The 138,385-nt window shown below is 38.2% G+C and overlaps 6 protein-coding genes, 1 long non-coding RNA gene and 2 other non-coding genes across 9 annotated transcripts; 4 read left to right on the forward strand and 5 right to left on the reverse strand.

Annotated features, from left to right (window-relative positions):
• Positions 1 to 11,477: 11,477 nt before the first annotated feature.
• On the forward strand, positions 11,478 to 76,477 carry da (transcription factor daughterless). Its single transcript, XM_074108660.1, is given in 17 exon segments — positions 11,478 to 11,662; positions 36,391 to 36,889; positions 48,122 to 48,287; positions 49,068 to 49,124; positions 49,127 to 49,203; positions 50,042 to 50,215; positions 51,139 to 51,258; positions 55,099 to 55,167; positions 56,867 to 56,975; positions 57,982 to 58,062; positions 59,202 to 59,304; positions 60,995 to 61,051; positions 63,251 to 63,277; positions 64,526 to 64,615; positions 70,247 to 70,392; positions 71,127 to 71,236; positions 72,329 to 76,477. Coding segments are annotated over 16 exon segments (1,851 nt in total). The 5' UTR covers positions 11,478 to 11,662; positions 36,391 to 36,475; the 3' UTR covers positions 72,380 to 76,477.
• A 324-nt stretch (positions 76,478 to 76,801) lies between these two features.
• On the reverse strand, positions 76,802 to 100,694 carry Non1 (nucleolar GTP-binding protein 1). The gene is made up of 15 exons (XM_074108546.1): positions 100,559 to 100,694; positions 100,322 to 100,474; positions 99,438 to 99,559; positions 97,637 to 97,772; positions 95,282 to 95,383; positions 92,483 to 92,575; positions 92,224 to 92,373; positions 91,160 to 91,280; positions 89,179 to 89,186; positions 88,404 to 88,526; positions 87,137 to 87,317; positions 86,057 to 86,285; positions 81,803 to 81,936; positions 78,877 to 79,037; positions 76,802 to 77,513 (listed from the first exon to the last, which is right to left on the reverse strand). The coding sequence occupies exons 1-15, from the start codon at positions 100,604 to 100,606 to the stop codon at positions 77,358 to 77,360; spliced, it is 1,917 nt and encodes a 638-aa protein (XP_073964647.1). The 5' UTR covers positions 100,607 to 100,694; the 3' UTR covers positions 76,802 to 77,357.
• LOC141443648 (small nucleolar RNA SNORA16B/SNORA16A family) lies at positions 82,933 to 83,064 on the reverse strand. The gene has a single exon (XR_012453065.1). It is a non-coding gene; the product is annotated as a small nucleolar RNA SNORA16B/SNORA16A family (small nucleolar RNA).
• Positions 89,831 to 89,962, reverse strand: LOC141443649 (small nucleolar RNA SNORA16B/SNORA16A family). The gene has a single exon (XR_012453066.1). It is a non-coding gene; the product is annotated as a small nucleolar RNA SNORA16B/SNORA16A family (small nucleolar RNA).
• A 481-nt stretch (positions 100,695 to 101,175) lies between the features above and the next one.
• On the forward strand, positions 101,176 to 105,092 carry LOC141443573 (presequence protease, mitochondrial). The gene is made up of 2 exons (XM_074108881.1): positions 101,176 to 101,327; positions 101,601 to 105,092. The coding sequence occupies exon 2, from the start codon at positions 101,634 to 101,636 to the stop codon at positions 104,676 to 104,678; it is 3,045 nt and encodes a 1,014-aa protein (XP_073964982.1). The 5' UTR covers positions 101,176 to 101,327; positions 101,601 to 101,633; the 3' UTR covers positions 104,679 to 105,092.
• Positions 105,093 to 107,471: 2,379 nt separating this feature from the next.
• LOC141443574 (uncharacterized) lies at positions 107,472 to 109,724 on the reverse strand. Its single transcript, XM_074108883.1, has one exon. The coding sequence runs from the start codon at positions 109,577 to 109,579 to the stop codon at positions 108,140 to 108,142; it is 1,440 nt and encodes a 479-aa protein (XP_073964984.1). The 5' UTR covers positions 109,580 to 109,724; the 3' UTR covers positions 107,472 to 108,139.
• Positions 109,725 to 109,938: 214 nt separating this feature from the next.
• On the forward strand, positions 109,939 to 113,135 carry LOC141443575 (uncharacterized). The gene has a single exon (XM_074108884.1). The coding sequence runs from the start codon at positions 110,075 to 110,077 to the stop codon at positions 111,695 to 111,697; it is 1,623 nt and encodes a 540-aa protein (XP_073964985.1). The 5' UTR covers positions 109,939 to 110,074; the 3' UTR covers positions 111,698 to 113,135.
• A 204-nt stretch (positions 113,136 to 113,339) lies between these two features.
• Positions 113,340 to 117,209, forward strand: LOC141443577 (uncharacterized). The gene is made up of 2 exons (XR_012453057.1): positions 113,340 to 113,508; positions 113,779 to 117,209. It is a non-coding gene; the product is annotated as an uncharacterized lncRNA (long non-coding RNA).
• On the reverse strand, positions 115,964 to 121,995 carry LOC141443576 (uncharacterized). The gene is made up of 2 exons (XM_074108885.1): positions 121,134 to 121,995; positions 115,964 to 118,353 (listed from the first exon to the last, which is right to left on the reverse strand). The coding sequence occupies exons 1-2, from the start codon at positions 121,925 to 121,927 to the stop codon at positions 117,468 to 117,470; spliced, it is 1,680 nt and encodes a 559-aa protein (XP_073964986.1). The 5' UTR covers positions 121,928 to 121,995; the 3' UTR covers positions 115,964 to 117,467.
• Between the last annotated feature and the right edge of the window lie 16,390 nt (positions 121,996 to 138,385).

Consider the following 138,385-nt stretch of genomic DNA (forward strand, 5'->3'; position numbering starts at 1 on the left):
ATTTTTAAATCTTATCGGTCAACTCTTTAATCAAAGACGATTTTCCATCGACTCACACGCACTCCCCGCGGTGTTTCTAGTTGGAAAACAGAAAACACCCCACATACGACCGTCCCGCTCGCACGCCGCTCCATCCCACTCTACAAAACAGGGGGGAGCGCGCTCGCAACGTCGCTTCGCTCGCGCGCCATCACAATCCAAAATGACTTATAAACTATGACTGTATAAAGACTTGAGTCTTTTTAATAAAGAGGTTAATATTGTTCAGATAAGTTGAAAAGTCTTGTTGTTCTGGATTGATGTGCTTTTGTTGTACATTATTTAATAGGATTGCAATTCTAGAGAATAGCGTGATAGCGGTTTCAGGAATCGTCTAATGGGTCATTTAATTGTGTTAGTGTTTGTTTGTTTGGTGGTTCGTATTTTTGAGATTTACTTTTTAATGTAGTGTGGTGAATAAGATGAGATTGAGTTCCTTACTAAGAGCTCATCATTTTATATTGAAGTCTAACCATTCAGCTAAGTCGGTGTTGTTACTGAAATTAAGTTGTAAAGTTGGGGTCCTTCTGACGATTGGTGATAGGGTTCATAGAGTCGCTGCTTTTCTATATATGATGGTATCTAGTAGGCAGAGGTGCAGAGCAGATTATGTCTTCTTTTCGATAGTGCTGGTCCTTAAATTATTTAATAAATTTGTATTACTTATCGTTTAGTGGTTTTTTTTTTATGATCGAGATGACAGACACGCCAATTAAGCTTTTTTTTTTCTTTCATTGTATACTGTAGTTTTTAAGTATTTTATTTGTAATTATTTTACTTTGTAGAAAAATGACTTTCTGCCAAGTTTCTTGCGGCGCATTCTTCTTGGCAATGATGGTCTTTCCGAAAGCGCTGGTAGTTAAAAAAATGACGTGTAAAAGTGCCCATTGCGGCCTATTTACTGAATAAATGATTTGAATTGAATTTGAATTTGACATATAAAAAGAAAACAAAATGAGATGCCAATTGTCTGACTGAAACTTTACTGAGGCTGGAATTTTACTGAGCGCCATGTGAACGAATTTTCGAAACTAAGGTTGATTTCTCAAGCTACATCAGGGTCCGGCATAGCAACAACTCCGATAAAGCCGAGTTTAGATTTGCAAGAAAAATCGTGCAATTTGCATTACATTGCAGCGCTCGATTGACCATTACAAACTCGTTGGGTTTACGGCCTCGCATGTATTGCAACTTGCACGATTTTTCTTGCAAGTCTAAACTCGGCTTCAGACATTAGGAGTCGACGTCTTTGTGGATGGCGATGATGATGATGTAGATATCTAGATGTAACAGGTTCTATAATCTCTTCTTCAATGAGGAATACTTCCAGTTGCAATTACAACAAACATAAAAACCGGCCAAGAGCGTGTCGGACACGCCCGATATGGGCACAAGCGGCGCAACAAAATCACACAGACTTCGCTGGTTCGGTCACCTACTACGAATGGGAGAGGATCGGGCTGCCAAAAGAGCGTACGTGGGACGACCGGCTGGTCGCCGCCCGGTTGGGCGACCCAGGTACCGCTGGGAGGACAGTGTCCAGGCGGATCTGCGACGTCTCCAAGTCGACGACTGGCAAGAGGCTGCGCACGATCGGGACAGATGGCATGCTCTCGTTTCGGAGGCCAAGACCCTCTTTGGGTCCCTGAGCCAAATTAGTTAGTATTTTTAATATTTTTCTAAAGATTTCGTATTTTGTACGGAATATTCCATGTTTAGGTATATTTTATACCTTAGGCTGCTATTTACTCTTAAGCTACTAATAATTCTCAAGAAAACTTAACCGTTATAGTTTTCCTTGTAAGTTTGATATATTTACTACCATCCTGAATTTTTTCAAATTTTTCCACCCACCGCTTTAGATTTTATAGGGGGGAGGACGCTCGATTTTAATGAAAATTTGCACTTTAAAGTTGAATATTTTGCAAACTCATCACTGAATCGAAAATACATACATATATATTCGTGTAAAATTACAGATTTCTAGCACTGATAGTCACTGAGCAAAGCCGCGGACGGACAGACAGACATGGCGAAACTATAAGGGTTCCGTTTTTGCCATTTTGGCTATGGAACCCTAAAAAAAGTAGTTAGACAAACTTAACATGCTGCCACGAAATACCCCACTTACGAAATCTACATGAAGAATCATAGACTAAAAAACTGTACACAATGAGTTTTTAATAATCTCTCGGAGAGGCGACCTCAAATCGCTCGTAAAAAACAAATTACGGTCTGCTTGTAGCCGTAGACGTCATAAAATTATAGGAAACGATGCACTAGTTTTGAGATGGCAACACGAATGTATAACACAGTGGCGTGGAGTTATTATTTATCTCGCAAGACCGGCAACGCATCTGCAGTCCTGGTGTTGCTGCGGATATCTATGGGCGACGGTAATCTGATCACTTATCGTCAGGTGAACCGTCTGCTCGTTTGTCTGCTATTACAAAAGTCCCATTTAGACCATGCAAGTTGCTTATATCGTAGACTATTGACCATCAGCCAAATATGTGGTCTACCACTCTAGAGTTGATAATTGTTTGCATGTCAAAAAATAATGCCAATAGACGTGTCTGTCAACATGAAAGTTCGACTTTAGCGACATATTCTATTGATAGGAACTTGTTTAAAAATTGATAGACCACTTATTTGGCTGATGGTGCAATGAATTCAGTTGATCAAACAAATACCGCAATGTAGTTAAATTTGTATGCAAGTTCTCGCACTCCGTCCGCTTAGTATTCGTTTATCGCTATCCCGCGGGAACTGTGCAATTTTCCTGGATAAAAACTATCCTATGTCCTTCCCCGGGACTCAAACTATCTGTACGCCGAATTTCATCTAAATCGGTTCAGCGGTTTAGGTGATTGAGTCACAAGGATCTAAACATCCAAACATCTTTCCAAAATTTAACATTTATAATATTAAGTAGGGTAGGATGTTATGGTATATAATATAGTGAAGTATCTATTGCACAAACAAACGTAACCCCCTCATATAGTAAACTAACTGCCCGCGACTACGTCTGCGCGGATCTAGGTTATCGCGCGGTGGCGCCCTCTACCGGAATAAAAGGTATCCTATGTTGATCCTTGCGGTTCAAACTACCTACCTATATACCAAATTTCATCAAAAACGGTTCAGTGGTTTCGACGTGAAAGCGTAACAGACAGACAGGCAGACTTACTTTCGCATTTATAATATTAAGTAGGGAGTAGGGATAATTAAATTCGGAACGTGCACAAATCGTTTACGTCATAGCGATAAGATATAGCGCTGAAATCTGATATATCCGCTGATAAACTTATAATAGTAAATTATGTGAACGATTAAAATATCTGTTGAAACATTACAGTTGATCATGTCAATTAGGCATACGTATTTATTTATATGTTATTGATAAAATTAAACTAAATATCCTGATGAAAATTCTAGAACTTGTCGCTATGATATGATACTATGGAAGGTATCGATTTTTTATTCTCATATGATGAGTATCTCTTGCGAGACAGAAATTATATGTATGTACAAAAAGAGCTGATAGTATTTGACTTCAAAAAAGGAAGGATGTTAACATATTGTATATTTTCAGCGACTTCTTTAAGGTTTGACCGACTCTCGGTGGTCGGATTGACTTATAATTTAGCATGTATCTTTACTAAGTAATTGTTTCTCGCAACTTCGTCTGCAAAACGTTACTAATTTCCGGGAACTTTACAATTTTTCTGGAAGGCCTAGGTCTCAACCTGTATCCATGCCCAATTTCGTCACGATCGTACAGTCATCAGCACTCTATCATCAGACCGAGACCTCCTACACTTACTATACAAGTATAATGATAGTGGTCAATTACATTGCGCGCCCTGTAATAGGCAAGGAGCGGAATTCTCATAGCAAAAATCAAATATCAAGAGGCATTGACCATTGTGTTTTATCGACTATTCCAGTTATCGATTTTACGCATGTTACCGACTTTTATCTTTATTCTGTAACATTTGACCTCTTTGATATGCCACTTGCATCTCTTTATTAAAATAAATTACGTCACGCCACATTAGTTTTCATAAGTATTATTTTATTTGTTTCCCGTCTTAACCAAAATGGTTAATCGTAAATGAATAACGATTAACAAATGGATAAAAGTAATGTCCTTCTCTTAATTTTAAATTATTCTCTTACTTCTCTTAGTTTAAATGGTGACAATGTAGAGAAAATAATGATAATTCTTTGTTACTATAGACAAGATGAAGAAAATATAATCAGTACAGATATTGATTTCGATTCTGTTATTTAGAATAAAGTTTAGTCTGTCGTCAGTTACACTGTTTAACATTTCCGTTTCGGTTTTATTTTTAAATTGTAACAAACACACAGGTCTAATTTTTTTTGGTAGCCTATAGTGTCCCACTGCATGACAAAGGCCTCCCCCATTACAGGTCTAATTGCATTACCTAAAACATATCGTGCTAACTGACAATTAAACATCGACAGTCGATAAAACACAATGGTCAATCCCTCTTGACATTTGATTTTTGCTATGAAAATTCCGCTCCTTGGTAATAGGACCTTTAAGAATAAGTTTGGCTTTGCCAGGCATATTCGGGCAGATAAAAAACAAGTGTATAGGTTCGCGTTTGTCGGACACGACATGGAGGACATCATCATCATCATCAGACACTACAAAGCATACGGTAATATTCTGACACGACTCTATTTCTAGGGCCGGTGGCACCTACGTGTCAAATATTTTTTCACTTCTCATGCTGGTAAAGTTCGTGTTTATGCTGGATCTTGGCGACATAAAAAGACTTTTTATGCACTAGTGCATAAAATAAAATCTTCGTCTAAGACCAAGGTAATCAGGTGTCAACAGCCACAAACAAAGAAGTTTATGTATATATTTTTTCATAATTTTTATAAAGTTTATATAAATCAATCAAAATAAATCAAAAACTAAAAAAATATAATTATATATTAATGCATGAAAAATAAAATGTACATAGTACTTAAGTGAACAATTGTTTCCACTGTTGCTATTTCGTTTCCTCGCCATCGAAGTGAAAAGCAGAGTGTAAACTCGAACATTAAACCCATTTTCCCCTCGACGTGTCTATCCACCCTCGCCATGCCGGCTCGGGTGGCTATATTAACGTCTTGGGTAAAATGGCTCGTTATGCCTTGGTTATACAATCTACTATTGCACACTCCGCTGTGGCAGATATTGTACAATGTAAATTGGTTGGCAATGCAAAAATAAGTAAATAAATAAATCAATAAAAAGTAAAATCAGCAAAAAAGCTGGTGTTTTGACTACAAGTCATGTCTTTATAAACAGTTCTTTATTTTATTCTATTTACGGGAAGCGCTCCAAATGCTCGGATGAAGCATTTTACGCGATCGCTGATTCATCCGCTAAGCAGAATTCCTTCCGAGTAATGTTTGTTTGACTTCCGTTAAATGATTTAACGCCCCATTCTTGAGTATTAACCGCTATTTGTGGGTCGTAAAATAACTAAAACTGCCAGAGGTCTATTTGACAGGTGCGACTATTACTTTCATAGAGAGCCATTGTAAAAATACGCGTGTGTTAGCCACGAAACAATACAATTGTAACGCATGTGATTATGATTAATATGATTAAAGGCTTTACGTTTTGTACTTATCTAGGAAATTTCCCTACTGATTTTGTTCATTTTCCCTCGTCATTCAACTGTTAGCTTTTTTTTTACAAATGATACGGTTACAATTAACTCTTTAATTATTTATGTATTTAAAACGGGTATCCGTTCATTTCGCTAACTCTATAAAACTGTAAATATTTAGGATTTATTTCAGGACCATCGTGTAGAACCTTTTAGGTTTGGTTAGGTTAGTTTTATAAAAATCCAAAAATATTTATAGTTTCAGAAATATTAAACAGTTGCGAAGCATTAGTGAACTATCACGACACGATATTACGCTTACAAGCTATACTAATATTATAAATGAGAAAGTGTGTGTGTGTTTCTGTCTGTCCGTCTTTCACGTCGAAACGAAGCGACGGATTAACGTGATTTTTGGCATAGAGATAGTTTATAGGCCAGAAAATGACAGGCTACTTTTTATCTCGGAAAAATGCAGTTCCCGAGGGAACAGCGCGCGATAATCGAATTCCACGCGAACGAAGCCGCGGGCTAAAGCTAGTCTGACAATATTACATTTGACGAAGGAAAACATAGCGAGGAAACAAGGAAAAAAGTTTATTCGGGACACAGACACACAAACAAATAATAAATAATTATTCAATATAAAAAATGAAATACTAAATCCCACTAATATTATAAATGCGGAAGTTTGTAGGTCTGTTTGTTTGTTTGTTAGTCCATCACGTCAAAACCGCTGTACCGATTTAGATGACATTCGGGAAATTACATAGTTCCCGCGAGGTACCGTAAACTGCTTCAACTTTGCCCTCTGGCCCCAACATTGCCTGAGTTTATTTAGTGTCGATACCTTAGCACTCTTATAGTTTTTAAACTTTTATCTACACGGGAATTATTATTACGGGGGGATAAAAGTTTAAAAACCTAAAGGGTGCTAAGTTATCGACTCTAAATCGAATCAGGCAATGTTGGGGCTAGAGGGCAAAGTTGAAGCAGTTTACGGTAGCGATAAAAGAATTCTACGCGGTCGGAATCGCGGGTATTTGGCTAGTATTAAATAAAAAGTGCTAAATATTTGTTTGTGCCCGAAATGGTCCCGCCTCAGCATAAATGCGGACTCCTCGGGTGAAGGCAGCGCTGGTCTTCCGACGAGACCATTTTAAAAGGTCACAGTCAGCGCTGGTCTTCCAGTGTGTCAATTGCTTCAGCTGGAAGCGGCCGGCATCCACCGTGAACCCGCGGCTTTAACCAGGTCATCCGTCCATCTCGTTGGTGGACGTCCTAGGTCTGCCATCAAATATCCCTCGCAACATTCTCATGTATTTAGCACAATGATTCTGGAAAGTTCCTTTCATCTGTGCCCTTCCGTAAGGTCTTACATAATGATTGCCTCGAAGACCTGATATTGACAGTTCGTTCTAAAACGGTAGCACAATGAATTGTGAACAGTTTGCTGTATAGGTAAACAAATTATTGATGTTACATCACGCTGCACGGTCAAGGGCTCGTGTCCTGGCTCTGGACGTCCATAACACTAAGTAGGTACATTATACACCATGTTGTTTTTTATTTCTGTTAACTTCGACAGATGGCTGAGTTCATTGATGAAACTGTCTAAATTTGCTTTTGGCCGAATCAAAGTTTTTTTTTATATGCATAATATTACTTCACAATCATTGTTAAAGGTCAAATTCTGCAATGCACAAACCTGACTGTATGTAAAAAAATAAAAATATGTCGATTTCAGAAAAAAAATACTACGTATCGAAAATACAAACTGAGACATGGATGCACAGAAAAACCAGAAAAAGAGACCAGCACTGGGAATCGATCCCAGGTCCTCAGCAATCTGTGCTGCGTGCTATGAACCCTACACCACTGCTGGACAGGAATCTAGACACAAATTTTTCCCATGCATACATATCTCAGGTTGCTTACCTCTACTACGCTACTTAAGCAGCAGCACTAGCGACATCTGTTTCGTCGACAGACGTCACACTCTTTCGGAACCAACTTTCACCCAGACAAGAGATGTCGCTTCGCTACTAAGCAATCAAATTATGATTGGTTTTTTTTTGGAGTCCCGGGTTTGGTTGGAGCTACGGGTATCCCGTAAAAGTAACAAATTAAAAATACAAAGACTCCAAAAAAAAAAACAATCATAAATACTACGTAGTTTCTATCAAAGAGCGGAGCCGTGTTAACGGAAGTTACCGGAAATCAAGAAAAACACTGTATATTTCATTATTAATTCTATTTGGAATTTGGATGATGCGTACGCGCGTGGTTAAAGTCGCAGGTTCACGGTGGATGCAAGCCGCTTCCAACCGAGGCAACTGGAGGTCTATGGGGGAGGCCTATGTCCAACAGTGGACATCCTATGGCTGATATGATGATGATGATGATGATGCATACGCGTCACCGTCGCGTCAAAAAATGTCAAGACCTAGCAACATTAGGTACCTAAGTGAAATCGCTTGCCGATATCAAAAGATAGCCTCCAAGGTTAATAAAATCTATTCGTCATCTATGTAATTCGGAATTGTCACGCAATTGCGTCACATTGTTTTTAATTTTATTTTCTCCGATTGAACGAAAGAAATGCTCGGTATATTATCCCAGATATCCACTTAATGCCCTTAAGATTTATAACCTATGGGCTTTATAAAGATGAAGTATAAGATATCTTTCGGATTGCTGATTTAACCTCATAAGCCCCAACATCCTAAATTTACGACAAACGTCAAAGCAAATGTCCACTTTTACTGATTCACATTGAGTTACAAATTCTAGCAATCGAAATTTGACGTGGGTCTTACGAGGTTATAAAAAACTCTATATTTTCTTTAGGCACTTGTTCCACCGCTGGCGAGGAAGCGAAAAGATAACGACTATTTTCTCGCTCAAGAAACGAACAACAAATATAGATCCCGTGTCTACTGACACAAGAGATTGCATTTATCGATAGTTAATTGATGGCTGTTCACACTGCCGGTGAGAATTCCTCGAGTTTGTAGCAGCGACAAGAGCTATCAAGGAAAAAAATCGATCAGCGATGCTCTCTTGGCAGTCAAAACTCACGTTGAGGGGACAAACTGCAGTAATTTGGCTCTCCACTCAGACCGGTCTTGTGCTTTCCGCATCCACCGCGATCCCGCGATCTTAACCAGGTCGTCGCTTCATCTTGTTGGAGCCCTACTTACAGCTCGTCTCCCGGTCTGCGGACGCTATTCGAGAACCCCATCGGCCATCAGTCCTGCGAGCAATGTGCCTCGCCCACTGCCACTTCAGTTTCGCAATTCTTTGGGTCGGTAACCTTAGTTCTACTGCGATGCAGTGCTAGTAATCGCCCCTATCTAGTTTCTAGCTCTACTTTCTTCTCGTTCATCATCCGCGGCGGGACCTCAGGCAACCGGCAAGGTAGAGAAGTATGAGTGACATTGGGGCTTTCGAGAAAAGGGCTTATACTTTCTTAAAAGGCCGGCAACGGACCAATGACTCTCCTGGAGTAGTTGGTACTCATTGACGCATCGTTTTCGACATTATTGTTTTATGACATGTAAACGATAATCAAAGCGGCGAGATGTGCCTGAAACAGGGGAGTTGTGAGAGCTTGGGGTAAATGCAATAAAAGGAGGATGGGGGCGGATTTGTATGGACACCGGGCCTGGAACCAATAAGAATAAGCGATATACCATCGGAACGGTTTTTTTTATATGTAGGTAAGTACTCCATTCTAATGTATGGCGAGAATTGACAAAACTCTGTGTAAATCCTAAGGGAACTATGCAAATTTGCGTGATAAAACTATCCTATGTCCTTCCCAGGGTGTCAAACTATATGCATAACAAATGTCATCCAAATCGGTTCAGCGGTTTAGCTGTAAAGAGGTAACAAACAGACAGACAGAGTTACTTTCGCATTTATAATTATTAGTCAAAATAAAATACTTCAGACCGTTGTACAATTATTTATTAGGTCAATTAATGATATTGTCAATGAAAGTGTTCCAATTTTTTGTACGTTGTTCTAGAATCACGCTTCTCATAAACATTAATAAGATGTATACGTATACGCCTTCTGTTTAACATTTGCATATTTTTTTAACATTGTCTTAACAAGGGCAATGGGCAGAAACATCAATCAGTTATTAAAGATGCCACCGTCATAAGTAGGTAGTATAATAAAATTACATTTTTAACTGATATAATATTAGTATAGATTAGTCCATGTTAAAAAGTCATTATTAATGGCGAAACCGTGCCCAAAAATTACTGGCTGAAATCCGCCGTCTAACCGCTGAAAAAGAAAATGGAAACGCATTTTCAATTTACAACCAGCCAGGTTCAAAAACAAATGAAATTAAGATAAAGAAGCGGCAGTACCTTACCAACGTAGTACCAGGATGATCTCCTAAGCCACTGAAATTTAAGAAAAAAAAGTTGCGTTCGGAAACTTTAACCTCATTATTGTGACGTTCGTTGTGGAGCGCGCACTGGGCGCAGCGCGCGGAACGGCAACGTCGCGCGGCGCTGGGTTGCCAAGGCTAGTAGAGCTTTTAATTGGAGAAGTTTAGGAATTTATTTCTAAGTCGCTTCGCTATACTCAAGAGTGATCGTGGTTGATCGAAGCTTGGTATCTAATTGTGAACCTTCATGTTGGCTTTCTTAGGAAAATGGTGTGGTAGGTTCACACCGAAGTGCTGGAGTCCGGGGTTTATAGTTGCAATAGAGAACGCTGCTGCTCCCTCATATCAAAAGCTAGCAAAATTCAAATTCAAATTCAAAATGTTTATTGCAAGGTTATAAGTTATTACATAGATGTTAAATCAGTATATGTTTAGTTAGTTATCAGTACATCAAAGCAAAGTGCTTTAATCGCCTTTTACGACACCCATCTCAAAAAATATGTCTGTTCTACTTTAAAACCGTGCAAGGCAGGATATTTGTTTAGAAACCGAAAAATAGGATATATCTTCGTTGCATTCTTTGTATGTACTTACTTATTGGTCTACTGAAGGCGCTACTTCTTGTGGTCTTGGTTATATGATAAAGTAAGCGTGAACTTATAATTCAAAAACATAAATATGCATATTTTTAACGCTTTTCCTCCCAATTGTTATACTTTTAGTAAGATAAGCTCGACTGTTCCGTTAAATTGCATAGAGTGAGAAATTAGTGAAATTCCATTAAATACGATTAACTAACTAACTAATTTGGCTCAGGGACCCAAAGAGGGTCTTGGCCTCCGAAACGAGAGCATGCCATCTGTCCCGATCGTGCGCAGCCTCTTGCCAGTCGTCGACTTGGAGACGTCACAGATCCGCCTGGACACTGTCCTCCTCGGTAAATACGATTAGTTTGTTCCAATTTAAAAAATGATCAAGTCAGGTCAGTCACGTTTTAATTTTGTAGTAATAAAGGTGTTTATTTTTAGGAAGTTGCAAGAGGCATGTAAAGTGTTGATAATAATGAATTGAGTAATAAATCGTAATAATCATTTGTAAAGGGGATGTGATACAGAATTCATATTTCGTCACCATCATTTGTAGTTTTTGTTGAAATGTTTAATTTTCTAACTGAAATCTATTTAGAAAGATCTCTAGGTACTTACTAACCGTAATAAAAGTTCCGACTCCACATTTGCACAATACGTTCGTAAACAAATTTTTTTTCACTTTTAATTTAGTTTTCCACTCGTATCGTACTTGAAACTTTTGCAAGATTTCGATAAAATATCCAATACGCTCAGGCAAACCGCACGTAGCGTAGCAACACTGGCCGAGTGAACGTGAACGGCAGTTGGCCTCCGCGCCTCGACAGACTCAGTCGCGCCGCGTCCGTTCCAAAACGATCGTACAAAGTTTCTGTGATGTAACAAACTCAACACGCTATCCACAAAACTTATCAACAGTGTTAAAAAACTGAACGCATTGTCCTACCAGTGTTTATGTTCTGTTCTTGATTGTTCCGCGTATGGTAAGGTGATAAAAGTGCTAGAAGTTGTGGCGGCGTTGTTTTTTTTCTGTAACGCGGTGTTCGAAATTCAAAATGGATTGGTGAATTTATGGCGGTGTAAGTTTTTCGAGGCGGGCTTTTTGGAAAAATAAGTGTGCCAGTGGCCAGGATTTTGTTTCAAATTTTCTTGGCGTTTTAGAAGCTGTCTTTTGTTTTTGGATTTCTCTCCGTTCTTGAAAGTTTTTTCGTCTGGTTGGTATTCTTTGTGTTTATAATTGAAGCAGTGTTTAGAAGAAAATTGCGCGAGTTTAGGACACGCTTGTTGAGGATGTAGAGTGGATACACAATATTTATGATGAATTTCTTAATAGAGGACAGAGGTTCATACATTTTTTTCATGAATAGGTTCACATTCTATTCTTGATGTCTTTAACTCCTATACTGACTCAGATTAACCAACATTTTATTAAGTATGTTAAGTTTTTTTTTTTACCTTTAATTTTGAATGGCTCTGTAGGTGAAATTTTCTCTTTCCTTTGTCTATCACTGGAGGTATAAATAGATTTAAAATATTAATTTAACTATAAGTACGTAATAAATTACGAAGCCCAACGGTGTATGTGTGACGTGTCCCTTATAAATACAATTAGAAAAGTTCAGAGAAATCTACAAGGCCGGCAACCCTACGTCTCTATTTTTTTACTTTTGCAAAAAGTGCCAAGTGCGAGCAAAACTTTTATTATTTACTAAATAAGCTCACGTTAAGCATACATTGCATAAGTCATTTAATCACCTATTATGGTCTCTCATAATATTATTATAGCTCAGATGTTATCTCGGATTCAATGACTAGTCGTGTTACGGTTTAGCAATGCTAGTACATGTAGAGGTATTATAATTCATATTTAGTTATTATTATGTAAAGTCAAGAAGTGGCGAGTTAGACGGCGGTTTAACTAGAGTTTTATTTAGTGTCAAGATGTTTTAAAGAACTGCTTTTAATTTGATGTTTTTGGTTAGATACTTAACTTTTTTAACCAGTTTGCTTAAATTGCTAGGCACTAATTTAGCGCACAGGATGCTCGATATATTTCAAAGAATAATAAGTGACCTATCGTATGTAAACATACCAATATGTGTAAGTTCTTTTCCTCAAAAACATTTCATTACCCATAAAATACAAGGGGTTTTTTTACGTCATAGGTACATTTTTTTCTTTCTAACTCGGTTAATGCATTTTGATTTGATTTCAACAGAGTATGAACATCCCAAATTTTATCAGACTAATTTTAACAAGCCTTAATCCATACCATACCATCCATGTAATACCTTAGCAAGTGCGTGAAATGCTAGAACACGATCATTTCTAATCTCTCGAACTTGGCTCACGCCTACCGCGCGTACCAAACTTGAAACTACTCGAAATAATCGTTTGAACATCGTTGCTGCATTAATTATGAAGTTAAATTATAACTCAAGTTAATAATACCTACTGTAGCTTTAACTAGTTAGAGCAACTATTCCTCCGTAGTTTTAATGACAAATTAATCGTTAATATTCTTCGATTGATGTGACATAGATAAGAAAATGTGTGAAAATACTTGAATCTATAAAGGAACAGCAACAGGACTTTTATATTTTAGACTAGCTTGTTGCCCGCCACTCTATCTGCGCAGAATTCGTATCCCGCGGGAATTATACAATATTCCGGGACAAAAACTATCCTATATGTCCTTCCCGCGGGCCTCAAACTCAATATATCGAATTTCATCTAAATCGGTTCAGCAGCTTAGACGTGATGAGGTAACAAACAAACAAACGGACTTACAAAACTTTCACATTTATAATATTAGGATAGATATAACTTTCTAGAAAAGGGCTTATACTTTATTTAAAGGCTGGCAACAGACCAATGACTCTATTTGAGTTGTTGGTACTCACGGGCGGTGGTGATAATAAATTTCCCATTAGATGACCCGCATGCCCGTTTTCCTCCCTCTAATCTTATGCCCTAGGCTTTGCTGTCGTGGAAAACTTGATAAAAGGCTGGCTCCCAATCCTGTCCGAACTACACGTTATTGAATCCTTCTGATATTATAAATGCGAAAGTTTGTAAAATCCAAAAATCTTTACCGTTAAGTTCTGAAAGTCTTGTTTCAAGAGGATTAGTCGTGAAACATTGGAAATGCCTATTAGACATGACCGTTGACTGCCCACTGTGTCGGTTTGTCGTATTGAACTGTAGCACATCTACGTTGATGACATCATTCATCTTTATGCGTATGGCGATCTAATTTCCAACAATATGAATCGATTATTTATGGATTCAAAAGGCAATTCTAGCATTGAATAAAAATGTTCTGTAAAAAAAATAACTTTTTTTGCTGACTTTACTTGCATTGTCATCCAAACTAGACTTCCTTGACAAATTTCAAGGCGATGCCATTAGCCGTTGAAAGGTTCCGTTCCGTCCTGTGGAGACGATCCAGCATCCAGCAGGGCTACTACGAAACTCGAAGTTTGTTTCGTGCGGTCAGGTAGGTGTCAGAGCACTTATACTATTTAATACGAGAGCGAGAGGGACCGCACGACACGAACTTCGAGTTTCGTAGTAGCCCTGCTGTTCTGGTAAAACAAGAAAATGAAATAAACTTTTTCGCATTGATTTTCATTTAAGGAGGAAACACACACGGTAACTTTTCTATTCTTTAATGATTAATTTTACTGATGAGAATTTCGTTTCGTTAAGTAAATATCAGCTAGCATAAATTGACTCAACCGGAGATTTAATGGCTGGTTATAGTTAACTTTAACTTGGTCTCTCAGTAAACGTTGTCAATAACCTGCCACGGTGGTCTCAGCCCCCATCTGGAAGTTGGGACCGGCGCGCACGCACAATAACTATTCAAAAAGGGGTTAGTTTCAAACGATCTCCCTTTCCCTCTTTGCTGGTTTACGCGCCGTCTCGCTCTCGCGAGCTCCCCTCGACGATCACGCTTGGTAACTATGTGGAGTATGAACGGAGCAGGTTTTTTTTTTAATTTGTGATACTTCAGAGGGCTTTTATGGGGGTTTTAAATTCACTCGTGTGTTCAATGTGTTAGGATCAAAATGATTAGTACTACACTTGCTAAATTTTGTACAGTCACCGGCACCAGTATCTGACACAACAAAACGTGCATAAATATCTGATACGATCATTTCTAGGGCCGGTAGAACATCAGATATTTTTGTACGCTCCGCTGTGGCAGATTGAATGCAGGTGACTCTACATGATAGGCGGATTTGGTGACTTTTGGTGCAGTGGTATAAAATGTGCCGTAAGCATAAAGCTCATTTAGATATCATCATCTCATCCTAAAACGATACTTCCCATTCCTCTCAGAATATTAGGGCTTGGGCTAAGCTATAAGTTCTCGCACTCAACTGGCCCAATATGAATTGGGTACTTCACACACCATTAAATCTCGTCGCCGGTGTTTTTTCGTCACGATATTTCCTTCACTAGTAAAGATGGTGGTTGTCAAATCTGATTTCGCACTGAATTCCGAAAAACCCAGAAGTGAGAACTCGAGCTTGAACCCACGATCCTCTGCAAAGGTCATGGGTCAGACCGCTGGGCTACCGCGACGGATATATTGTTGAATAACAAGCGATTTCTCAATTATATTGAAGTGTTTTCCGAGAAGCTCTTGCGCACGCGCTGTTGGCAAAGCGACACCGAAACAAGTGTATTTCGATTGTAATATGCTTGTTTTCTTTGCCAAGCATTGGCTGTTTATCTCTATTTTAATAATAATATACAGGACTAGCTGTTGCCTGCGACTGTCTGCTAAGAATTCGTTTATCCGCTATTCCGCAGGCACTGTGCAATTTTTCCGGGATAAAAACTATCTTCTATGTCCTTCCCAGAGTCGCAAACTTCATTCATCATTATCATCATGTCCACTGTTGGACATAGACCTGCAGTTGCTTCGGTTGGTAGCGGCTTGTATACCCACCCGTCATGAAGGAACCTAATTTTTAGTTAGGATAATGACAAATTTAGTTAGTTAGTTGTCGTATACCGAATTTTATTTTGACTAGCAGTTCAAAAGCATCTCAGTTTACGGAATTGCTCGCATTTTTGTTTTATTGAATCGCCTTAAAATCCAAAGACACTAAGGCTTTTGTTTACTTGTATTTAGTTTTTACCGCACTCAGTAACTTGACCGATAATCGCGCTTGGCTTGCTAATAGCATCGATTTTTATTCGCAACCTGATTAATTATTTATGGATTAGCTTAGCTGACGTGGTGCATCGCTAGAGGCACTTGGGAATGAGGGGGGGGCTTACCACCAAGGCCCTGGTAAAGCTGCGGCAAGCTGACTTCTCAACTTGGCCCTATACTACGAAGTTCAAAATTCGAACTGAGTATCTTGCCGTCCCGCTGACGCTAATCCATACTATCCATACTAATATTATAAATGCGAAAGTGTGTGTTTGTATGTTTGTCCATCTTTCACGTCGAAACGGAGTGACGGATTGACGTGATTTTTGGCTTAGAGATAGTTTATGGGTCAGAGAGTGACATAGGCTACTTTTTATCCCGGAAAAATGCACAGTTCCCGGGGGAATAGCGCGTGATAACCGAATTCCACGCGGGCGAAGCCGCGGGCAAAAGCTAGTATTATTTATTATATATCTTCACGAAATTTACCCATTTTTAAATTTTAATTACTATTTAGAGATTAGTAGGAAAATTTGCCATGCCTAAAGTGTAACCTCAAACCTTAAGGATGAAATTCAAACAGGAAATATTATCAGTGACATTGATAATATTAGTAATTTGACCTTTAATTATAGTTTCCGTGATTTGTCCTTGGTTCAACCATATTAATTGTTCCATTTGTTAAATAGCTCAAAGGAAACGTGAATAATAAATCCGAAAGGAAACCGAATTTCAATTTTTGTGAAAAATATTTCAAGCAATTTCCCAATTAAATAAAAGGAAATCTATTCGCCGTACCCAGAGTGGTATGAGTTTCGTACAAACTAGCTATGTCAAATAATAACATGCGATACGAGATTATCATTAAGACATTTCTACCAGTCAACCTTCTCATAAAGGGTATATTCGCCTCTGTACATGTATCTCAGTTTGTCAATCGTTTTTTTTTTCTTTTGAACTATAAAGAGTTTAATACGTACATTATGCCAAAAAGGTAGAATCCAAAAATAGACTTTTCTCTATTCCACTGGAATTTCAAAAAATCTCTTATTAGTAGTACTTAGTATACTTATCATGATCCTTGCGCGGACGTGTCGTATTTCAAACTAATTATTTATTTTATTTATCAAGGTGTAGGTATAGTAAGTAATCCCAGTGTTTTATACCAAGGTGTACATTATCGCTATAATAGTTTTTAAGTAACTACAAGACTGCCTCTACCACAAGAATTTGACGTTCGTACAGTATTCAACCGTATACCGTATAGCAATTATCGAGTCGTCGTCAAATTTAGATCGATAATAGTCTCTGGATGTAACATTATAGTGCTATTAAGTGCTAATTTTAACTCCGAACATCAATAGGGCTCGGCTATGAAGTGTAATTTGATATTCGACTCGCCGCTGAACTGGTTGGTCGTACAAGTTTTGTGAAATTAAATTTATGTTTGATGTTAGCCATTATAATTATAAGCGGGTAACACTAAATATGTACTGTACCTAGATGTGTTATTACGAGATGAAGCACGAAAATGCGATAATTTGTTGCCTTTGAATCCATGTGAAGTTAAAGAAAAGGCCAACCGTATGACGTATATGGTGGAAGATGGACGTAGTCATAAAGCGTCCATGTGCGAGTGGCCTGCAGGGCTACTACGAAACTCGAAACTGGAAGTTCGTATCGTACCGTCCCTCTCGCTCTCGTATTAAATAGTATAAGTGTCAGAGGGACCGCACGACACGAACTTCGAGTTTCGTAGTAGCCCCTGTGCCGCCGTTGCGTTAGGAGCATGTTTTTCGATTGTTTTGCGAGCATTTGACGTATTATGTTATGATGTAAATATCTATGTATAGTCTACCAAGAAATTGGTTTACCGCTCTAAGGTTTTGTCATTTGTTTTGTAGCGCTTAAAACATCAAAGCCTATTTTCACTTACAAGTCAATATGACAGTCAGCCTTATTGTTTTATTTCTGAAGTAGGAACTGTCATCAAAATTGGTAAAGCACTCTCTAGGTCGACCATACATTACGCTGAGATCTTTCGAACTACAACGTATTTTAATGCAGTTTTAATTGTTAGTGATACTTATACTAGCGACACGCCCCGGCAGCGCGCGGGTGTAGTTTTGGAGAAGGGGAGCTGGAAAATGGAAATGCTTTTTTTTTTTTTTCAAATTGAGCTGAATTGGGGCGGGCCACTAAAAATAAATTACCTAACATTATCTATACAACACAACATGGACGCTCACGTTAGGGCTGGTCCACAAATTTAAAGTTCCTCAACGTGCTATGGAGAGGGCTATGCTCGGAGTTTCTGAAAGATAGAATTCGTAACGAAGTGATCCGACAGAGAACCAAAGTTATCGACATAGCCCGCATTAGCACGCTGAAGTGGCAATGGGCCGACCATATAACCGAAGAACCGATAACCGTTGGGGAAGACGAGTTCTTGAGTGGAGACCACGGATCGGCAAACGTAGCGTAGGACGTCCTCAGACTCGGTGGAGCGATGATCTTCGCAGGGCGGCTGGCAAGAGCTGGATGAGGGTGGCCGAGGACCGTGCTCAGTGGCGTGCCATGGAGAGGCCTATGTCCAGTGGACGAACTTAGGCTGATGATGATGATGATGATGATCTGTACAGTCAGCAGCATAAATATCTGACACGATTTTTCACACACTTCGCACTTCGACGCTTTTGCGTGCGTTAATATCTGATACGACTCTATTTCTAGGACCGCCGTTTGGACATATTAGTTTTTTTTCCGTTCGCTTCTCTGAGTTGATTAGATTATTTATTTTTATTCCTTGTTGGGCGAAGTCACGGGGATTAGCCTAGTTAGTTACACCATATTGTAAGCTCTGAAATCAAGAGCCTTTCTTTGGGTTATCGCGTAAAAATGAGTAATGAAAATGATGCATTATTACTAGGAAATGACTGGTATCTTTATAGATAGAGTAAGGTTAAGATTGTATGCAAAAACATATGTTTAGTGACTTGCCAAATTTTACTGAATACTTATTACTTTTATTTTAAATATGCTACGTCATCATCATCATCATCATCTCAGCCGTAGGACGTCCACTGTTGGACATAGACCTCCAGTTGCTTCGGTTGGAGGCGGCCTGCATCCACCGTGAACCCGCGACTTTAACCAGGTCATCCGTCCATCTCGTTGGTGGACTTCCTACGCTGGGCTTGCCGACGATATGCTAAGTATTTGGAAGAGAATAAAAGTTTTAAAATTCAGTAAAATTTGTTACACCGGAGGTGCGTTTTGTCAAATCCTACTAATATGATAAATGTGAAAGTTTGTATGTGTGTGTATGTTTGTTACTCCTTTACGCTAAAGTCTATATAGACTGGTCGAAAATTTTTAGTCATAATGTAATGTTTGACATAATTATGAAACCATTTATTTTTCTGGATTGTTATAAAACAAATCTAACCTAACCTATAGAGTTCTACAGGATGACCATTTAAAAGTGTATGAAAAATGTATGGTTTCAGCGGGGGAAAAAATTATGACTAACAATAATTATGACAAACATTACATTATGACTTGTAAAATTATGGCAGTCGAAAGGATCCCTTTTGATTAAATTTTGTATGAAAATACTTAGCTTGGCAACTGGAATAATACATAGGCTACTACTTTTTATCCCACTATTCATATTCATATTTATTTATTTATTGCAACCATACATATTCCAAGAGATCGGAATAAAATAAATGACTATGACACGCCAATGAAACAATCAGTATTTTTTATCGATCTAGGAACTGTCACAAAAAATGAAAAGCACTAATTAGTGCCGAAGTAATCTTCGGCGACTGTACATTGATCGGTGTAGGTATATAAATTATGTTTGATGTGTTTCACATGAACACTCTCTATTATAATCTCGTAACATATTATTACGCAAAAGCAGAGATCGGAATAAAATAAATGACTATGACACGCCAATGAAACAATCAGTATTTTTTATCGATCTAGGAACTGTCACAAAAAATGAAAAGCACTAATTACTTCGGCGACTGTACATTGATAGGTGTAGGTATATAAATTATGTTTGATGTGTTTCTCACATGAACCACTCTCTATTATAATCTCGTAACATATTATTACGCAAAAAAAAAAGAATTAAACAGTCTCCGATCGCCGGATGTGAGATCGAACGGATGTCGTATCGAGTTGCTGAGTTCGAACCTGCCTCCCTGTTTGTACAGGCTTGGGTTATGGTGTAGTCCCTACACTGTAGGGAAGTGATACTAAGTGGTGGAATTGTCACTCGCCTTGTGTAAGATAGGGTGGAGACAGGGTTGCTTAAGTGCCTACCCATTGGAGAATGAAGACGTATGCATAATCTTCCGATTTCAAGTAGTTCCATTTAAAAAAAAAGTTTATTCTGTGAATAGGCCGCAACGAGCTTTTTTATAAGCTTTTCTTTAACTTGCCCTGTTTATTTATATATTTGTTTGTTCGTTTGGGTCAAATCTTGGAGCTAAATTTGACCCACTTCCAGTGGTCCGATTGACTTGTATACTTCTGTAAATCTGGTAGTGAAATCCTGGGACAGGCCAGGATCGTCTTCACAGAACGGAACTCCTCAACGGTTAATGGCATCGACTTGATATTTGGTACGGAAATGTAGCTTGGATGACAATCAAGTACAGTCAGCAAAAAAGCTTGTATTAAAAATGAAATTTTTAACAAAATCTTATTACATGTCACTTTTTAAAACTGCCAGCGCTTTCGGAAAGACCATCATTGCCAAAAAGAATGCGCCGCAAGGAACTTGGCGGAAAGTAATCTATCTCTATGGTTCAATGTCAGCTGTACAGCTTATTTATTTATTTCTACTTTTTCTAAATCATACCGAAATTAGAACAAATAGTAAAATCAGGTTAGTGTAGTTGGGGCTGGAAGTCGCGTGGAAGGAATGGAACCACCATGGAACCTTTTCGAAGGAAAAATCATAACGATTTTCAATGTCAATGAATGCGATTTCACTATGAAGTTTACTGTGAAATGGTTCCACAGTGGCTCATGAATTAAAGCCCTCGACTGTACATGCCGTTTGTTCGACTGTACCAGCCATGTCGCCATCAAAGCCAAGTCTTCGCGATACTAGTTGATTATAGTTATGTGAGGCCGTATTGTCTACCGCGCGGGCGCTCGCGATCCCATTTGCCATCTCTTTCTACCCTCATCTTATACCGTGTGTCAGAAGGAAGTGATGAAAACGATTGTGATTCCGAATGCGTGGCAATAAGGCCTCTGATCTATTCGGGCAACTTATTATAATGATATAAAATCGTATTAAAGCCTCGGGTTGATGCGCAGGCGCAGACGGGCCGACGACGCCGCACGCGCGTTGAATATTTATGACGTTCAACGCGGTGATTTATCTGTATCGCTACGGGGAACGGACGTGGACGTGAAACGTGGTGTTGCCACGAACATTAAAAAAAAATTGGACCTATTGGTTAGCAGATCTTTAGACAATCTCTTCGTAGACGGTACACTCTTGCCAGAGTGGTCGTGGTCTTCATTGTGAATCTGCCGTCGCCTTATGTTTTTGAAATAATCATGTATGTTAGGAAGAGCATATGTGATTTTCCCACTAACGTCGATAAGCCAAAGGCTACTAGAAACACAGGGAAGCTTAAAATTCCATCTTACAGACTGGCTAAAACCAAAAAGTAGTTTCTGGGAAATTGCATACGTTTTTTTTATAATATTAGTGGGATAGTTTTGTACAGTTAGCATCAAAAGCAGCGGATCACTTTTTTACCTACTCTGTCGCATAGACTCGACACATTGGCAATCTTGCATGGCGTTTAGTACGTGGCTCTAAAACGACAAAGTACGAAAGTGTGCAGCTGCTTTTGATGCTGACTATACATCGGACATACCATCACCCCTTTTTTGTATTAGTGAATAAATGTCCTCTTTCTTTCTTTTTCCCTGGGAAGGGGTAAGCAGAGACTATTTGTTTCCACCTGCACGATCCTGACATATATTTCGCTTTCTCAACGCTCATTGGTCATTTCATACATACCCTCAGGTTTCGGATACTCTGGACCTGACCTTTCCCTAGGACATCTTCAACCTGATTATGGTTTTGTTGGACTATATAATAAAATAATGAATGAAAAAAAAATTACAAGTGTGTGAAATAGCGCCCGCTCCCGAAAGGATTCGTTTAACAAAAGCAAAAGCAACCACAAATGTACACAGATATTTAACCTTATTAAGTATACAATATGGTACAAAATAATTTGTATTCGTTAAAAATATTATTCGTTTTTAAATTAATCCCTGGTAGATAAACTACATAAAACTATGATTTATTTTGTGGTAGCACATCTAAATTTGCAGGGCCTGAAAAAGGGTTAAATATGTGAATTGTATACCCACCGCAGTCACTCAGTTTTTTGTTTTGTAAAGTTGGCGTCACAGGCCAGTAACAATATTGTTTTCTCGCTTCTCCCTCGGAGGAAAGCTTTAATGGTAACTACATACATAAGTAGCAGTGGCGAAGCGTCTGTAGAACCCGATTCCCTATGACTTGCAAAATAAGACAACAGGACGTTCAGGATTTGTGAAAGATGTAAGCGATTTTGCTTCGCCTTTACCTACCATGGAAATATTTGACTCTTCGCCACTGATAGGTAGAGTCATTTTGTGAGTCTATATGTGCCTTTTTCTACGTAACAGAAGTTAAGTCTTATTGATGTTAGTTCTGCTGTTATACGTTCATCCACTCATAAAATATACGAAACACGTAGTTTTAAAAGCAAACAAATCAATTTTCCGCCGATTCACTTTCTCACGGTACGCGTATAGGCCTTATAGCTATTAAAATTCAACGAATATAACGAATTATTTAGTACTAGTTTACTTTATATAGTCGGACGGCGGGAAAACTACGCGGCCGGAGATTAGTGTAAGTGTTACTAACTAATTAACATAGACACACAAACACACTAACGACGATAACCGGACAGACGGACGGTCGCCGTCACGATAGTGGGCATACCTGTCGACGAGTCCAAAGAAAATCATGGAACGATTGTCACTGTCAGTTGCACAAAATATGTATTGCACACGGTGCTGCTCGCCAGTTCTGTTAGCTTGAAATTGGCTTTGTCTAGATCTATACCTATAATAATGATAACAATAATAAACAGTAAAAAAATATACAAATGAAATGAAAATTTCAATATATACAATGCCCTCGACAGGGACATGGAGGAAAAAAGGGGAGGCCTTGGTCCAGCTGTGGGACATTTTAACGGGTTAAGAAAAATTCGAATTGGGGCTATCCTAAAGTACGTCACACCAACTTTGACCATTAAGAAAACCAATCCTTTGTTTTGCGACTTCCGAACGACATCACTAAACTAGTGTATAGATATCGAAAATACAAACTGAGACAGAAAAACCAGAAAAAGAGACCAGCGCTGGGAATCGAACCCAGGTCCTCAGCATTCCGTGCTGCGTGCATATTTTCGATATACAAATACAACAACAAATACAAATCATTTATTGCGTATATGGTTTACGGGATGACCGTAAAAGTAACAAATTTGGAGTTGAAATAAAAAATACAAAAAGACTCCAAATAACCAATCATAGTGTATAGTGTCCAGTCCATAGATTTTCCCTGCATTTCTGTGGGCCTATTATGCACATGTAGGTATCATAGATACATATCGTTAGCTCGGGTGCGCATGCGCGTTCCAACGTCATGGAATTCTTAACTTGGCCGTGTCATTCGTGCAGAGAGACATATTTCTATACTATAATCGTTAAAGTTTTAAATGTGAGTTGCGCTAAGTTACATAGACAATCAATGTTAACCGCGTGGGCCCTCGCGTACTTTATAAAGGACCAATTAGTGTAGGAAATGAAGCAAGTTATTGTATGGAGACCCATGCATTAATTTCTCAGTCGATGAAATTTTGCTTGGTTATTGTGTAGTATGAGCCGAAACTAACATATAAATATAAAAAAAAACACTCTTAATTATAGGTATTTATACGTAAAAATACAAATCTGTTTATATATTGAACCGAGTAATTCCTCTGTCCAAAATTATTTTACCAAATAAGTCATTTGTATCAGTATGTGATATTAGAAAAAAATCTAAATCTTTTGTCAAACATGAGAATATTTTTTTTATGATAATTCCTTTTTTGACGCTCATTTTCATCGGAAAATTGCTCTGTATTTTTTTCTTCTTATATGATCTTAGAATGTAATTTGGCGTAGTGGGTAAGAAAATCCAAAAAAAATGCATACCCAAATTTATGTATTTTAGAACTATTAAAAACTGAGAGTGGAAAATTTCTCAGCCTGATTTCTTTTTAAATATATATTAAGTATACACTAAAATCCAAAATATTCAAAAAAAAATCCGCTTGTACACCCCGCTTCCTACACACTGCTCCCGATATGTTTAGTTTTTAATACGCTCGTTATTTTTTTGGATGTTTTTATAGTTGAATGGAAAGAAAACTATGTGAACTTAATTCAATAAATAAAATGGTGAGAAATTTTCCACAGCGAGTAAAAAGGTAAATTTCTGAAAATAGTATAGTTACATGGTAATGTTTTTAGATTTCCATTTTGTAGGTATAAAACGGCAATAAAATGACATTCCAATGAAAAAATTTGACGGAGCAATTTTCCGGTCCAAGAAACGCCAAAAAATTATATTTTATTAATATAGGTATTTCTGCTGGGATTTTTTTTTATATATTTCATATACATATTGTTGCAATACGTTACATGAATATGTCCGGTGAAGAAAGTCTGAACGGACCATTTTTCTGTAAAAAGATATTAACGATTCGACTTCAGGTATTTACTTAAATCCTATTATTATTATTCTTTGGAAATTTATACAATACTATTTATTTATTGATACTTTATCATACTGTAAAGTTTTTTCTGGCAGAGGAATTACTGTTGGGGTCCACTACCTTTATTTCCTACACTAAATTAACAAATTAAAGTAACAAATTGTTCATTGAAAAAATAATCTTAAGAATTTTGAATAATATTCAAAATAACAAAGCTGGTGAACTACGTCTAGGGCGTAAGTAAAAGAGCCTGTTTTGGAAAATTCAGGTCCCAAGAGATAAAACCAGCTGTCAAATCTCCGGGGAGACTTATGTCAGCCTAGAGGTGCTTTATAAGAGATGTGGGCGTGCAGTCGGAAAAAATGCATTATGGACGACTGGGAACGGAGACCCCAGACTGTGTTGGACCTCACCGGCTAAAAAAACGAGCGGGTTTTTTATCTTGAAGCCATCCATAAAGTACGTCGCCAATTTTTAGCACCCCCCACCCCCTATTAAATTTGCAATCATTTTGTTCCACTGTCACTTTACATTTTACATTTTAATCATATTTAATACCTTAAAACCGTAACATAAAAATATCGAGCATGCCACAGTGTTGCGTAGTCCCGTTCTGTTTGGAAAAAAGGGAGGACAAAGGTTTCCAAAATACAAAACTGTTTCAAAACACAGACATTCCCCGTGCATGACGCATATTTGCCATAATTAATTTCAGGTATTGCATAATATTCATAAAATTATTTCTAATTACAAGTAAACCCGCGTAGCTCACCCAAAAAACAGTGACATTTCGGAGACCTCTCGCTACACTAGCGCCTCTAGCGGCGAATTCGTACGCGATAGCCCTCAGCCAACACTGGGACGAAAACTACAGGTTACAAAAAAAAACAATAAACAGCTTTCTTAGCATGAAAAGCCACGTATGCACTATTAAATATTAAATATGTTTACACCAACTGGCGCGGGCCACGTCGCGGGCGCCAAGTAGTCCACCGCCTCTACTGGAAGCAAGGGGGCGGTAATATGCGGAATAAAATATAGTTCGCGGCCGGTGAATATTTAAGGAGGCCATATTTGATATTTCTCTTTAGCTGTAAAGACCTAAAGGTTGAATAAAGACTGGGGACTTTGAATGATCTTTATCATATCGGCCGTAGGAGGTCCACTGTTGGGCATAGGCCTTCCCCATAGACCTCCAGTTGCTACGGTTGTAAGCGGCCTGCATCCACCGGCCTTTTGATGTGTGGAAAATATTTAGCCAGATTGTGTAATTATCATATATACTTAAAGTTAGTGTTCAAGTCCCGAAAGTGGTAGGTAGTGCTCATAAATAAAAAACCGGGCAAGTGCGGGTCGGACTCGCGCACCGAGGGTTCCGTACACATTTATAGGTATGTAAACGGGAATCGTGTCTTGAAGATATTTCTCGCTTTTTCCGAGTGATTTAATACATCCAGTGTATGCTGAGAAGTGTAAGCAAAATGTGCGCAGTGTGGGGTCAGATTATATTGTTCATTGATATTTACAGACATAAAAAAACAAGATTTTTAGAATTTTCTAGTTGGTTGTGTTATGATAGCTACCTTCATATCAAATTTCAAGATTCTGAATCACGAGAAGTACCCTGTAGGTTTTGATTCCCTTGCGAGTTTCGTAAATTTGCAGCATAAACGGCTGCATCTTTTGATTGCGTTAGAAGTTTGTTTTTTTCACAGCTCCAAGTGACAGTAGACCTCAGTATTTGATATAAATTTCAGCTTGATACCACCACGCCTTCCCGAGGAAAAGGGTCTTGACGCACAGACACACAGACGGACAAAAAGTGAGCCTATAAGGGTTCCGTTTCTCCTTTTGAGGTACGGAACCCTAAAAACGTTAAGGCTTAATTTCTTTTTATTTTACACGAATTGGGTACCGTAAACTGCTTCAACTTTGCCCTCTGGCCCCAACATTGCCTGATTCGATTTAGAGTCAATAACTAGCACCCTTCTAGGTTTTTAAACTTTTATCCCCCCCGTAATAATAATTCCCGTGTATATAAAAGTTTAAAACCTATAAGAGTGCTAAGTTATCGACTGTAAATCAAATAAGGCAATGTTGGGGCCACAGGGCAAAGTTGAAGCAGTTTACGGTATGCGCATGGAACTTGACTCGGCAGAATTCGATTGGTGCGCGTGGGCAGATTGATCGCGCTCGCGCCTCCATTCAGATCCTTGAGCTGGTTGCCGACACACAAACACACATACGTACGCTAATTAAATGAACAATGGCAGACGGATTGTCGCCGCCGCATGCCATGCTAAACTGGGGGGCTATTTTGAAGTTCGAATTTTGCACTTCGTAGTATCGGGCCAGCAGGGGGGCTATACTGTGAAATTCGAAAATCGAAGTTCGTATCGTACCGTCCCTCTCACTCTCGTATTAAATACCTAATATTAGCGTCTGCGGGACGGTACGATAACGATACGAACTTCGATTTTGTAGATCTGGGTTCTTGTTTTGTATCTTTTTGACATTGTGGGAATAGATTTACTTTAGTCTGTCCATCTGTCCGTCCGTCTGTAAACTACAGAAACTTGCAGTCACATTGACGTTACACTTAAGACGACATAAAAAAACTCGCGTTCTAACTTTCTATTAAAAAAAATGTCATGAATTAAAAGAACCTTTCGCCTTTATCTTTTTTTACAGCGTGTAATTAATTAATAATAATTTCTTGGGATAAATCACTACCCCGCGAAGGACCAGCAACAGCAAGAGTTAGGAAACTAGTGGCGTTGAATGTTACCTTAAAGTACTATACACCGTGTTTTTTTTTGATATCCGTTAACTTCAGCAGACGACTCAGTTCATTAATATGAACTACCTGATGATCAATATAGTCGCGAAATTGAAAAAAATATATAATTTTGTTTTCGAAAATAAAAATCTTGCATATAAATAGCTTCACATTCATTGTTAATTGTAAAATAAATAAACAAACTTGACAAGTGACATTGACGTGACATATAAGAGAGGCATCAAAAAAATCAACATATTTAACTTTCTTGTGTTAATTAAACACGGATTAGTTATGGACCTTGAAAAAAATGCATAAATTAAGGACATTTACGCTGTTTTACTGCTAATAATTAACTATCTTAACTTGATTATATTTTAAAGATTAACTTCATTTGACCTGTAGATTGTCCCCTTAAAGTTAACGGATATCAAATATAACACGGTGTTTTGTATTGTATATAATCTATCCTCCTAACGCCCAAGTCAAATTTTTGATTTATGAACATCAAACTTTATGTCATTTATGATAGAGTTTGATATTAAAATTTCAAGTCTTTTATAAAGGACTCTGGGCGTTAGGATTAGGAGGTTATAGCTCTTTACATGAAACACATAAAAAATAACAGTTTACGTTGAGACATCGATGTACAGTCGAAATTAAAGATATCTTTGACCTTGACTGTAGGTACCACGGCGAACTTATCTCATAATAAAATCTCTTCCAGTTGAAGTTAACGGAAATCAAAAATAAAACGTTCTATTAGCTATCTACTTCGCACGCAACTATCGAGCTCTGCCAGCCCGGTATTCCACATATCACTACTATTAACAACGTAATTACATTTAAACTTTCAATTACGACCAGTTGTAGTGCAGTTAAGTGGCACCTGCCGTCCGGGCACCGGTTGGAGCCCCGGGGGCTCGCGACCTGGATTTTGGACGCCGGCTGCGGCGGCGTTGGTGAAAAAATGTAGAAACTGTAATGTTACAGTACAGTCATCAGCACCAATATCTGACAACAAAGCGTGCACAATCGGATACGACTGTATTTTGTTAAATACATATTCAGAATAATGTCTGTTTTTTTTATATTCTTTCGTAAATAGCTTTCGGAGATATCGTAAACCTGAAAGGCACAACTTCCCGAGATATTCACATTTATTAATGAATGAATGAATGATTTATTTGTATAACATAGGTAAGTTACAAAGATTTTTAAGATTTAAGGTTTTTAAGACTTAAATCAAAGAGGCATATATAAAATATAGGCCTAGTTAAAATTAGAAGCATAACGTCAAATTAAAAGTCAAAGTCAAAATCACTTTGCAAAAGCACTTTGAATATCAACAAAAAAAAATCTAACACAACGTTTCAAGTGTCCCCATTAATTTTTTTGATTTTTTAACTGATGCTTAGTTAAAAAGGCTCATTTCAGTGATATTAAAAATAAAGGACATTATGAAGGCTAAATGTTCCTTTTTTAATGTTAAATGATTTTGAGTATTAAAATAGAAAAGCATAAATAATAGAAAATATGCCTATTATGTATTATTTTTAGTAAAGAAACAAAAAACAAACTTTCAACATTTATTTTCTCGAGTTTAACAAAATGTTAGATGTGCCCGTATGCGTTTCGACGGCAGAATAGTAATTCTGGTGACTGGTATCACAACCATAGTCTGATAAGATAAAAGCGAACCAAAAACTGCTCATCCGCGACCTTTTGATAGCTACGTTTTTTTTTTATTCGACTGGATGGCAAACGAGCAAGTGGGTCTCCTCTCTCCTGATGGTAAGAGATCACCACCGCACATAGACACCTACGTACGTCTATGCTTTGTTCTACCGAAGCGGCACTCACAAACTGGTCAAGGCATAGTAATCTGTATTATTAACGATTTTTCCGCCACTCAAAGCCCATAAAGACTTGTGTCTCCGTTACATATAGTCATCAACCTACCACGAATGAATAAGTTAACTTGTACCAGTATAACTGGTCGCCATAGATATGGAGACCCAAATTATATTATATTTTAAATATGCTTAAATTGTTGATAGACAGAGACATGGCTCAATGGTGATGGATGATATTGTCATTGGAAAAACGTGGCGAATATTAAAAAAAATTAAAATGAAAAGATTTATTCGGGACACACACATAAATAATAGATACAGAACAAAAACATAATAATAATAAAGTGAAATAAAATAAAATGAGAATACAAAATACAAAAAATACCCTTACCCTTATGCCTTATGCATTTTATCTAAAGAAAATAAGCAATTTTTATATCATTTAAATGCTGGCATTGGTTTATATTATGTAGAGAAGCAGAAGATTTGTTTCAACGGATTTAATGGATTTTGGCGCCATAATTTATAACCGGAATAAAGAGTACCTGCCTTTTATTTCCGAAAGTTGCTTAGGTCATGCGATATAGTGATGAACTAATTATTTCTAGACGAAGTCGCAGGACACAATAAAGTATTTTATCGAGAGCTCAACCCTCAGCTGTAAAGAAATTGAAAGGAGGAAGACGAGGAAGTAAGAAGCCTGTATTATTAATATATTTATTTAAATTCGATATTCATGTGTTTGGATGACCTTCGTCATTGGGCTTAGATTAAAACCTAAGCCTTCTTGTGGCTGCAGATACGTGTAGGTAGTTAACTAGTGGACGAGTGGCTACAAAAATCCTAAAAATGGCTACATTTAGCCACAGACCCGCCAAAGCTGGCAGCACCGGCGCGGGCGCAGCAACGCGTCGGCGCCGGGCAGCGAACCCCGCACCTGTCGCGCGCGCATCTGTCCGGTGCAAGCGTGTTCAAGGCTTCGCGGGGTGCCGGGTTCGGGCACACCGCATGCCACGAAGGACCCTGTGCATGGGCTGTCTTTCCCATAGGACCTGGCCAGATCATTACGCGGTGTCGCGTCGTGTTAATATACGGTGTCGAACCCTTGACACATCTTCATCTCAGCCGTAGGGCATCTACTGTTGGTAGGCTTCCCCCATAGGCTGTTACTTCGGTTGGAAACGGCCTGCATCCACCGTGAACCTGCGACTTTAACCAGGTCATCCGTCCATCTCGTTACACGCTTGCCGATCCGCATTGAGAACATTTCGGCCCCAACGGCCATGGGCCCCAGCGACTTCGATTTGAACATAATTTAGACAATCGTGATCGTATATGAATCGTAACGAGGGATAGAGTCTCATACGCTCCTATAATTTATCGTAAAAGTTGGTAACACTGCGATCAAGTGACCAACTTGCTAAGTAACATCGTTGGTTAGCTGCTGGTCATGCATGTGCTGGAATCCTAAAAAGCTTCCAAAATGGTTTCGAAAACGCAAACACTGCAGACTTGAATTTAAAAAAAAAAAAGGAAAAACGTGCCACATTCACCCCTCCCGCATCTGCCTTCAGCCGGTCCGGTTGGAGTGGACCCGTTTACTGAATGCAATAAAACATAATATGCGATTGTTTTAAAAGGTCGTGTTCTCGTGGTGAAATGATGAAGTTATTGAATTATTTAATTTACGCACGCGAAAAACTACTGGACTTTTCCTTTTAAGGGTGAAGCTTCTTCCGGATTAAAAAAGCTTTGTTATTTTCTTACAAGCTTTTCATATATTTGACTCCCGCCCGACACAAAAAGAGGGGTGTGGTGTTATAAGTTTGACACCAATGTCTGTCTGGCTAACGGTGGTATCGTAGCTCTCTAACGGATGAACCGATGTCGATGCGGTTTTTCAACGTGAAAGCGAGTTTCCATTTTGAGTTATGTTTCATAAAAATCGGTTCAGCCGTTTTGTGATAATGAGCTTTGAAATTACAATTTTGGGGATTTTTTTACATTTTTAAGTTGGATAGGTTTTTTCTCTGGTTTGGTTATGGCTTCCTCCGATCAATTTTTCCTACTTACACACTTTTTTTTTTCTTGTAGGGCGCTGCCTGCCCCACTTGGTATGGGGAGGTGGAGGGGGGGGGAGGCGTCTGGCATCCCACCGTATTTACTCAGCTACGGCATCGTAGACGCATACCTATAAAAAACCTCATTAATTAAAATCATAAAACCAATTAATAATTCTATTGGAAAACAAGTTTTTCCTCATAACCACCTGTTCCGAGATACCAGGATATCATAGCTCTGTATGTAGCATCGGAGCGTGCGTTGACCCCGCGCCCTTGACCGCCGGCTGCGCCACCTGTCAAATGTTATGCCGCCCTGGTACCTGGCAGCTAACCACCCGGTGTCTGCTAGTATGTGCGATCAGCTGACTGCCAAATCTGTTTGCGGATTAGTTAAACATGAAAACTTTTTGCATTAAGATAAAAAAAATAAGGCCGGGGGAGGCCTTTGTCCAGCAGTGGACGTCTTCCGGCTGATGAAAAAAATAAACATACAGTTGAAGTCGAACATAACCCTCTTTTTGAAGCCGGTTAATAATTAGTTGTTGCCCGTGACTCCGTCTGCAAAGAATTCGTTTATCGCTATGCGGCGGGAACTATGCAATTTTCGTGGATAAAGTATGTTAATCTAGCTAGGTTATGAGCTAAATATCTGTGTATCAAATTACATCGAAGTCCGTTAGGCTTTTTTTTTTAGCTTAAAAGAACAACACTTTCGCACATACACTCAAAAACTTTGTTATTTCGATAAGGATAAGTTATTGGTAAATGCCTCCTACGTGCCTGATATGGATCTTTGAGATAGATACAGTTGATACCTGAGCACCCCCTAGCCAAACCTAAGTTGCATGTTCAAGATTTATCAGTAGGGTTATCTGCTGCATTCGGTTTTATTTATTTATTTATTTACAAAATTACAATTATAAGCTTTTAAGTATACAAAGGGCCAGTCAGTATGCCACACGGCGACTCACAACTCGGAAAGTTACGCTCGTCTCGCTTCACCCTAAATAAAATAACGGTAGTTAAATCATGATTGTAAAGAGTTGTCCAGGGGCCGTAACCATGGCAACGAGGTACAAGAACTAGTTGATCGACTCATTTGAAAATTAGAAAAAGAAAGTAAATTATTTTTTTTTAAGGTTTTTTTTTTCAATACCTTTATTCACAACAACACAACACAACAACATTATTAAGTACAGTCAAGTGCAAAGATATTAACACGGCCTAAGTTACAAAAATATGTATAGGTACGTACTCGACTTTATGCACTTAAAATTAAGGTCGTGTATTCATATTTTTCTAACTTTGGCCGTAGCGATATCTTTGCATTTGATTGTACAAATAGACTACACGAAGAATAAAAGTGTCATTGCGATTGCGAATCGGACACCAGCTCAGCATAATTTATTTATCTGTTCTTCTACCGTAGAATAAAACAAAAGACTTTTGGATAGTCAGCTGGTGTTGGCATAGTTATTAGAATGAAAAGCAGCAGCCACATTTGTCAGATGTTCTCGAGTTGGAACAATTGATCAGCTGAGAGGCGATTTGTTTGTACACAGTACAGTTTGTGAACAGAACAGTACCACCTGTCAGATGCCATGGTGCCGTTACAGTGTCTGGCAGATTGTATACTTGATCAGCTGATTGTCAAAGGGTGAGGCCAAACGAACGTAATTTTATGAGTTGTGGGTCGCGTAGTCTCTCTCTAGGACATTACCCGCAGAAAAAAGTTAGGGACTAATGTAGTCTCTAGGACGCGTGACGGGTTAATGCAATGTGTAGCACGTTTTAAGTCGCCGTGTGGCACAAACTGGACTTTTTTACCCGACTGCCCGAAGGAGGGTTATGTTTTTCGTGCGTATGTATGTATGTATGTATGTATGTGGGTATGTATGTCCATATCTTTGGTCCTCGCTGCAACCTAATTATAAAACCTATAATAACCTCCGAACGCTCAAGTCAAATTTTTGATATATGAACATCAAACTATGTCATTTATGATAGAGTTTGAAGTTCACATTATAATAAGTCCTTTATAAAGGACTGTGCGTTACGAGGATAATTCTGAAAAATATTACGGGAGTGTCATTGTTTTAAACTAGCCCAATGTGCTGAAATGTTGGGTATTAGCCCGTCGAGCGATTTAAGGAAATCTGTCCTGTCCGAAAATGCGCTGGGCGCACTCAGTGAGTGTATGTATATCACAGTTCCGGACAAATTTCGCCAGGCGCTTTTTGCACCGCCTTATCGCTCGACGGGTTAATGTTATGACACTGTGCATAACATGCTCAGGCAGCACCAATTCACTGACCATGCCGTCCGTCGCTTCACACAGCAGGGTGGTCGGACCACCGCGGCGGTCACGCGACACCGCGGCGTCAGCGCGTTCGCACGGTGTCGTGTTGTGATGCGATACAGCGAGCCTCGGCACGGCAGGACCAGGGCGATACAGCTGGTGTTAGTGCCCAGTGGTTAGTGAACCTGAGCTTGAGGTCCCGGGTGCGATCGATCCTCGGTCGGGGCTATTTGTATGAGTTGTTCTCGAGTGGGTGTTTAATATGTACCTGTTTAAGTATGTCCAAAAAATAATTGAAAGCCAAAGACACCGCAAAAATATTTTTTTTCAGTTATTTATTTGATTGTATTAATTTTTTCGAATTGCCTTCATTATTAAAATTTTATGTAAATTATACTTGGCTGCATTTGTCTTTGGTCCTCCTTGTAGCCTAAACGTATGTATGTATGTATGTATGTAAACTCTTTATTGTACAAAATAAGTAACAAACACAATTGACAAACATTGAGATATATGTACAAAGGCGAACTTATCCCTTTAAGGGATCTCTACCATCAGTTAGGGACAGACAAAAAGTGAGTTTAAACATTAAAATAGATAGTGAAAGCTTCAATATAATGCCTTAAATAATAAAATACACAAATCTTTAATAGAGACCTAACATGAAAATAAACTACTACATACAAATAAACCCCCTTGCAAAAAAAACGGGCACCTATGGTTTTTGTATTTTATGTGCATGAAAGCTTACCTGAAAAACCATAGGTGCCCTATTTTTTTGCAAGAGGGTTTATATGCATACATATACAAACATAAAAAAAAAAAAGGATGTTTTGATAGATTTAAGGAGAAGGTGTGAGCCACATTTTCTTCAAACCCTCCCTGAACGATCCCACGGTGAGAGATTGCCTGATGGAGGTCGGTAGCCGATTCCACAGCCTTGTAGATTGCACTGTGAAGGATTTAGAAACATCTGGACAGTTTCCAAATTTCTTAAAATAAAAATAAAATAAAAAATCATTTATTGCCACATCATAATTACATGATCAAAAAAAAAATTGGAAATAAATAACCCAGCTACCTACGTTCCGGCAATGGGTACCAATCTCAGCGAATGCTGGACCCATGGCAGCATGCACCCAGCGCTGATTTTCAGAATGCTTGCTACAAAATCATTATTTAAAGACGTATAGTAAAAAAATAATTAAAATAACAAATTAAACTAATTACAAATAAAAAAACAAGCATGGTCTATCTGATTATAGTTGAAAGTGTGATAAGTGTGTGGGTATGTGTGTGTGTGAGCGTGTGCGTGCGTGCGTGTCTTGTTTTTTTTTTTAATTTTTAATTTACTTTTTGAAGTAAGTCAGAGATGCAAAGAAGCCGTAGTATCAATCAACAAAAACACTTAGCATCAGCAGTTGGTAGGCGGCGAATGTAGGTTACGCGAATTAACCACTTACGGGTCTTCGCAGAGACACCCTCACCTGTCGGTTAAAAGTGCAGCAAAACAAGATTCCGTAAACCCCGTGCCTGGTTGTTTGTTAGTTTGCGCTTTTGTTGCGCAGCACAAAGGAAGGTAGTGCAGAATAAGAAGCTTTCGTTAAGGCTTCTTATCCACCAGAGATGTGCGAGGATGTGTTGTGAGGTATGTGTTTTTCATGAACCGATTATTCCACTAAAGATGTGGCTTTTGCGCGTAATTAACGTCAATTTCATAAACCAAATTACCTAAATGTGCATAATTGATAATTACACACATTCAGAATGTCCTGATGAAATAGCGGTGTTATCAAATAACGGTTTCTGGCAAACACGACTTCGGACAAAAGGTATTTTCTAAAATAAAACTGCTTCATGCTCTGTTCATTTTTTCATCGTTCGGTTTACTTTTGAAGTAACAAATCAACTTTTTTTTCCCCAATACGCGCAGATGTGCAATTATTTCTTTAGCACGCTTTGTAGTGAAAGGACGTAACTCGAAATTTCACGTTTACCTGCATTAACTGGGTGAAGTTTTAAATCATCTTTTCAACGTTATAACAATCGCCAAGGTGCGTTACAGATATTATTTACAATTGTGTTTGTTTTTTTTCACAATCATTCGGATATATGTCATCGCTTACTATTTTTGGAAATTAATGTGAGATCCATTTTCTGCATTTACGAGAAAGTCAAAATCATGGCGGAGAAGGATGCCCAAATTTATATAATGATTTGGTTTAGCTAAGGTTGTGTTTTTTAAGTTTTTGTTCTTTGTTTGTAAAAAAATTATAATGCTATTTATTGTTCAAAATGTATCGTATTACACTTCTTACACCTAATGGTGTGACCCCTGCGAAATCAACATGGGACAGCACTTTTATTTAGTCTCAAATTTCCATTAAAAGCAAATTCTTATTACCGAAAAGCTTTTTTGATTTCTATACGTGTTAAATTTTGACACGTACCCTCGGCGGATGCTTACCTGCTTTCTCTTTTGTGTGGGGTTCGATTCCCGACAGAGCGTCACTAAGCTTGCCCGGTTCCCATACGGTGCAAGGTGGCTGAATCTAAAAAAAAAGTAATCCACTCGCCTTTGTTTGTCAATTTTGTGGTTACCCGATTTTACCTAGCGGGCCATTGATCAATAACAGAGCATAATTGTTTTTTTATTGTGGTGTTATAGTGCAATATTAATTAAAATGCCCAAGAGAACACGGTGATGCGTCCAACAAAAAGTAAAAAAGTGAAATTTAAGTGACAAAAACAAAATGGCGCTGCGGCACGATGCTAACATGGACTCAAATTTTTTAACCGCCGACCCGCCTCCTATAGGCGACATGGACTATCAACCTAGAACCGACCTAGCGTCGGAGTATTTTAATACATTTAATCAAATATGTGAAACTTACCGTCCTCCGGATTCAGACGTCAATCTTCGTCAGACTTCGGACTCGCTTCGGTTATCTTCGGAAATCCTAGATGGAGTGCGCTCCGAGTTTATAACGACGGATTTCTGCAATGAAAAGAGAGAGTATGAGGTGGAGAGGTTCCTCAACGGAAAAGAGGAACAGATATTCCAGTTCGGCCAACCCGATGCTTCGGCACTGCTCAGGCATAGAGCGAGACGGAGATTTAACGAGGAGCACGGACTGCCGCCGGCTGCAACTAGTCAGGAGAGTGGGGTGAGCTCAATTTTTTAATTGACAGGTTTTTTTTCGCCGAACATCTTTTTTGCAGATGCGTTCGTTGACCGAATTTTCGGTTCACCGAAAGTTAACTTTATGAAATTATCCGTCTGCTTTCAATAATGTAGTAATTTTATCTTATGTTAACAGATTTGCATTGACGATGTTTTGTAACAAAAGTACTGCTAGGAAATAATTTTCGGCGAATCAGAAGTTACATTTTCCAATAAAACAATTAAAGTACAAATTACTTAACATTATTGTTTGCGCGTGTTGTGCTCATTCTTACAGGAAACCGGTGCATATTTGAATGCATTCGCGTTACGCCCCTAAAATTTCTCGGAAAAATGGCGCGCGATCTAGAATCATCTTTACACATTATAAAACGTACGTCATACATATGAAATGACACATGACTCTTTTTAAAACCATATAGCGTGTGCCACATGGTGTCTGGAGTAATCCTACTTCCTACTTTTTTTTTCAGTGGTAATAAAAACAGACAGCAGTATATTTTATTTTTAATAAAAACAGGTACCTAGTTGTAGTTTAACAGTTTAATAGATGGCAGCACAGGTACATTGTTGATGTAACTAACTAACTTTCTACTTATATTATAAATGCGAAAGTTTGTTGTGTGTGTGTTGTATGTTACCTACTCCTTCACGCTAAAACGGATGGACGCATTTAGATGAAATTTATCTTATATATTTATATATCCCGATATTTCCAACGGGATAGGGATAAAATCTTGAAAATGCTACCGCTGGGTTTAGAGTCTTGAAATTTTGGACAGCTGTTCTTATGACAATCTCAATGAAGACCACGATATACATTTTGGAAATTCTCAGGGGCTTTTTCTAAAATTCCGGAATTTCACTTGTAACTACCAGATCGAATAGTTTACGCGTGCGAAGCCGCGGGTAAACTCTAGTCATACATAAATTACATATGTTATGAATGCTAATAAATGTTGTCCTGTAAATCATATTTTATCGGAGAAGAATCGTATATTTATCATGCTCTCTCAATTAGCTTCAGTATACTCATCGTACAGTCGTTTTCATATTTTCCCAAGTTTTTCGCGATTCCCAAGGTCAAAGAATCGAATTGCTTTAAAATTCCAGAGAAATAATGCGCTGTTTGGGAGAAACGTGTCAAAATGGTGTTGTAGAGCGCCATCCTGCTCTGTCTCGTTTTTTTTCCGTTCTGGCGGTTCACTTTTATATTATAGATGCTCTCTCAATTAGCTTCAGTATACTCATCGTATGTGGAAATGTCACTCATTTAATACAATAATTGATTGACACTTCGGTTGCCGTCGTATGTGGAAATCAGAGAGCGTACACCGATAATCGAAGTTCGTATCGTACCGTCCCTCTCACTCTCGTATTAAATAGTATAAGTGACTGAGGGACGGAACGACACGAACTTCGATTTTCGAATTACGTAGTAGCCCCGCTGAGTTTTCCTGATAGAAAATTATTATTCACTATATCTGTGTACCTATTATTGTTTACTATATCTATTATTATTTTGACGCCCGGATAGCCAAGTGGTCAGAGAACCTGACCACGAAGCTTGAGGTCCCGGGTTCGATTCCCGGCCGGGGCAGACATTTGTGTGAATAAAATACGAATATTTGTTCTCGGGTCTTGGATGTTTAATATGTATTTAAGTATGTATTCATCTATATAAGTATGTTTATCCGTTGCCTAGTATCCATGGTACCATCAGCCAAATATGTGGTCTACCACCCTAAAGTTTATAATCGTTTGCATGTCATAAAACAATAATGCCAATAGACGTGTCTGTCAACTTGAAAGTTCGACTTAAACGACATGTTAATTTGATAGGAACTTGTTTTAAAATTGATAGAACACTTATTTGGCTGATGGTACAAGCTTTGCTTTGTTTGTGATAGCAGAAAAAATCGAGCTGATAAATTAAACGATTTACTTGGACATTTGTTTCAAACTTTTATTTGAAAACAAATATGCACTTGGCATAAGTTTCCATACATACACTGTTTCTGATGGTATCACAATTTATTATAACATACATATATTATCTTGATCGCATGTGTCAACTCTCCATATATCACGTAACCCACGCAAAATGTAATATATAACAATATTTTAACATAGTCCTATGTTTATTGAATATGTTAATCAAAATTATATCTACTTGTATTAATATAGAGTCGAATTTTGATCGCTCTAAAACTAGAGCATTAGGTATGTAGGTAGGTGTTGGCCGCTACGCCCACTGCTCTCTAAAATATTACAACCAATTATAATATACACGCAAATAGTTGTTCTAAAAATATATTATGTTTTATTATGTTTGGACACTATTGATGAGGCACGGGACTGTGCCGATCTTGAAGAGTTCACGATAGCAGCAGTGCTCTTACAGTCTATACAATAATAGTACATTACTGTATAGGCCGGCAACCCCGCGTTCCGGCCGTGGCTTGTATAGTGCTTTTCTCAAACAAGACATGAAATAAAATAAAAATAAAAAATAAGAATGAAGCTGGCGGGACGCTAGTCTCGTCGCCGTGTTGTGTGGCTGCTGGCGCGGCGGCTGCGGGCGGTGCTGGCGGCGAGCGAGCGCCGTACCGTAGCTCGCATTGAAACAAAAGGCGGTTACATTGCCGGCCGAGGGCGGGAAATTTGTATAATAGTACATTACTGTAGAGGCCGGGAAGTAGGGGGTGGCCGGCCAAGCAGATATAGATGGCCGAGCGTAGCGAGGCCGGATAGGGATGAGAGGCCGGCAACCCCAGGTTCCGGCCGAGGCTTGTATAGTGCTTTTCTCAAACATTACATGGAATAAAAAAAAAAATCAACATTTGTCAATAAAGGTAAAGGAGGTGATTATTTTTAAATATTTATGCAAAGAAACGTACGCTTATTAAAGTTATGCCAAGCCATTGTTATGACAAAATAAATTATGGGTTATGCGAATTAATTATTATGCGTATAACGCGATAATGTGCCAATTTAAAATAGGATATGCGCGGTCGCGTTTTTAGCTCGCGTGACTTTTGTATTACTTTCAATATTGATGTATATGTATGTATGTTTGTATGTAAATACTTTATTGTACATAAAACAAAAATAATATAAAAAGAAAACAACAAAACAAAAAGAGTACAAAGGCAAACTTATCCCAATATTTATTGTGAGTGTACCTTATCCTTTAGTTGACAGACTACCGTTAGATTGAAATATAATCATACAAAAACCCTTTCCCAGTCCGCTGTGACCGCGTGGTAAATATTGCATGAATCACGACGATCCCGCCGCATCCTGTTCCCATCGCATTGTGAGGCGCTTCCTGCACGCTGCGCAAGTTACAGGCTGCGGCGGTGACGGCGGTGTGAGGTACAAGCTGAAGCGATAGCGGATCAGCTGGAATCATACCGACGACCGTACAGTAGATGAGCAGTTGTGGGGCTCAAAATTATCTTAACACTCTTACTATCTCCTTAGCGGTAGAGTCGTGTGTAGATCATGGTTCTTATTACAATGTCTTTAATGTCTAATTTTGACAAAAGCACGCGGTTTCGCGAATGACACTCCACTTCTGCTGCTGACTGTATTCAAATTTAAATCTTTTACTCTGTAAACAGGCCGCAATTGGCTCTTTTACATGACATTTATTTTTTAAACTACAGGTGCTTTCGGAAAGGCCATTGCCAAGAAGAATGCGCCGCAAGAAACTTGACAGAAAGTCGTCTTTCAAAATAAACTGGTACTTGGTTTAGGCTCACCCGTGAAAATGACGTCATTAATTATATCATTTAAATGCGCTGTCGGAATAAAGAATGTTTTAATCAGTTCTAATCTAATCACTTCCAACTTCCAATCTATATCAAGATACATGTGTATCGTGAGTTTGTACGAGTATAATCTCTCATCTAAACGGTTCCAACGGAAGAACAGCGTCGGCCGCAAGGTTGACATCATGCTGAGTTGGGACCATTTCGTGACAAAATTTGTCTCGATTTCCTTGTTTATTTTTATCTGCTTTATAAATATCACGAATAAATGTTTTTCTTGCTTTCTTTTTTTCTTTCTTTATAGAAAAGAAACAAATTGCATTGATAGTTTTAGTAAAGCGCTATTAAATCCTAATGAAGGTTGATCTCAGTTGCCAATTCAGTTTGGCCCATGCTTGGCCAGATTTAACGTCGTAAGTGAAAACTGCAATGTGAGTGGAGGTCTGTGGCCAGCAGGGTGAAGTTTATAGGCTGAAGATGAAGATCACAATGATTGAATAAATTAATAACAATAAGTTAAAAAAAAACAAGTTTTTGCTGATTGTACTTTTTATTGCTCTTCGTAGAGGTACATACATTCACACATAGCTATTCATATTACGCATCCATATCAAATTGTCAAGTCAAACAAAGGCTTGAAAAAATACGAAACTATTATATTATCCATCGAATATACTTATTGTTATCGCTGTCGCCTATGACTTGTTCGCCGTTCATCCAACGGGACTCTCTTTTTGTACAGGGTTCATGAATACGCTTCAATTAATTCGTAGTGATCTTCTTAATTCATTTTAATTAATTAACGGAACCAATCGGCATCTATTTCTCGTTTGTTTTTCTTTTTCAAACAAACAGATATAAGCATTTGTACCTACATATAATAAAGGGTTCGAAAGTAGAACCGAAATTCGTAATTCCCTCTCGCTCGTTTGAGACAAATGTGACAAAGAGAGTAGTTTTGGGTTCTCATGGCGTTTACAGTCAAGTGTAACGATGGTAAGTGGCCATCGTCAGAGGGTAGCGGTGGTTAAAGCTGCAGGTTCCCGGTGGAAGCTGCTTCCAACCGAAGCAACTTGAGGTCTATGGGGAAGGCCTATGTCCAACAGTGGACGTCCTACGGCTGATATGTTGATGATGCTTTACATTCCGGAACGCGGCAACAAGAAAGCAGGGTTTATTCAAGTTTTAACTATTTGTTTGAATCGCTGCGTTCTGGACGGCGTATCGCGTAGCAAAATCCATTAGGGCGTAATAGACGGGTCGAAAGTATCGCGTTACCGTTTCAGAGTGGTTAGAAAAACATTGCGTTAGAAACCTTTCTTTTGTCACTTCTGGTTGTTTTTAAAGATTTTATTTAGTTTCACCTGCCTGATTCTCAATAGAAAAGTTTAGCAACAACTAACCTCTTTCTTTACTCATAAAGACCGAACCACTTTAACTATGATTATGTTTGAATAAAAGTTCTTACGTTCCTCATTCGGTATAGCTCCATAACCGACTGCGACAGAAAAGGCTCGAAGTATCTGTTTCATTTCCCTGTGCACTTTTAAGGCGTGCTCTAACGCAGTGGACGCTGGACAATGCTGGAGATAACGCTTTGTTGCACTGCTGGCCGCAATGGTGGCTGTTGTAATTAATTGCATGCAACCTAAGTATACCTTTAATAGTGTTTACATTTATAGTATTAGTAGAATGTGTACTTTTGTTGTGAAGTGTCTCACTCATGGCCAAAGGCCTCCCTGAGGCATGAACAATTGGGCTAATTGTACACATGTAGTGAGTAATGTTTTGCGATCGTACCTTATCAAAAAAGGAAAGGAAAGGATAGGTTCGTATTGATATTGCTTTCTCAATTAGCTTCACTAAAATATTAAAGTATATTGACCCGGATAACTCACGTCTTAAATCGAGTTTAGCTGGACATGTTTCGGGCTAATCCGTAGCCCTTCGTCTTCGGAGCAACGCGACTCGGCGGCTGCTGCAACACGCCACCGCTCTGCTCGCGCGACTACCCACGAAACTGACACCGGCACACAACTACCCGCGTTTTCATCATCATTTTCATTACAACTGTCAAAAGTAGGGTAGCACACAACACTAACAACATCGCTCTGTAAAGGTACGTTCACACAGAAAACAGGACGACAAGGGGTCTCCTGTGGCCGAGCACTCAATGGACTCGGATTCGACGCACTATATCAGATTTGATAGGGAAGACGAACGGCTACGGATTAGCCCGAAGCATGTCGGGCTAAACTCGATTTAAGACGTGAGTTATCCGGGTCAATATATTTAATATGAGTGAGTCTCACGGTAGTTTCATGTTTAACATAGCTTCAGTAAACTTAAGTAAGCTAGTTGAGAAGCAATACCAATACGAACTTTGTCGACTAGAACTGTAATTGGAATCAGTAATTTTGTTACAATGAAGTTACTTGTATTTGTCACTTTGGGTGATGACAAACTGCTGTGATGATATTCAGTTTAATTTAATTAGGCTATAAAATGGCTCTTAAATCCACATGTCGTAACCTCTATATTTATAATGATGACCGAACTGTTTGTAGAAGAATTATAATTTTAAATCAATCCATGGTTTTATGGCCAACTAATGAACGAATACTAGTTTAATCGATTGCGGAATAAATCGATTATTCGATTGAATATACATCGATTTTTTAATCAGCGTGTCTGCGGATAAATGCTATGAAATAGCCGCTGTAGTACCCATGCGGCCTTACCTTAAAATTACGCATTAAGAGAAGTCTCTTCGTTCCATTCTCCATACAAACGTAGTCCCGGTCTCATTTGAAAACCAGGCAACAGAAATAAATGAAATTTTGTAAGTATGGACTAGACGTAGTTATCTATGCCTTTGGTTTTTCAGATTTTCATATAAATGTGTAATATCAGAATTACAGGAGCCCAAAAGTCGACAAAAAAAAGATGTCAACTTTGCACGAGAATTACAGACTAATAAAGCATTCTTACAAAAATCGGAATAATCACAGGCATAGAAAATATAATGAATATCTTGATTGTAAAATATCATTCATTTCTGTGCTAAACTTTTCGTATAATATGTGGACAACGAAACCCAAAATTCAACCGCCCTAATTGAAAGCCTACAGCTATCGATATAAATTACGGACGTCGTTACGGAAGGCATAGGGGGGGACGGCTGCGAGCGCTAATGTCACGAGCGATAAAGACAGCAATTCCAAACGAATACCTAGCGCGGCCGGCAGGGAAACTCTTAATACAGTGCGCATTTCCAAGACGTCGCCTCATTTTCATGTGAGAAATAAATGCAGCAGCGGCCTTAGGGGGTGGCGAACAGGGCAATCGCCTGGGGCCTCGCGCAACAACCCAAGTAAATTTAAAAAAATATAGTTTTTTTTAACTAGGTATATTTTCGCATTCCATACTTTTCACGAAGGACAAAGGGTTTCGCAAAGACCTGCCGCCCGGAGCCTCGCAATGGGTAAGGCCGCCGCTGGATACATGCTACAGCTGGGCGCAGGCCTCTTTTTAGATTAAGAGGTCTTGACCACGCATACGCAGTGTGGATTGAGAACGTTATAACACGCACCAACCGGCTGAATCGCAGGAGTGTGCAGGTTCCCTCACGATGTTTTCCTTGAGTGAAAAGCTTAATTCGATGTAATTTAGTAAGTTTTCAAAACTCAATTCATATTTTGCTTTTGATTATAGCTTGATACTTCGACTGACTTGTGAGAAGAATTCAATGGGATGTATATGGCCAACTAATGAATGAAGATGTTCCACATCGATTGCGGAAAAGGGATTAGTCAATGAATATACAGATTTTTTATCAGCGTGTCCTATAAATGCTATGAAATAGCCGCTGTAGTACCCATGCCGCCTTACCTTAAAATTACGCATTAAGAGAAGTCTCTTCGTTCCATTCTCCATACAAACGTATCATCTTAAACGTACGTCTCATTTGAAAACCAGGCAACAGAAATAGATGAGTTAGGTTGTTTCTTTTGTGGTACGGATCCCTAAAAATGTAAATACATCCGATACTTAAAGATAAGCTAAATAGTTTTTAATATAGTCATCAGCAGATAAGCTGTCTGGCGTTCTGTATAATTCGCAAGGTGAAGTGTATGACACATCCGTTGCGAGATACTGACTGCCTCGAATGAATAACAAGGGTTTACTATTTTGAACATGAAACTACCGTGAGACTCACTCATATTAAATATATTGACCCGGATAACTCACGTCTTAAATCGAGTTTAGTCCGACATGTTTCGGGCTAAACCGTAGCCCTTCCTCTTCGGTAGTCGCGCGAGCAGAGCGGCGGCGCGCAGTGCGCGTGTTGCAGCAGCCGCCGAGTCGCGTTGCTCCGAAGATTAGCCTGAAACATGTTGAATAAATAAATAAATAAAAAAAATGACAGGCTTAACTCGATTTAAGACGTGAGTTATCCGGGTCAATATATTTAATATGAACAAGGGTTTATATCAAATTAAAAATATATTTATTCAATTCTACTGATGAACTGATGTGGTCTAAGGCACAGGACAAAACTATCGCATTTCCTCCCCCTGGGCCTATTTGGGAAATTAGCTTCGATACAGATTGAACAAAACAGAAATTGAGACTTCCGACCACATTTTGCCGACGGGACGGCCAAGTGGTTAGAGAACCTGGCTACGAAGCTTGAGGTCCCGGGTTCGATTCCCTACCAGGGCAGATATTTGTATGAATAAGACGAATGTTTGGTCTCGGGTCTTGGATACAACACTATGTATGTTTATCCGTTGAATAGTATCAATTTATAATTTGAAGACGCGTGAATCCTGGATGTTTTATTTTTTGATAATCATGTATGTTAAGTATGATTGTCGTAAGCCGTACTAGCACTTAGTTCCATCTTACAGACTAAACCAAAAAGTCTTTTCTGGGAAATTGCATAGTTTGCGGATACAAAATTCAGATCTATTGTCAAGAAGACATTAATATCAAAGGCGTTTATAAAGTTAATGATTATATCATGGATATTTGGAAATGATCATTAGCGATCCCTTCAAATAGCGAACCTACTGTGTTAAAAATAAAGTTTTATTTATTACATATTTTAATAATATTGTATCTTTTCCTCGTTGAGTTTCTTGCCGGATTCTTCTCAGCAGAGGTTTTTCCTTAGATTATTCATTCATAAGTGCTTTTATAGCCTATGAATAAAGATATTTTGACTTTACTTTGACTTATCCATAGTTGCTTAGTTTGGTAGGGACAAGTGTCCCATGATATTTATTATTATTTTTCTATTTTTGAGCGACCTTAGTTATTCCGTTTTTACATGGAAGAAGCATCCTTTGTGTGGTGGGACATTTTCATAATCAATTTCGCTATAATTTCTTTGGCAGATGTGTGGATATTCAGGGAGGGTTTGAAGAAAATGTGGCTCACACCTTCTCCTTAATTTTTTAAAACATCCATTTTTTTTGTTTATTGTATTGTTATGTATTATTCATATTATGTTTATATATGTATGCATATATTTGTATGTTAAGTCGCTATTATATATTTGTGTATTTTATTATTTAAAGCATTATATTGAAGCTTTCACTAGCTGTTTTAACTTTTAAACTCACTTTTGGTCTGTCCCTAACTGAAAACTCATCTCATCCAGAGGGATAAGTTCGCCTTTGTACAAATATCTCAATGTTTGTCAATTGTGTTTGTTACTTATTTTGTACAATAAAAAGTTTACATATACATACATACACATATATCAGTAGCATGAAAGTTCCACCCATGCGATTCAGTTTCTTCAACTCTACTACTCTGCATTTTTTTTCTAGCTATTTATTTGTTTCACAATAATCAATCTATATTATATAAATTAGAAATCCGGCAGGTGTTGTCTGTTATCGTCAGTGAATGATTGACTGATTGACATAGCAAGATGATGACTAATTACGATTGAAACTAAATTTTTACCGCCTATATTTTGTACTTAACGATTTATAATTAAAGACACGTGCAATAGAAGTGCCTTTAGCATTATTCTTTGTTTAGGTGTCATTGTATCCTTACATTAACCAGTAGGTAACACATATACAGATGCACGCACAGCACAGCACGCGCCCACGATTATGTTGTAATTGATAACGTTGCTACAAACCAGGGATCATCATCATGTCAGCCGTAGGACGTCCACTGTTGGTTATAGGCCTTCTCCATGGGCTTCCAGTTCCTATTCGGTTGGAAGCGGTCTGCAGGAAGATTAAATTTTTGTTTAATTGATTCATGAGTACTTAATTCGATTTGTTATTTTAGTAAAATGGAAGAAATTAGAAAACATACCTCAATAAAACAATTAATTTCCTAATGATTTTATTTCCGAAAAAAAAACAAAGTTAGAAAAAAAAATTTTTTCATGTTACATCACTAATCCACCGTGAATCTTCGGCTTTAGCCAAGTCATCCAACTCGCTGGTGGACGCGGTCTGCATTCGAGAAATTTTCGGCCCAACGGCCATCTGTTCTCCGTGCTATATGTCCTGCCCATTGCCACTCCAACGAGCTGATTCGCTTGGCTATGTCCGTGACCCTCGTTCTTCTCCGTATCACCTAATTTTTTATTCGATCCCGTAGAAAAATCCCGTGTATAGCTCTCTCCATGGCTCGCTGTGCAACTCTGAATCTGTAAGGGTTATAGTGAAGCATTTATGTAATTTCGTAAGTATTTATTGTAATTTTGCAGAAAAAAAGTACTTTCTTTTGTATCAAATAATAAATGCTGAACGAAACGAAAGCCGTTAATGACCGTAACTATAATATAAACCCTTTTATAATTTGCGCGTAAAAGCTGCATTTACGCAATTACCGCTTACCCGATGCCTTAAAAAGCACACAAAGCCCCTGAAAGCGTGCGCCGGTTTCGCAACTTTTCATTGTGCTTTTGTAAGGACATGCTGGTCTTAAACGGTCGGCATTCGTTTATGTTGAATCAAGGAACTAACTCGTTTTGTTATTAAGAACTGTTAGTTTTAAAGACTATCGTGAGATAGTGTTTGTCGCGTTGTATGAGTTATTTAGCTAGTTAAAAGTTACAAACAAACGTCCTCTCACCCTAAACGCGTATTACTAAACACGTATTATCTCCGTCGTGGGTAAAAGAGCATAACGTAACTGTTTTCTTCAAAACTTGTCCCAAAAAAGCTAAAAAAAATCCTCGAAGATTTATTTATCAATGACAAAATGCTGTACAGCATTACAGTCGGGTCAATATCAAAGCGCTGTAAAATTTAAGTAAAAGATGCTATTTATGGTAAGGATCTTGGCTAAAGGCTTCTGGGCTAAGGTTGACGGTCTGATGTTGGAGCAGCAATTTAAGGCATTTGCCATTTAAACTAGTTCATTCATCATACTAACGTTCATATTATCTTCTTCCGCAGTACGGCAGCGACGAATTCGGCCATGACTCGCCGAGCCGGTACGCTTCGCCGAAGGGCGCGGGCGGCGGCGCCTACCAGGAGCCCTACTACGCGGGCGGCGAGTGGGCGGGCGGGTACTACCAGCCGCCGCCGCCCTACCAGCACGACACTTACGGCGCGTCGCCAGGTATGCTCGGACAAGTCTCTGATCCATAGCTTTGCGACCATTATGTATTGTCTATGTACAGCTCAGCGCTGCTCTTAACGCTTACAGGGGTGGGGGGGGGCACTGTCGCTTATGTTAGGAACCTGTGCTCTGGTGTCAGTCAGAGCCTGCCGACGCCAGGTGGCAAAGGGCGCAATAATATTTTTTCATGGGGATCTTTGATACGCGCTGGACAACCTGGCTCTGTCTATAATTTTTATATCTATAATGACGCGTGCAGCAAAGTAAAAATGTCATAACCTCCTGCAAGACGGTTTCAGAGACTCTTACGAAGTCTCGCTCTCTCTCTATCTAGCTATATATCTCGATGATCCACTGTCTTGACGCTGGTCCAGTCTCCACCACCCTTAAATTACGTCGTAGATATTTCAAACATTTTCGAACCACGATTGTCACACTGATTTATAAAAATGAAAATCGCAATTATTAGTTATGTTCTTGTGTCACAAATCGCCAGTGATTTGGTTTCGTACCTCATCATCAGGCCTACGCGTCTGTTCCGGACGAAATTTGGCGTGTTGCCTGTGCATAACGTCCTTGGTGGCTGACTAGACCGATGCGAGAGCGACATGTTCGTCCACAGGCCTGACAAGAGAAGTCTGCGGATGTTGGTGCAGAGCCGCCTTGGTGTCGTTTCTGTCTCTTGTCAGCAAGTGTCTTGAGCCAGGCTTCATCGCAGTACTTGTACCTACTTACATATTATTTCTGCATGTTTTAACACATGATCCATATGTGTTCCAGGGCTGCCGGGAGCGCCGAGCGAGCCGGCGGGCGGCGGCGCTGAGCTGCCGCTGCCCCCATGTCATCGTTCCGCGCGGCCGCCCCCCACCACTCCCCCACCGACCCCATGCTGGTCGCCAAGCCGCCGCTGCAGCCCGTGAGTATACTGACACTATGATATTCAAACTGTTACACTTAGCGCCATCTATCCACCTCGAACCAAGCTAGTGGAGGCTTATGTGAGAGAGCTATCGAGCGACAAGAGAGGTTTTCTACTGGTTCGGGGCTTCGTCGATAGATGGAGCATCGGCGATGACCGGACGGGGATAATTCAATTCTGTCACTATTTCAATAAACCGATGAACAAGTAAGATCGCTGCCTGAATTACTCCATCTTTCTTTTCCTACAACTAATAAACACCAGAGATGTGCGAGGATGCGCTTTGAGGAATGTGTGCGTCATGAACCAATAGAAACGCTTTATTTACCTGCCCTCGCTCAGCGCAGTGTGCTAGTGGAAACAGCTCACCGGAGCGAAGTTTTTGTATTTACAAAACAAGGGAAGGATGTGTGCGAGACACATTTGCGAAGTACTCAGTCCGCCTCACCGCACCCCGCTCGCTTATTTGAAAAGATCCCGCTACACGCCCTCGCACCGCTCAATTACCCCGCGCATCTCTGGTGGAAAGTAGTGGAATCGTGGCCTTACCACTCGATTTTATTTCTGTGAAAAATTAAGATCTACCACTTAAAGCTGGACACTTCTGCAACTTTTCCCTCGTAAGATATCGTTCTCCTTCCCGCTGTCTACTTGTAAATCCAACTAGTAAAGTTTAAAGGCCGATGCACATCAGATGACACGCACACGCACCAGTTGTAATATATGAAACTGTATATAGAAAGGTACACACGCCACGCATCTGGTCTGGCATCTTTCTATACAGTTTCATACATTACATCTGGTGTGCATCGGCCTTAACACTGTGCGGTGTCAGATGTACGCGTCGGCGAGCACCGCGGCGGTAGCGGGCGCGGAGGGCGCGGGCAGCCTGTCCTCTTACGGGTCGTCGCCGTCGACGCCGGTGCACTCGCCGCCGCCGCTGCCGGCCCGCCTCTACCCGCACAAGCACTCGCCGCACCATCCGCATCTGCACCACCACAATCCTCAGGTGACTGACGATCGCTTACACCACCTAAGGTAGAAATTGCGTCACATTATAGTCACTCGGAAGACTCCACCCACTTAGAATACCAACAAATTCAAATTCAAATTCAAATCATTTAATCAGTAAATAGGCCGCAATGTTCACTTTTACACGTCATTTTTTAAACTACCAGCGCTTTCGGAAAGACCATCATTGCCAAGAAGAATGCGCCGCAAGAAACTTGGCAGAAAGTCATTTTTTCATAATAATATAATTACAAATAAAATACTTAAAAACTATAGTATACAATTAAAGAAAAAAAAATACAAAAAATAATAATTATTATAGCAGCGCAACACTCAAGTGACTGACGACCACTTACAACTCCTGCGGTAGTAGTTGCATCACATTATAGTCACTCGAAGACGTCCACTGCTGGACAAAGGCCTCCCCCTTAGAACGCCACAATGAACGACAACTCGCCACTTGCATCCACCGGTTTCCCGCTACTCTCACGATGTCGTCAGACGTCGTCGGGCTGATGATGATGATGATGATGATAGTCACTCGGGAGACCCCACCCACTTCGAATACCATTAGCACAACACGCAGGTGACTGACGACTTCTTACACCTACGGCAGCCGTTGTTCGCACGTCATAGTCAGTTGGAAGACGTCTATCCAATCCACTCAGAAGAACAATATTAACACACCGCTGAAGTCATAAGTGGCAATCACTTGCTGTTCAGTAGATACAAGATCTATTTTAAGGTCGTCATCATCAATGTGTTGCTGTTATCTAGTTCTTACTTCTTTCTGTTGAAAAAAGTGGCCTGGAAGCGTCTATTGCTTGCCTTGTAATGTTCTCACCGTGTACTTGTTTTCAGTATCGCTTACTATTGTGGTGTACAATAATGTGTCATTGTAACGTATCGTTCTGCCGGCAGTCGAACTGGGTGGCGAGCGGTGTGGCGTCCCCGCCGGGCGCGGCGCCGGCGCACGCGCTGCCCGGCGCGCCGCTGCCCAACGGGCACCACCACGTGCCCGTGTTCCCGCCCGCCGTCATGGTTAGTACGCACACAGAGTCATGCCCACGGGCGCACGCCCACAGATACATGCCCACAGGCGCGTGCTCAACAGATACAAGCCCACAGATACACGCCCACAAATATTTACATGCCCACAGACGCATGCCCGCAGATACACGCTCACAAACGCACGCACACAAACACATGCTCACAAACAGACGCACCCAGACATGTGCGTACATAAAAAAACGAGACAACTACAATAATAAAAAACGACTATACTAGATACTAAATTTTTTAATGATATTTTTAGCATGTCTCCGTAGCATGATTATTTGTAATACTGAGTTTTTTTTACATATTTTATTGGTTAGTCCAATTGTTTGTCTTAAAATTCTAACCAATCATATTTAGGAAGTAAACTTTTGGACCTTGACCCCTAGAAGGTGTCAGCATGCAGATTTCACTGTGCTTGAAATTGGTTCACTAAAGTTCTTACAGTTTTTTTAATACCTGAAATCTGCAATGTTAACATCTTAAATATTACAATGATCACAGTTTAAAAGTTCCAAAAGCAGTTTATATCTCTCACATGTTTTTCAGTGGACATTTTTTTATTCATTCTGGCTTTCATAAATGCTTGTCACTAGTCTGAATTTAAAAAGAGATCTCTCATTTTATTACTGCTCGCGGTAGAATTTTTTTTACGAATGTTTGACTACTTTACAGTTTATTCGAACAGAACAGACTGACCAAAGGTCTAGAAATAAAGGGGGTGCCACTTTGTTCTTATTGTCGTATTTTTGACGCTGATTGCTTGTATATGTGGCAACGCTTTTGTTTTTTCATCCGTTTCTAGACTATTGGTTAGTATCTAGGATGAATGGATAACAAACTTATGCTTTGCTATTCCGAAACCACACTGCTACTGTCTCAGTCTTGCGCGTGTGGTAGAGGTATAGCAAGGTTACAATTTTAGTTCTTTGATATGGACCTCCCCACATATTAACGCCGGGATCAATCGGGTCGATATGAATTCGCATATCTGAATACTCATAATGTTAATTGGCATAACGATGAATTGACATAATTTTTTCAAGCATGACGGTAGTAAGACTCTTTCCAATAATAAATGGGAAAAGGCGTATTGCTCACAGGCAAACTGAATTACATGATAAGTTGGAAAGTCTATTCATTTCACGTTTGCTACGAGTATGTTCAACCATGCTCAAATGGTTGTCCCAGGAAATAGTGCCAAGCGAAAGTCTATTATTAATTCAATGTTATGCAAATTCATATTATGACAATACAATACAATACAATACAATGAGGGTTTTTCGACAGGCCAAATATCGCTAGATGGCGTTAGTACCTACAGCGAGGTCCGTTTGACATATCTGTAACGCTTGTGATTGGACAAGTATCTAAATGAGCCAATCGCAAGCAAGACTGAAACGTCAAATTGACTTCACGATACTAACGCCATCTAGCGATATTTCACCTATCGAAAAACCCTATGCAAAATAAGGGGATCGATCATTTGTGTATTTTTATTTGTTAGCGTTCAGTTTAGTTGGTGTTTAGACTTGGAACGTGTAGCTTCTATTTGCTCGGGGCTTTTTACATATTTCATTAAAACTTGCAGATAACTAGAAGACATTAACATTTAATGGAGCATCAATTCTTTACAATGATTTGCTAAGAAATATAAATATTTATGTAAGTAATTTATGCTTCATTAGCTGTTCCTTCGACTGCGATGCTTGTATTAAAATTGTAAATAAAATTTTGAAATCGTTGCTTAAATACGAAAGGGCCACAAATAAAAAAAAATGTTTCAATCGCAATAATTGCATTTTAAATGCTATTTAACGTGCAACTAATACAACAAAAATATTTATTTTATTTTTTATTTGTGGCCCTTTTGTATTGAAGCAGCGAAAAATGCCCTAACTTTTTTTATTATGAATTAATCCGAATTTATGTTTGATTTTTGTTTCAGTGTATGCTATGATTTTGACAGTACCAAGTTACATGTAGAAATATGTTTTTTATTATTACAATTCATTTCTAAAATGTCTACAAAAAGTGTTTTGGCAAATCATAGCATATTACAAAAGTTTTTGTGTTTTTTTTTAATATCAGCGACTAGTGTGGAGCTTGTACCATTACCCTTAGATGTTTTAGTAGACGTAGAGTGTGGTTTAGTAGCTAGCTTCTCATACTCTAACGGGAAGACAGACATACATCATAACATACACCTTCGCCGCCAAAAGTTTTAACAAACTTGAGTTAGGCATTTAATATCAGATTCATGTTGAACTTATCTCCTATGGCTTGCGCCAGAGGTGTCGTACCAACTGGACCACCGGGGAAACCGACCAACCGGAAATCTTAAAAAAAAAAACTTTAATTTCGTTGAGTCGTGTCTTCGTGTCGTTCTTTCTTATCCTAACATTATTTCACAAAATTTAAGAAACATCCTCAATTAAACCTGAAAGTATATGACACCTAAAAATTCTATGAATCTCACCGATTATCAAGATATGACCTTAATTGTAAATGACCAAAAATAAAACATTTTTTCACTTCTCATGCTCGTAAAGTTCGTGTTTATGCTTGGTCTAGGCGACATAAAATGACTTTTTATGCTCTAGTGCATAAAGCAAAAACTTCGTCTAAGACCAAGGTAATCAGGTGTCAATGAATGTCATATGAATGTCTCGGGTAAAATGGCTCGTTTTATGCTCTTGTTGTACAATCTACTATTGAGCTTCTTTTGACCCAAATCAGATTAAATCTTAAGTTAGCTGCTGTAAAATGTTCTGCAAACAAATACATAGGGTTTAAATGTATCTAGTAAACAGCTGAATATCCGGAAACAAAATACGCATTGTTCCATGCTAGAAAAGGATAGAATTTTAAATCAAAATCAAAGAGCTGTTGTAGAATAGAATAAGAAAAAATCAAATCGGACGACTAGCGTAAGAAAGTCAAACATGTCTTTAGATATACGAAATTGGACTTGTTTCAAATATGTGGTGATCGAATTTGCTTAGTGTTTAGATGTGTATGGTCGCTAATCTATGATGGTATCTCTCGAAAGTTGAGGTCTCGTTTAGCTTAATTTAGCATTGGACTATAGGTGTTAGTATCTTACGGCCTCATTTATTTAAGGATCTCACTTGTTTGGGGCCTCACTAGTGTAAGGGTCTCACTCGTGTTAGGGTCATGTAGGAATGCCACTAGTGTAAGAGCCGCACTTTATAGGTGTATCAATCGCGTAGGGGTATCACTAATGAAATAGTCTCAATGGTGGTAAGTAGGGTATCACTCACGTGATTTCCGCTAGTGGAAGGGCATCCCTCTGTAAGGGTCTCACTGGTGGAAGATTCTCACAGGAGCCTCATTCGTGTAAAGGACTCACTAATGGAAGAGTCAATAGCGTAGGTAGGGTATCACTCTCGTAAGAGTCCCGCTAGTAGAAGAGTCACTCACTCGTATAAGGGTCTAACAAATAAAATAGTCTCGATAGTGCAATAGTGTAGGTAGGGTATCACTCGCCTAAGAGTCCCGCTAGTGAAGGAATCTCACTTTATTGAGGCCTCATTCGTGTAGAGGTATCACTAATTGAATAGTCTCAATAGCGTAGGTAGGGTACCACTCATACCCTAGTGGAAGGGTCTCGTTCGTAAAAGGGTCTCACTAATAGCATAGTCTCAATAGCGTAGGTAGGGTACCACTCTCGTAAGAGTCAGAGTCCCGTTAGTAGAAGGGTCTCACTCTGGGTGGCTAGTAGAGGGGTCTCAGCGCTAATGTCTCGGGGTGTGGTCGCTCCACGGCCGGTCGCTGACGGTGGCTGATCGTGTACTGCCGTAGGGCGCGCCGGCGGAGCAGAGACAGCTCGACGAGGCGATGGTGTTTCTACGAGAACACTCCGACGTCGTCGTGAGTATTTAAACACCATAATTCTATACAGCTAGACAAGCGATTCTTATATTATATATTATTACTTATTATATACCTAGGACGTTGTTGCAAGTTAGTGAAATTTAAGGTAGCTAGAACATATTTAAAAATAAGAACAAAAAATATTGAGCCGGGTATCAAACGCGGGATCGATTCCCGCCTCCAGTATTCCTTTTTTTTGTGTGTTCTAGCTACGGTATGTTTACTTAAGTAGTTCCTAACGGGTAAACCAAAAATCAGAAATAAAAATGTCATGAAATTCGACAGTGATACTTAGGTTAGCATTTATCGGGAAGTTATCCTCGGAACCAATGGATTTTAGATATATTGATTTTAGTTCGTTTGGTGGCGCCATCTTACGCCTAATACGTGAATTACATTAGTTCTAATTACTTGACAACAGATGGCACTGCTCAACGCAGTAGGAATAATGTCGAAATACACTGAACGAAGTGTGTTCGTCTGTACTAATTATTAACATCCATGATAGGTACAATTACATTTGTCATATCATTATTTTAATGGAGCGACGAAGTTAAGTAACTATAAATATCACAGCTATTGAACAGGGCTCAATGAGGGCTATCGTTTTTTGTGTCACTAGATGGCGCACTGTTGCGTGAGGTTTTTAAGTATGGCTTTCAAAGTCTGTTATTACGGGCGTGAAAACAAAGTTTGGATTAAAATCATATTTAATACACCTTAAAACCGTACCATAAAAATATCGAGCATGCCACAGTGTTGCATAGTCCCCGTTTTGTTCGGAAAAAAGGAAGGACAAAGGTTTCCGAAATACAAAACTGTCTCAAAACACAGACATTCATTGCCCCGGAACGCATATTTGCCATAATTAATTTCAGATATTGCAAAATATTCACAAAATTATTCTAATTATAAGTAAACCCGCGTAGCTCACCCAAAAACTATGAAATTTGACATTTCGGAGACCTCACGCTACACTAGCGCCTCTAGTGGCGAATTCATACGCGATAGCCCTCATTGGATTATAGAGTACAGTCAAATAGTGAAAGAGATTTTGTATTGAATTGACGATATTTGCTTGAACTGTACTCGAGTCATGCAACTGGCCCAAGCGTTTGTATGAATCGTGGTAGAGCTGTTTTCAAGCGACTAGTTGACTGGCGTGGCATGGTTTGGTTTTTGCGCTTAATTTTTTTTTGCATTATTACAATTTTGACTCATAAAAATAACGCCTAGCAAAATAACAGATGTGTAAGTTTTTGAATTACGAGTAAGCGTTATAAATAAACATGTATTCAATTCCATGATTCGCAAGTGGCAAGCGTTTGTGAATTAGGTTAATTTTTAAACTTGTTTTTTTTTTGACCGTACACAATTATTTAATATTATTATGTCATAATTTGTCCATTTCCTGGACTGGTTTTTATATGTTTTTTTATTTACATACTACATCTGCAGGGCACATGCCTCCTCTCAGAGCGAAAGTAGTTCCCACACAGTTAAATTTCCTCGCAGGTGTGTGCAAGTTTCCTCGTGATGTTTTCCTTCACCGTAAAGGTCAAATTTCAAATGTAATTTTGCACATAAAGTTCGCAAAACTCAGGCGCGATCCCGGGATCTTTAACTATAGGTCAGACCATTAGGTTACCATGGCTTTTTCATGGAAAACTGACTGAATAACGTATATTGTCACCAGGGCGCCAGGATGGAGGAGAGGTTGGACGACGCCATCAATGTGCTTCGCAACCACGCGGAGGCGCCCGACCTGTACCCGCAGGACTCCCCGCTGCACCACCAGCCCGCCGGTGAGTGATAACGACGAGGGAGGGGGGCGATCATGTCATCAACGTAGATGCGTCATAGACATAGAATGCGACACATTTCAAAGATGACACGTTTGGAATGTCCCAATTTTTAACAACATATAATAAATCGAAAACCATTTGGAGAAATAGGCTTCGTGAAGCGTTTTCAGAAATCAGTTTCCAAAAATGTGATAAACTGAATTAAATAAACAAAATTTAAGTAATGACCCTCATTTGACCCCTGCAGTGTCCCGTCACAAAGGCAGTTATAAAGCAGGTCTACACGCAAATTGACAGTTTGAAATGTTCCTGTCCTGCTTATAATAGCAAAGAGTGACAAAGATACAACTTTAATCATATGATGCGCATCTGGCCTTAAACAGTTGTCATTTATCATCAAGTCCGAAATGTATACGAGTATTTCCAATGTATTTTTACAGATTAAATTATTAAATTACTACGTTACAAGTACGTACAAAACAATTTAAATATCAAATTTTAGTAAAAAAATATCTATTTACTATCACACCATTAAACAAACAGGAATAATCGAAGCTAAAAGAAGAGAAATAAATAAAACTATTTGTCATGGTTCATTTAGGACCCTAAACCGTGCTTAAATTATTGTCAAATTGTAATGCCACAGATTATATTACGAACAACCTGAATTTTTCCAGGCAATGGAATCACTGTGACGTCATCCAGCGTATTTCGTAAAAAAAAAATATAAAAAATTAAATACTCATCCAAATTCAAAATCAATGAAAATGGTATCTTAAAATATCCTATTCTTTCCAAAAATAAAATAAAAACTATACTTAGGTCCAATATTACGAAGTGCAAAATTCGAACTTTATACCTTGCTGTCTCGCTGACGCTTATATTTAATACGAGAGTGAGAGGGACGGTACGATACGAACTTCGATTTTCGAATTTCGTAGTAGCCTCCCTGATTCTCGGGATGGCCGTTAAGTGTGCCTCTGTCTGACGTTGTGCGTTGTTGCAGTGTCCCGGCTGGGGGCTCCGTTGCCGCACCTGCACAGCGAGCCGCCCGTCAAAATGGAGCGCCAACTGCTACCAAATACTAGTATGTACTAAACTATTTACATGTATAAGACTCTAATAAGATCATAATATACTAGCTGTTTGAGCTGATGCTCCTGATGAAGATATTGAAGATGAATGAAAGGCAGCTGGTTCGCATATAAAACTATAATGATTGATACAGTATAACAAGATGTTGACGGTAGGACGGTCTGAACGTAACTGCCGCACGGGGCCGCTTCGCTCCCCGCGCCGCTCTCCGCTAAACCAGTTTTTGAAGTAGTGATGGGACGGCGTATGATGTTGCGAGGCAACACTAGCTGTTACCCGCGACTCCGTCCGCGTAGAATTCGGTTCTCACTATCCCGCGGGTACTATGCAATGTCCTTCTCCAGGACTCCAACTATCTGTATACTGAATTTCATCTAAATCGGTTACGCGGTTTAGACGCGATGAAGTAGCAAACAAACAAATTTTTATGTATGTAAAGTCTCTATTGTAGAAAATTATTAAACAAGCACAATGAGGGCTATCGCGTATGAATTCGCCGCTAGAGGCGCTAGTGTAGCGTGAGGTCTCCGACATGTCAAATCTCATAGTTTTTGGGTGAGCTACGCGGGTTTATTTATAATTAGAATAATTTTGTGAATATTTTGCAATATCTGAAATTAATTATGGCAAATATGCGTTCCGGGGCAATGAATGTCTGTGTTTTGAGACAGTTTTGTATTTCGGAAACCTTTGTCCTCCCTTTTTTCCGAACAAAACGGGGACTATGCAACACTGTGGCATGCTCGATATTTTTATGGTACGGTTTTAAGGTGTATTAAATATGATTTTAATCTAAACTTTGTTTTCACGCCCGTAATAACAGACTTTGAAAGCCATACTTAAAAACCTCACGCAACAGTGCGCCATCTAGTGAGACAAAAAACGATAGCCCTCATTGACAAACATTGAGATACATGTACAAAGGCGTACTTATCCATTCAAAGGGATCTCTACCGGTGAACCTTTCATTGGATGAGACGAGCATTCAGTTAGGGACAGACAAAGAGTGATTGAAGTGAAAGTGTTTCTTTTTTTACAATAATGGTCACAATAATAACGGCACAGGGTCGATAGGGAATGCAACGTATCCAGTCGTCAAATGATACTGAGCCATGTTATCCTCGTTTACAGAGAAACGCAAAGAGCCGCCGGACTCCGGGCTGGACTCTAAGCCGTCGTCCTCTGGCTCCGCGGACCTGGCCAAGCCGCCCGGCTCCAAGCGCTCCCGGAGATAGTGAGTTCACACTTGTACTTGTCTTGTGTCTTGGACACGCAGTGCTGCCTTGCTGGTTGCATCAGCATCGAACTGTAATTTATTTTAGGTATTTGCTCGATTTTTCTTGAACCTAAATATCTATTGAAGTGTCTTTGATATGATGTACACTTCAATGTACAGTCGAGGACATACGTTACCAAAAATATCTATACACCTTTATGCCACTAACCATAAATTCGATGTATACATTACATATATTTGATGCTATGGTATGGCTGTACGTATGCCATTGACTGTACTTGTGACAACAATGAGATTACAATGTTGTTAAAAAGTTATGTAAATATACGATGCTGATGTAATTGGCGACGGTGCACATAACTGTTTAATAGTGTAAGAGACAGTGCAGGCGAGCAACCGCGTGTTCATGAGTCTTAACAACTATATCAAATTGTAGCTCTTCTAGCTTTGTGTTACAGCGCCGCTCTTTGCGTCCTACAAAATAGTAAAATGCAGGGGCGTACCCAGCTTCTGGGTCAAGGCGCCCAATTTTGGCCCATGGTCCATTTTTTTGCATTTTTCTAATGTTAACGCAAAATACATATTGTAAACATTGTAAAGCATACAATTTCAAGAGGACGGAGGGAGCAGCTACCCTGTCCTCTGGCGCCTGTAGTAAAGTGTATTCCCAGTTGCACGTACGAAATGACAGTAAATTATAAAAAAATGCTAATAGAACTTGTCTGCGCTGTATCTGATGTCCCGTTTTTATTACAAGCTTTTATTTAACTTGCTCTGTCGAATTTGACTCACTTCCAGTGGTCGGATTGACTTGATATTTGGTATACATATGGTCGGATGACAAAAAGCTTGGATTAAAAATGTTTTAACAATCATTTATTATTATCTTGTTTATTGTCGGACCAATGTTGGGTGACACCGGCCGACAGTTCTCTTCTGACAGTCCGAACGTTATATTACCATTTATTTACACGACTCAGCTGCTGTAAGCTATCGTTGAATGTGTTGAATTTGGTCAATATTATGTCTTACTATCACAACTGAACTGGATATAAAATTATGTTTACCGATAACTAATTAAATGAGTTTGTTTGAAATTTCATACCTTGTCATGCCTGTATGAGTTTATCTACGCCAATTAATAACATAATATTTTTAGCAAAAAGCTGAAATTTAAAATTTCACTTCTGCTTCTTATCACCCCCTTAGTGGTTGAATTTCTAAAAACCCTTCCTTAGTGCTTAAGGAAGCTCCGTATGACATTAAAAGCTGCTAAGCCCTGTAATTTGGTTTGTCATTCTGTCAGCTGCTTTCTTTATAATATCTACATAGTTAGCTTTATCCCATGGGCTATGGCTTTACACAGCCGCGGAAGAATATAAAAGTCTTAGTCTTAGTGCACCTCTATGATCCTCAAGGAATATGCGAAAAAAAAGAAAAAATGCTTATTACAGATTTTAATCTTTATTATGCAGTGGATCCCAAACTAGGTTGAGCCTGTATCTTGGGGCCCGGAGTTGACATATTGACCTGTCTACCAAATTTCAAGTCCCTAGCTCCATTATTTTAAGCTGTGCTTTCTTGGTCAGTTACGTTACTCTTATAAAGTTACAGATAAATGAAAAACTAATTTTAGGTGTACAGTCGTGTTGTATATGTTCGGACTGTATGGTATTTGTGGTTTTAGTGTGCCGGCAGCGCCGGCGGCCGACTTCGCCCGGTGTCGCCCGAGCGCCGACGCGATGTAAGTCTACAGTCCACTAACTGCTACCACCAAAACTTTAAATACCCGTTCAACGAGCGTTTAACACTTGTCAGTGTCGTTTTAGGCATGTTTAAGTCTTTGTGGTGATACTGAAATATTTTACTCCAAGTGACCCACCAACGATAGGGCTGGCGGAGAGTGTTGTAAGAACAATCAAGAAAAAAAAATTTGCTCATCTTTTGATTATTTTTTTTTGACAAAAAAGATACGTTACATACGATATATTTTCGGATATTATTGACTGTTTGGATATAGTGGACTTGAAGCTTAGCCAAATAAGTACTACATGTTTTTAGTGAATCATTTAGTACTTATCCCTTAGTCATAAAATCTGCCTCGCAAAGGGAAATGTCAAAGAGACAGACGATAATTAGGCTGAGTTTCCACCAGAGATATGCCAGGAATGTGTTTCTAATGAACCAATAAAAACGCTTCATTTTATCCTCGCTCCGCCGTGCTGTTTCCACTACGGCTGCGCTGAGCGAGAATATGCAAATGAAGCGTTTCTATTGGTGCATGAGGAACACATTCCTCGCGGCACATCCTCGCACATCTCAGGTTTAAACGCAGCCTCAAGGGAGTCCAACTGCCATTAAATTGCCTATTCATTCAAAAAACAAGGCGTTCAAATTGTTCAGGCTTAACGCTTACGACCTCTGATATTTTTATTATAATCATTCAAAGTAATTTTTGGGAATTTTATTCTGCACCAAACAGATAACATGGTGGCCCATGAGGGGAATGCTCAATGAATACTGGCAGCTCCATGTTACTATCATCCAGCAGTATACACTTTTGACACTCTTACGCGGTCGCTATTTTTGTCGGTCTCTTTTCATATAATAGGTAAATAAAGTCATAAGCATGTACCTTCCATGGCCAAATACTTGGTTTAACTTATATTACCTCGTAATAGTCCATACCACCAATCAAATATGTGGTCTATCCTAAAGTTGATTATAGTTTGCATGTCCTAGAACAATAGTGTCGATAATGCGTGTCTATCAACTTGAAAGTTCGACGTTAGCGACATATTAACTTGATAGGAAGTTGTTTATAAATTGATAGACCACTTCTTTGGTTGATTGTACGGCGTAGTTGAAGATTTAAAATGAAACTCAGTGATGGGGTGTCATCATTCTCTGGCGTTGCAACAGCTCAATTCTGTCACTTTCAATGCATTTTGAAACGGCTTTGTTTGTTGCAAAAATGGAAATTACAAGTTCGATACTTGCTTATTTGTATTGTTACTGCATTTAATGTTAAAAAAGATCTTAAATCAAAAGCTTTCAAGTGTAACGTCGCGCATAAACTATGAAAAACTCAAAAATGCGAGCCTGGGATTGAACCCACGATCCCCTGGTTAAAACGCAATACGTCAAACCATTAGGCTAGACCTGCGCTTAATTTATTTTTGCTAGCCTGCAGTAATGTCCCACTGCTGGGCAAAGTCATCTCCTCTTGGTCTGCACACCTCCCGGTCCAGCGCAATGTCAGGCTTTATTGTACATTTAAAAACCATGGGCTTTAAGGTGAAGGATTTCATCGTGAGAAAATCTGCACACAACTGCTAAGCAATTATGGTGTGTGTTAAGTTAAGAGTCCCCAGTACGCTCGCGTCCCCATACAAACGTTTTTTCGTTTTTAATTTACAAGCAGCACTACAGATCAAAACTCAAATTTGCAACTATAATGGGAGCAGCCATTACGATGCCTATATTTTTAGAATTTGTTAAAAAAACAATAAAGAATTTCCATTTCTCATGCAAAACTTAAAATTAATGTGATTTTATTTTGTTACATTGGATATGAACGAAAACTAATTATAAACATCAAAATAGCTGCTCCCATTATAGTCGCAAAGTTTTATTTAGTTTCAGTGTGTTATTTGTAAATTAGAACGAAACTACTTTTGTATGAAAATGCGATCAGCGGCGAGCGTACTGGCGACTCTTTAGTTCCCGCATGGGAATCACAACCCAAGCCCCCTTGGCCGATGATGGTGAAATGTTGTCATAAGTTTTTTTTTTACATAATAATAGAATAAAATGAATTGCGCCAGAACGAGAGTTGTGGAGGTCAAGAGGGGAGGCTTTTGCCCAGCAGTGGGACACTATACAGGCTACTTAAAAAAAAATAGAATAAAAATCCTGACGTAGTAATTCTTGTAATTTCTAGTTATAGCAGCCAAACATCAGGTGCCGAGTGAGTATTGCTTGAAACGTGACAGAGGGTAGCGTTGCCAACGCCCCAGAAGGATGACCCTATCAGTTGTTACGTTTACTTTGTTTATAATTGCTTCCCTGTAATGATGTACGGGTTTTTGAAGTACTTTTTGTTAAGTTTCTGATAATTTAAGTGTCAGATATGTATGATTTGGTTTGATTTGATTACAAATATTGAAACACCAGCATGATTTCACAAGTATAAACTAATTAGTCTTATTTGTATGTGGAAAACGTTGATTAATTTCTGACACCATAAAATTGGATGCATCTACTATTCATGGTGTCAGTAACACCATCAATCATGGAAATTAAGGAAGTTTTTTTTGTCAAATGGATTTTTTGTGGAAAGTATAAATAATACTACAAAGTGAGCAATAAGCTCTCTTTTCAACATCGAAGTAAGACTAGATATTAAAATTTGTGAAATCCTATTGGTGTTGACATACTTACCTATATATAAACACATATATACACTGTATAGGTAGTCATGCACGATGACGCGTGCCGTGGTTCTTATTACAATGTCATTGATGTCTAATTTTGTCAAAATCACGCGTCTTCGTGGATAGCACTAGGTATATCTGTGTACGCTAGTATACCGGACTATTCTCAAGTAGCTCATTATTATTGCGGTTAAGTCGCGACACCAGGAAAAGCAGAGGAAAAGGAAAGAGAGAAAAAACCTTTTTCATTAAAAGGACTCGTCAAGATTGACACGCCGTAGTGTGCGCAGTTGGGGATCCTGGCTGGCCGAAAATATTTTTTCCAAATCCCCCCCCGTTTTTTATCCAAAATCTCCTCCAGCCCTGTGTCGCGACTAAAGCTGCGTATCCACCAATAATGTGTGAGGAATGTATTTTTCTTTAACCAATAGAAACGCTTCATTTACTTCGTCTCGCTTCGCTCAGCTGTTCCTGCCAGAGATGTGCTGTACGAGGCTAATGACTTTCTGCCAAGTTTCTTGCGGCGCATTCTTCTTGGCAATGATGGTCTTTCCGAAAGCGCTGGTAGTTTAAAAAATGACGTGTAAAAGTGCCCATTGCGGCCTATTTACTGAATAAATGTTTTTTTTTAATTTGACGCGAGATAAATGAATCGTTTCTATCAGTCCATGGAAAACACATTCTTCACACATCTTTGGTGGTAAATCAGCTTAAATGGCAATAATGAGCTACTGCGAATAGCACGGTGCTTTGTGTCCGGTCATTAACCGTGTGTCCGGCAGCTGCTCGTCGGCGGACGAGGACGACGTCGATCCGGACACGAAGGCGGCGCGCGAGAGAGAGCGCCGGCAGGCCAACAACGTGCGAGAGAGGTAGGCGAGAGCGAGACGGGTGCACAGGGGCTTGAGCGCACATTATAAAAAAGATAAAGATAGAAATTGAGATTTTAATTTGAATTGGATAAGCCATGGAGACTATTGGAGACAATAAAAAACGGCCAAGTGAGAGTCGGCGAGTCCATGAAGGGTTCCGTACCTCCGCAAGTTTTTGCTAAATAATCTAGTACAACCTTTTTTTGCTGATTGTACTTTTTGCCCCTGATTACCAAAGTACTCATCAAGACGAATCAACTGACAGACAGACAGGGGAGTCTCAGTAATAGGGTCCCGTGTGCACCCTTGGATACGGAACCCTAAAAAGCGAAAAGTAAATGTTTACTACGTTCTTACTTATTTAGTTGTGGTAACTACTTACTGAATTATTAATAGTGTCCTAGTATTTCTCTATCTTTCTGAACCATTACATTGTATTCCCAACTATTCTTGGTGGGAATCCAACTTGTGGGAACCAACTTAGTCGGAATCCAACTTGGTGGGAATCCAACTTGGTGGGGATCCAACTTGGTGGGAATCCAACTAGGTGGGAATCCAATTAGTCGGATCTCCCCGTGTTATATGTTGTTTTTTGGGGGTTGGAACTATCGCTGTGCGCTCAAGTCCCATGCTTTGTCCTGTACGCTGCACTATCAAATATTTCATTTGCATTTTATTAATGCCCTAATTTCTATTTAGGTAAGACAGAAAGAGAGGTCAGAGGGTGATTTCTATGTTTTCTAAGAAACCATTTTAGACCTCTATACCATCATTTTTAAAATAAGACTTGCTATCTCCTGTCTCTATCTAAACCATGCCTGTCATGTGCTTTCTGAGTCAAAACCAAACAGTTGAAACTTTATATTTTTGTTTGGATTCGGTTCAAAGGCGTCTTGTGTATACATATAAAAACTAACATACTATGTATTATAGTTTCAGCATATCATTCCTAACAAGCTGTCGCAGTATGTAAAATATCACGCCTTTTTATATCCTAAATGCATACATTTAGGATGGAAAGTATCTTGTTCTGACTGTCGTAACAAGATTTTTTAACTATACCTACTACTGTTATAGCAACTATGGAATCAAAATGTGTCTTCTCTTTCACTCCACTTAGTTTGAACGAGACAGTAAAAAAGTGTTATTTCTTCATAGTTATTAGGAAATGAGGTAAGTCAAAATTTACGTATTTTAGGTCATTGGGTGTGCTGATTATTCACTACGGAAAGGTACTTGCATGTTTTTTCTCATTGGTCATTAACAGAAAAAAAAATTGTCTTATCGAAAATCGGATGTTATAAATAATAATAAAAATCATCATCCCAGCCTATATATGTCCTACTCCTGGGCTCAAGCCTCCTCTCACAATGAGAGGGCTTGGGCCGTAGTTCCCACGCGGGCCCAGTGCGGATTGGGATTGGGAACTTCACACACACCATTGAATTGCTTCGCTGGTTTGTGCAGGTTTCCTCACGATGTTGCCTTCACCGTAAAGCTGGTGGTAAATTTCAAATGTGATTTCGCACATGAATTTCAAAAAAGTCAGAGGTGCGAGCCGGGGTTTGAACCCACGATCCTCTGCCTTCGAAGCGATAGGTCAAACCGCTAGGCCACCGAGGCTTTAATAATAAAAATAGAAATTACATATTTTTATTATTACTGTATATCAATAATTTTATTCTGCTAATAGGCGGCAAAGGGATCTATTACATGTCACTTTTCTAAACTACCAGTACAACTATAAAATTAATTAAAATGATTTTTAGATTTTTGACCTAAAGCAAATGAAAAGTATTTTTTTAAAACGATTTCCAGTCACAAAGTAATATAATTAAATGAAAGTTAGGTTTAATAAAATTATATTCTCCAAATATTCTCCAATTCATTCTACTAACTCTACTTTTTGGTATATCATCTGTGGTGTCACGCTTGGGCTTTTAAGTTTCTTTTAAACAGGTTATCTGCCGTCTCTCTCTCCCGCGCCGCCTTCGATACCGAGGTAACACACGAAATAAGTCAGTCGCTTCTTGAACTCACGTACGTGACATTTGGTAGAACCTTCTCACAGGGAGCGTCTGCTGGCTTTTAACATTTTTTTTTATAAGTTCGGCAAATGTTGTCTGCGATAGGGTTCTATCAAGTATCGCATACGAACCGATCGAGGTATGGTTCTCAAGATGTGGTGAACTTTTGTAAAGATCTTAACCAATGTTATATTATGGTTAACACGGAAGGACCTTAGATTAAACGATTAACTTAAATAGTTTTACTTAAATTTAACTTGACAGTTTACTTATACTTCGTTGCTTTAGTTATCTATCCACGGTACAGTTTAAAAAATGTGTAAAGAAATCTTTACTATACGATCGATAGTATGTTTAGTATAGTATATAAATAAAAGAAACAGGGTAACAACTCGGGGATTTACTGGCATTTAGTATACATGGAAAATCGTCCACATGGGAGCTCCGAAGTTCGCATGTATACTCTTCGCTAGTCATACCGCAATTTTTGTCCGAATCATCGTTTGTCATATTATTTTTCCCACTGAAAGCTTTCCATTCGCAGTTTTCCCCGAATGCTTTTTTCCCAATATGCTTTTTTACTGAAGCTTATTTTTACAATCGCTTTTTTTCCCAATTTTAAGCGACACAGAAACAGGTAGGTTTAGGTTATGTTAAGTTTACATCGCGGCATCGGCCCGGAGGGAGTAGGAGCTCACGCGGAGCTCCGTCCACAGTTTCTGTGCCGATTCAAATGGGGACAAACGCGATTGTGAAAATAACCTTAAAAAAAAGCATTCGGGGAAAAAATGCGATTGTTTGAAATGTTATTTCTGGGAAAATGATCTAACAAATCATCAGTATTGTATTTTTAAAATTTTTACTAGACGGTAGTCTTTTTTCAACTATCAGATAGAGTATAGTAAAGAATCGTATGCGCATTTTTATCCAGCTGTACCCGGGTACTGCCTTTTCGCAACGTAAAGTTTGGAAATCTGTTTCATTTGGCAAACTCTAACAGCCTTATTCATAAAAAAACCTTAATGGAGGTTTGATCGGTCTGTTACTTAACAGACTGATTAAGCTTAATAGACGGTTGTCAAGAAGTATGATTCATAAACGCTTGCTAGCAGTCTGCTAGTTGTTGAGCTGCTGATAGACGGATTAGACGTGTTATGTTGGCCACCTTGACAAATCAAAGACAAAAAATGGCCTAATCGATAATTTAAAAAAAAATTGACAGCAGTGACAGCAAATTAGCAGGAAAAAAAATAAAAAGCGAGATGTTTGTTTTCCCGCCATTTCCGATTCGCATGTTTATGTTGTGCAAAAAGCCATAATTATGTTAATCATCCTAAATTTTTTTCATATTTATTGTTAATTTATTGTTGCTAATTTAGAGGATTTTAAATACAAATTCCTGAAAATAAATTTTCCAGTTTTTTTTTTTTAATCTTTGCGTAGCCCTGCCTTCACTATAAATATCTTCGGTATGGTTTTTTGCTCTTGTCAAAGTCAGCTGTTCAAACTTGTGGCGGCCATTTTGTGACTTAGCAGGGAGATAAAGGAGGGTCTACGGTCCTCTAACTTTAGCAGAGCCTTGATCGACTGATTAGCGCTAACAGACGTTTATGAATCATGTTTTTTAGCATCGGGCCTTCAAGGAGCCTTCAAGGAGGCTCTAACTTTTTATGAATAAGGCTGTAAAACTGTAAATATTTCAGGATTTATTTCAGGGCCATCGTGTAGAACCCTTTAGGTTAGGTTAGTTTTATAAAAATCCTGAAATATTAACAGTTTCAGAAATATTAAACAGTTGGGAAATGAAATAGATTGCCAGACGATATTCGCCGAAACATTAGTAAACCAGCTGTACCTGATAGTATTTATGTATGTACCTAGTATCCGACAAGTAAAGTGTCATGGGCTATAAGTGGCACGTTTGTAATAGTTGTTCGTCGGCGGATGAGGGGGACGACGAATGCGACCCGCAGGCGAAGGCGGCGCGCGAGAAAGAGAGGCGGCAGGCCAACAACGCGAGGGAGCGGTGAGTGCGAGAGGGACGGACAGCTCGATGGAGGACGATATAATATAATACTTAACATGTCTTGTATAGGACAGATTTGACGAAGCATTACACTTCCACCGTACGTAGAATGAATTCTATACCTGGTTTGGATATGCATTTAACCAAATGTAAACAAACTTCAGCTGCTAGGTTTGGTACGTTCAAAGATTTTAAAACATTTTACTTACATTTACATTAACATACATTTACTAACATTTTGCATTTTACTTTCATTTTTTTTTGACGTCCGGATGGCCTAGTGGTTAGAGAACCTGACTACGAAGCTCAAGGTCCCGGGTTCGAATCCCGGCCGGGGCAGATATTTGTGTGAATAATACGAATGTTTGTTCTCGGGTCTTGGATGTTTAATATGTATTTAAGTATGTATTTATCTATATAAGTATGTTTATCCGTTGCCTAGTGTCCATAGTACAAGCTTTGCTTAGCTTGGGACTAGGTCAATTGGTGTCAAGTGTCCCATGATATTTATTTTATTTATTTATTTACTTATCTATCATTGTTACAAACTAGACTAGTGTAGTTCAATACAGAAATGTAAATGTTTAGGCAGTTTAATGGGGGAATTTCAATATTTAAGACGCCAATTGACGTAACAAACCAAGTATAAACAGAGTAAATTTTTGGTATAAGGTGTCAATTTCTGGGCACCTTTCAAGAACTGGCCACCTTACACTAAAATGAATTCTGGTCACTGGTAATTGACGATTTCTCCTAGTTTTAAATGATAACAACACGAATAACTCATGTCTGAAATCGAGTTCGACATGTTTCGGGCTAATCCGTAACTCTTCTTCTGGGAGCAACGCGACTCGGCGGCTGCTCCAACACGCGCACACAACCGCGCGCGTTGCTCCCAGAAGAAGGGTTACGGACTAGCCCGAAACATGCCGAGCTAAACCCGATTTCAGATGTGAGTTATCCGTTTTGTTATCATTTAAAATAAGCGAGTCTCACGGTAGTTTCGTGTTAAAAATTTCTCCTAGTTATTGTTTATTTAAATTTTGTCATGATCGGTTGAGATCTCATGTCATCTTTTATGATGCTTAGAGCTAGGTACTTAACTAAGGGACTCCTTATAACATAACCCTGTAAAATCTAGATATTTAACCCGCGTAATTAACTGTAAATTTATTGTTTTGTGTCCAATTTTTTTTTAAATGCGTTTCGTATGTACGGTAAATTTTCTTTCTTTTATTTGCATGTTCTAGGCTATTCTGTTTCAGTTCCAATATAGATGGCGCTGACGTCGCTACATATAGTGGTAGCGCAAAGATCCTTGTAAATTATGTATACATACATAATGATTATTGAACAAGGGTTTAAATATATTTATTATTTATCGAATATTAATTAATGCAATGTTAAATGTGTGTGTATGTTTGACAGGTGTAAGGCTGTCAATTACATTATATCGTCTATGGCGTTAATATTTTACATACTGCGGCGTGACTACATATTCTTAAATAATACTAAACCGAATTGACTGAACCCGAAATCAAATCATCATTTTTTTAAATATACTTGTTTTGATTCCAGGATAAGGATACGAGATATAAACGAGGCGCTAAAGGAGCTCGGCCGGATGTGCATGACGCACCTGAAGAGCGACAAGCCGCAGACCAAGCTCGGCATACTCAACATGGCAGTCGAAGTCATTATGACGCTCGAGCAGCAAGTCAGAGGTCAGTTCATAGCTTCAATTAATCTAGACAGTTCATAGCTTCAATCAAGAGTAAAAATCCGGTTCGAAGGACCAAATATCTGGTTCGAAGGTCCAAATATCCGGTTTGAAGGACCAAATATTTGGTTCACTAAAACGGCATGATCCATAATGGTAGTTGAGGTAATTATTACGCTCGAGCAGCATGTGAGAGGTCAGTCGATAGCTTGAACTGATTTCAATTACAATTTTTCTATAGTTAACGGAAAGTTTAGAAACATCCGGTTCGAAGGACCAAACTAAAATAGCATAGTCCAGTCAGAGGTTCTTTGATTTTGTTTTAATTTGGATCGAAGTGAAGGACCATAATTTTATTTATTTATTTTTTTGTTCCGGATTCTATCGCGCGATAGAATACGGAAATTCGTCGAAGAACTAAAGTCACTGACATAGCTGGAAAAATATGGAAATTGAAGTGGCAATGTGTAGGCCACATCGCTCGAAGAACAGATAACCGTTGGGGGAGAAAAGTCCAGGCAGGCCTCCCACCAGGTGGACTGACGACATCGTAAAAGTTACGGGTAGATGCAAGTGGCGAGTTGTCGTTCATTGTGGCGTTCTGAGGGGGAGGCATTTGTCCAGCAGTGGACGTCTTCGGGCTGATGATGATGATGATGATTTTTTTGTTCCACGATTGGTAAAGCAAGATTTAGTCGATTCTATAGTACTTCCATTTACATGAATGTGTTTGTCTAGAGCGCAACCTGAACCCCAAAGCGGCGTGCCTGAAGCGGCGCGAGGAAGAAAAGGCTGAGGAGGCGCCCAAATTACTCGCCGCCCCCCTCCACCACTACCAACCCATGCCGGTAAGCCCCCCTTTTGCAATGTTGAGACATCTATTCGTGAACTTAAAGTGAAAAATCCTGTTTGAATTACCAAAAAATCTGGTTCGAAGGACCGAAAATCTGGTTCAAAGGACCAAATTAAAAATAGTCCATGCGTAGGCGTACTGAACTGATGTAAGTGTATGTAGTAGCGCCCTCTATTGCCAACTACGAAGTGAACCGTAGTGCCCATTTCACATACACCATTGAATTGCTTTCCTCACGATGTTTCCCTTGGCCGTAAAGCTCGTGGTAAAATTTCAAATGTAATTTCACACATTAATTTCGAAAAGGTCACGAGCTGCCAGCTCGGTTTTGAACCCAGGACCCTCTGTTTGACAGGCCATAGGTAAGTCCCAACGGAAGTACAGTCAGCAAAAATAAGCTTATAATAAAAATTAAATCATAAATGATGGTGAAAGATTTACAGGAAGCGAAACTTTGATGCCGGTGACGTCAATATGACACAAATTGACATATAGGGTGTTTTTTTTTATTCGACTGGATGGCAAACGAGCAAGTGGGTCTCCTGATGGTAAGAGATCACCATCGCCCATAGACACCTGCAACACCAGGGGGATTGCAGATGCGTTGCCAACCTAGAGGCCTAAGATGGGATACCTCAAGTGCCAGTAATTACACCGGCTGTCTTACTCTCCACGCCGAAACACAACAGTGCAAGCACTGCTGCTTTACGGCAAGATTAGCGAGCAAGATGGTGGTAGCAATCCGGGTAGACCTTGCACAAGGTCCTACCACCTGCAATTTTTTATAAAATATACACAACATATTAAAATAGTGACATTTATAAGTACTGGCCGTCTCAAGTGTCAATAAAATATCCGTAAACTAAAGAGGCCAATAAGTCGTTAGTGATTATCTATAATCTAAATAAATCACGCTGTATGGAGCTTGGCGTCATACGGCTGTCACCGGCATCAAAGTTTCGCTCCCTGCTTATTTATTAGCACAAAATGTATTCTTCGAGTCTAAAATATGGGGGAGGGCTATATCCAGCAGTGGCCATTCTACGGCTCATATAAATGATGAGTCTAAAATATTTTCTTTCCCCAGGGCATGGGCCAGTTACCCGGGCAGCCGCCGTCGGGCCCCCCGCAGCAATAGCGGCCGCCGCACGCGCTAGCCTAAGCCCCCGGGACTGTCTGCAACGCGTCTGTCCTCTACAACAAGCGCGACATGCGTACGACTAACTGTTTATAAAATGGCCGACAAAAACAAGTGAACAAAACCAAGGGGTTATCTATAAAATTCGTCACACCCCTGCCAGTTTGTAAACCACAGGAAACAAAATAATGTCGATTTTTATGGCACCCCCTATTGGAGGGGGGCTATTAATGGTCAAAATTAGTATGACGTACTTTATAGATGACCCGCCGAGGATATAAAAAATACGGCCAATGGTTTCTCACAGGTGACGCTAGATGGCGTTGGTATCGTGAGGTCCGTTTGACGTTAGGTACGTGACACAAATGTCAAGCGGAACTCAGGGTACTAGCTTCGACAAGGTCCTAAGGCAAAATTACTATGAAAGAGACAAGTTTATCAAAACATTAGCTGGTTCTGAATAACTTTTGATAAAATTTGTCAAGTTTTGTCCTATTTTTGTTGTACGCATGGCGGTTGTATGTGACAGACGTAAGGCTCCATATAAATGAACACTAAGTTAACCAAGAGGGAATTGTAAAATGATGGCCGGTTTTGGGGCTAATGGGACAAAGATCAGCTTTTTAAGGTCTTAGTGGGTGCTAAGGTGTCTTTGGGTTTTCTCGACGCGAACGACTGTGTGTGTATGTAGATGATATGATACGAAGTTTCTGTAGAACTTTTGGCTGTATAATCATACTGAAATTGCCTGTTTTCATTACTATTTTTAGTATGTTGATGACTATATTTGTGATGTTAAAAAGAAATGTTTGATACATTTGTGATTTAAGTCACTTAACTTATGTTTATGTATATTTTATATTTTTGTTTTATTTTTTTTATAATTTATAGTGTTTTTTGCACAATGTAATGCTGAAAAGGTATAAGTGTGATTTGAATTTGAAATGAAATATATGTTTGTCTTTTGACTTGCAATTGTTACTTATACTTTTTTAGTATATTTTTAAGGCTACAGCAAAAGATGAATAAATTATTTTTTTATAATACCTACACACATAGTCTCTTCGTGATTATTTTAAAAACGGAATTGTACTATTTTACCCAGTGACGAAAATATGACGTATTTTTTTACAACTCAGTACTTAAATTGCCATGTGCAAAAAAAACACAAGTTTGTTCTTTCCCAGTTGATGGATTTGGTGCAGTGTTTTATAATCTTGTGTACATATATATACTACTAAATTTACTATTTAACATGAGCCTTTATAAAAGATGTGTGATTTATACCAACCAAAAATTTTACATAAACGTCTCGACATTGTAACAATACAAAACATGTTTTGTTTTTTACATTCCCAGTAATGTCATCGTGTATTTTACAGTGTAATCAAAAGTAATTTTTGTTTTTTGTAATTTTTGCACCTGGCAATCGTACCACAATCCTGTGTTGCCAGTTAGCCACCTGTCAAATTGGATTAATAATTTTATGGCTAACAATAAATGTAAAACCTTTTACACATGGATTCGTGAATATTATATTCGAGAAAAATAGCATGTTATCTATATATTTTTTTCATCTACGAACCCATGTGCGAATTGTTTATTCTTTGGCATGATTTAAGAATTGGTTTAAAGATAAATAACAGAGGCCAAATAAGCGCGCGTCCCAAATAGCGAGGCATTTACCCTGTACATACTCTGGCTTTTACACAGTCAAGACTAACTTCGTGCTTGAGCATTCGATTGTAGAGACGTCGTTGGACTTGAGTATAGGTTTAGAGTTAGGGTAAGTGTACAAATGGATAGTTTTCTAAAACTCCACCATCGCAGGGAAATAATAAAAAGAGATAAAAATGTCTTCACCCCAAAGACGAAACCAGAATTTGTAAAATATTAGCCTAGAACGTATGTATAGGTATATATAGTGTAATTTGATTAGGGATACTGAAAAAAAGATATTTTTAATTACAATTTTAATGTTCTTTTGTCGCTGCCATAAGTGTAGTTTAAGGGCGAATTTCAAGTTCATTTTTGAGGATCACCAACGCCTGCAATGCTCATGTTTTTGATTAAAAATGCGTGTTCTAGGCCCATCCGAGACCCATTCATTTTCGCCATTTTTCGCCACTGCTCGCCCCAAAAAGTACGCTCGACAATAATAATAAAAACTCGAAAATGCGCTTGGAATTCTGTATTACGCGATTTTTTTTTATTAAATCGCGCGACGATGCGTTGATAATTATGAATTAATTTAGGCATGAGTAAATCGAGCATGCTCCCTATATTGGCTGCTAACTTAAGATCGTACTTAAGTTCGGGAAAACCAGTGTTTTTATTTTGTATTCCGGAGATCTACGTTCTTCGTAGTTATTTTTTTATAAATGTTTTTATTTTAGTTTGTTCGGTAGCTATCACGAAATCATGGTTGATTGAAAGCGGCAACTTGTCTATGTGTTTTAAGAGTGTCGGCGCCATTTTGTTTTTGAGTAGCTAAAAGTTACATACCATATAGAATATTAAATACTGTGCTGTGTGATTTAAAACAAAATGTGTTTCATGTTTTTCGTTATCAAACTCGGGATTTTATGTTTGTGTGTGTTATTTTGACACAAAAAAACTTGACATTTTGATCTCACGTTAACATTTTTAATAGTTTATATTTCTGACATTAGACTTTTTTTCTACGGAATTTATAATATTTTGTACGGTATGTAACTTTATATTATATACCAATGTATTTTCGAAGCCCCAAAATTTAATAAAAATGCATAATGTAAATAAACATCGCTCAATACATCGGTCGTTTTGTGTTCCATTTGACGATTGGCTGATTTTCATTTAAGCATAATAAATTATTATTAATTATTATTATGAATTATTTTGTACCGTTACATGACAACGGGTCTTTTATAAGCCGACCGTTTTGAAACTCCCCGCGGTAGCGTTTTGTTCTTCTAGATAGTTGATAAAAGTTAAACAAATCTGATCAAATGCATCAATCAGTGAAATCTATGGATTCGTTGCTTTCTGATCGACAGACGAACGATCGTTTTTACTGACTGTTTGTTTTTGTTGTTTTGTTTGCCTTTTTTTGTTAATATCTTAAGAGCACATAATAGGAACAATTATAATTTGTACTGGAATAGTAATAATATTATGAGTAAAGTATAAAATTGATAGTTGTCTGACGCGGGGGGTTGCAGAACGGTTTAATATTCGTTAATACACTGTATTATATAGTTTTAAGGTCTTACTTTGACTGCATTATATGAAGACAATGAGCCTGTTGCGGGCATACGCTGAATCAACAGTATATTCCTTTTAGGTGTTTTATAAAAATCAAAACAGGAAAGAAAACTGATAATGAAATTAATGTTTCGTTTGTTAGTGTAAGAGCAGAAAAAAAGATATAATGGCAGTTTTCTGACAGATGGAATGTCGCTAGATGTCGACACAGTCAACTAAAAGATAAGTATCGATATACTGTCAGTTACAAAAACACGTGTACACAATCTTAATGTTAAGTCAATAAAGTCGTTTATACATATTTTTGTAACTTTGGTCGTATCATTATTTTTGTAGTTGACTGTGCTGAAGTCTGTTTGACAATTGTCACGTTTGGTGTTAATAATAATGAGTCAATGTCAAGCATGACTGTAGAGGCAAGTGGACTAGTCGTCCACAGCGCCATCTAGTATTTTGTTTGTCAAAAACCCTCGTTGAAGCTGGTTTTCTGCGGTTACCTTTTTTTGAGTATCTTAAAGAAAAACACTCGCAAGAGTCCAAGTTCAAATAATTTAGTTAAGCGTAGCTTCGCCCCTTAGTTTAGTTTAGTTGACTTTATCTTCCATTAAGAATTAATTTTTAAGTTTCTTTTGTTGTCGAATTTGATTTCTTGTGAATGCTCATACTGAAGGCACTTTAAGTACCGTCCTGGAGATAGTACAGAGGCTTTTTTGTCGGTATCTCATCCACGCTGACATCGTGAAGCATTTGGTCTGTTCCGATCGGATGCATAGTTTAAAAATATAACAAGAAAATCTAATTATAAAAATGAATAATTATAATTAAATATAAATGTGCCATTCATTTTGCTAATTTTGCGTTTTATTTTTATTCACACTGTATCATGCTATCTTAAATTTCCTAAGAAAATTTTGCGGTAGGATGAACTTGTCAATAATTTTAAACTTTGATTTTAATCACATAAAAAACATTTTTGAAGATCCGTTTGTCCCTATTATTTTGAAATTTGACTATAAAAATTATTTATTCGTTTTTTTATTAAATTTATGACAGTCAATTTTATAATATTAAAACTTAAAATTCTAGTAACTTTACAAAATATTTTGTAAATTGTATCTTCGTCTCTTTCGTTTCAAAACCCCAATCCCTATTCCCATATATTAAATAAAACAAATATTTGTTATACAATTTTATTTACGGATAAATAATGTTCACTTTTTGATAAATTCAGTTCTTAACACCTTTGTAAAATAAACAGAATTACTGGTCCTGCCACGACATTAGCAGTATTTGCCGAGAATAGAGATTTCTGAAAAGCTTGTACATTTAATTTTATTCTTCGATTTGCAAAAAAAGTAGGTAGGGCGAATAGAGCTGAATCTAAGTCTTTCAAAGTGCCCTAATTCAGCTGTGTTGAAAGAGTTCCGTAGCGAAAATGCCAAAAATGGAACCTGTCTGTCTTTCCGTCTGTCCGCCGCTTTGCTCCGACACTATCAGTGCTAGAAAACTGTAACGTTGTAAGGATATATTCAGCAGCTACAGTGGTAAATAAAAACACAAAACGCTAAAAAAATGTGGAAAGAAAATTTAACATAACCTATAAACCTAGTGGGGCTGATTTTTGACTTGCCTCCATTTTTTTTGCAAAACGGGATCCAAAATTGAACATACAAACTTTTTGAGAAATTCAATAACAAACAATAAAACGTAAGAAGGTTGTACGGCCGGGTGTCTACCGGCGGTCGGTCTTGCCGGTGCCGCGCTTTCCGGAGAACAGATGTTTGGGCATCTTCGTGCCGATGAAGCGATCCGCCTCCCCCTTGAGACCCATCTTCTTCGTCTTCTTCGCGATGGCCACGTGCGCCATGTTCTTTGCGCGCTTTTGCATCTGTGGAGAATATGAGTAAGTATTACGGATAAATCCTCTAAACAACTGTGTTATAAGTTTGACCGCTATATGTATCTCTGTCTGGCACCGTAGCTCTTAAACGTGTGGACCGATTTGAATGCGGTTTTTTTTATTTGAAATCATGTTTGCTAGCGATGGTTCTTAGACATTTTTCATAAAAATCGGTTCAGCCGTTTTTGAGATATTGAACTTTGAAGCGACAAAGTCTGGGGTTTTCCGACTTTTCGTTGGTTAGGTTAGTTTGTACTATACTACGTATTGGTGTTTACTGCCGTTATCGCCATAAAGAGTCATTGTATTGTATTATGTTCATCATCAGAGCATCGTCATTTGTAGACAAAACAAATGAACCCAAATTCGACGGCGCTATGTCATTTCGTTATTAAGTTCCTGTAGCTACCTTCCGACTCCATCATCAGATCAGCTCGATGGTACCTACCATAAACTTGCATTGTCACCGAACTAACATACTCTTAAATATAACAAATATACATATAGCATATATTTCTTTCTTACATACATGCGAACATTGCAAGTTAAATAAAAGCTTGTTAAAAGATCATCATCGCAGCCTATATACGTCCTACTGCTGGGCACAGGCCTCCTCTCAGAACAAGAGGGCTTGGGCAGTGCGGATTGGGAACTTCACACGCACCATTGAATTGCTTCGCAGGTTTGTGCAGGTTTCCTCACGATGTTTTCCGTCACCGCAAAGCTCGTGGTAAATTTCAAATGTAATTCCGCACATGAACTTTTGAAACACTCAGAAGTGCGAGCCGGAGTTTGAACCCACGACCCTCTGCTTGAGAGGCGACCGAACCACTAGGCCACCACGGCTATTGTTAAAAGATAATCTCATACAAATATAGTTATGATATCTTTAGTAAGCTGAAAGGCACAATAAGTCGCGCCCTCAGTCCGCGTGCATATTTGGACATGTGAAATAGCCACATTTAGGTATTTGACTATTTTGTATATGTTTTATAAATTAAAACTACACAATGCCTGTTATCGAATAGAAAAACAATTTTTAAGCTACCTTTACAAATAACAAAGTTAAAAAGGTTTCAAATTCAAGATTAGACAGAGAAAGACATACTGGCATGTGACGTCACACGCCAGTACCGCCATAGTTGCTGAATAGAGAAAAGCGTTTGAGAAAGAGACAGGTGTATAGATTTTTCAAAAAATCACTATAAATCCAATTTTCAACCGATTTAAATTTTCTCTTCGCTAAACACTATCTGTATATCTATATTTTCATAATAATATTAAGATATGGTAAAATCAGGAGTTGTCAAATACCGTATTAAAAATGTATTAGCTCTTTGTCGTATCCTACCTGTGTATCCTTGACGCCTTGTTCGTCCCTCGCGGGGCGCGACACAGAGCGGCCGCGGGACACGTCGATGCGCGCGCGTTTGGCGACCGGCGCAGAGGCGGAGCGGGAGCGGGAGCGGGTGCGGGTGAAGTGCGCCTCCTTGCTCTCCGACATGTCCACGCCTGAAAACATCACGAATTAAAGGAATTCATAAACAAAAAAAAACTTTTTCGACTCTGATTTACAAAAATTAAAAAAATATCGCAGGTCTAGTGTAGTCTAGACATTTATTTATATGGAAAATAAAAAAACACGTAAACATCTATTGAAAAATAACGAAAATACGTCCATATGAAGTTTGCATCACATCTCTTTCTAGAATAAATTAATTTTGTATCGATTTTCTACGATTGTCGTGTCATATAACATCATAGTAGATACAGTTGCCAGCACCAATATCTGACACAACACAACAAAACTACCTGATATAGGCAGTGCCACGAGCGTTGAAGTGAATGATTAAAGAAAGAAAAGACAGAAAATACATTTATTCACAACACAAGACAACAATATTATTAGGGTACAAATAAACCCCCCAAGATCCCTTTTAGGGATAAGTTCGCCTTTTTACTCTTTTGTTTTGTTGTTTTCTTTTTGTGTTTTATGTGCAAAATCAAAAAATCAAAATCATTTATTCAGTAAATAGGCCGCAATGGGCACTTTTACACGTCATTTTTTAAAACTACCAGCGCTTTCGGAAAGACCATCATTGCAAGAAGAATGCGCCGCAAGAAACTTGGCAGAAAGTAATTTTTTTCAACATAAAATAATTACAAATAAAATACTTAAAAACTACAGTATACAATGAAATAAAAGAAAATACAAAAAATAATAATAATAATACAGGGATGTATGGGGTCCCTTAGTTACAAAACTAAACTCTAACTATAATCTACGTTCAGTGGAAGTGTAGACTGCTTCCACCGTCATAAATTAAAAAAATAAATAATTATAATAATAATAAATTAATTCTGAAATTTACATTTCAGGTCAAGTAACCATTAAACTTTTGGATTCCGAAGGCAAGCTCACGTCTGCCGCCCCCAAGGTTAGCTCACACGAACTCATGTCATGCTCTGAAAGCAGAGCGGTACCAAGGGCATGGTATTGCTTCCGTTCCCATAAGCTCTATGGGATCGTCTTGGGAGCTTCGACGTCGCGGGCCTGTGACTAGAAATTAAACTAAAAATATACAAGTTTAAAATCCATAAGCTTAACAATATACAGCCTTAAATATAGCAAGGGGATGTATAAAGTCCCTGAGTTAATAATAAATAAAATTCCTAATCTAAATAATTCAGAGATGTATATAGTCTCTAAATGTCAAAGTAAACTAATGCAATAAAGTATTTACATACATACATACATACATAAACAACACAAAGGTATGTGTCATTGCGGTTGTGAATCGGACACTGGCTCAGCATAATGCTGAAGCGTTAAAAACACCCCAGCGCTGATTTTCAGCCAGCGCCAGATTACAGAAACATAACAGAATAAAACGTTAATGTTATAAATAAATAATAAAAGTGTATCTGACATGGGTAATGCTCGAGTACATATGTGGATGTATCGAGCGACCATATGCCAGAGTTGCTGTGGGCCTCGCTTTGACTGACGCTAAACATTCAGTCTAGGCCAGCTTCGATCGGGCCAAAACTAATAATAAGTCTTTGTCAAAAACTAAAAAAAAAAAACAAAAGATTTATTCAGTAAATAGGCCGCAATGGGCACTTTTACACGTCATTTTTTAAACTACCAGCGCTTTCGGAAAGACCATCATTGCCAAGAAGAATGCGCCGCTAGAAACTTGGCAGAAAGTATTTTTTTCTTAATTTTTAATACAAGTTTTTGACGAGTTATTTAGGAGTCTTACTTTTATAAAAACCACGATGGCATGGCCCATCACGATGTTAATGGACAATATTCCGTTTGGGTTTTAATTAATTTACAACAAAATATAATTTGATTGTAAATATATTTCAGCACAATTACATTTTGACAAAATTCACTTTGGTTGCTATTCATTTTGGTCCAAATTCAAAACGGTCCATTCAATACCGAAAACAAAACAATAAAACTAGTGGCGAAAAAATCATTAATATCTGTTAAAAGATAAGTAGAGGACTGGCCTGACATTGCGTCAGAACGAGTTTTGTGGAGGTCAAGAGGGGAGGCTTTTGCCCGGCAGTGGGACACTATACAGGCTACTTAAAAAAAAAAAAAGAAGTAAGATGTAAGCAGTGGATCGTTAGAGGTTGGGTTTTTTTTTAATTCGACTGGATGGCAAACGATCATGTAGGTCTCCTGATGGTACGAGATCACCACCGCCCATAGACACCTGCAACACCAGGGGGATTGCAGACGCGTTGCCAACCAAGAGGCCTAAGATGGGATACCTCAAGTGCCAGTAATTTCACCGGCTGTCGTACTCTCCATGCCGAAACACAACAGTGCAAGCACTGCTGCTTCACGGCAGGATTAGCGAGCAAGATGGTGGTAGCAATCCGGGCGGACCTTGCACAAGCTGCTACCACCTGGTTTGGCGAGGCAGAGCCACTGCTCCGTCTCCCCTCAGAATGACAGCAGATCAGTTCTCTTGAACCGGATTTGGCTGGAAAAGTATACTGGATATTTTAAAAATTCTAGTCCTAAAAGTAATGTATGTAAACTCTTTATTGTACAAAAGAAAAGAAACAAAACACAATTGACAAACTTTGAGATACTTGTACAAAGGCGGACTTATCCCTTTAAGGGATCTCTACCAGTCAACCTTTGTGTAGATGAGAGGAGTAATCAGTTAGGGTCCGACAAAGAGTGAGTTTAAGATTTAAAAAAAAAATTGTGGAAGCTACTATACAGTCTTTTAAAAAAGTGTGTGACTCACCCAGTTTCTCCATCTCTTCTCTGAGCTTGGTGGTGCTGCGGGCTCTCTCTCTGGCGCGTGTATTACGCGGCATGACGGGCTTGGTGGACTGCTTGGTCAGAAGAGACTCGTCCTTCAGGATTGCCTTCTTGTTGCTGCAACAATAAATAAATAGCATGGGACAATGAGGGCTAATGAGGGCTATCGCGTATCGATTCGCCGCTAGAGGCGCTAGTGTAGCGTGAGGTGTGCGAAATGCCAAATCTCATAGTTTTTGGGTGAGCTACGCCGGTTTATTTATAATATAATATAAATATCTGAAATGAATGAATTATGGCAAATATGCATTCCGGGGCAATGAATATCTGTGTTTTGAGACATCGCAGGAACAAACGATGCAAAGTGCTGCGATACGATTTCGTGCGGCAAAGCGTTAGTACAGTGCCCTTAGTGTAACTTTTCGGTTACAAAATACGTCTCGACCGCGTTCGCGTTAAAATCTCAATTTGTATGGAAAAACGAACAGCGCCTCTAGCGGAACGTTTGCGATTTTCGTGTATCCATACAGATTGAGGTTTTAACGCGAACGCGATCGTGACGTATTTTGTAACCAAAAACTTACACTAAGGGCACAGGTCACCATACCTAATATAATAATAATAATAAATCTTTATTGTTCAAAACACATGTATAATCACAATATGAACCCTGGAGACTGTGTTAGTTTTCACTGTGTTACAGTCTCCAGTAGATACCATTGTCATGAACATAGATTCGTTGTTAAGAACAAACAGATATCGCAGGAATTCGCAGATCGGAAGTTTTTGCGATGCGTCCCGCGAGCTCGCTGATTTTTGCTATGCGATACGAATTCGCAGTTTTGTGTGGGAGCCCAAATTACTGTAATAGCCAATTTTAGGTCAAAAATTCAAATTCAAATTCAAATGATTTATTCAGTAAATAGGCCGCAATGGGCTCTTTTACACGTCATTTTTTTAAACTACTAGCGCTTTCGGAAAGACCATCATTGCCAAGAAGAATGCGCCGCAAGAAACTTGGCAGAAAGTCATTTTTTCATCAAAATATAATTACAAATAAAATACTTAAAAACTATATTATACAATTAAAGAAAAAAAAAAAAGAAAAAAAGGTATTGTATTTGCCATGGGTAATGCACGATACACAGACAGACGTACCGAGCGACCATATGACAACGTTCGCTGTGGGCCGCGCTTTGACTGACAAACAGACACGAGTCTGCGACAGCTTCGATCGGGCCAAATATTCACAAAAACACACACAATACATACACTTCGACAGAAAGAAAAACATTTATAATATGCATGCTTTCTGTGTTACTCCTTCACGCTAAAATGATTGGACGAATTTGGATGAAATATGGTAACTAAATAGATAGTGCTACCAGATATGAGGTCACGAACACACAATTTAAATTTTTGGAAAAAATATAGCTCCATCGAAACTATCGATGATTCCGCCAAAGCCGAGGTTGAAAAATTCCATGTAATGTCAGCGGGATTTTGACATTCACTCATTCATTTCATTCATTCTCCTTTTGTGCAATCAGTTCTTCATGTAGCTGTGTGTAATCATTCACTTCAACTCTCGTGGCACTACCTATAGGTGGTCGTCTGGAAGAACATAATTAGTTCACTTTTCCCACTGAATCAGAATCTATTTCAACTACTACTACAATAGGGATGTTGACTCCACCAATCAATTGACGTACTTCTTATGACCTGTCAAAACACAATTCTCCCATAGTTTGAATGGAAATAGCAACTTATTTATTTGTTTTAAAGCAACAAAACACCTAATTTTGCAGTTAATCGAAAATTAATCTGGTTTTCAGGGTTCAAATAAAGCGTTGTTTTTGTCTTCGGATTATTTTTTAATAGCGTCAGCATCCCTATTAAACATGAAATTTTGCACGGTTGTTTTTAATGCACCGTCAATAAAAATCAGGAAGCAATAACTGCCGGTTCTAATGGATTACGCGTGCGAAACCGCAAGTAAATTCTAGTAAAGAATATTTTGTGTTGCTCTAATAAAATACGTATTTAAAATCACGAAACTTAGCCAAACTTGCTCTTAACGTAGAACACTAAATGGCGCTACCAGCTACAGAAAACGATTCTATCGTTTTTCAGCGAAATATTATACCCTAATGTTTAATTTCCCAACTCACGATTATCTATGAAACCATACTTATATTTCGAACTTTCATAAAACAAACCTAACCTAGCCTACCTTTTCCTATAAAACCATAACAAAATACATTAAGATTTTTTTTTTTGGTTTCAGACACACATTTAATTATTAACATTACTGCGAAAAGCAAGGATACATAAAACACAGTGTAACTACTCGATACTAGATGACGCTAGTTTGCTACATAAATCAGTGTTCCAGATCTATTGAATGATTTTTCTATCGTATTTTATCAGATAGGTGCGTATATATCTAATTTTCTCATAAGCTAGTTGAGAAAGAAAGATAAATATAAACTTTTCCCACAAAACACAATGGCTAAAAATTCACATCTGTATCTGTACAGTCAGCGTCATATAGTACGTAGCAGTCAAGATCACCAAATACTTGGAAACATACAAAATAGTCATTACCAGTGAATCGGTCAAAGCGGTCAAATTGTTCGAGACATCCATCGTGTACAAATATAGTGGAGCACGCACGTCGCCAAATTCTTTATAACATTCAAGCCGACATTATACCGTAGCAGCCAAAGTATCCAAAAGTATGGGACACCGCAGGAAAATTGACTTTATTATATACCGTGTAAGGTCCAATGATCCAGATAGCTAGTCCTCTTTAATATAATATGAACGGTGTTCCATTTTCAGTCTCTTGGTGCAAAATGCTATGCCAAATTAAATAAAAACTCTTTTATAATGTAATTATACTGGCCAATTCAAGCCATATTAAAAGGAAATCCGTTAATCCGGAATTCTGACAATGTAAATAAAAATGTGAAAAAAGCCGTCAGGCTCCAAATGAAAGAGACGGAACGATCACTGACAAGTTGGTACTCTTTTCGGTGATTGTCAAAAACAAAAAGTCGAGTCTGACGTGTTAATTCGCACTCAACTCGAGATTAAACCTTAAACCTTTTATATAAAGCTCAGTTTTCTAGTGTGTCCCATACTTTTGGATATTATGGCTGCTACGCTACCAGTGGTGATGTGCGTGCTCCGATTTATTTGTACGCGATGGATGTCATGAGCAATTTGATCGCCTTGATTGGGTCAATGTTAATGACTATTTGTATGTTTCCAAGTATTTGGTGATCTTGACTGCTACGTACTATATGACGCTGACTGTACTACTCGATACTAGATGGTGCTAGTTGCATTGTCACTAGTCTATACTAGATGGCGCTTGTGGCTACATAAAATAGAAAATACAAACTGAGACATGAATGCACAGAAAAACCAGAAAAAGAGACCAGCGCTGGGAATCGAACCCAGGTCCTCAGCAATCCGTGCTGCGTGCTATAACCCTACACCACCGCTGGACAGGAATTTAGACACGAATTTTTCCTATGCATACATATCTCAGGTTGCTTATTTCTACTACGCTACTTATGCAGCAGCACTAGCGCTGGTCTCTTTTTCTGGTTTTTCTGTGCATCCATGTCTCAGTTTGTATTTTCGATATGGTTTCACGGGATACCCGTAAAAGTAACAAATTTGGAGTTGAAATAAAAAATACAAAAAAGACTCCAAATAACCAATCATAATTTGATTGCTTAGTAGCGACATCTCTTGTCTGGGTGAGCGGTTGGTTCCGAAAGAATGTTGACGTCTCTCGATAAGAGCGAAACGTAGATGTCGCTAGTGCTGCTGCATAAGTAGCGTAGTAGAAATAAGCAACCTGAGATATGTATGCATAGGAAAAATTCGTGTCTAAATTCCTGTCCAGCGGTGGTGTAGGGGTTATAGCACGCAGCACGGATTGCTGAGGACCTGGGTTCGATTCCCAGCGCTGGTCTCTTTTTCTGGTTTTTCTGTGCATCCATGTCTCAGTTTGTATTTTCGATATGGTTTCACGGGATACCCGTAAAAGTAACAAATTTGGAGTTGAAATAAAAAATACAAAAAAGACTCCAAATAACCAATCATAATTACATAAAATAGTGTCACTACTTGACACTGGATAGCGCTAGTGGCCACATAAAAACAGCTACTATTCGACACCAGGTGGCGCTAGTTACTGCATAAACCAATCGTCACTTACCGTATCTGTATGGCCAGCTGTTTGATCTCTCTCATGGTCTCGTCCAGCTCTATCTTGGGCACAGCATAGAGTCCCCCCTCTTCCCTGAGCGCCTCCTCCTGCTCCAGCTCGGCCAGCTTGTCAAAGATGTCGGGATCGATGTAGTCGGCGATGTTGTGTCCCTCCCAGAACTCGGGGATGGGGTCATGGCGCTCCTCCTCCGGTATCTCCGTGTAGTTCTTTTGGAGGTCTGAAAGGATGTTGGGGGTATAGTTAAAGTGAGAATAATTTTTCCATTTCAGTCTCTATGACATTGACATAAGATTGATATTTACTTGGTCTGTGTAAAAGCTTTTTCCGCTAAATCTACAACTCAATGTTACAGATGTAGTGTCAGTCATAATGGTTTTTTTATTTTATTTTATCGGAGAAGTTCGTAATTATCATAATTTGATAATTAAATAAATAAATCAATAAATAAATATCACGGGACAATTCACACCAATTGACCTAATCCCAAAGTAAGCTTAGCAAAGCTTGTGTTATGGGTACTAAGCAACGGATAAATATAATTATATAGATAGATACATACTTAAATACATATGACACTAAATAATGAATTTCCATATGAATGGCTTTGATAATGTAATTGTTACAAACACATAAAACAACGACCGGGTTAGTTAGTTAGAATACTTATTTCCTTAAAGAAAGATCTTAAAGATTTACGCGTCTTCAAATTATAGATGGCTCTAATTTAACTCTTTTATAAATAAAAATTTGACTCAATGTCTGCAGCAGATCCCCATAAAATAAGACCGTACAATGAGACTCATCCATCATCCTCTTACAACTTACAATACAATACAATGACTATTTATTGTACAGTCAAGGGCGTCAAAAATATCTATCCTTTATGATACTAACCATAAGGTCGACGTATACATAATATTTGATGCTATGGCTGTACAGATATTTCTGCCTTCGACTGTACACCACAACTAGTACCTAAACGATACAGAAAACAGGTACAAAGAGAGAAAATTACAAGTTTAGCAACAGGCGGCCTCTTAGGCATTTTGGGGGCATCTTGGCACTCACCCAGCACATAATCATCTCCCTCCTCCAGCTCGATCTCCCTCTCCAGCTTCCGTTTGCGCGCGTCGCGGTCGGCCTGGGCTTGTTTCCTTGCGAGCACCTGCGGCGGGATGGAGGGGGGGCGCGGCTTGCCGTCCCGCGGGGAGGGGGTCGCCACGTGCAGCCGGTTCAGGATGCCGTCCACCTGCGAGGTGCCAAACAAAAGTTAATATTATAAAAGTTAAATAAATATCATGGGAAAATTTACATCAGTAAGGAATATTGCGCAAAACTGCGCAGGGGGCGCCACTAGCACGAACCGTAAACAAACCATATCGAAAATATAAACAGAAAGAGACCAGCGCTGGGGATCGAACCCAGGTCCTCAGCAATCCGTGCTGCGTGCTATAACCCCTACACCACCGCTGGACAGGAGTCAAGACACGAATTTCTCCTATGCACACATATCTCAGGTTGTTTTTTTCTACTACGCTACTTAAACAGCAGCACTAGCGACATCTATGTTTCGCTCACATCGAGAGACGTCACATTCTTTTGGAACTAACCGCTCACCCAGACAAGAGATGTCGCTACTAAGCTATCAAATTATGATCATAATCAAATAATGAATAATTAATCATGGTGCACCAATGTGTCCACCGAATGCATTTTTTTTATAAATTGTAAATGTTTCAAGATATTTATAAAACTAACTAATTTTTTTTGCCGTAATGCACCTACAGTCAATCAATTTGATTACTAGGCCACTATAGTACATTACCATAGTAAAGGCTGACCAGGAATATAAAAAAACCTGACGCGAGGGCAGCACTTTCAAGTTTTATATTGTAACATTCTTTACACTTACTATACGGCACCTACCAGTCATATCGACAACGGTGTCGGTGATGTTATTTAAAGGAATATTTTCTATGACAAATACATGACATATACGTTATGAATTATTTTCCAAGGCTATGGATAATCTTCGGCATTTTAACGCACAAAAACATAAAAAAAGACTTTAAAATACCACGCGCAAACAACGTTAAACTTTGACAGCAATAGACAGATGACATTTGAATTTAGTGTTACCAGTGCAAGAAATTAGTTCTATTGGTTTTCCGCAATATGGCGAGGTTTTTTATAATTCTGGTCAGCCTTTATATATTTGATTTGTCTATAGCAATGCCTATAGGATGACGTAAAAGGACACACAGACAAGGTTCTGTTGTGGCCTAGGAATCCAATGGGTTGACAGTAAGGACATATTTGTCCACCCCGGTCGTACCTTCTTGGTCCTCATCTTCTCGGTGACGCGGTGCCCCAGCAGCCGCTCGCACGCCTCTATCTTGACCTCCTGGACGCCCTCGTCCGTGACAGTGGACATCCGCATTATGGGCACCGTCGACAGCTCAGAGTTGGACGCCGCGCTGTTGGACAACGGATGTTACAGGCAGTGCCACGAGAGATGAAGTACCACCATCTACCACCTACCACCATCTTGCTCGCTATGCCGTGGAGCAGCAGTGCTTGCGCTGTTGTGTTTCGGCGTCGAGAGTAAGACAGCCGGTGAAATTACTGGCACTTGAGGTATCCCATCTTAGGCCTCTAGGTTGGCAGCGCATCTGCAATCCCCCTGGTGTTGCAAGTGTCTATGGGCGGTGTTGATCTCTTACCATCAGGAGACCCACTTGCTCGTTTGCCATCCAGTCGAATAAAAATAAAAATAAAAGCTACACGTAAAACTGAGGGTCTATTGCGTAACGTTTCTGACAATCGCGATCACAATCAAATGACAGTTTTCACATACATAAACTGCCGTTTGATTGTGATCGCGAGTGACAGAAACTTTACAAAATTAGCCCTCTGATTGCATAACAATGGAATGAATGAAATGAATGAGTAAATGTCAAAATCCCCTGTCATTAGATGACATGTTCTTGTGTGCGTGACCTGAACTCTGGTGGTACTACCTATACTGCATCTGTACCAGAGTGCTAAATGAACTAGAACAATGTTTTTTTTTCAATCTGTGGGTCACGTCTCAGAGGGGGTCGCAGCACGCTAAATACTCTCACTGTTATTGTGTATGATTATTCAATGTTTGTATTATCAACGTAAGGTAATACAAATAACTAACTAAAGGCCGACCAGGAATATAAAAAACCTGGCGCCAGAGCAGCACTTCTACGTTTTATATTGCAACATTATTTAAACTTACTATACAAACAACTACCAGTCATATTGACAAAGGTGTCGGTGATGTTATTTAAAGGAATATTTTCCAATCCTTCAGACTTTTTCTATAACAAATACTTTTATACATTGTGAATCATGTTCCTTCCAAGACTATGGATAATCTTCCGCATTTTAACGCATAAAAACACAAAATAACACTTTACAATACCACGCGCAAACAACGTTAAACTTTGACAGCAATAGACAGACGACATTTGAATTTAGTGTTACCAGCGCAAGAAATTAGTTCTATTGGTTTCCGCAATATGGCGAGGTTTTTTTATAATTCTGGTTAGCCTATAACTATCTAGTTGTAATTAATTTAATAAATTGTAGAATTTATTTATAATATATAAAATATAACTAAACTTGGAAGATTCTGTATAAAATACGAAATCCTTAGAAAAATATTACTTAATTTTTTCGTAATGGCTACGGAACCCTACTTTGGGCGTGTCCGACACGCTCTTGGCCGGTTTTTGTATTTGCCATGGGTAATGCTCGATACACAGACAGACGTACCGAGCGACCATATGACAACGTTCGCTGTGGGCCGCGCTTTGACTGACAAACAGACACGAGTCTGCGACAGCTTCGATCGGGCCAAAGTTTCTTCTCTATATCAAAACCAAAAGAGTATGTATGTGGACTCTATGTATAATGATGATGAAGGGATTGAACGAATATAATGCGATATTGTTTCTAGTTTTATTTTATAAGTAGTAACTATATTTTTAAGACTCCATGATGCTAACAACTTATGGAGAATATACGAAATAAATTAAGTATTATAATTTAATTTTCCAGGCATAGTGCATATAGCGACCACATAAATGTACACAAATATTCGACCTTGCTGAATTTACAATACGGTACAAATACAATACGGTATTTGACAACTCCTGATTTTGCCATATCTTAATATTATTATGAAAATATAGATAAACAGATAGTGTTTAGCGAATAGAAAATTTAAATCGGTTGAAAATTGGATTTATAGTGATTTTTTCTCTTTCTCAAACGCTTTTCTCTATGCAGCAAGTATGGCGGTACTGGCGTGTAACGTCACATGCCAGTATGTCTTTCTCTGTCTAATCTTGACTTTCAAACCTTTATAACTTTGTTATTTGTAAAGGTAGCCTAAAAATTGTTTTTCTAATCGATAACAGGCATTGTGTAGTTTTAATTTATAAAACATATACAAAATAGTCAAATACCGTATTGAAGTCGTTAAAAATAATATTCCTTTTTAAATTAATGTCTCATAGCTAAACAATATAAAACTATGATTCATTTTGTAGTAGCGTATCTAAATTAGCGGGGCTTGAATTCTAAGGGTTAATGACATTTTTGTAGGGCACTGACTGATGTATGTATCTGTTATACTTACGGAACAATCATAGGCTCTGACTCTTAACAACTATACCCTGTATACATGTCATCTATTTATAGTTGACTGTACTTTATACGATAAAAAGCCGTGGTGGCCTAGTGGTTTGACCTAGCGCCTCTCAAGCAGAGGATCGTGGGTTCCAACCCCGGCTCGCACCTCGAAGTTTTTTCGAAATCATGTGCGAAATTACATTTGAAATTTACCACGACGTTTGCGGTGAAGGGAAACATCGTGAGGAAATCTGTATGTGTGAAGTTCCCAATCCGCACTGGGCCCGCGCGGGAACTACTGCCCAAGCCCTCTCATTCTGGGACGTATATAGGCTGGGATGATGCTGTGCTTTATACGTAGTGTCGTTACTGGCATACTGATGCACTCACTTGACCGGGTTCTGCGAGCAGCGCTGTTCCAGCTCCTCCAGCAGCTTCCTTTTGGGGGGGGCAGGTCCTCCGGCCGGACCACGTCCATCTTGTTGAGGACCACGATGAGAGGCTTGTTGCTGAACAGGGGCTTTATGCTCTCGAACAGGGATATCTGGAAGATCATCCATCATCATCATCATTCGACAGTGATAAGTTTCTGTGTGCTGCATGTCTTTAATATGAAATTGCGTGTGGCAGTAATAAAAAAAGTTACTGCGAGGAATTTGTTTTCATGGACCAATAGAAAAGCTTCATTTACCTATCCTCGCTCAACACAGCTCAGGTGGAAACAGCTGAGCGGAGCAATTAGGCCTTAAAACACTCATGTGACCCTATTATGAACCAAACTCGTGTTTTAAGGACCCCTATTACGATACAGCTGCATAAAATACTATTACTGAGAATTTCGAGGCGATTCTAATATTTTCTTACATCGGAGCCAGGGGAAGAAAAAAGCTTCTCAGCTACATCGTTTTACATAATTAATTAATAAATAGAACCCAGGATATACCAGGTGAATAGCTTACTCGTTGGCTTCCTTCCCATGATAAAAAAAAGAATCGTATTTTCTTTATTTAAATTTTGTTGTATTTGCGTCTTTGTGAAAATTAAATGTCTTCCAGCGTTGGCCTCTACGGCCAGCACTATGCTGATCTGAGACCGCTTCGTAATTTCGCAAATACCTTCTTATATTAATATTTACTTTATACTTGTTTATTTTGTGTTGTATGTAATTTGCGAAGTGCGAATAAACATTTATATTCTATTCAATTTTTTTTTATTCAACTCAATGGCAACCGAGCAAGTGGGTCTCCTGATGGTAAGAGATCACCACCGCCCATAAACATCTGCAACACCAGGTGTATTGCAGATGCGTTGCCAACCTAGAGGCCTAAGATGGGATACCTCGAGTGCCAGTAATTTCACCGCCTGTCTTACTCTCCACGCCGAAACACAACAGTGCAAGCTCTGCTGCTTCACGGCAGGATTAGCGAGACGGTACGGTACGGACCACCAACAAATGAAATGTCTTCTTTCTTTAATGATGTACTCGCCTGATCCTCGATGCTGTGGCCGCACTGCTCGGAGGGGTCCACGAAATACAAGATGGCGGCGCGCAGGTGCGCCAGCGCCGTCACAGCTTGCATCTCTATCACGTTGCGCTCCTCTAGCGCGTGGTCCAGGATGCCTGGCGTGTCTATTACCTATATATTTTGATAGAAAGTTATTTAGTCAGTCAAAATCAAAATATCATAATATAGAGGTCACACAACACCCCTCCTTTCGCGTGGGGGGGTTAGAAATACTTCTCACCTGCCACCTCAGATACTTGTAGTCGGTGTGGCCGACGTACAAACTCTTTGTAGTGAACGCGTAAGGCTGCACTTCTACGTCCGCCCTAGTTATCTGTAAAACATATATAACACATACATAATCAGTGGAATCTCGTTGTCATATTGTAAATTATAACTCTAATCATCGTTTGTACAAAAACAGAGAAAAAACAACACAATTGCATAAGGCAGAAATAAAAATTTAAACCTGTGAATAACCTCAAATTTAGCAAATTTAAATATATTAAAAAGTAATCAAACAAAACAAACTTAGAAATAAAAAACTGGCCAAGAGCGTGTCCGACACGCCCGAAATAGGGTTCCCTAGCCATTACGAAAGAATTAAGTAAGATTTTTCTAAGGATTTCGTATTTTGTACGGTACTTTGGTATGGTATTTTGGTAGGTACAGTTTTAAGGTATTAAAATATAATGATTTAAATTTAAATTTTGTTTTTACGCCCGTAAACAAACTCCGGAATACGGAAACACGTCGAAGAACTAAAATCATCGCCATAGCTGGTAAAATATGCAAGTTGAAGTGGCAATGGGCGGGCCACATCGCTCGAAGAACAGATAACCGTTGGGGGAGAAAAGTCCTCGAGTGGCGACCACGAACCGGAAGACGAAGCGTTGGCAGGCCTCCCACCAGGTGGACTGACATCATCGTGAGAGTTGCGGGTGACCGGTGGATGCAAGTGGCGAGTTGTCGTTCATTGTGGCGTTCTAAGGGGGAGGCCTTTGTCCAGCAGTGGACGTCTTCCGGCTGATGATGATGATGAATAACAAACTAACCGCTGTACTTAAGGCAGGACCTTTGGCTACAGTGGCGCCAACTAGTGAACGCGAAAACGGTAGCCTCATTCAGTCCCATATATTTATTATGGTCAGGTGCAATAGAAACATGCGTCGGACGACGTGGCGTGGCGTGGCGTCGCGTTTGAGTTGTATGTTTCCGCCTTTAGCCATTAGGCAATAGAGATCACCGAGTAAGAGTGTTCTTATATCTTTGGGTCGACCAACTTTTCCCTGTACCGCGTTGCCATGGTTACGTGCCCTGGACAACTCTTTAAAACCATGAGTTTCTCCATGTTTCCTGTGGTTATAGGGTACATTTTTGTCGTAGTTACAAGCCTATTATTTAAGGGGCTACCCGAGGTTTTCATCGATTTTTGACAAGTTTTGAATCGTATCTCCTACTTTTGCACTACAGATAGAATTATAAGTCAAACGGCTATCGGTTCTCCAATCTTTTATCTCCTTTTTTGTCTACCGGATTTTGAAAAAAAATGAATACTTAATTTTGTATGATTTTTTTTAAACATTGTCTGAAAAAAAAAAAACACGTATTTCGTATCTCTATTGACGTGAAAGATCTAACATATACGAAATCTACATATTTGGGTTCGTATTTGACGTCTCTAAAAACTGGTCGATGGTTTTCATTTGAAACTAATTAACACAAAAGTTATGGCCAGAAAACCAGTTTTTTGGCCTAAAATTGTTCAACTTTGATGCCAAATATCTCGAAAATAATGAACTTTGATGTAAATATGGGATACTATATTGCTGAAAGCCGTTGTTGTTAATATAATAAGCTACAAAAATCATTAGAAAACTAAGGCATTCAGATCGAAGGTCATTGGGGCATGGGATTATGGACAATCTCCTAAGCACATTAGTAGCATATATCATAACCAAGGGGCGGAATTTCTCATAGCAAAAATCAAACATCAAAGGGATTGAACATAAGTTTTATCAACTGTTCCAGTTATCGATGTTATCGAATCGACTCTGCTTGTTATCGCCTTTAACATTATTCTGTGACATTAGACCTCTTTGATAAGCGATTTGCATCTCCATATTAAAATAAAATAAATCGCGTCAACGTCTCATATTTGACGACCGGATGGCTAAGTGGTTAGAGCACCTGACTACGAAGCTTGAGGTCCTGGGTTCGAATCCCGGCCGGGGCAGATATTTGTGTGAATAACACGAATGTTTGTTCTCGGGTCTTGGATGTTTAATATGTATTTAAGTATGTATTTATCTATATAAGTATGTTTATCCGTTGCCTAGTGTCCATAGTACAAGCTTTGCTTAGTTTGGGACTAGGTCAATTGGTGTCAAGTGTCCCATGATATGATATTATTGATATTTATGTCGCTTCAGTTTTTCTCAGTCATTCACGTGTTATTAAAATGGTTAATCTTAAAAGAAAAACGTTTGACAAATGGATAAGAAAACATCCCTTACTTATTTACAATGAAGATACTTCAACGATTTACTGCTCTAAATGTAAAGTTAATTTGAAGCAGCTCAAGCTCTTTATATTTTAATTGTAACTAACTTACAAATTGCTATTTTAAGGTGCTGTATCACCATACATTGATTATCGTTAACCGACGGTTAAATGTGATGTCGTCTCCGTCTATTCGATCAAAACCAATAGAGACGGCATCACACCTAACCGCCAGTTAACACTAATCAATGGATGGTGATACAGCCCCTAAAAGTACCTACTATTTCCTGTTTTATTAATTGCTGAAATATTTATGGATAGTCGATAAAACTTATGTTCAATTCCTTTGACGTTTGATTTTTGCTATGAGAAATTCCGCTCCTTGATCATAACGGTTTTTTTAAGAAACTCTGTCACTGTTATCTCTTGGACAGGGACAGAATAACAAACAAGAAAAAGTTGATCGACCCCTTTAACTACATCAGGTGTTACTTTGCGGAGATCCATGTTTAAAATTATACCTTGTAAAAGGTCATACCTTGTTGATGAAGCTGGACTTGCCAACGTTGGGAAACCCGCATATGATGATGGTTCTCGTGTACGGGTCGATGGAGGGCAGACGCGCCAAATGTTGACGCACCTGGAACATCAACATGATGTGAACGTCGGGGAGACCTAATTTATATATTATAGTACATAAGTAAGAGTAACTAACACAAACGAAAAAAAAAAAGTTGGAAAACCCTTGTCACTTCAAAGTTCAATATCTAAAAACGCCTGAACCGATTTTGATGAAACATAAATCCATACTAATAATTATAAATTGCGAAAGTGTGTGTGTTTGTATGTTTGTGTGATTGTATGTTTTCCGTCTTTCACGTCGTAACGGAGCGACGGATCAACGTGATTTTTGGCATAGAGATAGTTTATGGGCCAGAGAGTGACATAGGCTACTTTTTATCCCGGAAAAATGCACAGTTCCCGAGGGAACAGCGCGCGATAAACGAATTCCACGCGGGCGAAGCCGCGGGCAAAAGCTAGTAAAATAAAATAAATATCATGACACTTGACACCAATTCACACAACATGAACATGTCTAAGAACCATCGCTAGAAAAGAAAAGCTGATTTCAAATAAAAAAAACCGCATTCAAATCGGTCCACCCGTCCGCACACAGACACACATATAACACCCCTCTCTTTGCGTCGGGGGTTAAAAATTGCGAGAGTGCGTCAACTCGTACTGGTTACGACAGAATATCAGCGCTGTGGCAGCAATGCCGCAGCAGATTATTCGGATGCTCGCATCGGTCGCGTGCGGTGATGTACCATCAGCCAAATAAGTGGTCTATCAATTTTCAAACAAGTTCCTATCAAATGAGTATGTCGCTAAAGTCGAACTTTCAAGTTGACAGATACGTCTCTTGGCATTATTGTTTTTTGACATGCAAACTATTATCAGCTTTAGGGTGGTAGACCACATATTTGGCTGATGGTACATCGTAATAACCAGTGTCAACTTTTTAATAATTTATTTTAACGTTAAACAGTGATTGGCAGTTGCTGTGGATTTTCGATTCGTTGTCGCACTTCTGATCATCAAATGCAGTTGGTACGCCCACTGGCCGTGACTACAAGGAAACAACTGCAATTTGTCGGGCGGGTCGTCTGGGATTCGAACTCGGGTCGGCTGCACGAAGCGCGAGCTGCGTACCATTCGGCCACCCGAGCCTGCGCGAGCGCAGCGAATAACGCCATCACAATACTGTGCCGTGACAACTTTAATTTATATGTTATAACTTGAATTGTTTGTTTTCGTACAATACGGTATTTGACTATTTTGTATATGTTTTATAAATTAAAACTACACAATGCCTGTTATCGAATAGAAAAACAATTTTTAAGCTACCTTTACAAATAACAAAGTTATACAGGTTTGAAATTCAAGATTAGACAGAGAAAGACATACTGGCATGTGGCAGTACCGCCATACTTGCCGCATAGAGAAAAGCGTTTGAGAAAGAGACATATAGATTTTTCAAAAAATCACTATAATTCCAATTTTCAACCGATTTAAATTTTCTCTTCGCTAAACACTATCAGTATCTGTATATCCAGTGTTAAGCGTTATGCTGAGCCGGAACCTTTTTATAACGGCAACATTTCCTATTGTTATTTTTACTTATTATGTGTCATTGCTGTTATAAATAAATTATTTTCTTTCTTTTCTTTCTTTCTTTTATATCGATATTTTCATAATAATATTGAGATATGGCAAAATCAGGAGTTGTCAAATACCGTATTGTCACGGCATGTTTGTGAATATAGTTATTAATCTATCTAAACTAAACCTATTTACCTGTTGAACCACAGCAGACGTACTATATGATGGATATGATGATGACAAAGTCAAGATATAACACTGAAAACACTTTGTCTATACCTTGTGTTTCTATACCTTGACAAGTTCGGAGTTCGAAGTTTGGCACTCGGAACCCTGTTGCAGGGAGCCTTGGCTGTTCTTATTAAGTTTTTTGATAATTGCGGCAAATGCTGACTACAACAAGGTTCTACAGTGACATGCACAAGCTTGTCAAGTTGTAAGATTTTGTTTAAAGAAAATAATAATACAAGCTTTACTTGCCACTGTAATTTTTGTTGATTGAATAATAATATTCAATTTACATATAAAAACCAAATGCAAGAGAATTCTGCCACTACGAATTCAATTGTATGATTTGAAATAGACAACTTGTTTATTACAAACACAAAATTTTGGCTTCAGGATGCAATCTTACTATTAATTAAAAGTATACATGAAAGCAACAAGACTTGCCCTAACACAGTGCCCTGAGGGACACCAGAGCATTATTCCCAGCTGCTACTAAACTGACCTGTTCTAAATAAGCTAGATTGGCGGCCTGGCGTTTCATGATGGTCGCCATGCGGCCCAGGGCTGCTCGTTTCAGCTGCTTGCAGCGGTACAGAGAATCTCCATATTTTAAGAGGCGAACATAGTCTTTTGCTACGCTGAAAACCAAAATGAGAAAGGTGAGTACTTTTCCTTCTTGTTTTCTCTCCTCTGTAGGGATACTTTTAAGGCGAAGGGGCTCCAGAAGCTTTGCCATGACCGATAAATGAAAGAAAGAAAGAAAACATTCATTCGGGACATGACGTGACGCAACATTTTTAAGAATGACCATGACTAAAATCTATTACAATTATTACAAACCATCAAAGAAGGATAAGGGCGTATGTGTTAGTCTCTCATACGGATGGATGGTAGATAATTTCTCTTATGATCACCTGAGATGTTCAAAGCCTCAACAAATATTAGGAAAAAAAAGTGTTTGTTCCTGGCTACGATTTTTTTTTTGGTAATATGTCTGCTAAGACAGTAAAGGTTGACGTCATTTTGGATATAGCAACATTTATATTTTATGTTCCATGTTGGTATACTAATTATAAAAAAAAAAGTGTCTAAAAATATGGCTGTTCTACTTGTAAGATGTGTACGTTGAATGAATAAATACTTTGATTATAGTAAAGTTCTTCATCTCACATTAAAAGGTCATTAACAAAAAAGAGTTCATTAAGACAGCCATAGCAAATTCGCGCACACCGCTACTTACGCGTTATATTCGATTAAAGACTCGAGTTATGTGAGTCTTGTGGTAGATTTATGCCTTTGAATTAGCAGAGAACTTGGCTATGGCTGCCTTAAGGGAACTTTTTTTGTTAATGACCTAGACTTTTGCCTTCTTAACAAGACATTTTCCAAATGTAGACAGACTTATTTGGGTTAATAGTTATTTTCACACCTCTCCTTCAGAAAAGTAACTTTTCCTCCCTGACGAGAGGGAGCAAAGTGCAACTTTTCTGTTCAAGGCTTTTCTAAGTGTTTTCACACCTCTCCGTCAGAAAAGTAACTTTTCCTCCCTGACGAAAGGGAGCAAAGTGCAACTTTTCTGTTCAAGGCTTTTCTAAATATTTTATTGCAAATGCCATTGTTTCAAGTTGATAATTGTAAAGCCACACCATTTTCTATGCTGGTTGTTCTTTAATAATATTTAGAATTTGTTTTTTTTTTTCAAGTTTCTTAATGCTTGGTGTGAAAAGTTGTATGAGCCACTCGGGAGCAAAGTTATTTTCATCTTGGGCGTTAACACATTAATCCCTCATTACGCTCAGGATTCTACTTTAGAATCCCTTGCTACGCTCAGGAATCTATTGTAGAATCCTTTGCTACATTCTGGATTCAATGTACGCCCTCGCTATAAATACACCATTTTGCTCCCTTGTGACACAAATAACTATTGTGTCACAAGGGAGCAAAATGGTGTATTTACGGCGAGGGCGTACATTGAATTCTAAAGTAGAATCCTGTAATGAGGGATTCAAGTGTTAACGCCCAAGATGAAAATAATTTTGCTCCCGAGTGGCTCATACAACTTTTCACACCGAGCATTAAGAACAACCAGCATAGAAAATGGTGTGGCTTTACAATTATCAACTTCAAAAAATGGCATTTGCAATAAAACACTTAGAAAAGCCTTGAACAGAAAAGTTGCACTTTGCTCCCTCTCGTTAGGGAGGAAAAGTTACTTTTCTGAAGGTGTGGAAAAAATAAATTTACTGTGAAATTCAAAGTCAGCTGCTACACATATTTGTGTAACGTTTCACTGGATAACTTACTTGTCAATGAGATGGCGGGCAGTGTTGAGCTGGCCGAGACCCAGCTTGTAGTGGTCTTTGTCGTACAGCACATTCATCAGGTCTGCGTAGAATGGGTGGACATCATCTAGCTTGGGGAATTCCTGGGGACAGACAATATTAAAAATAAAAAGTAAACAATTTATATGAAATTTAAAATATTGAGATTTTTTTTCTTATTTTTGTTAAGGCCAGGTTGAACACTCCAGGTGATCATGTCAGCTTCATGGGTGCTCGCTTATTTCCCTACACAAGGAATAGATCAAAGAAGTGGTATATGCAAATGGCTTTGTCAGATGTTGGCTCTAACAGCAATTGACCAGGCATTTGTGCATGGGGTCCAAACCCCCAAGTTCTTCTTAAGTCTGAGTTCCGAACACATACCAACAACAAATGGGACAAGTCTTCTACCTTATGGCAAATCTCTCACAGAGGTGATAGTTTAACTCTCATCATGTGCTAAAATTTGTTTGTGGGGATGTGCCCGGAACAAACTCTGAGAGCAGATATTATGATTGGTGTGTATTAACTATGTTGATTTATGTTTGGTCTATCCTAACAATTAAAAAAATGGGAAACTTTGTAAGTATGCGCATGCATGAAAACGCCTGAATGGACTCAGGTGAAATTTATTATGTAGATCCTACCAATTACAGCTCTGTAGTAATATATCGATTTTTCGACTTTCATGTTATTTTTGAGTGATTATTTCAAAATTGGTACAGAATTGCCAAAATATTGAGCAATATTGTGAACTGAATTGTAGGTACCTCCTCTTTAAATTTGTGTATTTTTCAATATTTAAGCTTATACATAAGTATAATAAATTAATAAAAGCAGTTTCAATAATTAAAAGCACCACATACCTGTATAATACGAGATAGCCTGTCGTGGAAATTCTGCTGCGTAAACTTCACTTTTCTCATGTAAAACCCACGTATCCGCGATATTTTGTAATGCTTATGTACTACTGTTGGTGTTTTTCTTTGTGTTTTAGACAAAATAATGTCTATAAAATCCTGAAAAGTAAGAAAAAACAACGATTTAAGGTTAGAATATCGCATGTAAACATTAATAAAATCAAATGCTTATTCAATATTTACCTTAGCCGTGGGCACGACGGCGATCTTTTTGAAGTTGTACAAACTCATTTTGTGAGTTTAATGTTATTATTTTATTGTAAATAATAACTGGACTCGCAGCGAGCCCATCACACGCACCACACGTGTTTAAAAAGAAAGAAAAGAAACGTCAAAATATTGCGTCTTGGTCGCCTTGGTTGTTTTGATCATGATCATGCATTTCAGTGATTTGTGAAAGTGAATTAAGAGATTTTTGCCTTTTCAGTGGTATTTAAATCAAAAAAACATTTAACTCTATAACAATCAAAGCATGTTTGAAGTATTAAATGATTGATAGTAAGATGATAATTATCGATTGTTGCCTTTTTGTTGCAGAAAACATTTTCACCAGTGCAAAATCGAAACGCACACAGGTGTTACCATTTCTGTAAATATAGTAGAACCTACATTTTATACTGATTTCTAATTAAGCCAATAAATATAATTTTAAGTCATTAAACCTTTTTATCTGATTAATTAAATAAATTAACATAGTACATAATTTATGGAAACAGCAAGAATTTTTGAAAGAAAACATTTTAAATAATTGGAGTAATTTAAAAATACTATAAGGCAACATTACGTACAATTGTCATAATTTCCCCGTGCTACAAAAGGTTAACATTTTCTTTCATTCAACCAAAAATATTATCGAAGATGATAATATAAAGATCTTATATTCGTTAAGATATATTACAAATACAACTTCTAAGATAAGAAGGAAAATTCCTCCGTATTTATTACCGTTTATGTAAGTATGAAAATATTGCACCATGTTTCATTTGTTTTCGGCGTAACACTCCAGACTTTACAACAAATTATTTTTCTAATTTTTTTACATAAATATAATACAGTTCGACTGTTGCTAGCTAACGTCATTCACTCCCTAACATTGTTATATATTAAAAACACGATTATTTAATCGTTTTCGAAAGAGACACCCGAACCTTGCGATTTTATAATTTGAAACTCATTTTACGTAACTGGAACTTTTAAAACCAGTGAGTGATATGTATATTTGCAGGAGAATTGAGGCACAAAGTCGTTAAACGGTAAAATGTACGCGCGACTCCATAATTGCGGATGGAGGGGCCTTCAAAGTCGCTTCACATCAACAAGATTTTCCAGCGGAGGCATATTGCGAAAAAAGGAAAATGTGCCCCAAAAAATTGAAGCCGGGAAGACGGTCCATGGCTTCCTTTGTAAAAATATTGAACATATCAAAGAATACAATATGACTGCATTTCTATTGACACATGAAAAGACAAAAACAGAGTATCTTCATTTAGAAAGAGATGATGCAAACAATGTTTTTTCAGTTGGCTTCCGTACTACACCTTTAGATTCCATGGGCACTCCACATATTCTAGAACACACTGTACTATGCGGCTCAGAGAAATATCCAGTTCGAGATCCCTTTTTCAAAATGTTGAACCGATCTCTGGCAACATTTATGAATGCATTAACAGGCCCTGATTATACATTTTACCCATTCTCTTCGCAGAATGAAGTAGATTACAGAAATCTTCAGAAAGTGTACTTAGATGCTGTGTTCAAGCCCAACCTGCTACGCTTAGACTTCTTGCAAGAAGGGTGGCGATTAGAACACACTAACCTTGAAGACAAAACATCAGAGTTGGCTTTCAAAGGAGTTGTTTATAACGAAATGAAGGGAGCTTTCTCAGAGACAAACTCTTTGTTTGGTCAAAAGTTCATCAACGCCATACTTCCTAAAGGCACTTATGGATATGTATCTGGTGGAGACCCTTTGTGCATTCCTGAATTGTCACATGAGCATTTGAAAAACTTTCATGCGACCCACTACCATCCGAGTAACGCGAAAATCTATTCCTACGGGAACTTTCCTTTAGATTCTAACCTCAAAATGCTGAATGAGACATACTTGAGTTACTGTGAATACTTAGATCCGTCAAATACAGTTGTAACACCACAGGAAAGATGGAAGATACCAAAACATGCCAATATAAGCTGTAGAGTTGACCAGTATGGCGGTCCCATTGAGAAACAAAACCAAATTGCTATAGGATTTGTCATGTCGGACATTACTAACATATTTGACACTTTTATGCTGACTGCTCTGGCTGAGCTCATGCTGATTGGTCCAAATTCTGCTTTCTACAAAAGCCTAATAGAAAAAAACATTTCTGGTGGTTACAATGGCCTCACAGGTTATGACAATCAAATAAGAGACACTCTATTTGTTGTAGGCTTAAGAGATGTTGAAAAGTCTAATTTCAAATTAGTTGATGACATTGTTACTAAAACGATTCACGAAATATACGAAAAAGGCTTTGAGAAGGACCACATTGAAAGTGTGTTGCATGGTTTTGAACTTTCGGTTAAACACCAGTCACCTAAATTTGGTTTGAATGTTCTCTTCAACCTGATGCCTCTCTGGAACCATAATGGACCTATCCTAGATGCTCTCAAAGTGAATAAGCTACTGAAGGAACTAAAACACAGCCTTTTGAAGCCCAGCTACATTCAAGACACATTGGAGAAATACTTCATTTTGAACAATCACAAACTGATTATGACCATGCAACCAAACCCTAAATTTGATGACATTTTCAATGAAGCTGAAGAAAAGGCTTTAAAAAGTAAAATAAAAGCCTTGAGCGATGCTGACAGAGAAGCCATTTATAATGAAGGTCTTGCATTGTCCAGAGCACAGAAGAAGGAACAAGATTTAGATATTCTACCTTGTCTCAAAATTAATGAAATCACACTGAACAAAACAGCACCCCCTATAAAGCATACACTGGCAGGAACAGTGCCTTTGCAGTTATTGGAAGCCAACACCAATGGGGTGACTTACTTTAAAGGTGTACTAGGAACTGAAGGACTAAACGAAAAACAAAGAGGGTTACTGCCATTTTTCAACTATATTTTGGGCAAATTCGATACCAAATCTTACAACTATAGAGACTTTGACAAACACATCAGCAAATCCACATCAGGGTTAAGCTTTACGTCCCATATCACAGAGCACATAGATCAAGGAGACCAATACGAACAAGGTTTGCTTATTTCAAGCCACTGTTTGGACGAAAATCTGCCAAAAATGCTTGATATCTGGAGGGAGATCTTTGCTAAACCTAATTTCCAAAACGAGGAACGCCTTAAAATGCTGTTAACTAACTACTGCTCATCTTTGACCACTGGAATTATTGACAGCGGACACGTTTTTGCCATGCAAGCAGCAAGATCCTTAGTGTCGTCTGTAGACGCTTGCAAGGAAAAACTCCAAGGTTTACACCATGTGATGAGCATGCAAGAAGCCCAGAACAAATACAGTATTAGTGAAATTGCAAGCACAATTGATGAAATTTCTAACCAAATTTTAACAGGAAGCAATTTGAGAGCAGCATTCCATTATTGCAACACGAACACAGAAGTTCTGCCGGCTGTGGAGAAATTCTGTGCAGATTTAAGCAAAGACAGCAAGGACGTAAATCGCATCAATTGGATTGACTCGGAAAAAATGCCTGACACGAAACGGGGCCTTCATATATCAATGAATATACCCGTCAACTTCTGCTCCAAAGTTATCCCAACTGTGGCTTATTCTCACCCAGATTATCCGAAGCTACGAGTATTATCTAAGTTTTTGACGTCGAAATACCTCCATCCTATTGTGAGAGAGCAGAATGGCGCCTACGGCGGCGGCGCAGCGCTGACACTCGACGGTATCTTCAGCTACTACTCTTACAGAGATCCCAATTCAAGGATCACCATGGATGTTTTTGACGACACGGCAGATTGGGTCTCCAAAAATACTAGCCTAGTGGATGATCAGAACTTGTTCGAATCTAAACTGTCGATTCTTCAGCAAATGGACCAGCCCGTCGCTGAATACATGAAAGGCATAGACCTCTTCCTTTATGGCCTGTCTTATGACATTTGGAAAACGCAGAGGGAGCGTGTTCTAGCAGTGAACAAAGAAGACCTGATTGAGGTCTGCCAGAAATACTTGGGCAGTGACAAGTGGGCCGGTAAATGCGTGATCGGAGAAGGTGCATCTCAGCAACTGACCAAAGAAGGCGAGGAGTGGGATAAGATTAGTGGCCCCCAGCAGTAAACTGAAGAACATGATAAAAGTTATGGTCAGAATGGTAGAATTTAGTATTGATGGACTTCAGTCGAAGTTTGATGACACGAAAAGCTTAAGTTGTCTTTTTCGTAAGCCAACAGAGTAATATCAGGCAAAGACATTATGCGTGATGCTAACAGTGAAGAATAGAGAAGATTATCACTATTTGTCAGTTAAAAATAGCAGTATTTGAGCTGCTGCAAACAAAAAATGGTGTCATAAACCTCATGTAAATCTTTTCCAATCCAAAAACATGTTACTACCTATTACTAAATTTAAAACATAGCACTGTGTTAAGTTGAAATGTAAAGAAGGATTACATCACTCTAAAATGATGCTTGTTATTGGTTATTTATTGAAGAGTATTACGCAAAGTTAGATAAATAAATATTTTATTCTCAACTTACTATTTTTATTTTTGTGCAACTCTTCGACGTCTTTTGGGACGTTTGTTGAAGATTTAGTTCAAAACTATTGACAAATTAACTATACAGGATGGAGGAGGGAGGGATGCGAAAATAACGTAATTATTAGTAAATAGGTGATGCTGATGATATTGACCAAAAAGATGCACACCTTAACAATTTATTTTTATTTTTGGTAATTCTAACTACCTGCGTACAACTTTTTGTTCTTCACCCTTAATTGCTATTTAATAAATGACTAGCTTGCGCCCTATGCCTTCGTAGAAAATTTTAAAAAAGCTGTCTCCTTATCCCTTCTTCATCTTCATGCACCTCCAGGAACATGCCAGGATGCCAGCCACATTTCAGGTCTCCATCTAGTTACTCTTTTATAGTTTTAGATTCTCCTAGTCCCAAATTCTACGTAAATCTTTTATTTTTCTCACTATCTGTGTTTTATGTACTGCTTACTGTGTTGATGTGCAATAAAGAGTTATTGTATTGTATCTTTTCAGATAAACGATATGGCTCTACCGACATCTTTTGAACATCCTGAAGACTATTTCCAAGATTGCCTAGCTTTTCTTAAAGAATACCAGTATCTATACAATTTCCCCAACACGGACATACTGGTGCACGATGTTCTGAAACACATAGACGTCCAAAATATGCAAACGCTTGAAGTATTTCACAAAGATTTCAAACTACCCACAGATCTTCTAAACAATTTCTTTGAAAAATTGTCAAGATTAACAGCTGTTCATGACGAATTTGAAGAAGTTGATAATTTAGAAAATGTAGTGAATATTCCTTGCGGTGTAAGTCCTAAGAAGAGGCACGAAATCGCGTACTTGGCGAACGAGGTGAAACAAGTATGTGAAAAGAACGGATGTGACGTTGTTGTTGACTTCGGATCTGGTTTGGTAAGAAAGAAAATTGAGTTTAGTCTCTTACATTTAGGGTTGCCAAGTCTTAAAACCGTAGTAGTGGCGTGCAGTAAGGGTAGACAGAGCCAGACGTTAGTACTATATATTCTGTGCTTCTGGGCACGAAGGTGAGGGGGAGAGGGGGTAGTGCTATCCACTGACATTGTGCTAGGGAGTGGAAAGCACCAATCACATGACAAATATAAAAAATATGGTCAAATTTAACTAGCTACATTTAAATCATCATTTATTGTAGTCGCATGAGCAACCAAATACGCATGACTGTGTCCGCCTTTATCCGGAATCGTAGCAACGCCATTACTCCACTGGCACTACTAATGAGTTATTTTTTTGCAGGGCTACCTGGACCAGATTATTTTTGAAACCACAAATCTCAAAGTATTGGGTTTAGAATGCAATACTTCACACTACGTCGGTGCCAAGAAACGTCAAGGAAAATATCATCCAAATTCAGTAGAGAACGTTAAATACATAAAACATACAATAAACGAGAATTCAAATGTATCAATAGAACAGTATTTACGCGGTAAATTCTTGAATTTTAACGGTTTCTGCGTAGCTGGACTCCATGCTTGCGCCGATTTGACAGTTGTGGCCCTGGATTTGTTTTTAAAAATGACCGAGGCAAAGGCAATTATTATTATGCCGTGCTGCTACCATAAAATGGAAAAAGTAGACGATAGATTTAAGAATTTTCCACTAAGCAATTGCTTCAAAGACAGTTTTGAGAGCTCTAAAGGTTTTGAATTCATGGGAGTGCCCTTTTTGAGATTGGGAGCGCAGCCGCCTTGCTGTGATGAGGATTTGGAAGATTTAGTGTTCAATTTGATATCGAGAGCTGTGCTGCAACTGTATGCCAGTAAGCGTAAGTGTTTTTTTTTTAAATACTGTAATAGCGTTGGATTGAATGACTGCAGTTGATGTAGTTTTTCTACTGGCCGTTTGAGGGCGCTCTTTGTTGCAGACCGGAGAGAGAATTATCAATCTACATAAACTTCTTTCATGTACAACTTACCACTACCTAAATAAATAAATATCATTGATATTATTTCCATGTTCACAGATAACTGCAAGTTAAAAAGAAACACAAGAAAGGCAGTCAAAACGAAGACAATGAATAGAAATTTCGAAACCTACATACAGGACGCTTGCAACGGATTCAGGTTAATACTAAATGAACCTGTGTGCCTAGAAAATAGAGAAGATTCTTCTGACATAAAATTCTCAAATTTCGAATTGGATGAACTTAGATCAATCTGGCAGGAAATAGAAAGCTCTTTGGTTTTGAAAAAAGCGGCCATTTTTATTTTATTACAAAATTATTTGCAGCCAGTGATAGAAAATTTAATATTGTATGATAGACTTGTATATCTAAGAGAAAAAGGTTTGAAAAATTGTAAATTGAAAAAGGTAGTTAATGAAAGAATATCTCCAAGATGTATGGCTTTATTAGCTTATAAAAATATAAACAGGATATTATAGTGATAAATAAACTTTGTACTATGTTCGATTTTTAAAATTAAAACAATTCCATTATGTTCACAACATTAGCCAGTATCATATGCATCTCAACCGTTAATTACTGCTCCATTTTATGAAGAGACAGAATTCGAAAATGCACTAGAGCAATAATTACTTTCATTTTACTTGCAGCTGATAGTAAGATCTAATAAAAACAAAAGAAATTTCACTATTAGAGATACTGCTCTTTTTAGAATTCCATATTCAACAAGTAAACAATATGTACCCACAAATAGTTCAGTAACAATCATATAACATTGCAGAGTGCCAAAAAACAAGGTATTTATTTACCCTATTACTCAAACTCAACTTTCATTTAAATAAGGAAGTTTTTATTTACAAAATAGGAACAATGATATATTTTTTAAATTATAAATTAGGCATATTATAAGAAAAGCACTCATTTTGCATGTCACAAATTGCATTTTAAGTTAGGTAAATCATTAATACCCCTATAACAACAAAATAGTTTGCTTCTATATAAAGAAAAATCATAAAATTAGGTTTGTGTCACACTTTTGCCTCTCATATTATTAGGTTTTATAATGCTGTTTGTACCATTAAGTGAAGCACACATTCATACAAAACCTAATCCTTTTTCCTCATTAGGAACATTGGCCATCAGAGGAGGATTGTCATTGTCATTAGACCAAATAACCTTCCTCTTCACCATGCTTGTGCCATGTCGGCGTTTCATATGTTTATTATAATTAGACCAATTCGTGAAGTTTCTTTGGCATAACTCACAGCAATATGGTTTATCACCAGTATGCTGACGCAAATGCAAGTCTAATATGCTTTTAAAACGGAAAGCTTTGCTACAGTACGGACAGACAAATGGCAGAGAATCTGTATGTACGATCTCGTGTGAACGGAGCTGCTTTTGAAGCCTGAATGTACGTCCACATTGCAAACAAGCAAAAGGTTTGAAATTGTCATGAATTTTTACATGTGCTTTTAATCTTATTATAGTTTTAAAGTCTGATTTGCAGATTTCACATTGGTATGGTCTTGCATCGTTATGCAGGGATATAACATGGGACACCAAGTCAGCTTTATTGTAGTACCCTTTCCCACACCTGTCGCATATATGGACCCGTTTCTTAGGGTTCCGTTTTACATGGACTAGAAGATGACCATTCAGAGTACCTTTATTTTTAAAGGTTTTCTTACATAGTGCACAAGACAAGCTGTCTGATGAATCAAGCACAGCTATTGAATTTCCAGCTCGATTCTTATAATACAGTTTTATATGTTCATTTAAGGATTCTATGCTAGTAAATTCGGTATTGCATCCAGAACATACATGTTCTGAGGATTTGTGTATATTCTTATGCTCACTGACTTTGTAAGGCGAAGAAAACTTTAAATGACAAACATAGCAAGACAGTTTTAAATATTTTCTGTGCCTTTTTACGTGCAACACGAACTTGTCCAACCGTAACATCTTTTTGTTACAATCGGTACATTTAAAGGCATTACAGCACTCATGGTATGACATGGAGTGAGATTTGAACTCTTCTATGGTCGGGAACTCTGTTCCACATTTGCCACATGCCCAATTATAGTCCTTCCACGAAAGCTGTGACTTTGGTTGACTAGGTTGCTTTTTAATCACAGTTTTTTTTGGTAAATTCACTGCCACATTTTCCACAGGTTCCTCTTTGACAGGTTCTTTATCCAGTTCTTTAGCAGGTTGAGCTTGAGGGAGCGGTTCTGTAGTATCATCATCAGATATAGCTTCTTTTTTCAATCTTTGACAAATGATAACAAGTAATTGTTGAGCGTTTTCCACCTGTTCGACGAACTCATAAGCCTTATCTAAGTTATTGAGGCAAATTAAGCACACTGTTTTCGGTAAATTACTTCCGTCGAAGAAATCAGCAGTATTTACGTTCAGACGCTTTAATTTCTGAATTATTCCACTGCGACTATTGTCGGATGCCAAGCTGATAAGCTTCGCAATTGGTTTTTTTTCAGCGCAAAGACGGCAATGTGACGTGTCTGACGAATTCATATTGAAACAGTTTGATGGGAAGTAGAAAGTAAACGAGTAACTCACGGTTATTTCAGGTAATATATCAAATTTTATTTAAATAAATCTTTGCGCTCGAGCTCAAACAATTGTTTTGTTTTTCTTTTTTTTTTGGGGTTGCCCTGGATTCTTCTTTTTTGATCTTGTTTTGATCCGTGAGAAAATATATAATCTTACGATTTTTTTCAAATGTGCTATTTAGTAAGGATTTTTCAACAGAAAATCTTTAGAAAATAAAGCAGTAGAAGCAAGGAATTAACTTCTATGAAGATTATTCCTTCTTTGAGAAATTGAATTTACTCAAAAAAATATTTTATCGTCAGCAATGTTCTCAAAATCCTTGTATCTGCAACTGACCTTTTCACTCAACTCTAAAAATGGTGGTGATATTAAAAACAAAGTTAATGTCAAATGTCGACCAAGAAACGAAAATAGTTACAGATTTTTTGCAAATTTGGGTGCTTATTTAGGAAAAATATGGAAAACTCACACTGTCGGCTCTGCGCCGAATTAAAACCTAATAACAAACTCATAGATCTGGAGTCCGAGCAAGATAAACGCAATGAAATCGTGAAAAAGCTAAGAAGACTAAATGCAAGGACATTGAGTCTATTTAACGATGAAGTGTTACCTAAAACTGTTTGTTTTGTGTGCATTAGCTCCTTGGACAGGGCTTTCGAGTTCATAGAGAACGTGGATCACGCTCAAGAGTTGCTGAGCAACATATTAGCTCGTAGAGTTAAGAAAGAAGAAGTATCAGAGAGCGATTCGGATGGTGGCGAGGCGTATTTTGCGAGTTCAGTCGTGGATGTAGTTCAAAACCTGACAATAAAGCTCGAGGTAGAGGAGGATCAAAAACCTGTACTTTCTACAGAGCAGGAAAATGGCAGACGTAAGAAGAAAGCAAAAACTACGAAATGTATGGGTTTGGACTCGTTACCGCTTTCCCAACTTAAATTAACTTGGAAAGATTACTTATGGACCTGCTCCTACTGCGAAACACAGTTTGCGACCGCAGACGAGTTGAAAGCACACTCGATGCAGTATCACAAGTGTTGTAATGCTTTCAAATGTACCGATTGCAACATCAGGAAACTGAAACTGGATAATTTCCTTTTACATGTCAAGAGACATAGGAAATACCTGAAACTGTCTTGCTACGTGTGCCATTTGAACTTCCTGAAACCATACCAAGCGAACATACACAAAAATGTGCATTTCACGTCACCAAACATTTGCATGGGCTGTAACACAGCTTTTGCCAATTTGGAGGAGTTGACCGAGCATACTAGCTCTTTCTTCCGCGACAAGAGAGCCAGGGGCATTCGTATCCCAAGTAACACTGTGGTCACCGTGGACGACCTTACCTGTCTGCTGTGTCAAAAAGTATTCAAAAGCAAAGGTAGCTTGAGCACACATCTCTTAACTCATACAGATAGAAAAAGGGACCATACATGTGAGAAATGCGGAAAGTGCTTCTTTAGTAAGCAGAATTTAGCTGGTCACATGCTTTTACATGACAATGCGAGGCCGTTCCACTGCCAAATATGCAAGCTTGGCTTTAAAACCATAAGCCAGCTACGTAACCATGTCGGGGTACATGACGGAAGGAAGCCATATTCCTGTGATCAGTGTGGTCGGTGCTTTAGGCTCCCGAAGCAGCTTAAATCCCATCAAATCATTCATACAGATGAACTACCATACATCTGTGCTTACTGCGGCAAGGGTTTTCGATTCAAAACTATATTGAATCAGCATGTTCGACAACACACTGGTGTCAAGCCTTATACTTGTGGTTTTTGCCAACGGGACTTTACAAATTGGCCTAATTATAACAAACACATGAAGCGACGGCATGGTATGGACATGGCTAAGAAGAAGCATACACCTGAAGGTCTGTACCCCATCAACCCGGCTACTGGCGAGGTGGTAATTACTCCGGAGACAGAGGATACTCTTGAGTGGAAGAAAGAGATGATGCGACAACGGCGCCCTGGTAGGCCCAAGCAGACTGTTGTAGAAGCAGAGGAACAGCAAAACGAGGATATAAAAGAATGCAAGAGCGAAGTAGATGGATGTGCTGACGGTCAGAGTCAATAGCAGTCATTTGATGAGCGGCAAAGCTATTTGCAGCGATGCTCAGAAGTAACAATTTACCAAATTGGAACCTCTATTTGATCAACTTTTTTTTAAATGATTGCTATTGTTGTAGCTAAAAATGTGTATGGCAATTGTTTTTGCAAGCTCCATCGGCCTTCAAGACAAGAGATGGCGTTAGTGTCGTCAATCGATAAATCACGCGTGAAATGTTAATTGATTTCTCTGAGATTACAGTAAGGTCTAAATGGTATTTTTTAATAAAAAATCAAAATCAAATCAAGACTTAATATCCAATGGATAAAGATAATCATGTCAGAGGCAAGTGTTGCGGTGGATAAAGATTGGATAAAAATAGACCATATATATTGTACCCAAGTGAGACTGCATACCTAGATGGTGGCGCCACTTTCGAGTGTTTTTTAACTTCTTGGCACTTTATTAAAGTTTAAGGATAAATGTCTTAGAATGTAGAAAGAACTGTGTATGCATCTTTTGTACTCTCTAAAAGAATTGTGTCTTGACATACAATCCACCCTCCAGCAAAAACGCACCAATGAGTTTTCTGATAGATGGATTATCGCTAGATGGCGTTGGTATCGTGGGGCCCTTTTGAAATTAGTCTTGCTGATTGGCTCATTTTTTAATGTCTTTCTTTTACCCTTGTTGTTTTGCCACAGTCGACTAGACATATAACACGAGTACACCAAAGTGAGTGGAAGGTAGTGTTGTAAAGGGCTAGCTCTGGGAGTCCTTTTTATTATGAATGAACTAAAAGAATTTTCTTTGCTCACCCGCAATCTTATGATAGCCAAGTTTATAAAAGATATGCGTGTTCATGCAGTTCCTCCACCCCCAACGCAAAAAGAGGGGTGTTATAAGTTTGACCGCTGTGTGTCTGTCTGTGGCATCATAGCTCTTAAACGGGAGGACCGATTTGAACGCGGTTTTTTTGAGTCTGAAAGTATAACAACAGAAGCCTTGTCAAATTAAACACATTCGTTTTCATTACTTCTTCACTCAGCATCAGACGAGGGTAGAAAGAGATGAATGCGATCGTATACGTCAGTGATTCTAGAATATGAAGTGATTGTAATGTGGCCTTTCTTTTTCCATTCTAAGATAATTATACGAAGTAATTATATGTTATTTTGATCATAGTGTATAAAATAAAACATAACTCTGTTAGTTTTAAACATAGTTAAAGATGCAGCTATTATTTACCGTAAAGCAGAATTTTAAACCATAGCTTTTCACTTTTATATAGAAAAAAAAAGTTTTATTTGTAGAGTACTAAACACATGTAAATAGGATTTTATAGTATGAATGGAAGTATATGATGTTAAATAAGTTGTTCGTGCCATGTTATGTACGCATTATTAAGTTGGGTTGAGGCACAATTTAATTTAATTTGTTGTCAGTAAATGTATTTTACGAATAATGTTTTGTTTTATTATAACAATATTATACACAAATACAGATTCATCTCTCACCTCCATAACATCTATTTGTTCGTAGCACCTACTACCCTCTTTTCCTTTATACTCATTACGGTCTAACTGGCTGTATGGCTTCATAAACCTTTGCGCTTGCGGAGAATTAAAAAAAAGGTTTGGCAAAAAAAAGAGGGTAGATTGCAAAAGTGCGCTCGTTTAATGTACTGCAGCAACGTCGAGGTTCTGGTGCCTTCGACGTTATCAGTGGGGAAGAGTAATACGAGCGATTGTTGTCGCACCCTGGGGGTAGAAATAGAATAGGAAAGAAGAGGCTATCGCCCATCAAAACCACGCGCCAGAATCAACTTTTTGAACCAGGTTAGCTTCCTTTATTTCGGTTTTCGCTGCCAATTTTAAAGAATAACCACAATTTAAATGTCATTCATTTAATAAAACTTGATAAGTGTAAATCATAGTAATACAGTTTAATAGCTATAAATAAATAAAACGTGTTTATCAATAAAATTACACTAACTTAATTATTGCATTGCTTAAGTTTAAATTATAAAAATTAGTTATTTTTAAAACAACGCCGACTAATGCAGAATACTGTAAAATGAACATAAAATGGTCAATTATTTGTTTCAGCCAGTACGGGGTAGAAATCTGACAGGCCAGCTAACGCACGTACATGCCTAGGAGCCATTTTCTCACCGATTTGTTTCAACTCTTTTGTCAATAACCAATAACTATTCTGAACCCCTTGTGGAATCCAATTCTCCCCTCACCCCGTTTCATCCATGGACTATCTCCTTCCACCCATATAATAATGAGTGGGAAGAGGATTGCCAGCCACAATGTAAGAAACATTACAAGAAGACATTACACAAGAGTATCCATATCGATCCCATGATCCCATCTGAGCCTCTATCTCATGATGATGACTTGGCTGAGGTTCACAATGTTGTCTCGTCTCATTCTAATCAAGACCCAGTAACATCATCCGACTCAAAAATTTACACAGCACTGGATATCTATGGAGCAAATTGGCATAAGGAAAGACATCCTCTTCCCAATTCACCCAAAAGGATCCCTGCAGACGAGAAAAATGATAGATCTCCTGAAGCTAATTAATCCACAAACTCTGGGGAAACTGCTGGGTCATGGGTGAGCCATAAATTAAACTAAATTTAAGAGCATCATATCTAAGCTCAAGGAACGTTGTGAGGATCCCAGAACCATCAGGTCAATAGTATGCAATCACCGATCTGAGGTGATAGAGGCGTTTAAAGCTTCTTTTCTCCTAAAAGACGAGGAGACTGATCTTCTAGATGAGTATTGGGACACACTGGGTGAACAGATTATTGGGGACTATATCACTCTGTTTATGATCTCCAAACCGGATAACTCCCCCTGGTCCAGGGGTCTTTCGAAAAGGAGCTATATCAGCTAGAAAATCATCTAGTTTTGAGAGCTCTATGATGACCCAAATGCACCTGGTCTCTGCTGACATGGCCGTGCTGGTAAAAAATTTGGGAGACGCCACGAACTCAATGTCTGCAGCTGAAGGTATCTGGAGAAAACAATCTGATACTGTTGCTCACTATATTTCTAAAACTGAGAGTCAGATCAAGTCATTCAGTGGTATGTTGGACAATCTCACAGTCTCTATATCTGCTTCGCAGAACCCTCTGAGAGATAGATCTGCTCCCACTTCAGAAATTCTCACCAATTTCAAATTTATGAGGTACTAGCTTTTGCCCGCGACTTCGTCCGCGTGGAATAGTAATTTTGGGGATTATTTAATTTATATAGGATACCTATTCTGCCAATAATAGTACATAGAAACTTCTATGGTTTACCGAAAATAACCTATTCTAATACATTGCTATAAATATAAACTATTTTTTTTTGTTCTTCCATACATACATCCATCCGATGCTCTTTGGTAAAACATAAATATTTTGCGGGTAGCCACATTTTAGCAATACGACGTGTATTCTACCCTGCCAACACAAAAGGACTAATTCTTCACAGTGAACTCTATCACCTTACGTCCTTTACTGTAAGTCAAGGCATTTTTACTAAGCATAGCTACACATATTTCCGATAAATATACTTATACGTAGTAACTTGTTTGGAATTTCTTAAGAACTTTCATCCCCATATTTTCAAGTAAATAGGTCGAAATAAAAAAAAAGCGCCAGAGCAAATATTTATTAGGGTTCCGTACCTAAAAAGGAAAAATGGAACCCTTGTAGGATTACTTTGCTGTCCGTCCGTCCGTCTGTCTGTCAAGACCCTTTATCTCGTAAACGCGCAGAGTATAGGTATCGAGTTGAAATTAAGACCCTAAACTCAGGTCAATAGTCTCGAAAGCTGTGAAAAAATCAAACCTCTAAGTCAAGGCAATCATCAAAAGCTACAGTCATTCAAAAGGTGTTTTCATACAAATTGCCTCAACAGAAAAAGTTATAGGGTACTTCCGGCTGTCCTAGAAACTTGGAATTTTGCATAAAGGTAGCTCTTATAGCAAAATAAATAAGAAAAATCTGAAAATCATAATTTTTCATGTCTGACTGTCTATGTGAATAAGCCATCTAAAATGACCCCACATTGCGTACATTTTGCTTATGAGTTTAGAAGGCTCTGCTAACACTGCACCATCCCCTCTGCTAACATCCCCTAGCAGGTAACATTTTCAAAAACGCTTGAACAAAAGTTTCATAAAGAACCATCGATTTATCTTCGACAATGACGATCTTCCATATAAACTTTATCCCCTATTTCACCCTCTTATAGGAAGAATTTTCAAAAATGCTTGAACAAATATGTGTTTATCTCTTATGACCTGTCCAAATGCCAAGTTTCATAGAGAACCATCGATTTATCTTCGACAATGACGATCTTCCATATAAACTTTCATCCCCTATTTCACCCCCTCACAGGTCGAATTTTCAAAAAAGCTCAAAGAAATATCGATTTATTTCTTATTAAGCGCCTAAATGCCAAGTTTCATGGTTTTAACTTCGACAGCGACGAACTTCCACCTTATAAACTTTCATCCCCTATTTCAACCCCTTAAAGCCTCTTTTTCGCGATAAAAAATAGCCTATGTTCTTTCCCAAGGTCTATTCTATCTCTGTACCAAATTTCATCAAAATCGGTTCAGCGGTTTAGGCGTGAAAGCGTAACAGACAGACAGACAGACAGACAGACAGACAGAGTTACTTTCGCATTTATAATATTAGTATGGATAGTATGGAAGTATGGATGTCAGGAAGGAAGGAAAGGTCATTCTAGAGCCCACCAGACCATTGAATAAGGAGGAGAACAATGTAAAGGTTCAGATCGAGCTGTTGATCAGGCCAGATTGAGCCGTAGAACAGATAATTCTCTGGGACCCCAGGACTCTTGTCTTGGAGTATCAGAAACTTGCTAAGGCAACCACACCAAGAGAGGCTTTCGAGACAATCTTGCGTAAGTTGAAGGAAGGTGAGTCTTATCTCCTTAGAAAGTGAGGGCAAGGGGATTGCCATAAAAGCGGGAGTGGGACCAAAACATTTCCAAGAGCAACCTAATTGAGTTCCTATTGGGAAAAACACAACCAACTAGATTTTTCTTATGGCAAACGGTCTTTTGAAAATGAAAATCGTGTCTGGCGGCAAAATTTGAACCTGCAAGTTTTGGCTTGCCGGAGTAGTTAATTAACTGAATACGCAGTAGGGGACTCCAAGCGATGTCGGGGTGATACTTTGTGAGATGGTTCCATGGAATAGAAAGAACAAGAGAAAATTTTAGTCACTGTACCGAAACCAGTGTTGCCAGAAATACAGTTGCGTATTCATAAGCCCAGTTTAGACTTGCAAGAAAAATCATGCAAGGTACCTACATTACATTGCGGCGCTCGATTGACCACTTTAAAGTCGTTCGCTTTATGGAATCTCAATGTAATCCAACTTGCACGATTTTGCTTGCTAATTTAAACTGGGCTTACACATTTTGAAATCTTAGCGATTATTCGAAAAAAAAAAGTAATAACTTCTGTACCGGTAGTAGACAATATGGCGTCAACTTGTCTCGTTAACATGCCTTTTAATAGTTTGTACTTTGTTAATAATTGTATTATTTGTGATTCATAATTTGTAAACAAACAAACTACTGAATAAATCTCTTATTATTTTTCTATATGCTTGTTTTTTCTGTTCCATGGATTTTTCTTTATCCTCTCACCTAGTGAAATTTTTAAATCCACGCAAAATTTAAACCCACCCGTGATTTCTTCCCTCTTGTGAACAACATATGATAGCTCAATGGCCACTACCATACCAGGCACATCAGTCAACATCTTCGGTCTTTATAACTTTTTTCTTCCCTCTCTTCGCGGGAATCATTATCTTATTCTTCCATTCGGCCATCCCCGCATCTTGTACCTGCATTATCTGCCCTGTCTCTGGATTAATAGGAAACACACCTTCCGGGGTAATTTTCTTCTTCGAAGTATCAGTATTGTGTCTCCTTTTCATGTGTTTGTTGTAATTAGACCAATTGGTGAACTCCATTCCGCATTGATTACAAGCATACGGCTTAGCGCCGGTATGCTGTCGCTCGTGGTTCTTCAATATCTGTTTGAATCTAAAGGCCTTATTGCAATATTGACACACATGCGGCATTGCATCTGTGTGTATAATTTTGTGAGCGTTCAATTGATATTGCAGTCGGAAACACCTCCCGCACTGTTCACAGCTGAACGGCTTGACTCCAGAGTGCATTTCAACATGTCTCCGAAGCATGTTAGGGAATAAGAATGATTTGTTGCAGATTCTACAAATGTGCGGTCTGATTTTATCGTGCGACATTATGTGAGATGTTAATGTGCCTTTGCTGTAGAATGTTTTGCCGCAGCGATCGCAGGTGTAGTCCCTTTTGCGGTCGGTACGGTGCAGTTTAATATGATCCCTTAGACTATTAGGGTTCTTGTAGACTTTCATGCAAATGTTACAAGTAAGATCAGCTATGGTGATGGGTGTGCCTCGTTTTCTTCGTGGTTTCCGTTTTGGTTTTGCAGTGTTGTACTCTAATAGGTGTTTTTGGAGGGTGTCTTCGTTCTTAAGTATTTCTCCGCAGGCCGGGCACGGGATTTGTGATTTGCTGAAGTGCTGGTTGATGTGGTGTCGGAATTCTTCTTCAGTTACTGAAACGTCGCAGTAATAGCAGCGTGTTCTGAAAAATATCAATATTTATGATGTTTAGCAGACTGGTGGGGAAAATTGTATACTTAATCCTCACCCCCCCACCTTACTGAGATTGACTTAAAAAAATTTGGTGTGCTTCATATGGATTACAATGCATATGCAGTTATCAAAATGGCTTGTTAAGTCTTCATACGGGACAAAAGCTAGTTCCTGTTTCGCTCTTGTTGCTTCAGCAGGGGTCATTCAAGTGTTATGTAAGCAGAATTTTTGTAGTTTTTGACTCCTCCCTTCCCCTTGTAGCAAAATTAAGCAAAGTTCTAAGCCCCACTCCCATGCTTACCTAAACAATGGTATATTTTTTCAAGCTGTTCAGGTTTTAGTTATTGTACCTTCAAAACTAGAAAAACAAGCAACTTTAAGAACTATAAAGTATCATTTTTGTTTGTACACATTTCAATTTTATTAAATGCATATTAATTTATTTAGCCGCAATATTAATTTTAATTTAGCTTTACATAAATCACCATCTAGCTCCCCCCCCCAATCCCCCATCATCATCAAAGCAAAGCAAACTAAGCAAAGCAAAGATTCCCCACCCTAGGTTTACATAACACTTGTGGCAAGTACCCATTCATCTCATCACTACACCAAATTTCTACCCTCCTTTCACTCGCCGTATTATCCAACTTTTTTATGGTCAAACTGAGGGTAGGAAAATAATCACATGCATTTATTCATCACTGCATTGCACTGCAACAGGGTCAAGCTCCTGCTCCCTTCGACATGATCTACGCGAAATAAGATATGAATCCTGCATTAGAGCACCCTGGGGTGGAAGAATCAAAGAAGAGAATCAGGTGTCCCACAAGATTCAGCACACAAGGGCAACTCAATTCGAACCAGGTTAGACTCCCTCAATTCTTTTATTTTGGCTACCCAACTTGAACAACACCCAACATTTTACCAAAGTCAACTACTATTAGTATTTTTTGAATTTGATGAGAGTTATACAGTCACCTTTACATGAGCCACTTAACTTCAAACTCGGTTAAATCCAATTGGGATGTCCCAATTTTTGACAACATATAATAAATCGAAAACCATTTGGAGAAATAGGCTTTGTGAAGCGTTTTCAGAAATCAGATTCCAAAAATGTGATAAACTGAATTAAATAAACAAAATTTAAGTAATGACCCTCATTTGACCCCTGCAGTGTCTCGTTACAAAGGCAGTTATAAAGCAGGTCTACACTCGTAAGCAAATTGATAATTTGAAATGTTCCTGTACTGCTTAATAGCAAAGAGTGACAAAGATAGAACTTTAATCAAATGATACGCACCCGGCCTTAAACAGTTGTCATTTATTGTTAAGACCGAAATGTATATGAGTATTTCCAATGTATTTTTACAAATTAAATTATTAAATTACTATGTTACAAGTAAATACAAAAGAATTTAAATATCACATTTTAATAAAAAAATATCTATTTACACACTTTACTACACTATTTACACACCATTAAATCAACAGGAATAATCAAAGCTAAAAGAAGAGAGATAAATAAAACTATTTGTCACGATTAATTTAGGACCCTAAGCCATGCTAGAATTATTGTCAAATTGTAATACCACAGATTATGTTATGTACAACCTGAATTTTCCTAGGCAATGGAACGTGGCTGTCTCACTTTGACGTCATCCAGCGTATTTAGTAAAAAAAATATAAAAAAATAAATACTCATCCAAATTCAAAATCAATGAAAAAGGTATCTTAAAATATCCTATTCTTTACAAAAATAAAATAAAAACTAGGTTATTTTTTTTTGGTGCATCCAAATTGTGCCATTTATTAAGATTTTGGTATTAAATAAAAGGGTAAAAATAAAAAACTAGTTTAAATTTTATACTCGATAAATCCATATGACAGTTTTTTTCAAATGTAGGTGTCTATCCAAGCCAATCAGCGAGATTTTTTTTTCTGTCCAGGTCTGTTAATTTAAAATATACAAATTCACACTGAGTGTTTTCAAAGACACATAAATTGCAATTTATAAGGTATATTAAATGAACGGTAAATCCAATCAACATTTTTTTTTAAAGAAATGATGGTTTTAATGCGGAATTTGCCGAACAGGATTGCTTTATTTAATAAAGCCTAAAGCTGAAGACATAAAAAAGAAATACTGCCTTTCTAATCACCGAATTAACGTTAATATTACTTTTTATAATTATCTCCCAAATGGTTATGGATTTATCTGAGTCAGAAGTTAAGCAACTCACATACAAGACCTTATTCATTTTATTTTGGAATGTGATCAGGATAAGGACATCAGAGACAGGTGTTTGGATAGTATGGGCAGGCGCTAGGCGGCTAGGGCTAGGCGGGGCAGTGCCCCGGGGCCCTCAAGCTCAGGGGGCCCTCGAAATTCTGCTTTATAGCTGATGATAAAGTTGCTTAGCATTTTTAAAGTAGGTATTTGTATATATAATTTTACTTCAAAAAACCTTACCAGTTTTGATAGCAGTGGGCCCCATTTTTTTATTTGCCCCAAAGCCCTAGGTTACCTAGCTACGCCACTGAGTATGGGCTTGTTCAATGGAGGTGTAAATGTGATTCTGAGTCAAAGGTTTTCAGAAGAAGCAATGCTGATTTACAGGTTTATTAGACAGGCCTTTGCACCCAGAGACGTGATTTCAGTACAAGAGAGGTAGAGTGTGGTGTATATATCTGAGGCTCCCCATGAGGCTGACATAGTCACATTTGGTGTACTAAAGCCTAGATGAAAAAAAAACTAATTTTATTGCTTACCTAAGGCTTGTTCGGTGCTTATTAGAAACGTGTTTAACAAACAAACTAAAGGAGTTATTCGTAAACGTCTTACAATCTATGCACATGAATGCAGAGCACTTTCTGTGCACTATTTTAGAATGCTTCCGGAGAGTCGCTATATCCTGGAACTCTATATTACAATGCGAACAGAGCCACGGATAGTCTTTCCATTCTGAAATCTCTTTTTTATTGATATCAGACATTTCTTTAGCATAAATTGTAACATCATTTGTAAATGGTGCACCAGACATTGCTGCGTCAATTATATCTTGGACGTTGAGGCCATCGTCGAAGTCAGGAGGGCTAGGACTGCAACCTGTGCTGTTAGTGTCAATATCAGGCTCAAAAACTACCATTTCTTCTTTTGGTTCAACTTTAACAAGTATTTGAGGGTCCGGCCGGTTTTTAGAGCTAGAGGAACTCTCCTGTTTAATATTAGGCTCGCTTTCATCGATAATCAAATCTTCAAAAGTATACTTGTCACTTGATGGGTTTACTTTCAATAGATTCGGTGCAAATATGTTTATTATTGCGTCTTGTGCGGCCTTTACCTTGTGAAGGAAATTGTAAGCATTATTTAGTGATTCATAGCAAACAAAACATATCGTTTTAGGCAGATTACTGTTCGCAATATCAACGTAGATAGCGTTTAGGAACTTTAATTTTGAAGCAGTGTCTTCGCATTTTTCCGGATCCATGGTCAAATTTATGAGTTTGTCAGTGTCCCTCGGCTCCGCGCAGAAGCGGCAATGCATTAATTCTATGTTATCCATAGCAATTTTCCATTATTTCTTCTCCAAACAAATAATACGAACAAATCCGCTCGGAATTTACGAAACAATTACCACAGAGAAGAGAGAAGATAAAATTGAAATGGCTTGACTGACATTTGTTGTGGGCGCGTTCGAATGTTCTTGTAAGCTTCGGAAGAAATAGCTTTGATAATATCACCAAAAAAAAAATCTACAGAATAGATTTTATCTGTAGTAAATCCAACTTAATTAATACTTCTTTGTCAGTTTTTCACATTTGTTAGTCTTTGTATTCTGAGTAGTAGTAGTAAAATTAAAATATTTATTTAGGTATTTGCTGGTTTTAGCTAAATACAAAAAAAAACATTCTGACACATGACACATGTCAAAGTAAAATAAATAGTGTACGGCTGTGTGTGAAAATCTGTCTGTGCACTTAAAAACAATCCTCCTGCAAAAAAGGTCCTCAGCAATCCGTGCTGCGTGCTATAACCCTACACCACCGCTGGACAGGAATTTAGACACGAATTTTTCCTATGCATACATATCTCGGGTTGCTTATTTCTACTACGCTACTTATGCAGCAGCACTAGCGACATCTATGTTTTTCGCTCTCATCGAGAGACGTCACATTCTATCGGAACCAACCGCTCACCCAGACAAGAGATGTCGCTACTAAGCAATCAAATTATGATTGGTTATTTGGAGTCTTTTTGTATTTTTTATTTCAACTCCAAATTTGTTACTTTTACGGGTATCCCGTGAAACCATATCGAAAATACAAACTGAGACATGGATGCACAGAAAAACCAGAAAAAGAGACCAGCGCTGGGAATCGAACCCAGGTCCTCAGCAATCCGTGCTGCGTGCTATAACCCCTACACCACCGCTGGACAGGAATTTAGACACGAATTTTTCCTATGCATACATATCTCAGGTTGCTTATTTCTACTACGCTACTTATGCAGCAGCACTAGCGACATCTATGTTTTTCGCTCTCATCGAGAGACGTCACATTCTATCGGAACCAACCGCTCACCCAGACAAGAGATGTCGCTACTAAGCAATCAAATTATGATTGGTTATTTGGAGTCTTTTTGTATTTTTTATTTCAACTCCAAATTTGTTACTTTTACGGGTACCAATCATATATAAAATATACCTAAACTTGGAATATTCCGTACAAAATACGAAATTAAGGCCGTCTTGCAGGAAAAAGTAAATCTAGATTTAGTAGTTAATCCAGGCTTAAGCTTGACAGTTCCATACAATTTGACACTACTAAACTGAGCTTAACGCTAACTCGAGATTTATGTGTTTACTGCAAGTGGGCCTTAATGATATTGTAACGGATAACTCACGTCTTAAACCGAGCTTAGCTCGACATGTTTCGGGCTATTTCGTAGCCCTTCTTCTCAGGAGCACGCGACTCGGCGGCTGCCGCAACACGCACACTACGCGCCGCCGCTCTGCCCGACGAAACACGAAGGGTAGGGCTTCAACAAAGACTATTTATTGTACGTATACACCAGAAATAGTAAGCGATACAGAAAACAGATACACAGAGAAATAATTAACCTGTCCTCTCCCAGAGGCACAAATTTGTGCCCAAAATCCTTCGATCCTGTTATCCTGGGAGATGACAGATTAAAAGACAGAGTAACAGCAAATGTAGATTACACAGCATAAGGGCGGTTTCGCAATCCGATCCGAACCCGTGAAAATACGGTCCGGCGTAGTCGTAGATCTTAACCAAGTCGTCGCTCCATCTTGTTGGAGGCCTACCGACAGCTCGTCTCCCGGTCCGCGGACGCCATTCGAGAACCTTCTGGCCCCATCGGCCATCAGTCCTGCGAGCAATGTGCCCCGCCCACTGCCACTTTAGTTTCGCAATTCTTCGGGCTACTGCGGATATCATCGCGGGATCGCGGTGGATGCGGAAAGCACAAGACCGGTCTGAGTGGAGAGCTTTGGGGGAGGCCTATGTCCAGCAGTGGACGTCTTTCGGCTGACATGATGATGATGATGTAGTCGTAGAACTTTTGTATGGTAGTTTACGCACTACATCGGAGAGAAATCGGATGACGGAACCATACAAAACTTCTACGACTTCGCCGGACCGTATTTTCACGGGTTCGGATCGGATTCGGATAGGACATAGTGCGAAAAGGCCCTAAAGCTAGGACTCGCATCCGAAGCCCGGATATACATCCCTTCACAAAATCTCATGCATTCATGACACTGAAAGGTTAAACGCGAAAGCAACTTGTAGATGGCGTTGGCTGTAGTATAAATCGAGCTAACGTTTGACTACACTGGGTTTTACAATAAAATCTCTTCTAGTTTAATTCGTTAATTGATTGATGTATTTAAATAATTTTTGAATGAAGTTGTATCGTTTTTCTATACAACTCCTACGGTGCGGATCGCATATATATTATTCTAAGGGGCTGTTTCACCATCCATTGATTAGCGTTAACCGACGGTTAAATGTGATGCCGTCTCCGTCTATTCGAACAAAACAAATAGAGACGGCATCACACCTAACCGCCAGTTACCACTAATCAATGGATGGTGAAACAGCCCCTAATTCTAACGAACGACGCCACATCAGTTTTACGTAATTTTTGGAGGGGGAGGGGCTCTCTTTAAGGTCGTTTGTCACGGTCAGCTAGGCACTACAGTGCCAGTAGATGACGTTAGTGTGCAAATTCCACGTATTTTTTTTTTTAGGAATGAAATCGTGTATATTTTTATAAAATAATGTACATACCGCCAATAGCGTGAAATTTGTGATATATCGTACCAAGTTTCAGATGTATTTTAATTTAGAAAATACTTTCACTTGATCGCTGCAGTTTCGACTGAGATATTTTCGCACACATGCTTGTAATTTGTTGTAAACAGAAGTCTTTGTTAATTTCGCTCTCATGATCAAAGAGCAGATTGGCCCAGTTGCATAAGGCTTGAGTTTACTCTATCCTCAGCTTAGGAAGTTCGGGTTCAAACCCGTTGTAAGGTTTAACTTTTTTTTGTTTTTTTTATTGTTCTCAGTTAATGATGTTAATATTTTTTGAAATGTGTAGCTAAAAAAATATAAGACCTAATTTAGGCACAAACATTTTTTTTTTAAATTTTAGGTAAATCTGAATATGCACAGCACAACTACAGTAAGTACTATGAGACTTATAATTCCTCACATCCACTCAAGGGTTGCTTGGTAGAGATCCCTTCGAGGGATAAGTTCGCCTTTACAAAGTCAAGGAAACCGAATCACGTACCAGAGTGGAACCCAAGTGGAACCTTTTCATATTCAATTGCGCTGTGATTTCTTTGGCAAGTGTATGGGATGTCAACATGACATTAGTAGCACATAGGTTCCACCCTGGTACGTGACTCAGTTTCCTTGACCGTAACTCAACGATTGTTTTTTTATTTTTTATTTACAATACACTTTACATACTATGAGAAAATTAGTCATAATCATTATCCCTATACATTATACATACCTACATATAGAGGCCTCCTCTCACAATGAGGGCTTGGGCGTTATTTTCAACGCAGGCCCAGTGGGAATTGAAATATAGCACACACCATTAATTATATAGCAGGTGTGTGTACGTTTCTTCATGATATTTAATTGGTTGGGTAGTAATCGAAGGCTCTACTGAACAACAAATAAAAAAGTCCATCACTAAGTCAGTTTTTATTTATTTATTTACATCAGTCAATTAAATTAGCCCACATACAACCACTGCTGAGTGCCTTTTCCAGTCTTGTGCCAGTCTCGTACACAGCCGACAATGTATGTATGACAGTGTTTTTCACTCTGTAATTAAATATTTTATTATGAAAATAAAACATATTTTGAAGAAGCATATTTTGTCAAATGAACTTTTCTCTGAACTCCAAAATTACCGAGATATGAGGCTCAAAAGTTAGTCCGCTACCAAGGGGCTGGGGACTTGGAAAAAAAAACAGTAAAAAAATCTGTCCTAAACACCTACGGTCATGGAAACTGAGACTTTAGGCCTCCCCCATATTTTCCCGTTTTGCCAATACTCGCCACGTTTGATAAGCGGGTTGGCGAGCGTAGTAAGTATATGATGTGGGGTTGCTTGGAAAACGCTGCTGCCCATCTTCTGATATTATCCCTCAGCCGATTCCTACGCTACCCACGGGGGTGGTGGAAGTTGTATGTTGTACTCAGCCTCTACTGTACTTACTTTTTAATTTCCTTATAATGCGTCTTTTTCGAGACCAGAGTATTGATGCTTTATGTATTTTTTTCGCAAAGTTCGTGGCTTCATAGTTTCCAATGTGAATTATAATTCAGTTCAATACTTGAAAATATAACTGCATTCACATTATAGATTATAGATAATGATAATCCCGCCAGTTTCGAGGACAAATTATGATAATTTAATTTAGGAAAAAAATTACTTCATTAGTTTACAATGTCATGACAACCTATGACAACAAACGAACAAAAAATTATGACTTGACGAGTTTGACATTTGACTTGATGTTTTTTTATTTTTATTTTATGGAAAAAGCCACAAGCCATGCAGCCTTTATCTGATTTTATCACTACTAATTTATAATCCGTTAATGCAATTTTCCGTACTTATTTGTTAATACGTTAATGTTATGTGATTTTCTTTCTAATTTCTGTCGGAAACCCAAAGAATTGGCAATACATTTGTTCGTTGCACTTCAGTCTTTTGACTGACGGACTTTGTACCTATGGCCAGCAAAAATATTTAAAAAAAAGTTAAACGAGCTTCAAAATGGTAATTATGTGATTTTGATCAGACAAATCAAACGAAATCTGGCAACGTCGCTTAGCATCGAATTGTCAGCGAGTTGACAACGTAGCTGAAACACACACTACTAACCGAGCCGTTGGCGTACGATACTGTCGCCGTCCACTCACATATTGACAAAAAATAACTAAAATAATCATCTAGATTAAGCTATTAATCAAAAGCTTTCTTTAGGTAAATAAAAAATGCCTCAAATAAAGAACAAAATAAAAGTCAACAGATGTGATTTTAATTTCAAATTATTCTTTCAAGCGCACATGATTGTGTTAATACATTAGTATGGAAATCGTTCCACCTTAAAGAGTCTTCCTGCCTGCACTCAAGCCGGATAACGACGCCAAACTTAAGGTGGAACGATTTCCATACTAATGTATTAACACAATCATGTGCGCTTGAAAGAATAATTTGAAATTAAAATCACATCTGTTGACTTTTATTTTGTTCTTTATTTGAGGCATTTTTTATTTACCTAAAGAAAGCTTTTGATTAATAGCTTAATCTAGATGATTATTTTAGTTATTTTTTGTCAATATGTGAGTGGACGGCGACAGTATCGTACGCCAACGGCTCGGTTAGTAGTGTGTGTTTCAGCTACGTTGTCAACTCGCTGACAATTCGATGCTAAGCGACGTTGCCAGATTTCGTTTGATTTGTCTGATCAAAATCACATAATTACCATTTTGAAGCTCGTTTCACTTTTTTTTAAATATTTTTGCTGGCCATAGGTACAAAGTCCGTCAGTCAAAAGACTGAAGTGCAACGAACAAATGTATTGCCAATTCTTTGGGTTTCCGACAGAAATTAGAAAGAAAATCACATAACATTAACGTATTAACAAATAAGTACGGAAAATTGCATTAACGGATTATAAATTAGTAGTGATAAAATCAGATAAAGGCTGCATGGCTTGTGGCTTTTTCCATAAAATAAAAATAAAAAAACATCAAGTCAAATGTCAAACTCGTCAAGTCATAATTTTTTGTTCGTTTGTTGTCATAGGTTGTCATGACATTGTAAACTAATGAAGTAATTTTTTTCCTAAATTAAATTATCATAATTTGTCCTCGAAACTGGCGGGATTATCATTATCTATAATCTATAATGTGAATGCAGTTATATTTTCAAGTATTGAACTGAATTATAATTCACATTGGAAACTATGAAGCCACGAACTTTGCGAAAAAAATACATAAAGCATCAATACTCTGGTCTCGAAAAAGACGCATTATAAGGAAATTAAAAAGTAAGTACAGTAGAGGCTGAGTACAACATACAACTTCCACCACCCCCGTGGGTAGCGTAGGAATCGGCTGAGGGATAATATCAGAAGATGGGCAGCAGCGTTTTCCAAGCAACCCCACATCATATACTTACTACGCTCGCCAACCCGCTTATCAAACGTGGCGAGTATTGGCAAAACGGGAAAATATGGGGGAGGCCTAAAGTCTCAGTTTCCATGACCGTAGGTGTTTAGGACAGATTTTTTTACTGTTTTTTTTTCCAAGTCCCCAGCCCCTTGGTAGCGGACTAACTTTTGAGCCTCATATCTCGGTAATTTTGGAGTTCAGAGAAAAGTTCATTTGACAAAATATGCTTCTTCAAAATATGTTTTATTTTCATAATAAAATATTTAATTACAGAGTGAAAAACACTGTCATACATACATTGTCGGCTGTGTACGAGACTGGCACAAGACTGGAAAAGGCACTCAGCAGTGGTTGTATGTGGGCTAATTTAATTGACTGATGTAAATAAATAAATAAAAACTGACTTAGTGATGGACTTTTTTATTTGTTGTTCAGTAGAGCCTTCGATTACTACCCAACCAATTAAATATCATGAAGAAACGTACACACACCTGCTATATAATTAATGGTGTGTGCTATATTTCAATTCCCACTGGGCCTGCGTTGAAAATAACGCCCAAGCCCTCATTGTGAGAGGAGGCCTCTATATGTAGGTATGTATAATGTATAGGGATAATGATTATGACTAATTTTCTCATAGTATGTAAAGTGTATTGTAAATAAAAAATAAAAAAACAATCGTTGAGTTACGGTCAAGGAAACTGAGTCACGTACCAGGGTGGAACCTATGTGCTACTAATGTCATGTTGACATCCCATACACTTGCCAAAGAAATCACAGCGCAATTGAATATGAAAAGGTTCCACTTGGGTTCCACTCTGGTACGTGATTCGGTTTCCTTGACTTTGTAAAGGCGAACTTATCCCTCGAAGGGATCTCTACCAAGCAACCCTTGAGTGGATGTGAGGAATTATAAGTCTCATAGTACTTACTGTAGTTGTGCTGTGCATATTCAGATTTACCTAAAATTTAAAAAAAAAATGTTTGTGCCTAAATTAGGTCTTATAATTTTTTAGCTACACATTTCAAAAAATATTAACATCATTAACTGAGAACAATAAAAAAAAAAAAAAAATGTTAAACCTTACAACGGGTTTGAACCCGAACTTCCTAAGCTGAGGATAGAGTAAACTCAAGCCTTATGCAACTGGGCCAATCTGCTCTTTGATCATGAGAGCGAAATTAACAAAGACTTCTGTTTACTACAAATTACAAGCATGTGTGCGAAAATATCTCAGTCGAAACTGCAGCGATCAAGTGAAAGTATTTTCTAAATTAAAATACATCTGAAACTTGGTACGATATATCACAAATTTCACGCTATTGGCGGTATGTACATTATTTTATAAAAATATCCACGATTTCATTCCTAAAAAAAAAAAATACGTGGAATTTGCACACTAACGTCATCTACTGGCACTGTAGTGCCTAGCTGACCGTGACAAACGACCTTAATACAGAATAGTGACTGTTTTGGTGAAAAAAACAGTGCATAAGAGCGATAAGTAATATCAACCGTTGAACTTCGTGTAAACCTTCACCCTGTACCCTTAGTGTAAGTTTTCGGTTACATAATACGTCTCTATCGCGTTCGCGTTATAATCTCAACTTATATGTTTCCATACAAATTGTGGTTTTAACGCGAACGCAATCGAGACGTATTTTGTAACCGAAAACTTACACTAAGGGCACTGGTCTCTGATCGTTTCGAATATTACTTTTTATATTGTAATTTTTCAAATTAGAGGTGGACGATATACATCGATGTATTTTAAACACTCGATGTTTATTAACGATGTATCGTATTGAACCGATGTATTGTTATTACCTCAACATCGAATAAATATCGATGTTTTTTAATCGATGCATCGAAACGAAAATGCAAATTCGTTTCGTGAATCGGAACGTAATAATTACAATTATAGACCTACAAAGTTATCTGACCCGGTGACGGCGGCGCTGTGATCGCATCTTGGCAATGCTAGCCTGACATTTTTCTATGATTGACGTTTGTAGTTCCACATTCATCACCGGGTCAGATAACTTTGTAGCCGTAGGTCTATAAGTCAACGTTAGAGCGTTTTCACGCGAGCAACGATACGACACGACACTGCACTGGGTCGAACGTCGAACGAAGTTGGTAGCTACACTGTATGAATATACATAGCAAGTCTCTTTACCAACATCGACCCAGTCCAGTGCGGTGTCAAAGTTAAAAAAGTCACTTTAAAAAAACCTTAAACATGTCTATGGAAAAAACAATCGATGTATGGAAAACATCGATGTATTTTTTGAAACATCGATATAACATCGATGCTACTTTACGATGCATTGCATCGAAAAAAACATCGTTTTTTTTTTATGTCCATCCCTATTTCAAATGTTTTGTTCACAAAACATTGTTTTTTCCTCGCATTTAAAGTGAAAAGTAGTATTTAACGCGAGACTAAACAACCACAATGCCACTCGAACTATAGCCACCCTCGCTCTGTTTGGGTGGCTAAACATCTCGTGTCATTATGGCTTGTTTTAGTCCCTCGTTGAACAATTTACTATTGCCGCCCTCTTATTTAGGCTGCTCATTCTAATCGGTCCGAATCGTTGGTGCGACATTTTTTTCTTATGGAATTATCATCATCATTCCAGCCGATACACGTCCCAGTGCTGGGAACAGTCCTCTCAGAATGAGAACACTTGGGCCGTAGTTCCCTCGCGCGCCCAGTGCGGATTGGGAACTTCACATGCACCATTAATTTTTAATGGTATTTTGCCGCCCCCTAAATATGCCGCCCCGTGCGGACCCCCCCCCGCTCCAGTTACTCTACGCCACTACTATATACGGGGGTATTTAAGAACCTAATAATAAAGACTAACGTCCACTTGCAGGCTTTTTAATCTAGGTTTAAGTGGTCTTAAGTCCTGTCAGATCCATACAAGGACTGTCAGTTTAAGCCTTAAATCGAGATTTAAAAAATACTACAAGACGACCTTAATCTAATAAAATACCTAGCTAAATAGTAAAACTTAAAAATGATAGATCGCCGCTAGGAAAGTAGGTAGGTACCTATCTACCGTACGTAGCACTGTTTTCTAGCTCTGTTTTTACTTATTAAATTTTAAATTGTTTAAAAAATTCAAATATTCCTCTTGAAGCCCGAGTAAAATTTTTGCTTTATGAACATCATTTATGTCATTTATGTTTGATAGAGTTTGATGTTCAAATTACAGTAATATAAAGAACACTTACTTGGCGTCAGGAGGTTATAAGACTGGTTTGTAAAGTTCAAAATATTATTGTGATTAATAAAGATATTTATCTACATGCATATCATAACTTCCCTATTATATGTTCAGAAAAGACTATCAAATGTCTTTTATTAAGAAACCTGGTATCTGCGGGTGCATCTTAATGTTCACATTAAAGTACAGTGCATCTTAATGTTTACATTAAAGTATCGGTAAGTAATACTTTTTTTAACAATGTATATCTGTACCTACATATTGTAGAAAACTTTTGACATGCATGTATTTGTTGTTGTTGTTGTTTCTTTAAAAAGATATGGCTCTGTCCATCGGAGGACAATTTTGCCAGTGTCTAGTAGTTTTTGCCGTTGTACATGCATGTAGATAATAATTATTATGCGAAGTCAAAGTCAAAGTCAAAGTCAAAATAAAGGCCATATCTGAACATATTATAGAAAACTTATGATATGCATGTAGATAAAGTTGTGTATGCGGCTATACATAATTAGGCATTAAAACACTCGTGTGATCTTATTATGAAACTCGCCTTCGGCTCGTTTCATAAAACCACACTCGTACTTTAATGCCTCTCATTATGCACCAGCCACATAAATAACTATTTTATTTGCTTGTGTTGTTTCTATTTATTACATACGGGCGTAGATGTTTGTCCATGGTAACAATATTATAAGGTGTAGAATCTGAATAGAAGAATTAACTGCGAAGGCGACCTATAGATGGCGTTGGTTGTAGAATAAATCGTGCTAACGTTTGACTATACTGGGTTACATACAAAAAAAATCTTCGCCATTACACGAAAATGCCAAAATAGTAAATATTTACTTGCTATAGAGAATTTTTTGTACGGAGTTGTACAACTTTAACAACTCACGTTAAAAATCGATGCTCTCTGAATTAACAGGTAGAAAAAGAAACAAACTTTATTGTTATAATTATAACTGTGTACATAATAGGGTGTTTACAATAAGTCTCAACAGTTTGTCCATTCGGACGTACAATATAAAATCCTGTTATGTAATTTATCTTGTATAATATCGATATTTTTATGTTTCAATTCGTACTATACAAATTCTCAAGCAATCTTAGTCGTTATAATATGTCTTGTAAATTTCATATACTTAGTACCATCCTTAATTTTTCCAAATTTTCCCGCCCAACGTTTTAGATTTTAGAGGGGGGAGACGCTCGATTTGATGAAAGTTTTCACTTTAAAGTTGAATATTTCACAAACAGATCACTGAATCGAAAAATCGTTTTAGCAACCCCCCATTGGTTTTAAAAGACCTATCCAACGATACCCACAATACAGGGTTAGTTGAGAAAAAAAAAATCATCCTCATTTTATGTCTATGGGAGGTACCCTAAAATTTTTTATTTTTTTATTTTACCACTTTGTTGGCGTGATAGATAGGTATATTTATACCAAATTACAGCTTTCTAGTACTAACGGTCTCTGAGATTTATTTTATTGATTACCATTACCTTGAATTTTCTTTACAATTAAGCATCTTGCGAGCATCATAGCTCTGAAATACAACCACTTAGAGCCGGCAGACCAACTTGTTTCAGCGGCGGTGATGTCATACTTGGAATTGGTTCCAAAACTGACCATTTCCCTTATCGTTTTTTTTTCACAACAATAAAGCGACTTGCGCGCGTCATAGCTCCGAAATGCAACCACTGAGAGCAGGCAGACCAATTCGTTTCACATGCGGAGACGCCATACTTTGAATATGTACTAAATAAAACTAACCATTTCTGTTATCGTTTTTTTTTCGCAACAATAAAGCCTCTTTGATGAGCTATATCTCAAAGTTGCACCCACTGAGAGCAGGCAGACCAAAATTATTCACATCAGCAGACCACTCTACAACACATAAAAATGAGTCTAACCGTTTCCATGATCGTTTTAAAAATTCCTGCCACCTCTTAGACTATATAGTTTATAGGATAACCATTTAAAAATTTTAGAAAACTGTAAGGAAACCTTAGTGGGAAAAAAGTTATGACAAACGATGATTCTGGCAAAAATTACGGTATGATTAGCGAAGAGTATGCGTACTTTGGTGCTCCCATGAAAAACAGTGTAAAACTCGAGTATCAAACCCATATTCGCCTTAGTCTTGGGAAAATGGCTCATTTTTTTATGCTCTTATTGTACGATCTACTATTGAAACAAAGGATGCAGGTTTTTTTTTACATCCAGCATACGAAAGATTAAAAAATGTAATCGGAATATGAAAGCAAGAACTAAATACCTACATAAAAAAACATTAAATTAAAAAAATCAAGAAACGCGACTGCCTTAAAAACTAAAAGGAAGAAAATAAGTCTAGTGGTCTAGAACTGTCAAGAAGCTCATTTAAGGTTCAACAGTCGGGACCTATTACCAAGATTTTTTGAGCTGGTTACGATTTGAATGGGTCCCGACTGTTGAACCTTAAATGAGCTTCTTGACAGAGTTCTAGACCACTAGACTTATTTTCTTCCTTTTCGTTTTTAAGGCACTCGGGTTTTTTTTATTTTTTAAATGTAATGTTTTTTTTATTTTATACTTTTTTCATATTTCTGTGAAAATAGTAGATTAAAAGTATTATAACCCATATATATTTAGAATGGGCTAATTATTAGCTTTCATTTGATTCCCATATTGTTACAATACAATTTTTTTTTTATTCCTTCGCCATATTTTTTTTTTGCAGACGCCATATTGAAATATTATATACCCTATGCACTGATGTATTAAACTGACCCTATGTCACTCCGACAGTTATGACGAATCCAATGATACCTCATATCACTGATGTATTAAACTGCCTCATATGTTACAATCCATCCAGCCGTTTAGGCTGCAGCGAGGACCAAAGAAATGGACATACATACATACATACTTACATACATACATACGCTCGAAAAACATAACCTTCGGGCAGTCGGGTAAAAAGTGACGCCACAACAATAACACTATTAAATCATATAAAAATTTCAACTTCATCCACACATCACGAAAACTAGAGAACTTCGTAAATATAATGAAGCTCTCGTCAAAAATTTTATAAATTTGTCACAATGCACACTGGGCGATAATCGCCGCAAGTTAGCAACAGTCACCAACACATATTTTACTTACGTATATATTATACAGACCAAACGTTAGCACGCTCTAATCTGCTGCTTACGCCCTCTCTTGAACTTTGATAGAACTAAGTAGGTAGCAATTAGGGCAGTTATACCCTGTCACACTACAGTATTGCCTCTCGCCTCTAGATGGCGCTGTTTTTAATCGACTTCAAAAAAGGCGGTTATTCGGTTGTATTTTTTTTTATGTTTGTTACCTCAGAATTCCGTCATTTATGAACCGATTTGAAAATTATTTTTTGCGTTTGCGTGAATGTCTTCAATTAGGTCCCATAAGCACCAAAGCAGGATGCGATGATTGGATCTTAAGGAAATCGAGGGAACTCTTCAAATGTTGTAGGGACACCTATGCTATTGAAAATCATCATTTGGTGAAGTGGAACTGATGATGAAGACCACAGTTGACCATCGGAGTTACTACTCGATAACAAGTATTTCACGGGTTGAATTTTAATTACTTTGACACAGTTGCTAAGAAATTTATGCTCCTCGTAATGCATGTGGTAAAACGGGTGGTGAAGCACCAGGACTCCTCAATAATGAACTCTACTCTAGTCTGCATCGGAAAAAGCAATCACTCGTGAAAGCAGTTAATATTAAACTATTGTATCTTACTTAGATTATTTGCACTTAAAAGGCATGAAAAAAAAAACAAATTTATAACAAAAAATTGAACCGACTACAAATAACCATGAAAATAATTTTCTACCAGTCTGAAGTCGGTCGGTGCCTCAGCACGAGAGGGCAGTGTGGTTGAAGCCCAATGTAAAGTGCGTACGTGAGGTAGATGACTATAGGTCCACTCCTGCTGGCTCGTGCTGTGGCACCGACTTCAGACTGGTAGAAAATTATTTGCATGGTTTTTTTGTAGTCGGTTAAATTTTTTGTTATAAGATTTTGTATATTAAGCAAAATAAAATCACAAGTTCGAATTTCGAGCCAAAAGTGAGTTTATGGCTGCTAGATTGCGCCAGTAGTGCATTCTACGTAATCTATAATAATATGCTATCATTGAAAATACAAACTGAAACAAAGATGCACAGAAAAAACAGAAAAATAAGACCATCACTGGGAAATTCCCAGTGATGGTCTTATTTTTCTGTTTTTTCTGTGCATCTTTATTTCAGTTTGTATTTTCAATTTAGGTTTTACGGGATGACCGTAAAAGTAAAAATTTGGAATTGAAATAAAAAATACAAAAAGATTCCAAAAAACCAATCTTAATATGCTATTAGTATATTTTTTTGTTCCTCAATTTAATTGAATGCGACTGCGCAGCTGTTTTATAACTGTACAGTCGGTGCTCTAACATAAGTATCCACTTTTATATAGGTTCTTTTCCGTAGGTACCTACGGAAGACGGAAGGAGGTTTATTACTAAAAAAGTTGGATAACCCCCGACATGTCACTTCAATTCAAAGTTCATTGAAGACATTGAAGTGTTTATCTTTATAAAGTATGTTTATCTGATGCCTTATTTGTATCCATATGGTACGTACAAGCTTTGCTTAGTTTGAGACTAGGTCAATTGTTGTCAATTGTCCCTTGTTACCGCGTAAACTTTGAAATTATTAAACTAAAAAAAAATACATAAAAAATAACAATGATGAACGGGCTGCTAACTATTGGTAAGCTTAATACGGAAGCGTGCTACAGCGAAAGTTGCTCATCTACTTTTGAGCTTGACAGTACACTGGCAATGAAAACAAGACAGTTGAGTTAAACCCATCTCCACAACGATTTCCGTAAATAAAACATATCTGTAGGTTGCATTGCTAAATTAGTATAAAGCCCAAGAAGAAAATAATTATGCTCTCGAGTGGCTCATACAACTTTTCACACCAAGCATTAAGAAACTTTAAAAGAAACAATGCTTGGCTATTGTGTCTTTTGCTCTTTGCTTGACATCATTTTCACTATCACTTGACGACATTGTAAGAATAATCAATTTACTATTCAAATTACTATGGCGTGCTGGTCGTGCTGGCCTGCAGGAGCACGGCGGGCGCATGGTCAGGCTGGGGGGGGGGGGGAGGGCGGCGCGGAGGCTGGCGCTGCCAAGAGCGTAGTCAGCGGTATCGGCAATTTTTGAAAAAATATTAGTTTTTCTTTTACAAATATACAATTTTACTCGCAAATGTGATGAACAACATTGTATGCCGCACGGGCGGTACTAGAATTACAATTACGAACATCGACTCATTAAAGCCTTCGACTTCGGGCTTCTAATAGACTCTCGTTCGTAATTCCTTGTTTACCGCCCTTAAGACATAATGTACTATTTTATCATCTCGGCTTAAGTCCGACAGTCGTCCGCCCCATGGTTACAATCTGGTTTTTTTTTTTTAAAGGTAGTATTACATCCAAACGAACAGAATACAATGGTTCGATGATGTAAAAAATGTTTTTACGTATTTTACAGTCACAACGAAAACATAGTCTTCCTTTTATTTCTGACACTATGTTATTTAGTAAAAACATTAAATTAAAAAAATCAAAAAACCCGACTGCCAAAACTAAAAGGAAGAAAATAAGCCTAGTGGTCTAGAACTCTGTTAAGTAGCTAATTAATTTAAAGTTCAACAGTCGGGACCCATTACTAAGAGTTTTTGAGCGTCACGATTTAAATGGGTCCCGACTGTTGAACTTTAAATTAGCTACTTAACAGAGTTCTAGACCACTAGACTTATTTTCTTCCTTTTAGTTTTGGCAGCCGGGTTTTTTTTTTTAATTTAATGTTTTTTTCTGTTGCCGTGTAATACAGCATAGATCTGACTTGTTTTAGAAGTAGACATCGAAATAAGTAGCTTAATCGTAGACTTAAGATAACTTGTGGTAAATGCCCCTAAATGCAAGATCCGGCAGGCCTTGTTTATGATCTTCATGAATATTCGATACTCTCACATCGCTACTTTTGTTTCGATACTAATACCAACCAACTATTACCAATATGATACTTTTATTTCGATTCCGATATTAAGAAGGTATGTATCGATACTTTTGGCTTCGTTCGATATTGCATCCCTACTGTCCTACACATGTTGAGTCACTAAGTCAAAGGAACTCCTCTAAAGAAGCCCTCGACAAAAATTTTCTATGAGTTTACATCCATGGTATGATATTACTAGAAAATTTTACTTACGTACCTAGGCAGACCAAACGTTAGCGCAATCTAATCTGCAGCCGGCGCCATCTGTTAAACACTGATGGAACTAAGTTTAGCCATTAGGGTGGTGCCATTACAGTGGCCACTGGACATCACATCATCGACCGAACCGAAATTAATATGGCCCAAAAATTTATTTTTCACACCTCATTCAGAAAAGTAGCTTTTACTCCCTGACGAGAGGGATCAAAGTGCAACTTTTCTGTTCAAGGCTTTTCTTTCTTTTTATTTATGGGTGGGTGTTTGTTACTCCTTCTCGCTTAAACGGCTGAACGGATTTGGATGAAATTTTGAATGTTGATAGCTGGGCATCTGGAATAACATATAGGCTACTTTTTATCCCGATATACCCACGGGATGGGGATAAAATCTCGAAATAACAGCCACTGAGCTTACGTCATGAACTTTGGCATGATTCTGTTTACCCGACTGCCCGAAGGAGGGTTATGTTTTTCGAGCGAATGTATGTATGTAAGTATGTATGTATGTATGTGGGTATGTATGTCCATTTCTTTGGTCCTCGCTGCAGCCTAAACGGCTGGACGGATTGTAACATATGAGGTATCATTGGATTCGTCATAACGGTCGGAGTGACATAGGCTATATAATATTTCAATATGACGTCTGCGTAAAAAAATATGGCGAAGGAATAAAAAAAAAAATTTTGTATTGTAACAATAATATGGGAATCAAATGAAAGCCAATAATTAGCCCATTC

This window comes from Choristoneura fumiferana, chromosome 27 (genome assembly GCF_025370935.1).
Source record: "Choristoneura fumiferana chromosome 27, NRCan_CFum_1, whole genome shotgun sequence".
Classification (NCBI taxonomy): Eukaryota; Metazoa; Arthropoda; class Insecta; order Lepidoptera; family Tortricidae; genus Choristoneura; species Choristoneura fumiferana.

Bases quoted from the DNA above. Each gene is read 5' to 3' on its own strand.
- Non1 (XM_074108546.1), bottom strand. From the start codon at position 100,606: ATGAGTTTGTACAACTTCAAAAAGATCGCCGTCGTGCCCACGGCTAAG. The intron at 86,286-87,136 runs GTGAGTGCCAAG...ACATCCTTTCAG, and splicing joins GGGAGATGATTATGTGCTGG to ACCTCCAAAAGAACTACACG. The intron at 79,038-81,802 runs GTGAGTCACACA...TGATGTTTTCAG, and splicing joins AGAAGAGATGGAGAAACTGG to GCGTGGACATGTCGGAGAGC.
- LOC141443573 (XM_074108881.1), top strand. From the start codon at position 101,634: ATGTACGCGCGACTCCATAATTGCGGATGGAGGGGCCTTCAAAGTCGC.
- LOC141443574 (XM_074108883.1), bottom strand. From the start codon at position 109,579: ATGAATTCGTCAGACACGTCACATTGCCGTCTTTGCGCTGAAAAAAAA.
- LOC141443575 (XM_074108884.1), top strand. From the start codon at position 110,075: ATGGAAAACTCACACTGTCGGCTCTGCGCCGAATTAAAACCTAATAAC.
- LOC141443576 (XM_074108885.1), bottom strand. From the start codon at position 121,927: ATGGATAACATAGAATTAATGCATTGCCGCTTCTGCGCGGAGCCGAGG. The intron at 118,354-121,133 runs GTAAGCAATAAA...GATATTTTTCAG, and splicing joins AAGCACCGAACAAGCCTTAG to AACACGCTGCTATTACTGCG.